The 142,422-nt window shown below is 48.2% G+C and overlaps 3 protein-coding genes and 2 long non-coding RNA genes across 7 annotated transcripts; 2 read left to right on the top strand and 3 right to left on the bottom strand.

The window, feature by feature from the left end:
* The first annotated feature begins 310 nt into the window (after positions 1-310).
* On the top strand, positions 311-21,583 carry MMP15 (matrix metallopeptidase 15). The gene is made up of 10 exons (XM_059151401.1): positions 311-1,133; positions 12,411-12,559; positions 13,204-13,332; positions 14,501-14,808; positions 15,128-15,289; positions 16,309-16,562; positions 16,935-17,073; positions 17,982-18,132; positions 18,222-18,337; positions 19,546-21,583. The coding sequence occupies exons 1-10, from the start codon at positions 972-974 to the stop codon at positions 19,998-20,000; spliced, it is 2,025 nt and encodes a 674-aa protein (XP_059007384.1). The 5' UTR covers positions 311-971; the 3' UTR covers positions 20,001-21,583.
* An 18,716-nt stretch (positions 21,584-40,299) lies between these two features.
* LOC131817789 (uncharacterized) lies at positions 40,300-51,705 on the bottom strand. The gene is made up of 3 exons (XR_009348579.1): positions 51,575-51,705; positions 44,840-45,016; positions 40,300-40,706 (listed from the first exon to the last, which is right to left on the bottom strand). It is a non-coding gene; the product is annotated as an uncharacterized LOC131817789 (long non-coding RNA).
* A 7,934-nt stretch (positions 51,706-59,639) lies between these two features.
* CFAP20 (cilia and flagella associated protein 20) lies at positions 59,640-72,525 on the bottom strand. Its single transcript, XM_059152750.1, has 6 exons — positions 72,182-72,525; positions 62,831-62,910; positions 62,033-62,144; positions 61,261-61,449; positions 60,550-60,660; positions 59,640-60,088 (listed from the first exon to the last, which is right to left on the bottom strand). The coding sequence occupies exons 1-6, from the start codon at positions 72,263-72,265 to the stop codon at positions 60,083-60,085; spliced, it is 582 nt and encodes a 193-aa protein (XP_059008733.1). The 5' UTR covers positions 72,266-72,525; the 3' UTR covers positions 59,640-60,082.
* Positions 72,526-79,017: 6,492 nt separating this feature from the next.
* LOC131817838 (uncharacterized) lies at positions 79,018-93,778 on the top strand. Its single transcript, XR_009348597.1, has 2 exons — positions 79,018-79,147; positions 93,565-93,778. It is a non-coding gene; the product is annotated as an uncharacterized LOC131817838 (long non-coding RNA).
* CSNK2A2 (casein kinase 2 alpha 2) lies at positions 80,044-117,973 on the bottom strand. Of its 3 annotated transcripts, XM_059151576.1 has the most exons (12): positions 117,417-117,972; positions 116,511-116,622; positions 107,439-107,540; positions 105,036-105,086; positions 95,994-96,053; positions 90,967-91,050; positions 90,094-90,204; positions 89,754-89,855; positions 89,125-89,225; positions 87,745-87,893; positions 86,215-86,309; positions 80,044-80,488 (listed from the first exon to the last, which is right to left on the bottom strand). In XM_059151576.1, the coding sequence occupies exons 1-11, from the start codon at positions 117,518-117,520 to the stop codon at positions 86,233-86,235; spliced, it is 1,053 nt and encodes a 350-aa protein (XP_059007559.1). In that variant the 5' UTR covers positions 117,521-117,972; the 3' UTR covers positions 80,044-80,488; positions 86,215-86,232. The 3 variants fall into 3 exon arrangements, with proteins under 3 accessions (XP_059007559.1, XP_059007561.1, XP_059007560.1); XM_059151577.1 differs by lacking the exon at positions 80,044-80,488 and having other exon boundaries at positions 82,021-86,309; positions 117,417-117,973; XM_059151578.1 differs by lacking the exons at positions 105,036-105,086; positions 107,439-107,540 and having other exon boundaries at positions 117,417-117,973.
* Positions 117,974-142,422: the final 24,449 nt, after the last annotated feature.

Here is a 142,422-nt window from a genome sequence, read left to right as displayed (position 1 = left end):
CCCCCCCCCACAGGACACTTGGGTCCCTCTGCCCTCGCGCCCCACCCCCTACTGCCCTCCGTTGCCTTAGTATCCCTACACACCCGCCAGGTGGGAGAATGAAGAGTCTTTCTTCCTCCTCCCTCCCTCCCTCTCTCTAGGGGGTTGCTAGGAAGCGCAACGGGGTGTGTGTGTGTGTGCCAAACTCGTTCTCCACAAGCACCGTGGGAGTGACAGAGGCGGGCTGGGAAGGATTCCCTCCTTCTGGAAAGAGTAAAGGGCCGCCTGGTCGGACTCCACCGCCGGCACCTGCACCCCCGCCGAGGTACCGCCCCCGGCCCCCCGCCCGGGCCCGCGCACGGAGTGAGCACTGGCCCTTTAAGAGCAGCGCGCGAGGAGGAGGGCTGGGAGCGCCCAGAGCTGCGCCGAACTCGCCGGGGACGTCGGGCGCCGGCTCCCTGGCTCGCTCACTTGCTCCGACCGGCTCCCTGCGCCTCCTCCCGGGACTGCGCGGGGACCCGGGCCCGGGTGGGCGCGGGGCGAGCAGAGTCCCTGGGCGGGAGGCGCGCGCTCTGGGCAGCACCCGGCCCCGGGCATGGACAGAGGGAGCTGGGCGCGCAGGGGGCGCCGCGGGACCGGGCGGCCGGAGCGCTGAGCCAGACAAAGGCTCAGGAGTTGCGCTAGCTTTCGGGAGCCGGGCCCGGGGCGCCGAGGCTGCGGGACCCCGCGGCTGGCGGCTCCGGCCGGCCACCTCCCCCGCGGGCCGGCCCCTCGCGCCCGGACCTGCCCTGCCGGCTTCTCCTCGGGCGTGAGAATTTGCTGAAGGGACCTAAGCGTCTCCGGAGGGGACAGGGACCGAGAGGTCTGCCGCGCGCCCGCCGGGCGGGGAGCCAGGGAGCGTCGCAAGTTTCCGATCCGCGTGAGGGGCCCCGGCGCCGGCCAGCGGGCGAGCCCTGCGTGCAGCGCCCCCGGCCAAGCGAGGCGCCGAGAGCATGGGCAGCGACCGGAGCGCGCCCGGACGGCCGGGCTGGGCGGTCAGTATCCTCGGCGGCCGGGAGGCGGCGGCGCGGCCGCGACTGCTGCCACTGCTCCTGGTGCTTCTGGGCTTCCTGGGCCGCGGCGCGGCGGCGGAGGACGCAGAAGTCAACGCGGAGGTAAGGACCCCCGCCCGGCCCCTCCGCGGTGGGCTGGGAGCCTGGGGGCTTGCGGGAGGGAACCACGCCCGCGGCCTGGGGCGAGGGGTGGAGGGTGCGGAGAGGAGCCCGGGTCCGAGAGAAGGGGGGCGGGGAAGAATGGGACCAAGCTAGCTGCCCCTCCCCAGCTCGCCCACTGCAGCGCACCTCATCCCAAATCCTGGAGAGTGTAGGACTCGCACCCCCTCTACCCCTTCGGCCCTGCCCGGGCACTGATCCGCCCCAACCCGGGTCCCGGGAGTCGCTTCTGCTGCCCCCAGCCCTCGCTCCCCTCCTTCAATTTCCCCGCGCGGCTGATTCCTCGAGAGTCCTGCGGGCGCGCCGTGACGTTCCCTGCGAGTGGGGAGGGGGCGGCTCTGGGGGCCCACGGGCGGAGCGGGCAGCGCTCCCGCCTCGGTAGCCTCTGGTCTGGGTGACAGCGAGCCACGAGTGCGGCGGGCCGGGATGGGGGAAGGGGTGCGAACCTCCGAGACAGTAGTCCCGGCTTACTGGGGCGCTTGAGCGACTTCCTTGGGCTCTTGCGTGGAAGCCGCCCCATGGCCAGGTGGGTCCAAGAGAGACCCTGCCTCCCCCTGGCGCTTCCTTCCACTAGAGTCCCTACGCCGAGGCCTGGGTTGGAGAGGGCAGACTCCGAACGTGCTTTTCTCTGGAGCCTGCCTGACGTCCCTCCCGAGCCCTGTCTCCGGATCGGTCCCGCGAGTGACCAGGCGCGGCCTCCTGGGCATAGAGTGGGGTCCAGCCAGAATCCCCACCACCACACGTCGGCTCCACAGGGTCGCCCAGTGCCGTCCTCCGGAGCACGGACAGTGAGGACACCAGCTCCGTCGCCCCAGCAAAAGCTGGGTCCCTGCTGTCCAGAGTTCTAAGACCCGACTCCCTGCCCGGAAATAGGAGAGGGGTGCTCTAGGCAGGAGTGCGGAGGTGGGAGGAGAAACACCTCTGTGCCGACCCGGGTAGGCTCTGGCCTCGGTGCCCTTGGACCGGCCTGGAGCCTCCCACAGCCGGGGCTGTGGGCCTGAGCGCCTTCTATTTGCAGCGGGCGGGTGCTCCCTCCCAGCCCCCTGGCGGCTTCCCCACCTCCCCCGGCAGCCTGGGAGATTTTTCCGATGGAAGCCTGCCCTTCCCCGCCCTACTTTAATAAAAGCATGGAGGAAGGGCAGGGAATTCCTCCCGGCTCAAGTTACACCTCCCAGCCAGTTCCCCACCTGCTTTGCCCTCCCTCCCTGGCCTGACCAGGGAAAGCTGCGGGGAGCCCAGCCTTGGCTGGAGGTGTAGAGGGAGCCCAGCCCATGCCCTGTCCAGCTCCGCGCGCCCACCCCCCACCCCCCATTTCACACAGGCGGTCAGGAAGGGGCTTATAGGGAGTTCCTGCTGGTGGGGCTCCCATCCAGGTACTGGGTAGAGAGTGCTTATTAGGCTCACCAGCTACTCTGGAGTGGGGGACCCAAGGATTCCAAGTCAGAGACCACCCTTGAGGAGTTTACAGTCTATTTCAGAATGGCATCTCTGGGGGCATCTAGGTGACTCAGTTGGTTCAGCGACAGCCTTCGGCTCAGGTGATGATCTGGAGTCCCAGGATGGAGTCCTTATCAGGCTCCTAGCTGAGCAGGGAGTCTGTTTCTTCCTCTCATGTTCTCTGTCTCTCTCATTCTCTTGCAAATAAATAAAATCATTAAAAAAAGAAAGAATGGCATCTCTTCACAGGAACTGGGTGGCCGTGCCTGTGAATTGGCATCCTGGATGGCTAGGAGCTGTGGCTGGAAGGGCTTTACTCTCTTTCCTTTGTTTCTGCTCCTCCATCACACCCCTTCTCTCCCAGCTGTGGGAGTACCCATAGCCCCGGGCCTGCACTGTTAGCCCTGAGTACCCACAGACCAGAGCCCTAAGCCTGTGGTGGCTCTGGCTAGACATCTATGACTGGCCTGTAGGCTGTCTCCTGGGGGCAAACCTGGGTTGGGGCACTGCTGGAAGAGACTCTGGATGGTAGAAGGACCCTTGATGTTTGATGTTGGAAGCCAAGGTAGAGATAGATGGTCTGTACCAGCAACTACACTTAGCTTTGGAGTACAGGCTGTCCTTTGAAGTCTGTCGAGTCTGTCCAGATTTGGGCCCAAAAAGTCAAACCGCTTCAGCAACCAGCCCATTTGCCAGGAGGCCATGGGAGAACTGTCCCCAAGCCCATGCTAGCTGAGGACCAGCATAAGAGACTTCTGGGGCTAGCCGTTACCCCAGAACCCCCATAGCTCCAGACTTTAGGTCAGGCCATGGCTGGCACCATCTCTGAGCAGCCTGACAACTGAACCCAGACCCAACTGAAGCCCCTCTCCCTTCCCTCTCTGACTCCCAAGACAGAAACTGCAGCAGTTTCACCAGACTAAGGAATCAGGAAACCCGGCGTGTGCTAGGAGCTGGCTGCCACCTGCCACCTGCCAGGCCCCAGCCTGGAGATGGCTATCTTCCTTGAGGGAGCTGCCACTGAGCTACTCTGCCCTGCCCCACTGGCTCCCTGGGATATCAGACCCACGCCCTGCCGGACAGAGGTACCAGCGACAGCTCCTGGTCTCCCTGCCCTCAGACTCCAGCCCCCACCCTTGGCTCCTGGTCCAGGAGTTTCTGTTTCTGGCTGCAGCGACTAGCCTGCTTATGTGCCTTCTGTGTTCACCGGAGAGTCTCTGGTCTCCTCCCCGCCCCTTTTAGGCACAACTCTAGGCTCTGAGCCCTGCCCCGTGGAGGTGACTCAGCTGCCAGAGTTCGCAGGTGTGGTACCACCGCTGCTAAATGTGGGCACACCCAGGTGTGCCGAGGTTGAGACTCCCGCACATCTTCCTTGCCCCTAGGTGGTGGCTGAGCAGAATGAGCAAAAAGAGGGGTGCAGGCCAACCCAAATTCTGATTTTGACCTTCAGATCTGACTGGCAAGCCGAAGCCCCAGGCTTCCTGTGTTCCAATCTCTGCTCACACTTCCATGCCGGCCCCTGGGGGTCCCCATGGGTGCTTTCCTTTTAGTACCCTTTCTTAGATGTGGAGAAGGTGCAGAGGTTCCCTGTGTCCCTCCCTCAAATAAAAGGGGTTCATGTGAAGGCCCTGTCATCGGGAACCTGCAGAAGTTTCGTCTTCTGTCTCCACTTTTCAGTCTCTTCTCTTAACTACTCACAGACCACTCCTTTCCACAGTCTCTTTCAAAACCCTGAGAAAACTGGGCTGATTGGCATGGCCAGGGACCTGGTGTCCCACTATGCCCTGCCCTTCACCCTCAGTTCTCTACTGGGTCCCAGTGCTTGGGCCGCCCCAGGGTCCAGTTGGTCTGCTGCCTCTGCAGAAAACAGCCCAGCCCGTGCTTGTCTGAACAGCGTATCTGCCTGACCTGCTTATTCTGACCCCTGGACAAAAATGCCTTCCTTTGTCCCAGCCCAAGGAGCAGAAGAAACAGACTAGAAACATAGCCAGATCCCCCACAGGAGACCTTCTCCAGAACCCCAGCACTCACAGCCAGTCCTCTCTGAGGCCAACTCAGAATGGCAACACTGCAACCCTGGGAGAGATGCGCCCTGGCCAGCACTTAGTTCTGGCCTCTTTGTGCCTTGACCAGATGCTCCCTGCCATCGTCCCCTCTGCCCAGCTGGGATTTTGGCTTCTGCCTGAGGCCAGCTGTGGGGGTTGCTGTGGTCACCACGGCCCCCCAGCTCGGTTTATAGTTGGTGCTCTAGAAGGAATGTTGGCATCCTCCCCCAAGTGTATAGGTTGAAACCTGACTCCCGAAGCGATGGTTTAGGAGGGAGACCTTTGAGAGGCAATCGGGTCATGAGGATGGAGCCCTCTTGAAGGAGATTAGTGCCCTTATAAAAAGCTGCCCGAGAAAGCTCCCTTGCCCCTTCTACCATGTGAGGGCACAGCAAGAAGTAGGCAGTCCACACCCCAGGAGAGAGCCCTCCCCAGAACCCAGTTGTGCTGATGCCCTCCTCTTGGACAGCGGGGCTCCAGAACTGTGAGCAGTGCATGTTACCAGCTGCCCAGTTCATGGTATTTTTGTCACTGCAGCCCAGACAGATTAGGACATTTGGCATCTTCTGCATCATCCCAAGGCTGATGTGGCTCGCATAGCTGGCTGACCAGGATGGGGCCCAGCCCCATGACCAGCTCTGCTTTCAGACCTGGGGATGTTGTCTCTGTGGCCGCAGAAGCAGGGAGGGGTTGGGGGCTGTCTGCTCCGGTGCCCTCCACCACACAGGGTCCTGGGAGGACCCCACAGATGAGTGTGAGGACCTGGGGCCATGCAGGCGGTAGAACTCTCTGAGCCTATGGCACCCATAGGAGCCTTCTAGCAGGAGGATCCCCCCGAGTCAGGGCTCCCGTGAGGCTGCTCCCCAGAAGGACACAGGTTCCAGGGGGTTCCTGGAGACCAGGGGCTGTGGACTGGGCCCTTTGGGGAGGTAGCCCAGATTGCCATGTCCCCAGCAAGAAGAGCATAGGCATACAAGCTGGGCTTGGATCAGAGAGACAAAGTACGGTGCCTCTTACCAGATCCCATGCCCCTCATGGGAACAGCAGGAAATGAGCAAACTCAGAGAGACAAGTCAATCTGACAGCTGGACAGACAGATGAAGACCTAGGGGCCAGCCGTCACCCAGCCTGTGGAGATGCTTCCCATCCTACTGCCCTGATGGCCAAGCTGCCCACACCAGGAGGCCAGGTGTGGAGCAGCTTTCTAGGGCTGACCCTTAGCCCTGAGAGCTACCTTGTCCTCCCAGGACTGGTGGCCACCCTGGGGGCTGGGGTGAGAGCTCAGCTTCATGTGGAGCATTTAGGAGCATGGCACTGGGTACACAGGAAGCACTTGCAAAATGGTGGCCAAACAGTGTCAGTGATCACAGGTGGCATCTGCTGTTGTGTGCTGAGCAAAGGCTGCAAGGGGCCATCATGGGGGGACCCCGCGGGGCTGGAGCCAAGTGGGAAGGAGGTCGTAGAGGTGGGGCCAGAGCTGCCCTTGGCCATCCCCCCGCCTATCCAGCCACCCAGGCTTTGCCCCACAAGCAGCCCTATGGACACCAGTAACACCTACAGGAGAGTTTCTGGCCCCCAGCTCTTCATCTGTCTATCCGGCTGTCAGATTGACTTGGCTCTTAGAGGCCCCAAGGCCTGGCTCTCAGCCAGCCCCGGAAACCACTAGCAAACAAGACACTTTCACCCCACCCACTGGTCGAAGGACCAAAGGATCAAAGGACCCATCCGTTCTTCCCTCCAGGTTAAGGACTACAGGAATTCAGGCAACCACCTCCTTTCTGCTCCCTGGCTGGGTATCCCGCACCCTCCTACTCTCCTGCGCACCCATAGCCCCTTCCCTAGCTGCATCTTTCAAGTAGTGGGGGAGGGCAGCTTGAGCCCCAAATAAGCAAGTGTGTTCCTCTGGAACTGCTGAAATATGGACCATCCTGCCTCCAAAAGGTAAAGGATCCACCAAGGACAGGGGGCCTGGCTTGGTGCCCCCTCTCCTCACTAGCCTTGCGTCTGTGTCGTCTGTGCTATCATCTGTGCGTGGCGGGAAGGGAGTGATAATATTGACTCCTCTTTGCAAGGAAGGAACTCAAGTTAAATCAGCCCCCTCCAGCGCTCAAAGGCCTGTTACATGGACAAGCAGTCAGGACCCAGGGGTGCGTGTCCCCGGGAAGCAGATTTCCGCTCAGCCTGAGGAGCAGCTTTCCAATAGTCACTGATGCCCAAAGTCAGAATGGGCTACACTGGGGGCAGTGGGCACCCCGTCTCTGCAGGGGTGCAGGTTGGAAGGGTCTTGGGCCCCACCATGGTCCATAGAAGCTTCAGCGAGGGAGCTGGATTCGAAGGCCCTGATGTCTTCTCCAGACTGAGGCTGGACGAGTCTAGGGCTGGGTTGGGTCATCTAGCTGGTGCATGGGCTCTGGGCTCAGCTTCCCCGGAGAAGGGGGGACACCCAGGGTGCATGACTGGCGTCTGCTGGGACCGTGGCGGCCCAGGACCACAAATCTCTCTCCGAGCTGGCTCTGTGCCTGCCCAGACAGGGAGTGCAGAGCCAGGCTAGGTCTTGGCCTGCTCCCAGGACCCACAGACCCGGATACGGAATAAGGGGAACAAGCACGACGAGGAGCTCACACCACCGAAGGTTCGGTCCGTCACCGGCTGCCCTGACAAGATGCCGTTTATGCCAGGCTGGCAGGGTCTGCTTGGACTGCAGAGAGAGCTGGGATGACAGCAGCAGAGCCTCCCGGAGATCCAGCTTATCGCTCAGGGTCCGATAAAGCCGTGGGCGGGGCCAGGCAATCTGAGGCCCAGGGAGAGGGGGAGCTGCCTGTGGCGGTGGCGCCGTGCCGCTCCCCCTCCCACCACCCCCACTTAATGCACAATATTGATCCATGGCTCCTTCTCAGACATATCCTCCCCGTAGACCTGCCTTGGCATTGTCTCAGCAGTTCTGGGGGGCAGCCCTGCCGACATGGCCCCACGCCCAGACCCAGCTGGAGAGGTGGGGTGTGGGGAGGGTTAGCTGCCCTCCCCCAGTGCTGTGCTGGGCCAGAGGCTCGTGCAGCTTCACAAGCAGCCTGGGCCAGTAATACTGCTTGTGGGCTCCAGTTCTAGCCAGACAGATGTGTGACCCTGGGTGGGCCATCGCCCTCTCTGAACCTCATTAGCTGTACAGTGGGAATGGGGTCCTTGTGAACATTGAATGGGATGACTAGAGTCAACTCCCCAGCCCATGGCAGGTTCTCAGCCTGCCACTATGCTTATGGCCTCTCCTAGGGGGAAGGGGGCCTGGAATCTGCCCTCAAACTCCTGATGGCCCCATGTTTCCTTACCGGGGCTAGCCACTCACCTGAAGCAGCTCTGCATACTTTTTTTTTTTTTTTTAAGATTTTATTTGTTTATTTGACAGACAGAGATCACAAGTAGGCGGGGTGGGGAGGGAGGGAAGCAGGCTCCCTGCTGAGTAGGGAGCCCAATGCAGGACTCCATCCCAGGACCCTGGGATCATGACTTGAGCTGAAGACAGAGGCTTTAACCCACTGAGCCACCCAGGTGCCCCTACATACTTTTTTTTTTTTTTTTTAAAGATTTTATTATTTAAGAGAGAAAGCATGGGGCGGGGAGAGGGAGGAAACAGACTCCCCAGTGAGCAAGGAGCCCCTGAGATCATGACCTGAGCTGAAGGCAGCCACTTGACCTACTGAGCCACCAGGGGCCCCAAATCTACACATACTTATGGGATGGCAGCCCAGGAAAGAAATGGCTAGAAGAACTCGGGTAGGTGGGGTCTCTCTGCATGGTCCCTGGAGATCTCTTCAGAACCTTCCCTGCCTCCCACGGACAGTGGCTCTCATAGAGCAGCTCCCCCTACTTTGCTGCTTCCTGACTGGGCTGTGCCGCAGTTTCCCCACCTATGAGACTCTAGGTAACGAGGAGGAAAAGGAGGCTACTTTTTTTTTTTTTTAAGATTATATTTATTCATTGGACAGACAGTAGTAGTAGACACAAGTAGGCAGAGAGGCAGGCAGAGAGGAAGGGAAGCAGGCTCCCCGCTGAGCAGAAAGCCCGATGCAGGGCTCGATCCCAGGATCCTGGGATCATAACCTGAGCCGAAGGCAGAGGCTTTAACCCGCTGAGCCACCCAGGCACCCCGAAAAGGAGGCTACTTTTGTAAAGGACAGAGTTTACAGTCACCAGTAAGAACAGCAGGGGCTTGAACACAGTTCCTCTCCAAGTTCGAGACTGGGTGGTTGGTCCTGACTTTGGGAATCACAACTCCCTTTTGGTCCGTGGCAGCAGAGCACGTCAGCAAGCTGGGGCTTCAGGGGTGCAGGCACAGCCCCTGTCACAAGCCTGTGCACCCCAATCCCGTGCTCTTTTCCCTCCACGTCCTCACCTCCTAGGTTTGTCACCCTTGGTTCCGGCAGGAGGGTAGAGAGAAAAACCCTCCCAGGGATGGGAAGAACCCGCACAGCCCTACCGGTGGTGCAGACTGATGGGCACTTGGCAGTCAGCCCTGAGCACAAGTTTGCCAGAGTCAGGCAGGCTCCAGCAGCTTTTGCGCCCCGTTCTCTGGGGCTCGGCTGCTCAGGGCCCAGGCTGCATATCTGCCCCCTGCCCTCACGTGCCATTGCTCCCCGACCTGGCTTCTCATCCTGGTCATGGCCAAGGGCATTGGTCACCAGGAGACTGTGGGCTGATTATGAGATAGAGGTTCTTGGCCTCCCTGAGACCCTAAGGGTAGTTGTCTGTGGGGAGGAGGATCCACAGGCACCCACGGGACCTTCCTGTCGGCCCCTGAGCTGCCTCCAGGAGTGAAGGGCCCCATCGGCAGGGCTGGGCTCTGGAGCTCTTCACTGCAGACGGGCCCAGCTCCCCTCCCTTCCTCTCCCCAGGGCCCCAGTCTGAGCCTCCCCTGCCTGCCCTCCCCCTGTCACTGCAGACACCACTAATCAGCCCCTTGGTGGCCCGTGATTGCGCTCCCTGAGATATTTTTACCTTATGCAAATGGGCAATGTACAGGCGCCCTCCTCCATCAGCAGGCAGCTCTGCCTCTCTCTCTCTCCTCTCATTGCCAGAGCTGGCCTGGCATCACCGCCTGGCCTTCCGGGGCTGCCCCCAGCGTCTTGGGGAAACTGCCCATTACGGGCTGTGGGCTTCCCATCCTGCCCCTTCCATACACTTAGAGCCTCAGGAGAGGTTTCCTGTGCTTGGGAAGAACAGGGAAGGAGACCTTGGCCAGAAGGGGGAGGTGGGTTACTGGTGGGGGGGGGGGGCGGGTATGCCTCGGGCACGCCTGCTTCCCACTGCTGCTCTGCCCTTACCTGAGGCTGCCTGGCACTTAGGCCCTTCTGAGGGCCTGAGTGCCTCTTGGGAGAGGCAAAAGGCTGTTCCAAGGACACCCCGACAGGCCTCCATCATTAATAATGCACTTCCTGAGCCCCTTTCCCTATCCGGCACTTTGCCATGCAGGAGTGTAGACCCCCAGCGAACCCTTCCAGAAATCTGGGTGATGAGGCAGGTCCTGGTCAGGCCCACCCTGGAAGTGGGATTTTTACCTCTGCAAGTTCCTTCTCCCCAATGCTTCTTGGAGGCCAGCTCCTGGGGTCAGCCAGCCAGCCAGCTGAGCCCTACAGGTGCCTCCAGCTCCTCACTGCCCCAGGGCAGGGGCTCTGCGGTCGGCTTCTGCCTCCTCTTCTATCTGATGCGGTTTTCATTAAATGCAGCACTTACTTGATGAGTTTGATTTTTTTTTTTTTTAACAGCACTAACTTGTAGCCTCTTTATGCACCTGGAAATAAATAAAAATGTGGCGGTCTTTAAAAAAAAAAAAATTAGTCTGATGACAGCCGAAAGCACAGGAGGCATGCAGCCACACCTCAGGTGTCTGAGCCAGAATCTGTCCCCCACTCTGTCACTGGAGCTGATGGTTATTTCCCAGCTCCGTGTCCCTGCCTCCTTGTTCAGTAGCCATTTCCTAGGGCCTGGGAGGCCTGGAGCTGGGGCTGGGCATCAGTCCATGCCACCCTCTTTGGTTCAGCAGCCACTCCATCCAATGCGGCCACCTGCGCACCACGGAGCCGGCTGTGGGAACCACCCAGTCATGTCGGGGGGGATGGCAGGTGGCACTGAGGGAGCAAGTCCTCCAGGAGTTAGATTCGATGCTGGTGGCAGACAGACATGGGTGTGGCCCTGGCCAGCTGACACAGGGCTGTCGGTCCACAGCAACCACCATATCTGGCCATCAAGCCTGCCTTCTGAGACTTCGATGTGCAGCCTTAACCTTCCAGAGCCTCACAGAGAGCAGGCCGCAGGTGCCCTCACCCTGGCAGCCCCCAGAGACCCAGGGCGGGCCAGCAAAGGTATGAAGACACTTCCACGGGGCCAAAGCCCACAGCAGTCCCTGGCCTCTGTGTTCACCAGCAGCCTCGTGTGGTGGTCACCATGTTCTCACAGCCAGGATGAATTCTTAGCACAGTTCAGCTTGGCTCCTCGGGGATTCCATCCTCCAGTTGTGACTGTGACGGGCATGTCTGCTCACAGACTTGCAGGCGTGATTCCCTCCCTCTGTGGGAACACCTGGTCTCCTCGGGAGCCTGGAAGCCCCTGGAGGTCAGCACACTCTCTCGGTCCTCCACAGCCTCCAGCTGGCGGTGTCTGGCACAGAACGGGCGTCACAGAAACACTTGGCAGGAGGTGGGGGTGTGCACGGATGGATGGACAGATGGATAGATGGAGGAGAAGACATGCTAGAAGGCTATGGAAGGGGATGGGCACCCCTGTTGTGTGCCAGCTGCTTTTCCCAGGGCTGCCCCATTATTACTTGAGAAAACTCAGTCCCGGTGAAAACAAAGTGTTTGTGGCAAAGCAGGGACTGAACTTTGGGTCTCCTGTCTCACCCTGCTGGGCCCTGGTGGGCTGCCCAAATCCATCTGCTCTTCTGGGAGGCTTACGATCTCCAGGGGAGCAGCACCAAGGGGCCAATTTTCCTACTTGGTGTGACTTCAAGAGGTTCTGAACTCCTCAGGGTCCCCAGTGGTCTGCCAGGAGTGGTAGGGGGGGCTGCCCTGGAGCGGCCAGTACAATGATAAGGACAGCTACTGTGAACTGTCCTTATAGACGCGGTTTCCATCCTAACAGGGAAAGACCAACAATAAACACCGGAAGTGGAATATATAATGTGTTAGACAAGTACAGGGGAGGAGAAGAGGGGATCCAGGGGATGCAGATGGGGGGGGTCTTTTTTTTAACATTGTGTTGTCAGAGAATACCCCTGGAACAAAGTGAGGTGAAAGCAGAGACTGAGGAAAATAGGGTGGGAGCCATACAGATGTCTGAGAGAGAGCGTTTGGACAGCAAGAACAGCACGTGCGAAGGCCCTGAGGCAGGAGTGTGACCATCTTGGGGGCGGGTGGGAGGAGTGAGGGCTGAGGGCTGAGGCAGGGCAGGTAAGAAGGGCCTGGCAGCTCCTGTTAGAACTGGCTTTTCCTCTAAGCTGGAAAGTCTTTGAAGGATTCTAAGCAGAAGCGTAAGATTGACCAGACCTGACTGTAAAGGCCTTTTGTTCTGCTCTTGCATGAGAACAGACTGTAGGAGGTGGGAATGGAGAGAACAGTCCAGAGGCTCACACGGTCGGTCACTGCAGCAGGAGGGGATGGCAGCCACGTTGGGCAGTCGTGGGATGCAGGCTGTGTTTAGAGGTAGCAACGCTAGACATGCTGACCCAGGGGTGGCCTCTTCTTTGCAGAACTGGCTGAGGCTCTATGGCTACCTGCCCCAGCCGAGCCGTCACATGTCCACCATGCGCTCCGCCCAGATGCTGGCCTCCGCCCTGGCTGAGATGCAGCGCTTCTATGGGATTCCCGTCACAGGCGTGCTCGACGAAGAAACCAAGGCGTGAGTGCCTCCGCCAGGCCCTCCTCCTGGCCTGCTCTGGCAGGGGTTTGGCAGGTGGAGTTTCCAGAACCCAGTGGCCTAGATAAGAAATGGCGATTGGTCTGGTCTTCCCTGCTCATTCTGATTGCCTGGGGATGCCTGCCTAAAGCTCTGTGTTCAGAAAGCTGAGGCGACTCGGGCTGGGCAGCAAGGAGCACGGGATTAGTGATGCCTGCCCCAGGCACGGGGATGGGGAGGAGCGGCCCCGGGGCCCTGGCTGGGACATCCTCGCTAGGCACTGCGCTGAACCTGACAAAGGTGACAGGACCCAAAGTCACATTCTTGAACATGCACGGAGCATAATGTATCACGGACGCGGGGCCTCGGGTAACTCTCCCATTTCTGGGTGATACCGGTGTGAAGGGGATCACCTTCGTGGAGTCCCCACTGGGCACTCGGTCTTCCAGTCTGAGGTCAACCTGCCTGGTTTTCTGATGAGGAAATTGAAGTTCAGAGAAATACCCCACCACACCCATACAGAGGCAGCTGGAGGCCAAAGGCAAAAGGGTGGTAGAAGAAGGTGGACTGCCTGGAAGAGGCAGAGCCCAAACAGGCAGGCACAGGGAGGAAGGCTCCGGGCTTACCCCTCTGTACCCGTGATGCAGGTGGATGAAGAGACCCCGCTGTGGGGTGCCAGACCAGTTCGGGGTGCGCGTGAAAGCCAACCTGCGACGGCGGCGGAAGCGCTATGCCCTCACGGGGAGGAAGTGGAACAACCACCACCTGACCTTCAGGTAGGCACCGCGGCTCAGCCCTCCCACAGCACCGGCCGGAGACTGCTCGCTCCTCTCCCCACGCTGGCTGAGGCCTCAGGCTTCATAGTGGGCTTGTCTGGAAGGCTTCCTTTCCCAGAAGCCCACCCCAGGGTGCCCAGCATAGATGGTCTGATCTGCTCCCACGCTGACAGATCAGCCGCACTTCCTAGGCAGTCTTCCCCCAGCGAAGGTCAGGACCCTTGGAGCTGCTTCCGCTCCGGCCTCCTTCCTCCCGGCTCCCCACCCCACCCGCCAGCAGCGGGGAGCTGGCTGCAGAGCTGGGGGCCTCTGCGGTGCCTGGCACATGGGGCTTGGAATCTAGGCATCTGCCAAGTGGGCAGCAGCAAGTCCCCTACAAAAACCCTGGTCTGCACACCCTTCTTTGGCAAGAAGCCCCCTCTGAGCCCTGAGCCACGAGGCAGTCCCCAAGGACTCCTCTTCGTGTTTCAGTCCAGCCACAACCCATCCGCAGCTCTATCTCCCCCAGGCCCCCAGAGCGACCAGCTTTTAATGGAGATCTGTCCAGCACACAGAAGCTTAATCTGATTTATGTGGGTGATACCAGGCCTCCTCCTGCCTTTATCACGTGCAGACTCAGGGGCTGCTTTCTCCATCAGCTCATTCTTATCATCCTCCCAGCTCCCCAGGATAAGAGCACGACTCTCCCTTTTCCATTTTACAGATGCAGAACTGAAATACAGAAAGACGAAGTGGCCTGCCCAAGGTCATGTAGGTCATGTCAGAGCCCAGTCTGGAACTCAGGACAGCCTGAGCCTGCAGTCCAATAATCAGAATGGCTTGGCTCATGTTTTTTAAACCTCAGCCATTTGTCTCCAAACTGTCTAGTTCTTTCTCTTAGCTACAGAGCACCCGTTCTCTTATTTGCTTCATGGTTTTATTTAAGCTAATTGGGCACTGTACAACCTTACTTAGTGATATCCTCATGAACTCCCAGGTTTGATGTATTAGTTCTCTTTTTCAGATTCACATCAGATAAACTAATGGTTGGTATTGACAGGCACTGTTGGTAAACCAGCTGAGCTCTTAGGTGTGTCTCTTGGGACCACGCACCCAGTGGGTGCTAGCAGTGGACAGTGGAATCCAGTAGGCCCTGAGTTCACTCCCTTGTTTCCCGGCCCACCTGCAGCATCCAGAACTACACAGAGAAGCTGGGATGGTACCACTCACTGGAGGCAGTGCGAAGGGCCTTCCGCGTGTGGGAGCAGGCCACGCCCCTGGTCTTCCAGGAGGTGCCCTACGAGGACATCCGGCTGCGGCGGCAGAAGGAGGCTGACATCATGGTACTCTTTGCCTCCGGTTTCCACGGCGACAGCTCACCATTTGACGGCACAGGGGGCTTTCTGGCCCATGCCTATTTCCCTGGCCCTGGTCTGGGCGGAGATACCCATTTCGATGCAGATGAGCCTTGGACCTTCTCTAGCACTGACCTGCATGGTAAGGACACCTGGCCAGGGCAGGGCAGGGGAGGCAGAGGCGGTGCTGAGCATTGCCCTCTGAGCCCGTTTAGCAGCTACAGGGTTGGGAGAGGAGAGCTTCCCTCGGGCATTTCTCTGGAGCACTGACCCTCCATCTCAGTCAGTTGTCCCGTGATCTCTAAGGGATGGTAGGGAAGTGAAGGAATCATTGTACCCATTTCCCAGGTGGGGAAGCTTGAGCCCCAGCAGTCAGAGCAGCTCAGCCTCTCCTAAGATTGGCAGAAGGGCCAGCTCTCTGATAGTCACAGAGCTGACTGTGTTGCCTGTCCCCACTGTAGGGAACAGCCTCTTCCTGGTGGCAGTGCATGAGCTGGGCCATGCCCTGGGGTTGGAGCACTCTAGCAACCCCAGTGCCATCATGGCGCCCTTCTACCAGTGGATGGACACCGACAGCTTCCAGTTGCCCGAGGACGACCTCCGGGGCATCCAGCAGCTCTACGGTGAGTGGACAGCATGGGTATGGCCTGGAGGCTCTGCACACCAGTTTTCAACTCCCCGCCCGACAAGGCATAGGTACCACCAGTAACCCTGTTTTGTAGAGGAGGAAACAGGCCCGGAAAGCATTAGTGACTTGTCCACATCGCTCAGGGAGTAACCAATGGGGCTAGAAATCACACCCAGGGCTGGGCAACTCCAGGGCCTGGCCCTCCCACAGGGCCCTCATGGTGACTCCAGGCTGGGATCCCCAAAGCCCCTCATTGACCCCTCTTTCCTCTTCAGGGTCAGTGGTATTCTTATTAGACTGGGCATGCCACTGCGGTCCCGGACCCCATTCTTCCCCATTCGCTCCCAGTCCCAGCCTGTCCCAGGTTCTCCAGGCAGTGTTGTTGGCTTTTCACTGCCCAGTGGCTTTGGCTTTGAGGCAGGTGACACCCCCTCCACCCAGGCCTCACCCGAGAAGGTCTCCAGTGGTAAGGTCTCCTGAGGACCAGTTCTGTGGGTCAGAGCCTATGCTCAGTGCCCCACTGAGCCCCTTTTTAGGGCTGGCAGTGTTGGCCCTGCTGGGCAGGTGACAGACACTCCTTTACAGACATCCTGGCAAACTGGCAATGAGATGGGCCCTTGGCAGAGGTCACAGAGCCATGTTCTTGCCTCTGCATGTGTCCCCTACTTCCTGGTCCACTGAAGCAGGCTAGTGCCCTGAGGGGAATGTCCACAGGGGAACGTGGACTCAGGCAGCCTCAGGGACACAGTGACCCATGTCCAGTGTGGGGAGGCCGAGGAGGGGGCTGTATGGAGGAGGATGGAGGTCCTGAATGTGATGGCTGGTGTGGGGGAGGAGTCTGCTGTGAAGAGACGGGGACTTGCACCTGACTAAGTCTACCACCAAGGCAAACGTCCCTCTGGGCTGGGGGCCCCAGGTCCCCTGGTTCTAAGTAGGAGAACCTGGCATTCAGGCTGGGTTCTGGGGTTCTGGGGCTACCTGCTGACTTCCCACTCCCCCCACCCTGCTCTGCAGGCACCCCGGATGGCCAGCCACAGCCCACCCGGCCTCTGCCCACTGTGACTCCCCGGCGACCAGGCCGGCCAGATCATCGGCCCCCCAGACCCCCCCAGCCACCACCCCCAGGTGGGAAGCCGGAGCGGCCCCCAAAGCCAGGCCCCCCAGCCCAGCCCCGAGCCACGGAACGGCCTGACCAGTATGGCCCCAACATCTGCGACGGGGACTTTGACACAGTAGCCATGCTGCGTGGGGAGATGTTCGTATTCAAGGTCTGGCCCCTGCCCATGCCTCCCTAGCCCCTTGGCCCCATCTCAGAGCAGGAGGGCAAGCCCTACATCCCATTCCAGGAGCCTTTCCTCACCTGGCTGCCCAGACACCCCCACCCCTCCTTCACTGAGCAGCCTATGGGGAGCCATCAGACCCTAGACCAAGAAGATACCAGCCTGAGGGACAAGGGGCTTGGCCAGGGTGACACAGACGTGCAGGGGCCTGTGCCCCACCCAGGGCTCCCTTGCCAGGGCTGCCCTGGTCTTCTGAGCTACCCTTCCAGATCTCCCTGACTGGGAAGGGGTGGATCAAGGGGAGGCCTCTCCCAGGATGAGGCTTGCTCTGCCCACTCACACACACGCCCTCCTCCCCAGGGCCGCTGGTTCTGGCGGGTTCGGCACAACCGTGTCTTGGACAACTATCCCATGCCCATCGGGCACTTCTGGCGTGGCCTGCCCAGTGACATCAGTGCTGCCTATGAGCGCCAAGATGGACGTTTTGTCTTCTTTAAAGGTAGGTATCGGTAGTGGGAGCCCTGGGCACCCTTCCTGCCCTGGCCTGGCCTCCAACCCAAAGGGCCCGAGAGAGGAGGAGAGCAAAGGGCTACGTTGCACGTGTCATCCTTTTGTCCACTGTGCGGGAGACGCATCAAGGCCAAGGGAGGGGTGGGGGAAGGTAGATGGAAACCAGGAGACACCCGAGGCCCTGGGGTCAGAAGCTGCTCCGACTGGAGGTGAGCTGCCCGTCCTCTGCAGCATGGGGGCTCCGCATCGGTTCCCTCCTTCCTTGCCTCTTGTGCCTCCAGCAGCCCCTCCTCATAAGAACAGATCCCCCGAGCCCAGGGCAGGATTTCTGGGGTCTGCCAGCAGGGTCAATGGAGCTCCCTACTGCCAGCCCTTCCTTTGGGGCCTGCTGCCCTGGGGAGGGCCTCCAGGGCAGTACCCCTGATGAATGAGCCATTTCCCAGCCCCCCTGCCAGCCTGAGCCCCCGCTAAAAGCCCGAGAGGCCAGACAGGGCTCCCCCTCTTTCCTCTCTCTGTACAAGAACTGTTTATGGGGGTGGGATGGATGTTCACACGGGAATGCAGGCCATTTATAGTGTGACAGGTATGTGCACAAATGTGAGTGATCTGTATGTGTGTAAGTATGTCGCATGTGCCCATGAGTTCCAAGTGCATGTACACGCAAGTGAGTTGCATTGTGTGTTATCTTGGGTGTGTATAGGGGTCAGTGCCTATCCTGTGTAAAAGGGTGTGTATGATTGTGTGGTGTATGTGTGTACATGCATGTGTCGTGTGTGTGCGGTGAGTGTGGCTGTGGATGTGAATGGATTTGTGGGCCCAGAATAGCACGCCCCATATCCCCTCCCCAGGCATGGCCCCCAGCCCCCGCCTGTCCTCATCCACCTCCCCCTCCCTCAGGTGACCGCTACTGGCTCTTCCGAGAAGCAAACCTGGAGCCCGGCTACCCTCAGCCACTGACCAGCTATGGCCTGGGCATCCCCTATGACCGCATCGACACGGCCATCTGGTGGGAACCCACAGGTCACACCTTCTTCTTCCAGGAGGACAGGTGAGCCCCCCCTTCCCTAAAGGGAGAAGGCTCCAGTCCAACCCCCCCCCACCCAGAGAGAACCCACAGCCTGGTGCTTTTGGTCCCAGGTACTGGCGCTTCAATGAGGAGACGCAGCGTGGAGACCCCGGCTACCCCAAGCCCATCAGTGTCTGGCAAGGGATCCCTACTTCCCCCAAAGGGGCCTTCCTGAGCAACGATGCAGGTACTGGGGCCCACCCCCTGCAGCCTGCCTGGCACTCACCATCCCCCCTCTCCACACCCAGGACTCACCAGCATCACATCACGATGGCTGGTATGGGGGACACTGCTGTGGCAGGCCCCAGGTTGGGGGCTTCCAGAGTGTAACTCTCCTGACCCTTCCTGCATTGTCTCCAACCCCTTTTTACAGACAGTCAAACTAAACTATAGAGGTTAAGGGCCCCAAGTCCCTCCGCAAGGGAGTTGGACAATCGAGTCCCACCCAGGTCTGCCTGTGTCCAGAACTGGCACTCGGAATGGCCTTGCTCCCTGCAGAGTTCAGCTAGGCCTGGGCAGCCCACAGGGAGCTTGCAGGGTGTGTGGGGGAGTGAGCTTGGCTCGGGCGATGGAAGGCTAGGGTCCTCCCAGGGTGCCCACTTTCCCGCCTGGAAAGGAAGCCTGACCTCTGTCACTGTAACGGAGCCACAGGGAGGGAACTGCGGCTTTTATTTCTCCAGTGGGGTCTCTGGCGATCTTGAGAAAAACCATTAGTCTTGGTTTCCTGGTTCCGGGTTCTTGGGCTCAGGGGAGACCCTCCTGGCTCTGCTGGAAAGCCAGTGCTTAGGCCAGGCACGTGGCATTTGTGTGTGATGGCATCACTGTGCAGCCACTCCGAGCTCATTGTGTCCAGCAGAGTATGGACTCACCCCTCATCCAGAACTGACCCTTCCTGAGGCTGATGGGATGTGGGCAAAGTGCCCAAGGCTGCAGAGCTTGTCCAAGGCAGTGCTGGGCTCTGTTCCAGCCCAAGGCTGCAGGCTGGCTGTGTGGCCTTGAGCAAGACACTGGCCTCTCTGGTATGGGATGAAGCTAGTCCTGGGACAGTATGGGCAGGGCCCGCTGACTGTAGCCCCGGTGACCCAGCGGGCTGCAAGACCCTTCCAGGTACCACCTGGGTCAGCGTCAGCCCAGTCAGGAAGCAGGGGAAGCACAGTGGGGCCCTTGACCCAAACCTGCCCCTCTCTGAGCCCACCCACCCTCCCCCCACCCCCGCCTGGCTCCTCTATGTTGGGAGGGGGCAGATTTGAAAATGCTCAGGCTGGCAGGTGAGAAGGAGGGTACTTTAAAACCAGGGTGCCTCCAGCATGTCCTGGTCTTCTTTGAGGGCCTGGGGCTGGTGGGGGGGGGGGGGTGCCGCCTGACATCGCTCATCCCTGCTTCCCCGCCCCGCAGCCTACACATACTTCTACAAGGGCACCAAGTACTGGAAGTTCGACAACGAGCGCCTGCGGATGGAGCCAGGCTACCCCAAATCCATCCTGCGGGACTTCATGGGCTGCCAAGAGCACGTGGAGCCGGGACCCCGATGGCCCGACGTGGCTCGTCCGCCCTTCAACCCCGACGGGGGTGCAGAGCCCGGGGCGGGCGAGGAGGGCGAGGAGGAGGAGGGGGGCGAGGCCGGCGGCGCGGGGGACTTCGGGGATGGGTCTGACGCGGATGGGGGCAGCCGCGTGGTGGTACAGATGGAGGAGGTCACGCGGACGGTGAACATGGTGCTGGTGCTGGTGCCGCCCATGCTGCTGCTGCTGTGCGTCCTGGGGCTCACGTACGCGCTGGTGCAGATGCAGCGCAAGGGCGCGCCGCGCGTTCTCCTCTACTGCAAGCGCTCCCTGCAGGAGTGGGTCTGAGCAGCAGCGCCGCCCTCCTGCTGCGCACGGTGCTAAGGGGGCCGTGGCTGGCGGGGCCCAGGCTTCTCCTACGGCTGGGTGGGGGTGCACCAAGCCAGAACCTTCCAGGGCTCCCTCAGCCCCTGGGTGGAGGCCTCGCCAGGCCCTCCAACCTCCCTGCCAGCCCTGCCCCAGCCCTGTCCCAGCCCTACCCCGATGTTTATTTATGCCCAGCTTTTGCTGGTTTTTTTGTTTTTGTTTTTGTTTTGCACACTAATTGAGTATTTGTTTCTACTTTGCTGACCCGGAGCAGTGGTCCCTCAGGGCAGGGGTTAGAGCTTTCTACAAATAGTTCTGCTCTGGACAGGGAGTGAGCCGTTCTGCCCGCACCACCCCCACACCCTCCTCGGCCCCGCCCCGCCCCACCCAACAACACCTCTGCCTTGGCCACAGCCAGGGAAGCAGAGGGTCAGAAGGCCTAGCTGGAAAGTGGCTAAAATGTTTCTGAGGCTCTTTCCCATCCTGGGCCCTCCTCAGCCTGAGCTGGCTTTGGAGACTGGTGGGGCCTGAGTGGTCTCCACCCACCCAAATCTCTGCCTTGGGAAGAGCTTTCCCCCAGGGGCAGCCCCCCCCACCCCCCCCACCCCCCCCACCCCCCCGGCCCAGGTGACAGAAGGGTAAGGTGGCCTACTGGCCATGAGTCATGTGGAGTTTTGAGTCCTTCCCTGCTCACCCCTCTCAACCCGTTACCCAGGCTTCTCATACTTAAGATGCCTACCCTGGCCCTACTAAGTCAAGGGGCCCACAGTCCCCAGTGCCCACACACCCCTTGAGCCTACAGAAGAGGCCCTGGACCTGCCTTACCAAGGACCAAAGGGGGTCTGCCAAGGCCCCTCCACCCAGGGACCTCCTCCCCCAGGCTGGGCTTCCAGCCCCCAGCCACTCCTATCTGAGCTATGACCCACCTGGGCTCCTTGGCTTCTTCCCACTCTCTCTCACCCACACCACCGTCCTCAGGGGTCTCAGAATCCCACGAGTCTCAGGCACCAGCTGCCAGGCTCCCAGCTGTCCCAGGAAGACAGGGGGCTGATGGGTGCCCACAGCCCACCACGCATGCGGCGTAGGGGTTCCTCCCCTCCAGCTCCCAGTCCCCCAGAGCACTGGGAGGAGGGACACTGGTGGACAGAGGCCAGCAGCTCTTTCCCTCACACAGAGTTGTGGGATGCGGCTGCAGAGTCTCTAAAGGCGCCCACTATGGCCCGCAGACTCCCCTTCTCCTTGGCTCAGCCCCAAGGGCAGGGACACTTCCTCCTTCTTTTCCCTCCCAAAGTAAGCAGGAGGCAAGGCTGCTGTGGAAATGGTACTGTACAGCCGGCTCCGTCCCCTCTGCTTCCCCTCAGCCCTGAGCAAGCAGGTCTGCCAGCCAGATCCCTGACCCCTGAGGGAGAGGCGTCTCACGCGCTGGCCTGGAGCATGGGTCCAGCAGCTTGCTCCCCACTCCGTCCTCAGAACTGGAGAGCCAGCCAAGGGATGGAGGGCAGTGTCCACCCCCATACATTTCTTTCTGTAAATATTCTGCACTGATTAAATTGTACAGCCGGCAAGTGTGGCCTCCTTTGTAAGAGGCCCTGGGCCAGAGCCTATGGCTAAAGGGGTTGCGGGTGACAGGAGTGAGTCCAGGCTATGATGAGGGCACCTGCCCTCCATGCTGAAGAGACCTTGTTCCCAGTTCTATGGGGGCTCCTTCCCAGGGGCCTACTGGGAGGGGCAGAGCTCAGAGGAAGAGTGAGGGGTGGCTGCCCTCCACAAACCAGAGGCAGGTGGGGCAGGGGACCCGAGTTGACCCGGCTGAGGAGGGACAGAGAAAGAGTACAGAATTTGCTGGACATTCATTCATTAATGTAAAAAAGGGCATCCCAGCTTCCTACATGCAGTGTGGGTCTAGGAGGGGTGGGAACGCCAGGCCGGGCCCCCCAGCCCTTCTTCCACCCATCTAGACTGGGTTCTGGGTGGCCTGAAGACCCAGCATGGAGGCAAGAGATGGGAAGTAGTACCACTTTAGATTTGGAAAGTTCCCCTTACCACATGTTCTGCTCAAAGAGGGGGTGCAGAGGAGACCCAGGAGAGCAGGAGACTGAAGCCTTACAGCCCCTGGGATCCGATGGGCATGGCTGGCAAGGCTTGGACCCCACACCATCCTCTGGGCCAAACTAATAGGCACTGGCCTGCACCTGCCAGAAGTGCAATGGTCAGTTATAGTGGGGTTCCACCCCAACCACGGAGCAGGCCAAGCCTCTACAACAGCTCAGAGCAGGGTCCTTCAACCTGTTCCAGGCCCCAGCCTCCCCCAGCAGCACACCTCCTCCCCAGCCCTCCTTGATCCCACCCTTTCCTCTCTTTGTGTTGAAAACTGGCTGAGGAGAGTAGGAAATGCTGGCCCTCAGAAGCCCCAGAGGCCTGTCAGGCTCCACTAGGAAATGGCCCATGAGCTCCCCCCACCCCCACCCCAGGGGCCTTGGCAGGCAGCAAGGGGGTCCAGGGCGGACACTATCTCGTCAGCTTGCTTGTGGCAGAAGCCACAGGGCTCCACTCAGTTCTGCCTGAAGCCTGAAGCCTTAGGGTCACCAGGCAAGTGGGGGCATACAGACGAAAAAGGAGAGGCTGCGAGACCTCTCAGTGAGCTCTTCCTCAGAACCCAGGCCAGGGAAGAGACTTGGCACAGGAGGCTTCGGCTTCTCAGGATATCGCCTGAGGAGACTTCCACCCCCAAGCTCTCTAGTAAAACCTCAGAGCAACCCATTGGCTGAAGGAACAGCTCATCTGGTGAGCCCATGGGTGTGAAGATCTCTAAGGTTTGGGGGTCAGGCCTCAGCCCTGCCTCCCCCAGCCCCAGAGAGCCCTGCCTTGCGACTTGACACCATTCCCACCTCAAGGATTAACAGGAACCTGCATCTTTAAATTGGTTTTGTTTAATGTGACTGCATCTGAACTCACCATGGCCCCACAGCCCCCATCTTGCTAATTCCCCAGTAAGATAATTAAGACTTAACAGAAAGAAGCAAAATTTAAGTCCTCTCCTAGCCCAGGCCAGTGTTGACAGTATGGCATGTTTCTTCCAGGCTTTTTTCCCTCGCATTTGCACAGCTTGAAGTTTTAGAGTCTAAGACATGCTGGGCTTTGACCCGAGGCCCCGGGTGCTTACATCTCAGCAGAGTGGGCAACTCAACCTGCCGCATGGGCTGCTGGGAGGATGGACAGAGGATGGGCAGCTGTACAGCGCTGGTCACACTCCCTGGCACGTAACATGTGCTCAATGGGTGATCGCCACCCCCATCGACTTGCACACTTAATGAGAAAAGTGGGCCTCAGAGAGGTCAAGGACTTTGCCAAGGTCACACAGTTAGGACATGGCCTTGCTGGGAGAAGCACCCAGACAGATTGACTTGCACAGCTGCTCAGCCCCAGCTCACTCTGGTGCTGCTGGAGAATAGAGACGGCCATGAGGAGGCCCCTGCCCACCCTGGTCTTCCCTCCCCACACATTCTAGGCATCGAAGACCCCAGAGCCACCAACAGAGCCCCCTTTCAGGCTGGGGCAGGGGCCAAGCTGGCTGCTTCCTCCTCCTCCGACTTGGCAGAAAAGCCTTTTTGTTGTGGCTCACACAGAGGCCATTCTCTGGCTCACGGGCAGGAATGGCCAGCTTCCTGTCCATCCACAGCCTCCCAGACAGCAGTGGACTCCTCCACGTCAGTCTGAGAGGAAGGGCTTTCTATGCCTCCACGACATCCAGTCCTGCTTCTGGGACCCAAGGCTGACAGGCTTTACCCTCCAACTCGTAAAACCACACAATGGGGTAGGGGTCAGCCACCCCTCGGCTCTCCCAGAAAATGCCAGAGATTCCAGGTCTCAAGGCACTTTCAGGGCAGAATAGTACCACCCTTGCCCCACCGCTCAAGTGCCCTTGTGACGCACAAAGCCCTGCCCAGTGGCTTGCCTTGTCTCAACTGTCCCTTGCCCTGGCTTGCCTCTATGCCTTTGTTTATGCTGTTCCTTCCTCCCAGAAAACCCTTCCCTGCACATTTCATGCTGTCTCAATTGTATAGATCCCTCAAGGCCCAGGTGAAGACTTGCCTCTTCCAGATTCCCACCCTCCCTCCTCAAGACAGCTGATTCTACTTTCTCCTCCAACTCACCCAGCCCTCCTGTCCTGACTATTGTTTCCAAGCCTAGCCCATCCATCCCCCCCACCGCTTTTTTTTTTTTTTTTAATTTAAATTCTAGTTAGTTAACACACAGTGCAATATTGGTTTCAGGAGTTGAATTCTGTGATTCATCATTTACACCCAGTGCTCATCCCAACAAGTGCCCTCCTTAATGCCCATCGCCCCTTTAGCCCATCCCCCCTCCCCCCAACTCCCCAGCAACCCTTAGTTTGTTCTGTCATTAAGAGTCTCTTAGGGCTTTTTCCCTCGCTCTCCTTTTTTTTGTTTCCCCTTTCCCATATGTTCATCTGTTTTCTTTCTTAAATTCCACAAATGAGTGAGATCATATGGTAATCGTCTTTCTCTGACTGACTTATCTTCACTTAGCGTAATATACTCTAGCTCCGTCCACATCATTGCAAATGGTAGCCCGCCCATCCCTACAGGCACCCAGTTGCAAACCATGGCTCCACTGCTCATGTCTCTGAGCCCAGATTCCCCATCTGTGGAATGAGGCTAACATGCGTATCTCATACGCTTTTGAGGCTTGACGGAGTGAAGCCTTGTAAACACTTAGAACAGCCCCTGGCCCATGTCAGACTCTAAACAGTTTGTTACTAATATCTCTATCTTAGGTGCTGGTGTACCTGATGGGCCCCAGGGAGGCTCCCCTCCCTCCTTGCCTTTCTCTCCAGGACTGGTGGGGGGGCAGGTCAAGGGTCAAGGAGCCTGGGGGCAGGTGCCAGGAGGAGGGACATTCCAGTCCCACCAGCTCCTCTCCCAGCTGCCAAAACCCCTCCTCAGCCTCCCTCAGCACCAGCCCTTCTTCCCAGACCCTGACTCGGGTTTCTCTGCCGGGGCCCCTGACACCTCCCACCCCCACATTGTTCACCCACCTCAGAATGCCAGAAATAGCCTCCAAACTCCCCTTCATTTCCAGCTGGGCTAAAAGGCCCCTCCTGGAAAAAAAACGATTATCAGTCCCCTGCCAGCATGGATCACAGCAATAAACTGGATTCCATTAAGAAATCATTCTGAGTCACTGGAAAGGGAGAGGCAGCTATACCCCAATAATTGCATCAAAGACACACAGCACCACCCTAAAACCTGCCGGCTCTAGTCACATCAACCCCTCTGTAGAGATGGAGATACTGAGGCCTGGAAGGGGGCTGATTTGGCCATGGTCCCTCGATGACCCTGAACTGTGAACTGTCCTTCTGGTGTTCCAGCATGACTCCCTTCCACCACTGCCTCCCCAGCCCCCACCCCACAGTCTTCTCCTCCTCCCCCCGCCCCACCCCCACATGGGACCTCCCTCTTCTGCTCTTTGGAGAGCTGAGGGCAGGGTGATTAATTCTGCCTTCCAGATAAAGGGCATGTCTGTGCTTCATAGAGCACAGATCCTGGAGAGGAGCTCTGCCCTCTGCAAATAGCCCCCCATTGTCCTGTGAGAACAACCCCTCCTTCTCCCCTTCTCAGGCCTTGCAATCTGGTACAGCTGACCCCATTCCCTTGGTGGTCAGACGATCTTGTGACCCACGACCAGCCAATCAGCATCCCAGCTCATTGTTCAGGGGTGGGCAGAAAACCCATGCCGGCCAATCAGGTCCTCCCTAGGACTTTTCTGGAGGCCCTGGAGGGAGAAGCTGTGTCTGCCAGGATTGCTGAGCTACTGGAGCAGAAGCCTAAAGTGGCAAATGGGTTGTCCTGCCACCACATGGAGAGAGCTTGCCCCAGAGCAGAGATAGCACAGAGGGAAACAGAGCCTTGAAGATTCTGGAAGGCACCACTGGAGCACCTGGATCCAGTAATGCCTGAAGCTCTAGGGCCCTGGGCTTTCAGGGACATGTACCACATGTACCAATAAACTCCCTTTATTTCTCAAGCCAGTGTGAGCTGTTACTGGTCTGGGACTTGGCTTCTTAGGTTTTATCCTGATTGATGCCCAGGGTTCCAAACTTGTACTTAGCTTAATGCCTTCTTTTTGCCCCTCTAGGACTCTTCACAGGATAGTGCCAAACCCCACAACCACAAGGCAGCCTCTCTTCAACCCTTGAATGTTTACTGAGAACCAGGGCTTTCTCTCAGGACCCTGACACAATCCCCCAGCTTCAGTAATGCTGCCTAAAACAACATGGGGCACCTGAGTCTCCCCATGGGGCCCTGGAAATCAAGAAAAGCCAGATGGTGGCAGGTGTGGGGAGTTGGAGAGGCTCAGTTAACTATTCCCTGGCTTTTCCAGGTTGCAAAAGGTAATACATAGCCATTGGGGACAATTAGGAAACCACAGAAAAGGCAAAGATGACAACGAAATACGCCAGCAATTTCTACTCTCCTGCCAAACAGCCCTAACATTTGCCTGTAAACCACATGCTTTCCCTTATGAGTATATATTGACATAGTTTATTTTTTAAAAGTGAGTTCATACCAGGCATGTTGTTTCTTTTACCTGCCTTTCCCATTTCATATAGCATGGGCTTTGGATGGGAAACGTAAGATGGAGAAAACTTTCACTTTATCAGTTGCTTGCTTTTTTTTTTTTGAGCACGCATGATATGCCCATGATGATGAAAGAAGTGAGTAAATGGTATACCTTTAACTCCTTTTTGTAGATTCTTTCTACAACATTCTTTTGGTGGATGCATTCTATGGATGCCCCAGAGGAGTTTCCTCAACCCACTGCAAGACAGTTACAGATATTTTAGAAACATCCGTAATTGTCACTAATAGTTCTCAAGGGCTCATTCGGCACCAGCCACCATAAGCTCTACTATAGTTGATCTTGGTAAGTACTTCGCCGGGTAGTTCTTTTGTTTTCACTTCATACCAGAAGAATATAGGGCTCAGAGATGTGAAGGAATTCGCTCAAGGTCACACAGCTAATCAGGGGTGAACTCAAACCACACCTATTTCTGACCACAAAGCTCCTGTTCCTGACTGTTCATTTACTCAATCAATGCCTGCTGACGTCAGGAGTCAGGCCAAGGACCCAGCAGTGAGTAACACAGAGACCTTCCTACCCAGGATTCACATTTGAGGGAGACAGGCATCCTAGGCAGAGGGAATAGGCTGTGCAAAGATCCTGAGGCGGGACCGGGCCTGGAGTGTTGAAGGAAGAGAAATGAGACAAGCAGGATGACAAAGGGGAGGTGGTGAAGGTAGAGTGAGGGGTTAGGTTCAGGCAATGGAGTCAAGTGTTGGATTTATTCTAAGCCTGACAAGAAGGCTTTGAAATATTTTAAGGGGTGAGGAGGAAGGTGTCATGATCTCTAATTTTAAAATATTTCTCTGGTTACTATATATTTTGATAGGCTACCTTTGCAAACAGCCAGGGTGCTTGCCTTTAGAGAGAGTCCTAGAAGTGAAATCACCAGCCCATTATGTTCTAAGACTTTTATTACATACTGACAAATTACTCTCCAGAAAGAAAGTAGCACCTCCCTTGAGTGACTGAGTGCCCATCCCCCTGTCTCCACACATTAGGTAGGAGATCATTTTGTTGTTGTTGTTTGTTTCTGTTTGTTTGTTTTAAGACTTTATTTATTTGAAAGAGAGAGAGAGAGAGAGAGGGAGGGAGAAGCAGGCTCCCCACTGAGCAGGGAGCCCGACAGGGGCTTGATCCCAGGGTCCTGGGATCATGACCAGAGCCAAAGGCAGATGCTTACCCGACTGAGCCACCCGGGCGCCCCATGAGATCATTTTAATCAAAATGATTGGTAAAAGTAATATTGCTTTGTTGGTTTTACTTGTAGTCCTTTGATTGCTGTTGAATTTGCACAATTTGGGGATTTTTTTAGGGGTGGAGGATTGCCTGCTCATGCCCACTGCCCAGTTTTCTTTCAGGGCGTTTCTTCTTATTGAACTCTTTATATCGTGAGAAAATTGGCCCTTTGTTAAGGAATGAGTTTTATTTTTTTTTAAAAGATTTTATTTATTTATTTGACGGAGAGAGAAGTCACAAGTAGGCAGAGAGGCAGAGTGGGGAGGGGGAAGCAGGCTCCCCACTGAGCAGAGAGCCCAATGCGGGGCTGGATCCCAGGACCCTGAGATCAGGATCTGAGCCGAAGGCAGAGACTTACCCCACTGAGCCACCCAGGCACCCCAGACAATGAATTTTAGAGCTATAAAGTTCTCAGCCCAAGCCCCTCATGTACAGATGGGTAAACTGAGGCCTGAACAAAAGTGGGTACTGGCCCTAGTCAGTGCTCTGAGTTCTCTGGAGTCATGCTGGTTCCAGGAGGATGTCCAGGCCAGCAGTGTTCACTGCCTAGTGAGAATTCCCCTCCAGACCCTCCTGATGCGCATAAGGTTCTTTCCCTGTCTCCATCCCCAGCTCCCCACCAGAGTAAGAGTACTCAGTTCCTAATGGAGAGGAAACCATTTTGCAGACAAGGGGCTCTGTGTGCAGGTGATGTCACCTATGAAAGAACAGAACTTAGTTTCTGGACAGGGTGGGGCTTGGGGGGGCAGGGGGCTATGCTCTTGTCCTTTCCTTGTCCCCAGATACCAGGAGAGGACACATCATTTGATTGGGACGCTGACCACAAGACACCCCACATCAGCAGTCTGCTCTAGGCTCTGGGGACAGCAGGAGCAGACCTCAGAACATTCACAAAGGGCCTTAGAGAAGGGGTAGTGGGATGAGTCAGAAAAAGTCCTGGATCAAGACTCAGAAATCAAGGGTGAGAGCCCAGCTCTGTCTGGCAATTTCCATGAGCAATCCGCCCTTGGGGATTCAGTTCAACAGCAGACTTAAACTTGGGCAAACGCAAGACCCTGCTGACTGCAGTGGCATCAGTGGGTGTCCCCCCACCCCCGCTCGCCCAGCCCCAACCCACCTGTTTCAGAGCTGCATGCCTTCATCTTCCCTTTAGAGAGCCAGCCCTCTCCTGCTCTCATTTTAAGACCTGCAGAAAGGCTGCCCTTCGCCTCAGCGTTAAGGACAGGTGAGAACCAGGTGGAGTGAGTCCCCTAGCCCTTCCTGCATTCTTACTGGGGTTGGGCAGGGGTCCAAGGCACCTCTGGCCTTTTGCCCATACCCGGGAAAAGCTTGCATGGAAAGTGAGTAGCATATAAGGGAATAGGGACAGAAGACAGAGAGATGACGTTGTCTGAGCCGCTGACCAGACCTGACGTCAATACCCTTACTTTTTTGCGAGAGCCAATAAATACTGTCTTTGGTCATTTAAGTTGGAATTTCTGCAATTTGTAACTGATAAAATACAGCCAAACACAACCATCACTTAATCCAGTTCTTCGTCACTGAAGTCGGGCTCGGTGAGAACAGACTCCCCTCAGGTCATGCACAACTTGGGAGCAGAGGGACAGCTCTGCTACCCTTCCAGGTCATAGCAGACCCTGCCTGAGCCAGCCACGGGGCAGCCTTTGTGGAGACAGGAATGTGTGGCTCCCTCCTCTAGGCTGGGCATCTGGCTCCAAGGTGTGAGCAGCAGTTTTGGAGCCCCCTGTCTGGACCCTTGCCCAGTCCCCTGCCAGCCACTCCTGGCCACTGCTCATGGTGACTGGCCTCCGGCACCTTCCCCCACTCACCCTGTCCTGCTCTGAGGCAGGACAAAACCTGATAAGCGTGTTTTCACCAACCTGAGAGTTTCGGCCTCTCTTTGGGGACTGTTTGTGTTTCGGGTCACGTTGTTGGCTGCCCTCACCTCCTTCTTTCCTCTGCCAGAGTGTGTTCCCTAGGCTGTCAGACCTCCGGGAAGCTGGCCATTCCTGCCCTGAGCTGCCTGGTGGGAATCTCCCTCTCCTATTCCAGGCCCTTCTATGTGCCCTGTGCCAAATTCACTGTCCCCTCAGAATCCAGCAAACGGGAGGTACTGCCTCCATCTTACTGACATGGGCAGGGGACGGCGGCTGGCTCAAGGCCCCTACACAGATTAGGGGCTGGGGTCCATGTACCAGTGACTCCCAGTCCAAGGCCCTGCCCCACTTGCCCACCCCAACTCGACCACCAGACAGGGACCAGGCGTGGTGGCAATGCCCCTCTTCTAGTCCATGTACTCATTAACAAGTGCAGAAACAGACCGGCCCTCACAGCAGAGGGCTGGCCCTTGACCAAACCCTGCCCCCCGCCTGTTTTTGTAAATAAAGTTTTGTTGGAACGTGGCCACTCCTCGCCGGCTGTGTCCAGTCGTGCCCCCCTTATCCGCGGTTTTGCTTTCCGCAGCCTCAGTTACCAGAGGTCAACCACAGTCCGGAAGTACATGACCCTCCCAATGGAGTTGTTGGAAGGTCAACAGCGGCCCGATGCTGCCACATCTCCGTGCCTGTGTCACTTGTCCTCACCCCATCTCCTTACGCAGGCATGTTATCACCCCCGCACGTTATCATCGCGAGAAGGAGGGTGCTCAGAGCCCAGTGAGAGAGAGAGAGAGATCACATTCACATAACTTGTATTACAGTATCTTGTTATAATTGTTCTACATTTTAAAAATATTTTATTTATTATTTGACACAGAGAGACACAGCGAGAGAGGGAACATAAGCAGGGAGAGGAAGAAATAGGCTCCTTGCTGGGCAGGGAGCCCAATACCCCAGGACCCTGGGACTATGACCTGAGCCAAAGGCAGATGCTTAACCAATTGAGCCACCCAGGTGCCCTAATTGTTCTATTTTATCATCAGTTATTGTTGTTCATCTCTTACCATCCCTGATTCATAAATTAAGCTTGGGGGCACCTGGCTGGCTCCGTTGGTAGAGCGGGAGACTCTTGATCTGGGGATGGTGAGTTCAAGCCCCACATTGAATGTAGAGATTTAATTAAAAAAAAAAAAAAAACTAAAAAAAAAAAAAAAACCCTTTATCATAGGCATGTATGTATGTATGTACTGGAAAAAACATAGCATATACAGATTCACTTCTATCCATGATCTCAGGCAATTCCCCCGCAGGGGGGGGGGGTGCTAAGAGGTGGGGGAAACTATTGTACCGTCTATGGCAGGGACAGGGTTCAGTCACATCAGAAGCCATCTGGTCCCCAAACCTAAATTATTTACTGTGTAGCTAGAGCCACGTTATGACTTTCTTTTCTTTTCTTTTTTTTTTTTTTTTTAAGATTTTATTTATTTATTTGACATAGAGAGAGATCACAAGTAGGCAGAGAGGCAGGCAGAAAGGGGTAGGGCGGGGGAAGCAGACTCCCTGCTGAGCGGGGAGCCCGATGTGGGACTTGTTCCCAGGACCCTGAGATCATGACCTGAGCCAAAGGCAGAGGCTTAACCCACTGAGCCACACAGGCACCCTTTGTTTTCTTTTTTTAAGATTTTTAAAAACTTATTTATTTGACAGAGAGACACAGTGAGAGAGGGAACACAAACGGAGGGAGTGGGAGAGGGAGAAGCAGGCTTCCTGCAGAGAAGGGAGCTGGATGTAGGGCTCGATCCCAAGACCCTGGGATCATGACCTGAGCTGAAGGCAAATACTTAATGACTAAGCCATCCAGGCGCCCTAAATTATGACTTTCTAGGCACTTTTATGCCATCATGAGCCCCTTCCTTGTAAAAAAAATATATATACCCATAATTGTATAAAATGATATTTTATGACTGTATTGGTATAAAGACAAATATAATCCAAGCTGTATTGTACTCTCTTTTTTTCTAGTCATTTTATTTTATTTATTTTTTGAAGATTATTTATTTATTTGAGAGAGGGAGCGAGAGAGAGAGAGAGAGAGAGAGAGAGAGAGAAAGCGAGCGAGCACAAGTGGGGGTAGCAGTAGAAGGAGAAGCAGACTCTCTGCTGAGCAGGGAGGCCGATGCGGGGCTCAATCCTGGGAATAGGGGATCGCGACCTGAGCTGAAGGCAGACGCTTAACCGACTGAGCCATCCAGGCACAACTTTCTAGTGATTTTAAATAAATTAAAACATTTCCATGGGCCTCTAGAACAAGTGTGGACCCTAGACACTGCACCCATTGTGCCTCATGGAGAAATCGGCCCTGAGTTTGCCACACTTTGGGTCCCCGGTTGCTGAGAGTAAAGTCCCAGAGGGAGATACCCCTATGGTTGGCCCTCACCTTGGTCCTTACTCTAATAGTAAGGAGGCAGGGAGAAGTTTGATGGGTTGGAAGGGAACCATTCAGGGCTCAGACAAAATGACTGCATATCTTTCTTAGGGTCAAAGTACTTCATGGGGCACAGGGGTGACCAAGTCAGTTAAGCATCTGCCTGGGGCTGAGGTCATGATCTCAGGGCCCTGGGATGGAGCCCTTCATCGGGTTCCCTATTCAGCAAGGAGCCTGCTTCTCCCTCTCCATTGTCCCTCCACCCTCTTTGTGCTCTCTCTCTCTCTAATAAATAAATAAAATCTTTGAAAAAAGTATTTATTTCTTTTCAAGTTTCCATATTTTATATTTTTTTAATTTTTAAATAGTTTTTTTTTGGGGGGTAATAAATAATAGATGGTTGTGGATTAAAAAATATTTTGAATGTCCCAAATAATTTGCAAAGGAATGTGACTCACCCTTCCACCTCTGTATCCCCACCCCCTTGCTGCCACTGGTGGGATTTCTTCCCAGCAGACTACGTACACAAGAAGGGACGTGTGCACAGGGTGGATCACACATACTGTCCCACTCCTGGCCTTTCCCGCTCTTATGTCTATATTCTTTTTAATCTTTTTAAGATTTTTTATTTGTTCAGAGAGAGAGAGAGAGAGCAGAGCAGAGCAGCAGCCAGGAGGAGGGTCAGAGGGAGACGGAGAGGCAGACTCCCCACTGAGCAAGGAACTATAAGAAGAAGCGGACTCTATCCCAGAACCCCAGGATCCTGACCTGAGCCAAAAGAAGACGGTTAACCAACTGAGCCACCAGGCTCCCCTTAAGTCTATATTCTTATGCATAAATGCAGCTTGTATTTGTTGAACTTTGGTATTCCACTGAATGAAGATACCATAATTAGGACATTTGGGTATTTTTCTATTAAAACAGTGGAATCACAAACACTTCTGCAGAGATCAGCCACGCCAGAATACATTTTTTTCCTTCCAAACAAATCTCTCAGAAAAGGAGTCTCTTTTTATACAAGTTTTGATAAACTCTCTCTCTCATTACCTGAAGCTTTCTGATTCCTTTATTTTAAACAAGGAAGTACTATTTGCAGAAGACACAATAGCCTGAAATGACCTCAGTGAATTCTAATTTTGGATGTTTATGGCAGACACCCAGCAGAAAGAGCTGGGGGGGGTGGTGAAAAGGAGGCAAAGACATTTAACACAGATTTAGTATTTTTCCTGGGGATATGACTTCACAATTACAAGTGTTAAATAACACTGTAAACAAACCTTTCAAAAATTACTTTAGAAAGCAATGCTTTAAAATTAAGAGGGTCCATTCACCAGACACCATTAAGAGAATAAACAGGAAGCCACAGAGTGGAAGACACTTGTAGTCCACATGTCCAGCTAAAGACTTATACCCAACATATATAAAGAACTCCTACAGAACAATAAGACAAAAAAGCAGATGATACAAAAGGAAAATGGATACATGACTTGGTCAGCACTTCATTAAAAAAGGATACCCCAATGACCAACAAACATATGAAAACACAGTCCATTAACCATTAGGGAAATTCAGATTAGAACAACAATGTAATAGCACTATTAACCCACCAGAAGGGCTGAAATGAAATAAATAAATAAATAAATAAAAGTAAATAAAAGAAACAAAATGAAGAAAACCACTATCAAGCATTGACAAGGATGTGAAGCGACCAGAACTCCTATACCTGTTGATGGGAACACAAAGGGTACAACTTTGGAAAATGGTCTGGCCTCATCTGTGAGGGCTGAACATATGCGCACTCCCTGACCCAGAAGCTTCCCTCCTAGATGCAGACTCAGCAAATACACATACACCTGTTCACAAAAAGGCATGTGTACGAATATTCATAGCAGCACTGTGTGATTGTGATTTCTAATAAGAAATAAGGAGCACCTGGGTGGCTCAGTGGGTTAAAGCCTCTGCCTTCAGTTCAGGTTATGATCCTAGGATCCTGGGGATCAAGCCCCGCATTGGGTTCTCTCCTCAGTAGAAAGCGTGCTTCCCTCTGTCTCTCTGCCTGCCTCTCTGCCTACTTGTGATCTCTGTCAAATAAATAAATAAAAGCCTTAAAAAAAAGAAAAATATATATTTGGTCTTCTTCAAGGTTCCTGGCCTAAGATTTCTAAGACCCTTGGAATTTCCTAAGTGTTGGGAGCTAGAAGGTGTCTTTTGTTATGTTAATGAGACGACCTTTGGAAAGTCCCCCAGGTTACCTATGGATGGGGGGGCTTGTTGCCAGGGAAACCAATCAATAATTGGAAACTTGGAAAGTTTAGTTCCACCTCCAGCAAAGGAAGAGGAACTAGTGATTGCCCTGATTTAATGGATCATACCTATGTAATGAAGTCTCCATAAAACCCCAGAAGGACAGGGTTCTGAGAGCTTCTTGGTTGGGGAACCCATGAAGGTTCACCCCTTCCCCATGCCTTGCCCTGTGCATCTATTTCTGAGTTTGATCCTTTTATACTATTAAACTGATTATCTAGGAAGGAAAATGTTTCTCTGAGGTCTGTAAGTGCCTCCAGCAAATAATCCAACCCAAGGAAGGGGCTGTTGGAAGCTCTGATGTACCCATTGTGGATCGGAAGCGCAGATAACAGTCTGGACTTGCCGTGGGGATCTGGAGGTGGGGGCGGGCAGAGGGCAGTCCCGCAGGACTGAGCCCTTAACCTGTGGGCTCTGATGCTATCTCTGGGTAGAAATGTCAAAATTGAGCTAATTGCTTTGTGATGTCGAAAAAAAACTATAGCAGCATTAGTACTATTAAGTACTCTTTTAAGTACTATTGATGATAGCCAAACAGACCAAGTGTCCCTCGACAGTCCAATGGATAACTGTGGTATAAACATACACATACTATGAAGTAGTAGAAATGAACAAACTATAACTGGTAATGGCAGAATCACAAAAGGGTACATACTGGATGATTCCATTTATATGAAATATCTGGAGACAGGAGATTAAGGGTTACCAGGGGCCAGGGTGATGGGGAAATAAGGAGTTACTGCTTTATGCTTACAGGGTCTGTTGGGTGATAGAAAAGCTTTGGAAACAGATAGTGATGATGGTCACACAATGTCATGAATATAATTAATGTCACTAAATGTACACCTAAAAATGGTTTCAATGGCAACTTTTAAAAAATATATGTTACCACAATAAATAACATTTTTTTAGAAAGATCCCTATTTTACAAATAAAGAAATGAAGTCAAGAGGGGGGATTAAAAAAAACACAAAAACAACGCAGATCAAACCAACCTCTGGTGTTAGAAGTCAGGCCAGCAGTTCTGCGTGGGTGGGGACAATGGCCAGGAGGGGAGTTGTGGTAGGGTGGTTTCTGATGGGCTGAGCATGTTCTCTTGATCTATAGATGCTGGTTACATGGATGGGTTCTGTTTGTGAAAAATTCATCAAAATACTTGCATGTTTTTCTGCATGCGTATGGCAAGATGAAACAGACCTACACCGTCCAATATTTGGCAGAGCGCTAACTGGAACCTGGGTTAATTTCGGGGACAGCGTCTTAGGGGCCTGTTGCAAACACTTTAGATGACAGTCACATTGGAAAGCAGAGGGGGCACTCAGAGAGTGATCACAGTCACAGTGATGAAGAAACAACAGAGGTGTGTGGGCGGAGTATAATGCAGAAAGAAGAACATCATTATTTAATAAAATATGACAGAGCAGACAAAGCTACACTTCTAAAGTGGTGTATTGTTTTAGCTAATAGGTGGTTTTAAAATATCCGTGTGTAGCTAAGTCAATACATTAAATATTTGAAGGATGTGAATGTTTAACCGACATACCTGAAATTTCTAGAGACAAGCTGGCCCACAGATGTGCAGTCGTTTTTTGTTTTTGAATTTTTACCATTTTAAATTGTGGTAAAATACACAGAGTATAAAATTTACCACCATGGGGTGCCTGGGTGGCTCAGTGGGTTAAGCTCTGCCTTCGGCTCAGGTCATGATCTCAGGGTCCTGGGATCGAGTCCCACATCGGGGGGCTCTCTGCTCAGCAGGGGACCTGCTTCCCCCTCTCTGTCTACTTGTGATCTCTCTCTCTCTCTGTGTCTAATAAATAAATAAAATCTTAAAAAAAATTTACCACCATAACTGTTTCAAGTGTGCGGTACAGTGGTGGTAAGTACATTCACACTGTTGTGCACCCGTCACTGCCAACCATCCTTAGAACTCTGTCCCTCTTGCAAAACTGAAACTCCATGCCCACTTTGCAGTACCTCTCCCAAACCTCGCCCCCAGCCCCTGGCCACCACCATTGTACCTTTGTCTCTAAAGTGTAATTATACAGTCATCGTCTTTTTGTGACTGGCTTAGTTCACTTATGTTGTCAACTTTCAACCATATTGTAGCACGTGTCCAAATCCCCTTCTTTTGAAGAGCTGAATAACACTCCACAGTATGGATATACTACACCTCGCTTATCCATTCCTCCAGAAGTGGAATTGCTGGGTCATAGAGAAACGGAACCGTTACCTTTTTGAGGAACTGCAACCTGTTTTCATGTCAGCAGCACCAATTTACACTCCCACCAACAATGCACAGGGCTCCGATTTTTCCACATCCTCTCCAACACGTGTCATTCTCTGGGTTTTGACGACAGCCTGCTAGATGTGTCATTGCTTTTGTTTTTGTCTTTGATCTCTTTGGGAAGTAGAAGATTGTCACATATTCGGGCAATATGCGGTTATTAATATGCATGTGCAGGCATGCCCAGCTCAGGGATAAATCCCTAGACGTGAAGTTTCTGGATCAGGGGATGGGTGCATATTTAAAAAGTCACCAGAGGTTGCCTCAGGTCATACTGCCACCAACAGTGTGTGAGAGGGCCAGTCCCCCCTCCCCTGCCGCCCACCCGCACATCGCCATCCCTGCCTACAGTCAAATACTTCCATCCACTGATGTTTCCTGCTGGTGGCCCTGGTCCTCTGTGCGGAAAGTGAGGTCCTTGGCCCTTCCTTCAGGGCCACAGCAGTCATCGACCCTCCCCCACTGGGTTGTTTCAGGCGGTTATGAGACTCCCCCCCCCGCCCCCCCCCCCCCAGTACCCTCTCCATCCCACCCTCTGCAGAGGCAGCCCAAAAGATTTTTCTCAAACAGTCGCACCCTCAAGCTTGCAACTCTGTGGGGGCTCCACGTCACATGTAGCTGTGTGGTGTCTCAACAGGAATTTGCCAGAGATTTGCTTTTGAAAACCGATGCTAGCAGCTGCAACGGGACCCCATTGTCTCTCTTTGGGTTCCCCGGAAGTGAGCCTGGTACGGAATTCCAGGGAAAGTTCGGCAGCATATCGCTGATGATCCAGGAACTCGAGGTCAAGCGCAAGGAAGTGGTAAGGGAAAGGAAGACAAAATAAAGGGCATTTTCTCAAGCTAGTTACCAAAGTGGGAAACCAGAGCTTATCCCCCTGGAGGACTGGGGGGTGGGGTCGCACACGCACATCTGCCATCCTGCCTGATAGCCCGGAGCTGCAGCGCTCCACACTAACACCCATCAACAATGGGTTCGGGGCTGCCCTGGGCCGCTAGTCTCTTGCAGTACCAGAGCAAGTTCTCAGGTAAAGAGAGGAGCTGGCAGCTGGAAGCTGGACCAGCATGCCTAGACCAGTAAAGGCCTGGGGGCCCAGCAGCCTCTGCTGCGCCCTATAATTGTGTCTCCCCATTATGTCTTCTTGAGTGAGCAAGAGAAAGGAAGAGTTGCAACTGGTGCAGGGACATCTGCACCCCAGCAGCTCATCTCGCTGTAGCAGCAAGCCTGTGGCTTTCCAGAACTCTGCCTTCCCCTCATACCAGCTTCTGGATTTTGCTTGGAGGAATCCCAGCCAACTTCCCCATCCTCTGTCGCTGGGGTTGGGGAGGAGATGGCCCCGCCCCTCAGGTACGTGATTCTGGCCCAACCAATCAGCAGACACCATCATGCTGCAGGCTGGCTGTTGTGAATGGCTCAGAGATAATCAGATAATCCAAGTATCCCCATCAAAGCTCTTCTCTAGACTAGAGTTAAGCCACTTCTAGGAGAAAGGGAGTGGGGTGGGGGGCGGTGGTCTTCTCTTCCCTTGCTTGTGGGTGTGGAGCTGCGGGCCACTTTCCTGTCATCAGGAAGCATCTGCGTGTTGGTGGCTGTTGCCTGAGAGCCACTTAGGGAAAACCTAGCAGGAAAGTGGAGACTAATGATTGGTGACCCCTTGAGTCCTGGATGCAGTCGAGCCTAAAGTGGGTCCACCTGTGACCATTTAGATACCGGGGCAAATAAAGTCCCTTTTTAGTTTAAGCCAGATTGAGGTGGGCTTCTGTTGCTCACAGCCGATGGAGTGCTAACCAGTGCACCAAGGCACCTTGATAAACATGGTCACTGAGGATAATTGTGGGGCTTTCCTTGCCCACACATTTTGGGGACAGACTGTCAGTGTGGGTCTCCCAGGGAGAGATAGGGGATATTTTCCTCATCATGGGAACCAGAGCAGCAAAGGTGGGAGAAAGAGTCTAGAGAGGTTCCGGTCTCACGTGCACCATGCTTTCCCGGCTCTCTCCTTTCTTCTCCACACCCTGGCCACACCAGGCTCCTCACCCTTTCCCACTGAAGCTCTGGGTCTTGGTCCTGCCCTTCCTGCCTCTGGGGATCCCCACACTTCCTCATTCCCACCCCACCCTGCTCAAATATACCCTTTCTGCAAGGCTGGCCTGGACCAGACTGCACACAGAACGTCCTTTTCCCTCCTCCTGTGCTCCTGTTTCTATCCTATTCAAAGCAGAGCATGAGGCTCCGTCTGATCATTCATTCGCTTGCTTTTACAACAGTCATTCACCGAGTACCTTCTGTGCTTCTGTGCATTAGGAATATAGCAAAGGACAACACAGACAAAAATCAATCTTTCTGGAGCTTACAATCTAACAGGGGAACGGACAATAAAAATCAATGCATCAGGAAACCGCATGTGGTATATCTGAGAGTAAGTACTAGAGAGAAAAATCAAGGGAAAGAGGATAGAGAGAGCTGGAATGTGGCCAGAAAAAGTCTTTCTGAGAACGTAGCATTTGAACAAAGGCCCAAATGGGGACTGGGAAGTATAGTGATTGAATGGTGGCCCCCAGAATATATGTCCACATCTGAGGGTTTTTGCAGAACTGTTAGAGAAAGAATTTCTGTTGTTGGGCCACCAAGTTTGTGGCAACTCATTACAGCAACCCTAGGAGACAAATGCAGGATATAAATCGTGTGGGAACCTGGGGAAGAATGTTCCAGGAAGAGAGAATCTCGAGGACAAAGACTCTGAGGGCAGGGGCCAGGCTTGGTGGGTTTATGAAAGACCAAGGGGCCAGAGCAGTGGGAGCACACCGAATGGGGGAGCTCAGTGGGAGGTGAGGGTAGCGGTTTAGGGGACTTGATCATGAGATCATGTAGGGCCTTCTTGGCTTTTGCCTTGAGTGAGGTGGAGCCAAGAGAAGGTTGGAGCAGAGGCATGACATGACTGACTTATAGTTTAAATACAGAAACGAATAAATGAATCGACAGCGGCCAACCCCGTCACATCCCAATTACATCTATGTCTGTTATGCTGCTGGACTGTGAGCAACCTGAGGATAGAGCCTGTGTTTTAACATTTTTTGCATCCCTGAAGTACACCCCTAATGCCTGTCCCGGCTCTTCTTGGCCTACGAATCAATACAAAAATGACCAAAAAACAGGCAAAAGGAAAATTCAAGTTTAGCAAACATAGAAAGAGACCAGCTCAGTTGCATTCTTTGGTATTCATCCAAGAGAAATGAAAGCATGGCTCCACAAAAGACTTGCCTATGAATGTTTGCAGCAGCTTTATTCATAAATAAAAACTTAAGCAGCCCAGGTTTTCATCAACAGGAGAATGGATATTTGTGTACCCATACAATGGGTACCATACAATGGATATTCAACACACTAAAGATAAAGCAATGGATGTTGGATTTATCCCACATTACTCAATATCACCATTAACTACTGCCATGATGTAGATCAGTCTCACAGAAATAGTATGGAATGAAAGAAGCCAGACGCAAATAAGTTCAAACTGTCTGACCCCATTTATAGGAAGTTCCAGAACAGACCAAACTAATCTGTGAGGAAAACATAAGAACCATGATTGCCTCTGGAGGATGGGGCAGAGACTGACTAGGTAGGGACAAGAAGAAATCTTCTGGGGGTCACGTTCTGTATCATGATAGAGATCTGGGTTACACAAATGTATGCACTGACACAATGAATCAAATGATACACTTAAGATTTTTGCCTTACCGGGGTGCCCGGGTGGCTCAGTTGGTTGAGCATCTGCCTCTTGATTTTGGCTCAGGTCTTGATCTCAGGGTCCTGGGATGGATCCCCATGTCAGGCTCTGTGCACAGCATGGGATCTGCTTGTCCTTCTCCACCTGTTCCTTCTCCATGCTCTCTTTCTCTCTCAAATAAAATCTTTAAAAAAAAAAAAAAAGATTTTTGCATCACCCATGTATCTATTTTATATAAAGTGGAAAAAAAGAATCATAAGCAAATACTGAACTCCAGTTAATGATACGCATGTTCCAGTGTTTAGAGACGAAGTATACTGATTTCTGTAACTTACTCTGAAATGTGTCCGAAAAAACAAGAATTGGGGACACCTGGGTGGCTCAATCCTTAAGTGTCTGCCTTCGGCTCAGGTTGTGATCCCAGGGTCCTGGGATCAAGCTCCACATGGGACTCCCTGCTCCCTGCTTCTCTCTGTCCCACTCCCCCTGCTTGTGTTCCCTCTCTCACTGTGTCTCTCTATCAAATAAATAAATAAAATCTTTAAAAAAAAATAAGAATCAATGGATGGAGAGATCAATGTGTGCTAAAGCAAGTCTGGTAAAATGTTAATCACACAACCTACGTGGTGGGTAGGGCCACCCTCCTTGTACAATTCTTTCTACTTTTTTATATGCTGAAATTTTCATAATAAAATGGTTCTGGGGGCAAGGAGGCTCAATGGTCAGGAATGTGCCAATTGTGAGATTCTATCTTCCACATATTGGATCAAAACACAATAAGACTCTATCTTCCAAGCCCTGGATTGCCAAAAATGTTCAAGTCTAGTGATACTCAGTGTCCGCAGGGGTGTGGGGATTCTCATATACTCTATTGGCCTGGATGCCCCCACGAGCTTCCTTCCTGTCCCCTTCCTTCCCTGAGTAGCTGGTCCTTTACATGCAATGTATACAGTGTTGTATCCTGTTTTCTCATCAGCATTAGATTATCAACATTCTCCAATTTCTTTAAACAGTCTTTGTAAACACTGTACTTAAAAGAAAAGAGGCATTGCAGGATTTGGGTGTTTGGGTTTGTTTTGTTTGGTTTTTGATGATGACACAGTTCATTGTAGAAAAATTAGAATATACAGAAAAGAACAAAGAAGAAAATAAAAATCCCTAAAAACCTCCCACTCTGACGTTTTGTTGGCCCCTCCCTGCCCCTTCTGTGCATATGTCTGGATTCACACATTCACACAGAGTTTTATGTTTGTGTGCATTTGAACAAAATTGGGATCCTATAGGACATTGTGTTTTATTACTTGATTTTCTTAAAATTCGCTGGGATGTGGTTTTCCAGGCTGCCTGGTTCTTTAATGAGGAACTGCGTGATTTTTCCATTGTTGGAAAATGGAAGGTAGGGTCAGCCTAGTACTTGCTGTGCCCTTGGGGAGCCCCGGGCAGGGACAGGCCCACCGACCCAGCTTTTAGAGGCATGCAGGCTCCTGGGGTCCAAGGGCCTGGCACAAGCACCCACTGATTCTGGGAGGGGCACTCCCATCCCCCTGGCCCCTGGCCTGGCAGTCGCAGCAGCCCCTGCCACCCACCGCCAGGCTCCGCTGGGAGCCAAGCCCATAATCGCTGTCCCCTCAGGGTTCCGCTGCCTGTCCTGGCTTGTCCTCCCTGTCCTGAGCTGCCCTGACTGGGCCCTGAGTCCCCCTGAGGACTGTGGGAAGAGCCGGGAATCTGGGGCCAGCCGTCAAGGAGTCTTGCTTCAGTGAGGCTCCTGGCCCAAGAAGCAGCCTCTGTCCAGCCCTCAGCCTAGAGGAAACCCCTGCGCCCCAGGCCTCATTGTATTGTCAGGATGTCCCGTTTCCTGACCGCCTAACCTATTTATGGGCCACAATGACTGCTTCCCTGGGGAGGCCCCTACTGTACTTGGGCCCATCCTCTTTGGGCCTCTGGACCTGGCCCACGTGTCATATCCTAGACCTAGCCTGGGTTTGCCCTGGGACAAGGACAGTAAATGGGTGTCACCTCAGATGCTGATTCAGTAGCTCGATGGGGCCTACCAGGGGCAGGGTGAAGATTGAGGCTCTATCTGGACTCAGCAAGAGAGAATCTGACAGTCCATCTGCTGTGACCACTGTATGGTGCTGAACGACAGGAGCTTATGGCCTGGAGACAGCAATCCTCTGTTCCGGCCCAGCTTCCCTTCTCATCGCATCTACTTCCCTTGCATGCTCCTCCCCTCTAGCCACAGATTTGCTCTCTTTTGAACATGCCCTGATTTTTTCTGCCCCAGGGCCTTTGTTCCTGTTGCTCCTTTGGCCTCTTACATCCTCCCTCACCCTGAGCCATTACATCACACAAGATTTATCAAATGGGGCATTCAGCCCCAGTGAGCTGTTTAGTTCAGCAGTTCTTACTCAACCTTCAAGGCCGCAATTCTAAGGCTGCCTCTTCTGGAAGGCTCTTCTATGCCCCCAAGATGGGGCCACATAACCCATCCAGCCCTGACACCATTCTAAAGGAGAGACCACTGGATCAATTCTGTGGTTATGGTAGGTCTAGCTCCCTAGAAGCAGAGTCTGAGGTGGGAATTCTTGTTTGAGTCTGAGTAATTTAATGAGAGCTTCAATCCGTAGGAAAGTGAGGGAAACAGACCAGGGGAGAGGCAGACGCCGAGCAAGATATGGTTTTGGAAGAACTCTTGCCTCAACCAGATCCCCCAGGAACTCCAGAGCATGAATGGCACCACAGAATGTGTGGACTCCGGAGGCACAGGGACTAGGCTGCTCTACGCCCGTGGCTGTCATTTCCCATAACCTCCCAGGCATCTCCAGGGAATGCAGTGCCCGTTAGCCAAGGGCAGCCTCTGGACGGGGCTGGGCAGAGAGCAGCCAACAGCATGACAGCTGAGGGGAGGGGCACCAGCCTTGGGATCTGGGTGGTCACGAACAGCACCTGCCTCTGGCAGTGTCCAGCACCCCCACCATGCGTGAGCTGCCCAGAGCCTGGTGTTTGAGGCACTGCAGAGCTCAGAACTGGGTTCTAGGGAGCACTTAGCATCCGATGAAGCTGAGCCCAGGGCAGGCAGCAGCTTAGGACTGATACTGGCTGAGTCCATGGCCTGAGCCCCAGTGCCTTCTCCTCAGGCCTGGTGTCGACGTCCCTGGGCCCCTTCTTCTGGTTGTGTCCCACCTCCCTCCCCTTGGTTGTGTTACTCAGCCTGGCTCCACGTTGAGCAAGCTCTCTGGGAAGGCCATAGGCCTCTGTGTAGAGGCTGTTCTGGACTTGTCACCAGCCTAGTCTATCTTCCACTCCTCTCTCTGGCCAGGCATCATCCCTACACAGGTTACCTCCTGACTGGCAAGTAGGATCCCAAATGACACCTCCTCTTGGAAGCCTCCCCAGACTTGCCCAGTCCAGCCTAGTGGCCTCTCAGCTCCACTCCCCACCCTAAAGACAACTTTGGGATTTACATGATAGAAGATGGTTTGTGCAAGAGCCTAAATATTAGAAGCTTCAAAATAGTCTTTCTAAAAGGAGGTTTTTGTTGTTGTTGTTGTTGTTGTTTTTACATCACTCATTTCTCCAACCATGCCTCCACAGAGACAGACCTGCTGTAGTGATACAAGCTTGTGAAGCTGGCCTGCCTGGGTTGTGGTGGCCATGCCAGCTCATGATGGCCTGTTTCGGGGGATGGCAGCAGTGTCTCTATAGTCCTCGGATACCCTCAGTGTGGTGTTAGTCAGTTATCACAGGCTTGGGTGGGTGGCCACTGTTGACAGGCTGCATGACGCAAAGTGAGTGTATGTACTGGTCTCAGCTTTGCCTTTCTATGCTCATTGTGCTTATTTGAAATCAAGGTCTTTAATGTTCAAAAATAAGGTTAATTCTGGAAATGGGGACTAAATGATAACAAATCTATACTTCATGAGCCCATTTAACACCCTACAACCTGAACCAGGACCAGACACTTGGTACATATCAGTGGATGGCTGGATGGATGGATAAGTTGGGTAGTTAGGTAGATGGGAGGGTGGGTTGGTGAGTGGGTGGATGGATGGATGGGTAGATGGTTGGGTAGCTGGCTGTAGTTAGGTGGCTAGGTAGTTGGGTAGATGGGCAGGTGGATGGATGAATGGGCAGATATGAGTGAATGGATAAGTACCTGCTTAAAAATAGAGAAAATGGGGTTCCAAGAGGGAGTACCAGTTGCTCATGGTCACAAATAAATGGCAGAACCAAGATTCCTTACTTATTCTTAGGGCACCCCAAGCCCACAATTGGGGAGGCATATTAGTATAGAGGGAGGAGGCGATAAGGACTCACAGGTCTCTGGAGACGAGGAGAGGTGAACTTGCTGCTTCCTGCCCCCTGGTGGTGGCGGTCAGGTCTCCAGCCTCTCAGGGACCTAGGTCAGCCAGGTGACAGTGGTGTTTACACTGGGATGAGACGGTCACGGTTCAGAGACGGGGTCTAAGGAAGGGCAGGGTCCCTTTGGGCAACCTAGGGGAGGAGAGGGTCCATGCCCAGAAAAGGGGTAGGGGCTGAAGGGGTGTCCAGAAGCCTCACTCAGCATTCCTAGCTTACTGAGAAACTTATTTGGGGACGGCAGGGAAACTGTGGTAGGGTTCAGGCCAGGCAGAAGACAGAGAGGAAGGGGAATGCGCCTGTATTGCTAGCTCCTCCAGGAACTTGTTCAGTTCATCCTTGGAGGAAGGAAGAGAGAAAAACAGGCCATCACATAGTCCACCAGGCAGGAAGCTGGAATCCCAGCTCTACCCCAGGTGTGCCTTGAAATCTTGGGCACAATCACCAGGCTTCAGGAGTTGCCTCAAGGGTTGGTCTGAGGACAGCCAATATCCAGGGAGCTCAGGGACACGTTCCTGCCTTTCCTACCTTGGCTTCTGTGATCCTCCTATCAGCCCTATTAGGGAAGCAGAGCAGGTGTCATGCCCACATCTCAGATGATAAGATTGACACTCTGGGTGGTGAGCTCAGGCTTGCCTCCTTCCCCCACTGATGCACCGTCTCTCCCATACCCAGGGCTACGCGTGGTGATGGCTGAGCGCCTCCATTTTCCACCCGCACTTTAGCTGCGCCCCAGGCTCTTGCGTGTGTGCATGCATGCACACACAGACACACACACAGACACACACACACACACAGACACACACACACACCCTTCACACCGCTGCCCCCTCTGCAGGGCTGCCCTGGGCTCAGCAGAGCTAAGGGTGGGAGCCGGGAGTAGAGCATGGTTTTTCCAGCTGCTAGGCTGCTTCTGCCAGAAAGTGAGGGAGGAAGGAATGGGAGGGGAGTGAGTTGGGGGTGGAGAGTGAAGTGGGGGTAGGCGGTACTGGCTGCCTATTCTATGGAAGGATCAGTTTTTCCCTGGAAACACTCAGTGGAGTCCTGCCTTCCACCCCCTCTCTTCCTGGAATGAAGGCTTGGGATGGAGAGAAGGTCCCAAGGCCCACCTGGCTGCACTCACAGTCACGCCACCGGCCCAGCGTGGACTCCAGAGCCCCAGCGCCCACCCCAGCAACGAACCCAGGCTCCTAAAGACACTCTGCCTCATGGAGGGACACTGAGGCAAATGATCTGAAAACCACCTCCCTCCACAACTCAGTTCTGTCAACCCAGAGGAACACAGTTCAGTCCATGACTTCCGAGAGATCATGGTGACCAGTCCCCTGCTTCGGGAATGCCAGGGGTCCAGTGCAGGGCCACTTCCCTTGCAGGCCTGCTCTGTTGTGTAATCAAGGAGTTGCTGCTCGTGTCCAACCAGATCATCCCCATTTCCTTCTCTGTGAGCTGGAGAACACACTGGGCCCTGCTTTGTCCCTGCCTCCCTCCCTGGCCAGTGAGACCTAGGCTGGCGGTGCTGGGTGTGGGGGACATGGGCAGTGGAAGCTCTAGGCCAGAAAGGACTGGAGAAAGTCCTCTGGCTTCTGGCTCCTTCGAGTGGCTATGGCCTACATCCCTCTCCCTCGCTCTCACTCCCTCCCTGCCTCCATTCTGGCCTCCGTGTGTACTCCCTGGGTCCTCACCCAGCATCTCCTCCCTGGATGCCTGTCTTTTTATGCCAGATCTCACTTTCTCTTTCCCTGCCTTTTCTTTAGCTTTCTTGCTCCCTTCTCCCTCTCATTTCTCTGTTGGGGCAGTGGCCTGGCCATGTCCTCACCAGCCCTGCTGGCTCCTCTCCCACCTCCCCTGCTCCTGGACGCCTCTCCTGGCTTCTCTCTTCCCTCTCAGTCCCAGACCCTAGGGAGGACCCATTGGCTTCCTGATAAAGTCCTTTCTCTGTTGCCAGACTTGTTGGCCCTGTGCACCCCCCTTTCCTCCCGCCACCCCCCACCCCGCCCCTCGCCAAGAGCCTCCACCCACTCCAGGCACATCTCTGCCCTTCCTCTGGGTCTTTGCACTTGTCCCCTTCACCTGGAAAGCCATGTGCCTGCCCAACTCACTTCCTGACTGGGAGCGCTCCCCACTCTCTGGCCTTTCACAGCTCAGCTCTCTCTGAAGGCAGGTGTTCGCCCAGCACAGAACGTCAAAGCTGCCGTCTGTCTGAGAGACCTGGTGTGGGTTAAGGGTGGGAGATCCAGGGAAAACGCTAGCCAGGAGGAATCCCTCACTGACCCCAGGGGAGGCCAGTTGAGGTGGAACTCCAGAATAACAGAGCTGGGGTGGGGGTTCCAAAATCACAAGCCCAGACCTTTCACTTGACAGCCGGTGAGCCAGGGCTCCCTCTGTGGGGCTCCACACAGGTACCCCCAGACCCAGCAGTGCACGGCTCCTTGCTCTTGGGGCGCTGCTGGCTGATCAGTGCCACCCCAGCAGGCAGCCCTGGGGCCCCGGCAGACTGTAAATCACTACCATTGTCTGCCTGCCCCCAGTCGCGCCCATACTTTAAAAGGGAAGGACAAGAATCTCCCCATACTGGCCCCTCCGCCCGCCAGTCAAGAGGCTGGTGCAGCAGAAGAGAAAAGGGGTCTTTATGCCCACGGGCAGGAGGGCACCACATCCCCGCCCAGTCCCCCCACAGTGCCCTCTGGTGAAAGGCGCCTTTGTGAAGCCTCCGAGACTGGCTGGAGCAGACACGCAGCCCACCCCAAGCAGGAGGCGGTGGCAGGCAGCTGGGGTCAGAGGCCACGGTTGGGGAGGCCTCGGGGCCCAAGGACCTGAGGAAGAGACTGAGCAGTGGCAGGAAAAGAGAAAGGACACTCTCCCACTGCAGCACTCGGAAGTGGTCTCACAGCTGCCACGTCCTGTGTTCACACAGGCCCTGACCTTCCACAGCTGCCCAGGGGCAACTTCCTGTGGCCCCCTCACGGGGGAAGCCCGGCCTCCCTGCCTCCTCCCAGATGGCTTTCTCACCTGCTCTAGCCCTCAGCCACTCACACTTCCAGGTTTCTGAACAGCTGGCCACCCTGGAGGACCTAGAATGTTCTTCCCCAGGAGACCGGCCCGCTGGCTGCCATCACAGAGAGCCCGCTCTCACGGCTCCCCACTCTACCTGCCCTTCCCCACCTGCTGGCCCTCTAGCTGACCTCGTCCCCTGTCCTTTGCTGCGATGCAATTTCTGTCAGTCTCCCATCTAGAAGGTAAGCTCCGTGAGAGCACTTCTGCTCATTACTTCCCTTTATCTTGCCCCCAAGCCTGACCCACAGTGGGAGCAGGCTGCATATTTCTAGGAGAGAATGAACAGATCATTTCCTTTCATTTACCCTTCCTCCTACCCTGAGAGGGAGGCACAGGGGTTCTCTGTACTGAGACTGAGGCCTCTTTCTCAAAGCTAGGCACTGAGGAAGAGGTAGAATTGGGATTCCTAGTCAAGGCTGGCTGAGCCCCAAAGCCGTGCTTGTAACTGCTCTGCTCCCTGCTTCCCTGTGGCAGGCACCCCGCACACACCGGGCCCCCTGCCTGGCAGGATCCCAAGGACAGAAGGGCTTAGCCCTTAGGGAATGTTCTTGAGGATGCCCTTGGGAAGCAGCTCTGGAGTTCCAGTAGCCCCATCCCTCTCTTGCAGGCTGGATGGGATCCAGTGTGGGGTCCTCGGGCAGAGTGCCCTCCCTGTGAGAACAGGGAGCAGTCTGACGGCTCTCTACACCTCCCAGCTGCAAGTCTGACCCTGCCCAGTAACGCATCATGAGGCAGGGCTCCTGCTCCCTCTGGGCCATTAGTGCTCCCCCACACACACACCCAGGGGCGCTAACACCTGCCTGGCAGGTGTACCTGTGAAGAGCACAGGTGAAAATCTGCAGGAAAGGGCTCCTGGGACCCAGACAGTAAAGCCCCAGATAAAAACATGACCCTCATCCCATCTGCAAAGGCCTGAAGCTGGCAGGAAGCTAGGGGTGGGAAAGATGCCAGAGAAAGGCTCAATCCCCCTCAGCCCTCAGCTGGAGGAAAAGGCTGAGCCAGGGCTGCCAAAGCTGTGAGTCAGCCGTCCCTGAAAAAACAGGGAGCCCAGGGCCCGGCACCCTGAAACCCAGACCTCCTCTGTGGGTGGGGAAGGTGGAGAGGGTCTCTCCAGGGAAGAGCAAAGGAGCAAAGCCACCCAGCCAGGAGCCATCAGAATCTGTCTCTTCTGAGCCTGGTCCAAGGACCTGGAGCAATGCTGGCAGCACCTGCTGGACCACAATGGTCCCTGGGAAGGAGCTTCCTGACAAAGGCCACATGGGGTAGACTGCACCCTCCCCACAGACTGCTGCCCCGTGCCCACAAGCCCACAGTGCACTCCCTGCCCAGGCCCCTCTGAGCCAGGGACAGGGCCTTAGGGAACAGCAAGACAGCCCCTTCACTGTGCAGATAGGGGATCACCCCAGTAAGGGGTCCCACAACCAGCCAGCAGCCAAGTTGAGACCCAAGACCTGGCACTTGGTTCTGCCTTGAGGACAAGTCACTCTAGTGTAGCTGCCCCTCTTGGAGCCAGGTTGGATGCTCTGGCACAGGCAGGCTCTGACTCCAGAGTGAAGATCCCATTCAGTGCCCCCAGGCTCACCCCATCTTTCTTCACCCCCACCCCTACTCACAATCCAACCACATGGAACATCCTGCAGGTCCCCAAACTGGCTAGGCTCTCCAGCCTCCAGGCCTCTGCCCATGCCGTTCCTTCTGCCTGGAAGGTCATTGCTTTTTCCTTTCCCTGTACCACTCTACTCCTCTCAGTGTAGACAGTAGATGTGGATTCCTCTAAGAAGTGCTCCCTCTCCTCCTGCTTACTCTGGATTCCTACCCACCATAGAGGCCACTCTGAAGGGCTGTGGTTCAGCTCTGGCTCCTAGTGCCAAGGCCTGTACACAGCAAGACTCAGGGTTTACTCGGTGAGGGGCCTGCAGATGAAGGGGGATGAGCTCTCTGTGCTGGACCCTCTCTAGGATATCGGGGGGGGGCTTTCTCCTCCATCTCTGGCTTCCCTCCACTGACCACTTTGGTAGCTGGGGCGATTTCGGGGGGTGGGAAGGGCTGTGAGAGGGCGGGGCCACTCTCCCCCATGCTATCTCGGTTGCCTTGCCTTTGGAAGGGCCCAATCCACCCCTGCTCTGTTGGCCCCATTTCTCACTTTGGCTTCCTGAGCCCCTGCTGCTAACTGTCCCCCCACCTCTGTACTTCTGTGTTCAAATCCCAGGCACAGGGATTTGAAGGCTGAGTCCCGCAAGAAGCCCAAGGCTGGTCGACAATTCAAGGCCACACGGGCATGTCCTAGAGGGAAGGGCATAACCTCTGACCACTTGGCTCTTCCCTGCCCAGAGTGCTCTTATCTGTTCATCTCATTGCCCTGTAGTGACCCCACGGGCAAGAACGGTAGGTGCCACCAGAGAGTATGGTCTCCATCAAACTTGCTTTCTGCTGGGAGGGAGGTGCTGAAGAGTTCTGCCTAGAAAAGGAGTGGGCAGTGACCACAGGCTTCCCAGCCGGCTCAGTCCCTTATGGGCAGCTACCCTGCAGCCCCTGTCTCTGTCACAGGGACCCCATTTCCCTCCCCACTGTTGCCAGTGGCACAGGGGGCCAATCCAGATTACACTCAGGACACTAGCTCCATGTTCCGCATCCCTCATCACTGGCCTGTCTCCTCCCTGGCCTGTCATCGTCCTCTACAACCCTGGTCTCAGGGAGGACCGTGTCCTGCTCCCCAACACCCCCTGCAATTAATCATCCGGGCTGCCCTCCCAGTCAGGCCCAGCTTTGGCCCCTCCAACCCACCCTGCTGCCAGGCCCCAACACAACCATCCGTGTCTCCTGGTCAGAAGCCAGTGACCAACTCAAAATAACTATTACCCTTCCCTCCAACACAACTGTCTTTGCTGAGGAGGACAACAGCTGCAAGGGATTAGGGGTGGGGAACAGAACCAGAGAGCCCCCCACCCTCAGCCCTATACCCAGGCTCAGACCCATAGAGCTGGAGGCTGAGGTAATGGATTCAGGGCCAAAGAGGCTGCCTACTCCAGTGTCTGGGGCTGCCTTCCCTCCCCCAGTAAAGTCCTCCTCCCCGGCAGCAGAAGCATGAGAGGGGCTGGAGGACTGAGGCCTCCCCCAGCCTAGGACCCTAGCCAGGCCCACCTCCAAGCCTGAGGTTGCTGCCCAGTCAGGAAGAGAGAACTGCACGCTCTTTCTACAATAGGAAGCCCAGTGACCCACTCTGGGCCTTTGCTCCTGCTGTTACCTGCGGATTGCTCTTCCCTTTATGCCCAGTGTCCATGCCTCCTAACCCCTCAAAGTCCTCCTCCAGAATTACAGCCTCTACCTGACCACAGACCGTCTCTAAGTTTCTCACAGGACAGATGCCTGGGAAGGATGACACACCACTGAAATGGCAGAAGCACCCTCCGCTGGAGGGGATGGGGAACTCTCTTGGACCCCACTGGTGAAATGGACTGACCAGGCCTCACTCGGAGCAATGACCTGTCACCCTGGGCAAGCTGAGGCGGAAGGACCAGGGGAGGCATCTCTGGGCTGAGGCGGGCCCAGAGACAGCTGGGAGCTGAGTCCCCAAGGCAAGGTTCTATCACTGCAGTGCCCGCCCTAGGCACGTCTTAACAGAAACAGGGTGCTCCCTACCTTGCAGGCTGCTGCCTTTCTCTCAGAGTGGCTCCTCTGTGCCAGAGCTGGAGTCAGGCCGCGGGAACTCGCCATCTTGCCCAGGGTCCACTCTCCGCCCACTCCCACCTGCCGGCTCCTCCCACCTGCCGGCTCCTCCCACCCGCCGGCTCCTCCCACCCTCCGGCTCCTCCCACCCGCCGCCCCCTCCCACCTGCCGGCTCCTCCCACCAGCCGGCTCCTCCCTCGAGCTGCACACCCCTTCTTCCCAGCCATCCCTTTCCTAAGGCGACCTGATCCTTGCTTTCTCTCTCCAGGTTTTGATCACAAGGGCTGTCAAAGCCACGTTAAGAGACCCCCCCCCCCCCACACCCTACACAAACAGGAGAACGGGCATTTCCTCACGGACCTTCACCTGGTGGGCGGCACGTTTCCTCCTGCCCTGCTCTCCCTTCCACGCCTTCCCTGCTTCTCCCTCTTCTTCCCTGTCTTCCAGCTTCGAAGACAATCTTACATTACAAGTATTTTTGGTAAACAACCTGATACACTGCTATACTTTTTGGAACTGAGATGAGATATATGTTGGCAAGTAAATAAATATCTGCTCTGTCCCTTGCATTAATCTTTGCTACCCTTGCCTGAAGGCCCTTGGGGTTTGAGAAGGGGGCAGCTCAGGGAAGGGGTAGGTACTAAGGGTGGATGGGCCAGCTATGCTTCTGTCACCTGTGTCCTGTGTTGCTTAGGTTTGGGTAATCTATTGCTACCTAGGGAACCATCCCAGAACTTTCTGGCTTAAAACTGCCACTGTTTTATTTGCTCGTGGTTCCTGCACCTTGGCTGAGCTCTCCGGGCAGTTCCCGGCTGGTCTTGCTGGGAGCCACCTGCATAGCCTCATTCAGCTAGAAACTGAGGCCACGCTTCTTCACAGAGGTGGCCTTCCATTCAGTACTCATCTGGGTGTACTGAATGTGTGATGTACTGGGTGATGTACTGGGTGATGGCTCCAGCAGAGTAGCCAAGAGCCAAGCGTGTTTCCAATAGTAAAAATGCAGAAGCTGCTAGGCCTGCTGAAGGCTTTGGCTCGGAACAGGCACAGCATCACTTCTGCCACGCCCCATAGTTAAAGCAAGTCACAGGGCGGGCAGTACAGGTGTTCAGTACCAGGAGGCAACATTCACTGCAGGCCACTGCATTCACAGGCTGTCGAAGCACACGGGGACACGTTGGGAGCAGTACGTGGAAGATGGAACAATGATAATCTGGGGTGGCGGGACTGTGGGGGCTTTGAAATTCTCTATTTTTACATTTGAAAAAAGACAAGAAATAAAGGAGAGACTGAGAGGAGGCTTCCAGTTCACTGCTCTGGCTGGAGCTGTCCCAGGCCCCTGTCATGGCAAGTGCCCTTAATTCCCAGGAAGTTGGGACCTTCTGCCTGGTGGGGCCCTAAGAGGGCAGGGAAGCTGTTGCCGATGCCAGGGCCTATCCCTCTGGAAAATGAGCTTTCATTGGAAAATGGGCTGGGCCTTCGTTTACAACAGGCCTGAAATTTAGGCTTGAGACATCATGTGTGAATGCGGTTCACAGTGGCCGAGGTATCCAGCCAGGAGTGAAAGAAAATGACGCTCATCACTCACCATGCAATTCAGAACATGGGTCCCATTTCCAAGGCTCATCACTTAAAAATGCACCCTAGGTGTTAATTAATCCAGTGATCCCTCACTGCTCCAGGGGTGGTCCAAAGACCAGCAACATTAGCACGACCTGTGGCCTTAGTAGAAATGCAGATTCTAGGGTCTCAACCCAGACCTGCTGAATCAGAACTTGAATTTTAACAAGATCCCCAAGGTGATTCTTATGCATAATTACATTTGGGAAACCTGTTCAAATCTGCTCTTAAAAACATGATTATACTACATTGAACCCCAAAAACATGATTATACTACATTGAACCCCACCCTCGCTTTTTTTGGTGAAGATAAAATCTTCTTTTGTTTTAATGCAACATTTAAAACAGCATTGTCCAATTAAAATTCCCTTTATCTATCTGCACTGCCTAATATGGCAGCCATTAGCCAGCTGAGAGTACTTGGAATATGGCTAGTACGACAGAACTGAATTTTAAGTTAAATTTAAGTTAATTACAGTTTCATTTAAATAGCCATAGGTCACTAATGGTTACTGTATTAGCACGAATTTTAAATCTACTTAGTCTTTTTAAAGGTCTATACACCTAGAAAATTGCAGCCTGGCTCCCTTCATCTTCAGCAGATTTGCAAAACGGTTCTTGTTGCAGTGTGATGTCATGATGTCAGAAGAAATATGTATTTTGGTGCTTGACCCCAGTTCCTGGCCAGAACTCCTAAAGCCTTGGTAATTTCCTATGCCACAAAGGTGGTAAGGAGCATCTTTTCTGATATCTGGTCTTTGACCTTGGTTTCTGACACAGAGCTCCTAAATCCCTTGGAGTTTCCTGGGTGACAGGAGTGTCTTTTGTTCTAATAAAGTGACTCCTGGCAGGCTCCTGGGCAGCTTCAGCACAGGGTCTAGTGCCCTGAACCACCAGGCATGGTCAGAAGCTTGGAGCTCTCAGGGCCCCCTCCCCACACCGATCCCCTAGGGAGGGGAGAGGGGCTGGAGATTAAGTTAGCTTCCCTGATAAGGCTTCCATAAACATCCCTAAAGTACAGGGGTTTGGAGAACTTTCAGCTGCTGGTGCCTCTGAGGTTCACAGAGTCCACAGCAGGAGGGGAGGGCAGTAGCCAGCATGGGTTCCCCATACCATGGAGCTCAGCCTTGAGCTCTGGGGGTTGGGGGGTGCCCCAAAGTGCCCTTCAGGCCTCAGGGGCTTCCTCGGGCAAGTGGGGCACAATGGGACAGCTGATACCCAATTCTCACATCAAAGGCTAGTAATCCCTCTGGGGTTTGGCTCCTTAAGTTATCTTGAGATTCTTCATTTCCCATATTTGAGGTTGCTGGGATCTCCTGGGGCCAGGGCAGGAGCTGTGGTATAGAGCATCTCCCGTCCACACCCCTCTGCCAGCACACCAACCAACATGAGCACAAACTCTGGGAATGAATCTGTGCTCCCTGTAGTTATTACACAGGAATCTCAGAAACGCCTGTTCACTGGGGAAATGAGTCAAGTCCATATACGTGACTGGCCAGAAACGTTATGTAGGTACCTCTGTCTCCAGTAAATGGGGCCTAAGAATTTGGCAGGCCCAGCCACCTGAGACCTGCAGAGGGTTTCCTTGTGACCCTGCTTTCCCATTGGATTCCCTGCCACACACGCTCCTGTTCCCCAAGGAAATGCATCTGAAAAGAGCAAAGAGACACCAGGCCAAGCTTTCGGAACAGGTAGCACAAATCTTTCTCACATGCTTAGTAGGCAATGTCCTACATGAGGTCTGGGCTGGGCTTCAGAGCAGCACCCGGCTGGGAACCAGCCCCGAGGGATGGAGATCTACAGCTCTGCGCTCTCTCAGGTGGCAGTCCTTGGCAGTCACCAGGAACCTGTCATGCTGGCTTTGGTAGGTTTCCAACACCAAGAAAAGAGGCTTGGAAGGATTCTGTTCTTCAGACTTCAAGTGAACATGAGAGCCGTCTTGGAAGGCCCCTTCCGAAGGCGCCTAACGCTATTGCCTGCATCCCGCCCAACTACTGGGAGGGTTCACGACTGAAGACATTGTGGGGGGGCGCGCAAGTGACAGAGAACTCACAGAAGTCCCTGTTCATCTCTATCCCCCTCATGCACTGAAACAGCAGAGGCTCCTGATGACATTCTCCACCCCTTAATGAGAGGATCCGGCTGACATGCTTCCATACCCCACCCCTCGCACACTGTTTTGCTTTGCTTCAGACACCATGGATACCAAGAGGCACAATTTTTCCAAGGCTCGTGCTCCATCCAGCTGTTCAGTGCCTTGTGGATTTATGATCTAGAGGGCCTCTGCCACAGTCCAGAGGCACCGGTGGTTTGCATTATAGGACTCCATATTTCCAGGTTCTGGAAAAGGGGCAGAGATGTAAGTGACATACTAGAATTTTGTGTAAAAGGAACTTAAAGCTTGAGGGGTGCTTTGCTTTATGCTTTCCTTCCTTTCCAGCATCTGGCCTCTCCGCACTCAATTCTTGCTCACTCCAACTTGAAGCAGCTTCTCCAGTGACAGAAACACCAAAAATCACCAGGGGAAGGTGTTCACATGCAGATTTCTGGGCCAGATTTAGATCAACTGCGGGAGAATCTCCATCTTAATGAGCTGCCCCCCACCCCAGCCTGCATTTTAATATTAATAGGCCAGGGCTAAGTAATCTAAATTTGACCTTTTTAAAAATGAGAAATATAATCAGAAGGGTGTATTCAACAGTGCATGTAATTTAGATTGTACTGAAGGAAATATCCGTGTGCAAACAACTGCCCAGGTCAGGAAATAAAGCTCTGGTGGCCCTTGGAAGTCCCTGGCAGCACCTCTCCCATCACTCCTGCCACCCCCCTGCCCCCCCGTAAAGCAGTCCGCTGCTTTGGAGGTACTCAGTCCCCTGCCTGTCACTAGCGACAGCTGGTCCTCAGTACCTCCAGTGCACTGTTTGGCTTCTCCGAACATCAGAGAGAAGTGGGCCCATTCCTACCATGTTATATCTCACTTCCTTGCTGTGCGCACTGTGTGTGGTGGTTGTGCTCCCTGTGTTGCTACACTTAGCTGCTCTATGTCCCTTTTCATGGCTGTGTTGTGTTCCACAGCTTGAAAACAACACAACTGTTGGGACCCCCCCCCCCCAACCCTGCCCCGTCGTTCATGGGCATCTCTTGCATCCTGGCTCTGAGGTAAGTGTCTCCCTCTGGCCTTTTGTTGAGGAAAGAGCAGGTCAAAGACGTCGAGTGATTTACAAGTCCGGCACAGGGGTTCTAGAGCCTGTGAGCTTCTGCCAGCGAGGGGATCACTGTGTCAGCTCCTGCATGTTTGTCTCTGTGCCTTGGTTTCCTCATCTGTAAAATGAGAGTAATAGGGCCTGTTCCTGTGCTGCAAAAATTCAGTAACACAAATGCATGTGAAATAATTAAAACTTTGCCCCTTCAAACATTTTCAGAAATGGAAACTGGGACTTCCATCTTCCTTCATACTCTTTGTGTGCTTTAAACTTCCCATGAGCATGGGCTACTTTTGTGACCTATTAGTGAAACACAGACCTTTACCCCTGCTGGTTCATACTCTTAGCCTCAGTTGCTGAAGGTCCACTAACAAGCATTTGTGAAGTGACAACCAGGCCAGCCCTTGTCACAAAGGCAGAGCTGAGTATGGTCCTCGAGCTCTTTCCAGCAGCCAAGTCTGACCTGGCTCAGCCACCTGGAGGGATTCTCTGACTTCTCACTGCCCTCTACCAAAAGGGCACAGCCAGCTGCACAGGAGGCAGGGGGCCACCAACGCCAGGACAGGGATGGCACAGGACTCCAGTCAGGCAACGCAGGTCCTGGTTCCCTCCCTGCCAGTATTTGAGGGGCTAGCCCGTGTATCTCTGGGCTATGGTGCCCTTAGCAGTAAATGGAGGGACAGAGGGCTAGACAAGGAGAGCACCAAGATCTTTCTCGGTGAATTCCCTGATCCTTGAAGGCTTTTGGCTAAAGCTGCTGGGGTGCTGGGGAAATCAGCTTGGAGGTTGTTCTCTGGCATACCTGTCTTCCTGAGAAGTGCCAAGGAGGGGGCTGGCCTGGTACAGGGAAAGCATTCAATGGGCCACTGGCAAATAAGGGATCCATTCTCCGCCAAGATGAGTCCTGCTGGGAGTGGTTGCCCGCCTATGCCATCGAGTTCATGACAATTAACGAACTCTCTCGTTTGGAAAGTGATTCCTTCTAACACACACTGTGACTTCCAAGGAGCCTCATAATGCAACTCTGGTTGCTTCAATTTCTATCATCTGAGGTCACTCTGGCCCTAGCACTGTGAAGGAGGCCGCTAACCCTCGCGGCTTGTCCCTTCCTCCTTCGCTCAGCCTCACAACTGGGTGTCGCCATCTTCCTGGTGAGCTGCAAGGCCCCGGGCAAGGGGCGTTGCAGTCATTGGTGCCACAATTCACAGTGGCCTGGGTCCAGCTTAGATAATACATCCCATCACCCTCAACGCCCCCTCACTTCCTCTCGGATGGATATGTAAAGCATCTGGGAAGTCAACAGCTGCCGCCTTCCACCCCAGAGAGGGAGGTGAGGTAATCCCCATACATAGTCCAACAAGTGCCTCAGGGTGAAAGGGGCTCTGTGTGGAGGAGAGTGTGTTACTGTATTTCTCTGGACTTCCAGGAGCACTTCGCTGATGGCCTGGCACTGAAGAGTGATGGAAAGTTAACCGGGGTTTCTCGTCTCCACAAAAGCATCTTTCATTCCACAATAGACCTCAGATTGGAAGGAAGATTTCACTGTACAAGAGACAAGAAGCTCTGTTGCGGTCCCTGGCCACCCATTTCTGAGGATTCCAACTGTCATGTGACCCCGAAGGTTCAGGAGACAGGCCCACGGAGTCTAACAACGGCACTGCTAATATGTTTAAGGATGGAGAAGTGGGATGACACTCAGCTGTGACTGGGGTTGGTCCTGGAGGAGGAGGCCCAGTCACCTGTGCGGATGGCCCTCTGTGTGATCCACTGGTGCCTGTCAGAGGGGAGGCATCCATGAGAAAGGTGGTTCCCATCTAATCCTTAGCAGGGAAAGAAAAGGGCAAAGTTGTCCTGAGTGACCCAGCTAGGGGTCAGGCCCTCAGGAACTGTGGGAAGTGAAGCTCTGTGAGACATGAGAGGCAGCCCCTTCCCCTCCAGACTCTACCTCCCCAACGCAGCCCCCTGCCCCCGGCTGCCTCCGAGACACGGTGCTTACCCACGGCACGCTCTGGAGGAGGAAGACGTGGAAAAATGCTTCTTGCCATTTAACTTCACAGAAGGCAGCAATGGCAACATCAGAGTCAGCGCTGTTTTTACCTCTTGTCGAAGTCAAAATGGCTGGTGCCCACGATTCCAGAGCCATCCCTGTGGAACAGAATTGAATCCAGGGGAGTTCCCTGGGGCGAGCACAGGATCTAGGATGGCCTTCTGTTCTTTCCTTGACTTGGAAATTCTTGTTACATGAATATTACTTTTCAAAATCCTTTTTTTAAATCGTACAAGAATCCTGCACGATACAGTAACTATTCTCTCTGGATGCTAGGAGTAGTTCTGCTGTATCCCTCAAGACCAGGTCTATCTGCACATGCCCTTCTCTGCCCCCAGACTGCTTTCCCCAGAAATGTTGCATGGGGTAGAGCTACATCATCTAAGCATTTCACTTTTCTAAATTTAACTGTTTGTGCCAGGGTCTGTCATTCCACTAACCAAGCATATGCCCAAGAAGAAGTGTGAGCAGGGAAAGTGGGGTACGGTTTCAGTTCTCATGTGATTCAAGTGTTTAAAGAAACACTTTTCTTCAAAGTCACTAAATCCAAGGCAAGCACTTCATCTGGAGCTCACACAGGGACATGGGGAGTGGCTGCCAGGCTGAGAGACACGGGGCGCGCTGTTATAGAACAGCATGTGCAGTTCCAAAACGACAACTTCCTAGAGTATTTAAGAGCATTCGTGGGTGCCTGGGTGGCTCAGTTGACTGTCTGCCTCTTGATTTGGGCTCAGGTCGTGATATCAGGGTCGTGAGATCAAGCTCTGCCTCGGGCTCTACACTCAGCTCAGTCTGCTTCAGATTCCCTTATCCTCTGCTCCACCCCGCCCCCCAACTCTCTCTTAAATAAATAAGAAAATAAATAAATAGATAATAAAAAGAACTGGGAAAAAAAAAAGCCATCTAGACTAGAAGCCATTTTGTCTTAAGCTTGACATGGGCCCTAAACCCTAGTAAAATGACTCTACTGGTCATATGCTGGGCAAATTTTTTTCCATTTGGTTTATCTTGGGAGTTGTTCTGCATCAGTATCTACAGATCTGTCTTGTTCTTTACGCGCTTACCGCAAGCTACTCCAGAGCAAGAGTGTAGGGGATGTTCTTTGGAAAGAGTTCTATCTTCACATCATAAAGGAAAAAAATATATTTAAAAAAATAAACTAAAAACAAATTTACAAACCAAGAATATAGTATTTTATTCATTTCTGGATTATGAGTATTACACAGCATATACATATATTTAGATAATATATAAAACAATGAATAAACCGTAGGAAGAAATATTGGTCTGAAGTTGCCTTACGGGACATCTTTAAATCTGTAAGTTCGTGGTAAGTGTATCTCCCCACACACTGAGGCAGGCAGCAGGATAAACTCCACCATTCATGTTCCAAAGGACGGCTTATTCCTCACTGTACTTACAATGCAATTATGGCATTATGGCATGGTCACTGGTGTCCACAACAGGGGACACCAAGTAATAGATAAAAGAACCACAGCACAGTAAACTAATAGAAATATTTGTTTTTGTTTTTGTTTCGCATTGTCCTCCAGTTAGTTTCCTTTTTAAACTAAGAGCCATGTCCAGGGGCTATCCCTTGAGTTGCATTCCAGTTATTGCTGGAGAAAAAGAAACAAACAGAAGAAGCATTAGTTTAAGTTATCAGAAAATAGATGGTCAGTGCCAATGACACGAAACACCCCCCCCTCCAGACTCTGGTGACACTGCAGGGGACACCGGGCTGTACGGAAATGAATAATGTCAGCAGCAGTCAGGCAAGTAAGTGGCTGCCATTTTGTCAGAGGAGACCGATGAGCCGCTAAAGAGGTTCGGATGGAAGACATTCTCCAAGGAAGGCTTGAGCAGGAAGCAGGGAGGGGCAGGACCACCTTGTGGAGGTGGGGACAGCAGTAACAAAACATTTCACAGGATTGATCCTGATTCAGTGGTGATGGAAGGAGACCTTAGGATGAAAAGTACTCCAGCCCCCATGTCACCATGGAGAGGCTCTGCAGCTGACCTCAGAAGGGCACACTTCCCCAACTCACCGTCTGGCCTCCTCCAAGGAAGGCCCCCTTACCTTTGCTTTGTTCTGAACTGGGAGATACAGTTTGAACTCTGCTGGCAGTTCATCTTCTGAGTAGAGTCTGTCTGAGAAGTAAACCCGTCGGATGCGACAGTTTGCATGAATCTGTGGGTGCAAGACTTATTTTAAGAAACAAAATATGGGGATGCCTGGGTGGCTGATTTGGTTAAGCCACTGCCTTCGGCTCAGGTCATGATCCCAGGGTCCTGAGATCGAGCCCCGCATGGGGCTCCTTGCTCAGCAGGGAGCCTGCCTGCTTCCCTCTCCGCCTCTGCCTACCGCTCTGCCTGGTTGTGTGATCTCTCTCTCTGACAAATAAAGAAATAAAATCTTTAAAAAAAAGCAGGATGTATGACAACCTTGTCTTTAAAAAAATAAAAGGAAACAAAATATGATTGGCCTTCCTCTTTTCTTGCTTCTCCTGGAGCCTCTCCCATGATGCTGTCAAAGCTTCCTCTCTTTTGGCATCTCCTCAGCATGGCTTGGGGTGGGTTCAGGCAAGAGGGATATTTTGCTTGCTATGCTCTCCCACTATATCTGAGCAGACCCCTGAATGTGTCCTGGATCTTTCTGAGCCCTCTGGACAGTGACTTGGGCCCCTCAGCCAGAAAGGCACACTGTTCTGTCACAAGAGCCACAAGCCAGCAGCAGGTAGAGCACACTCCCTTCTCCTATTCAGGCCTCCATCAGGAAAGGAGCTAGTACCTGGACTCTTAGGGTCTCGATATAATTTGTGCCGTACGCCCGCCTAGTGAAGTCTGACAGATTGAACTGAATCTGGTTCCAGCCATCATCCAACCGCATGGGCATGGTACAGATGAAGGGTTTGACTCGGGTGGTGCTCTGGTAGTTACTCGCCCGAAACCGCCGACGCACATTCTTGTCATCTAGTACCTATGAAACACAGAAAAAGAGCCATAGTAACTCTACTTTGGAAGAAGGAGACAACCTTGGTGACGCAAGGGACTGAACTCCCACAGCCTGGTTTCCCAAGGCTGAGGCCCAAGGGAGAATAAACAGACCAGATACAGGTCACATTGGATGCAGATGGCCCGGAAGCAGCAAGTTTATCTTGTCAGTTGCTGAGACATCAGCTGCTTTAGGGCACATGACACAGCCGAGGGCCCACAGACCATAGAATGATTTCATAAACATTCTTCCATTTGAAAAATCACAAGTACTACAACGAAGACCAACAATAACCAGCAGTGAACAGACACACTCTAACCTTCAAGCTTTGCGATCCCATAGCTATTGTTCAGACTTCCTAGGAGCTTGCTGCTGCTTTAAAAACTTGGCATTAAAGTTGTTACTAATACCAAATTTATGTCATAATAATAATGGCTGCACCAAGTGTCTAGCAGAGGCAGAAAAGACACAAAAGAATAAGTATACTTTCCTAGAGCTACTTTCTCTTGCAAGTTGATAGGGTATCCCTTTGGTAGAGCTAAGAGTATACACAAATCCATCTACTAACCTGTACTTCAAAGGTAAAATATTTCTTCAGATTTTTTATAATCATGACGAGGAAGGGAAGTTTAATCCCCAGCGTCTTCTTTGGGTCTGCAGGACACGTGATATATGTGGTGCTGCAGAAAGAGGAGACACTGATAAACACACCGGTTGCCTTTTCTTCTGTGGAACACACCACAAAAACACGTGGTCCAAGAGGTAAACTGGAAAGTAGATCTAGAAGATCCAGACACATCATCCAATTATCCCTCAATCCCGATGATTTAAAAAAAAAGAAAAAAATACTGGACTCCAAACACAAGCTTCACACATAGCTAGATATCAACAAGAAAATACCTGAAAAACAAAGCCTGGCTGGCAAGCTGAGCAATTTCCTCCAGTGAAGACAACTCCCCTCTGGTCTAAGAGAGCCATCCAATAATAGAAAACCCAAACTAAGACCATAATAACTGGGAAAACCTCACTGTGGCCCAGATCACCCACTGGATGATTAGTACCACCCCTCCACGCATGTCTGCATGCCTTGGTCGTATTAATAATTTAACTAACCCACAGCACTTACTATGGCACTTAATGTGTTTACACACAATTCACTTACTCAATCTTCACAATAACCCCATTATCCTTATTTTACAGGTTAGGAAACAGGCCTGAGGGCTTAAGAAACTTGCCCAAGGCCAGGTGTGAGCAGCAGAGCTAGATCCCCACCGGGTCATCGGCCCCACGGTCTGTGCTCTATGAACCCCTACCATGCACTGCCTAGCCAGTGCAGTGTCTCTGGGCGAACAGAGGGACTGCCTACCTGACATTTGTTCCTTCAATCTCTAGCACCAGGGACTGGATGTCATTATCAGTGATTCTTTTGATGTGGCCATTCCGTACCTACAATGAAGAAAATTAAACTGATCAGTACTGAAATATTTGGCAATAACTTTGTTAAGATTTTGAAGGCCAAATGGAACCATTTAAAGGAGACCACAGTAACCCTCGGGGCATGACAGAACCATGTGACATGGTATACTGAGCTTATGTGTCAGCAAGCCATGATATTCCCTCTCTACAGGGTCCCATCAGCCAGCAGAGGAGCTGCAGGTGAGCTGGCAATCCATTCGCCAGGACAATGTTGTACACACTGGGCACGAGGGACATTCATCTACATTCTCTGACTTAGTCCAAATGACAACCAAAATCACAAGACAAGGTAGCTGGTATTTCACAGATGTGGACACTGACACCCAGAGAACACAAATGAGGATCCCGAGAGTCAGAATGAACGACCAGGCTTTTCACAGCCCCCGCACTGCCTGACACACTCTCTCCAGAAAGGACGAATGCCACTGAGAAGGAGGGTGGCAACCAAAACATGAAAGCATTCCGCCCTCAGTATGGAGCACCATTTCTATCTTCTACAATGCTTAGTGCTGTGCTCCTACTTCACGTTTCCCTACCTTCTGTTCCCTAAATTCCCGTTTTTATTATTTTTTTTTAAAGCTGCTTTCTTTCTTTCTTTTTTAAATTTAAATTCTAGTTAGTTAACATAGTGTAATACTGGTTTCAGGAGTAGAATTCAATGCATCACTGCACTGGGGGGATACGACCCCCAGTGTCATCACAAGTGCCCTCCCTAATGCCATCACCATCTAGCTCATCCCCACCCACTTCCCTCCAACAACCCTCAGTTTGTTCTCAATCGTTAAGAGTCTCTTAAATTTCGGGGCGCCTGGGTAGCTCAGTGGGTTAAAGCTCTGCCTTTGGCTCAGGTCATGATCTCAGGGTCCTAGGATCCAGCCCCGCATCGGACTCTGCTCAGTGGGGAGCCTGCTTCCTCCTCTCTCTCTGCCTGCCTCTCTGCCTACTTGTGATCTCTGTCAAATAAATAAAATCTTTAAAGAAAAAAAAGAGTCTCTTAAATTTCAACTATTTTTTTAAAAAATATTTATTTATTTGACAGAGAGACAGCCAGAGAGGAAACACAAACAGGGGGAGTGGGAGAGGGAAAAGCAGGCTTCCTGCAGAGCAGGGAGCCCAATGTGGGGCTCAATTGCAGGACCCTGGGATCATGGCCTAAGCCAAAGGCAGACGTTTAATGAGTGAGCCACCCAAGTGCCCCTAAATTTCAACTTTCTAAAGTAAGAATTCAAGTCTCATCTTTGCCATACACAGAAGCCTTCTTTAGCATTTCATCCCACACCGACCTCTCTTCTTTCTGATTTGTCTGGCTCATGTAGCCTAGAGGTCTTAATTTAGCACCTCATCCCACATTGTCTTGTACTATCTGCTGCATATGTAGGAGGTATAATATGGGGAGAGATCAATACTCAATATGGATTTCCCTTCTCAAAATAATTCAGGAAAGCAGAATTACCTTCAAGCTCTAAACTCGGAAGCACCTAATATGGACGGAGCAGAGAAAGGCACAGGCATTTTCAACACGGGGCTGGCCTATTAGGGCTGAATGTATTCACAAATGAAAAAGATCTACCAGCTTTAGAACAGTATGCTCCAAAATCATGAGTCTTTTTCCAGGTATAGTGAAAACGGCTGTACTGGACTGTCATGGTCTATGACTCAATCCTTTGTCTTTCCATTGGTCTTGCACATTAAGAGAGAGCATAGTGTCAAGTCTGACAGTTGTATTTTTCAAAACTGCTCATTAATAATATGGCATTTTGTGTTTAGACCTCAGTCTCTATGAACTCTGTTACTATGAATTTGATCCACTTATGGTGTGCTTGGTATTCCTATGTGAGATCAGATGTTACTACTGCCCATCTCCTCCTGAAAGATGCAACTGAGTCTTGCCTCCTCGAAAAAGCCTAAGCCCAAAGGTAGGGATCAAGTATTAAGCATCATTTGTATCTTCTACAATGCTTAGTACTATGCTAGGCATAAACTAAGCATTCAAATATTTGCTGACTTCTGGAATCTGTCACCCTGAGAGTTGGCAAGGATGAATAGATTCAAGGAGGATTTTTAAAAAATTCCTGGATAACACATCCACCATGGGCTATTATAGGAAGCCAGAGAGCCTGGGGTATGTCACAAAGCCCGGGAAGCTGCCAGCGTGAAGAATGCTTTCCCACAAATCAGCCTTTGGTGCCCATTATCAGAGACAGAATGCATGGTGGACGGGCCCCAGATCTCTGCCAATGCAGCATTTCTTAGGTTTTTAAGACACAAATGTCACATTGAAGTGCTTCTCAAACAAAGCTGGCGACACCCAATGCCCTCCTGCTTCAAATTCTGGGCCTCTTTCCCAGGGAGATTAAGAGCACAAAGCCCTGGGTCTGTGTACCACATGCCAACACTGCCCACCTCATCCCCCATATAAACACTCTGGCAATATTCACGAAGCAAAAAACGCGAAGTGGCAATATTCCTCCTCTGTTTGCTAGCCCACAGCTGCTGGGGAAAATCAAGCCGACTTTTTGGTGAAGGAGGAATCAAACAAGAAATTATTTCCATTTCCAAATAACATGATGCACTCACATTGCTAAGAGCTGCCAGTATTCCAACAAGACAATTTTATAATATACCTCTAATTTTTCTAATATTATTATAGTTACATCTAATATAACGTCATTCTTTCTTTAAAAGGTACATAATGGGGGCGCCTGGGTGGCTCAGTGGGTTAAAGCCTCTGCCTTCGGCTCAGGTCATGATCCCAGGGTCCTGGGATCGAGCCCTGCATCAGGCTCTCTGCTCCGCAGGGAGCCTGCTTCCTCCTCTCTCTGCCTGCCTCTCTGCCTACTTGTGATCTCTCTCTCTGTCAAATAAATAAATAAAATCTTAAAAAAAAAAAAAAAAGGTACATAATGCAACATCAAACAGATGGTTAACTTGAAAAGAGTAAGGGCTAAAGGACAACTAAAAGGCAACTTGTTGGCAATTTACCCAACACTGCTTGAAAGCATGGCCTCAAATCTTGGGTCTTCTGAAGGTCCCTCCCAGCCCAATGAGAGTTATCTATCCGCTCCAGAAAGCCCAGCGAGATTTAACAGGGAAGAAATGTTAGGAAACTTGCTTCTGCCCATCTCAAAGTTTATAGCAGATGACTTCACTCCAGCAAATGATTATTCAAGTCTTTACAGAAGAAAACAATGCCTTACATTGCACGCAGAAGCCAACAGACTGGAAGTCAAAACAGATTTGATGTATTCTCTTCTGCTTTTACCCAGAGGCAAACTCATTTTTAGCTAGACTTTCAATAACTTCCTAAAGAGAAATTTCTCTCAGCACACATCAACCACCACACTCATAGACTTAATTCTTACAAAATTAATTAACGTAGTCCATAAAACAAGAGAAGTCAGGGAAAAAGGCAGCTTTTTCAAAGGAATGCCACCAGTCTCTCTGGAGTTTTAGGTATTCTCATATCACGAGCTGCCAGAGCTCTGAAATCAAATTAAGTTGGTTTGTTAGTGAATTATGATTTTTCTCCTTTATTAAGTCAAATACACACTGGAAAAATACTGCAAATGCTCACTGGAAAAGAGGGGTGGGGTGGGGGGGGCGCAATTAACCAGAGATAATAAGCACTTAAAGGAAACCTCCTCAAACCTCTCTAGGTTCTAAAATTAGGATCAAAGGGAAAAGGGGTGGACAATTTGGGGCAAGTCCTCCCAACCACCCTCCCTGGCAATCTGGCTGTCACCGCCTCAAATTGTAAAGGTCTTCCAGGAAGCGACCCCCTCCTCCTCAGTCCAGCTTCGGACAAACACATATAACAAGATACACGGCCTCAGAAAGCATCAACTTCCTTTCCTCAGCTCCTTCCAGTTCAGAGGTCGCTAAGCAGGCCTGGCTTTGAAATGAAGACAAAATGAACTGGTCAGCATTTATTGCTTACAGTGGAAGTAGGTTTATTCTACTTCCCTCTCTAAATGAGCAAGTGCCAACTGTTGACTTGTCAATTCTTTTTTATGACACTCTCCCACTATTTAGGTGTGGGCTACAAGTGTTTCATTCCTCCAAAAAATAAACAAAGCCAATCTTGTTTTTTTTTTTTTCCCCATGAACTCCCTACCCCCACGTACCCCATCCCCCACATCACCACCCCCAAGCTACGAGCTATAGAACCCAGGCTACTAAGCTATTACAAATGAGAATGGTTCTCAGCCCCTGCAGACAGACACCAGGAAGGGAACCTTCAAGTCCTTCTTGCAATCACTCTCCCAGGCTTTCCATGGTTGCTGGGGCAACTAATAAAGAACACTGATTTTTTTTTTTTTTCCTTCAATGTAAGCTCCAGGGAGGAGGGTCAAGCTGAGGGGAAAAAAGTACTCCTGGGATAGGGAGGAAGCTGGCCAATGCTCCATATTTTTTCAAGTGTTTTAAAAATAACACATGAGTTGTATGCATTCCCTGCCCCCACCTTTCATTTCTCTGGCTCCACCCACTTATCCTGGTGGACAGCTGAGCCCTCAGCCATCTGGCATCCTAGTCTTAATGACACATGTTCCAATTTACATTAAGCCGTTAGAACTGTCCATTTCAGCAGGAAAGTTTCTGCTGGCAGCTAGGGGCTGGGACCTAAGTCTGAAAGCAGGCAGAGGGAGACCTCTGTGGGGAGAGCTGGGCATAGCTCTGCCTCAAAGCTTGGGCTTTGCAGGCTCCAATGGGTCAATTAAGTGCATTGCTAACTAGTCTCCCTAGCAATTCCTTGCAAGGGCAAGTATAACCAAAACCTATGCCTTTGTCCAATTATAGTAAAAGCTGTCACTCCGAATAATAAACATCATCAGACTGATCCAGGGAAAGTCTTCAAAACAAAAAACAAAACAAAACAAAACAAAGAAAACAAACCACCAAACAAACAGTTGTACTACCTTCCTGCCCAAATGCCCTTGCCTCTGCTACTGGAAACTGCAGCAGTTTAACAATGCACTGGTAAGGTTTGTTAATTTAAAACTGGGTACAGAAACTACCTTTCTGGAAACAGCTGATTTTTAAAACTGGGAACAGGGGAAATAAATAAATAAAATTAGGAACAGGGAATGGGACTCTAATACTATCCAGCAACAACCACAAAGTCTGGTTCTAATACTTAGCTTTGGAATAGGCAAGGAGCAGCTGCAGCTGAAAGACAAGGTGAGAGGCAAGAAAGGCAGAGGAGCTGGTATGAATTAACATTCTCATCTAGTAAACTTTTAACATATTAGACTTAGATTTATATGTGAAATACGAAAACTGTATGTTTCATATAGGCATAAATGGGAATAGAACCATCTGGTATTTTCTTTACAAACCAGAAGTAATGTCTACATTAAACAAAAAAGTCCTTTAGTAAATGTAGTATTTGCTGGTCCCAAAAGTTAGGGGAACATCAAGAAACCCCTAATTTCTCCTCAGCTGAGGTCTTGGGGCTCCTGGGTGGTACAGTCGGTTAAGGTCCAGACTCTTGGTTTCAGCTCAGGTTATGATCTCAGGGTGGTGAGAAAAAGCCCCACTTCCGCCTCTGGCTCAGCAGGGAGTCCACTTGAGACTCTCTCTCTCTCTCTCTGCCCCTCCCCTCTGATGCTCTCAAATAAGTAACATTTTTTTTAAAAAATTGCAGAGATCTCTGTCATTAAGTTTACAGTGTAGCCAGGCATACAGACTTTCAGAAGCTAATTTCAAGTATGAGGAGTCTGATGAAAAGGAAGTAGAGGTTCTCTAAGGGGATACAAATGAACTTAACCTGGAGGGACAAGTGAATATAAACTAATGTAACCTGAGGAAGTGCCTTTGCACTGTGACCTAGAGACTAATGAAGAGTGGAAGGGTGGGTCCCAGCAGAGGGACCAGCAGGTATGGAAGCCTTGAAGGTTCGAGAAGGGTTTCAGGTTCAGTGGGAGGTCACTGCTAAGGTGAGGAGCCTGGGGGAGGTGAGCCTGGAGAAGTAGTGAAGCAGGCACCAGACCATGTTGAAGTAGGCACCAGACTATGAGCTGTATGGCCTAAGAGCCATATTAAGGCTTTGGGACTGGGAAAGCCCTGGTACAACGAGAAAATTATCCTAATCTCTGAAGTCTGACTTTACTGCACTTCCTATTCCTTCGCATCAGTTACAGACTTTCTTACTCTTGAGCAAATCCCTCAGTTTCCCACCCTATTTGATACTGTATGCCATAACTCTGCTGCCAAGCATTTCTTATATACACCTTCATTTAATCTCCATAATCATGGGAGGCGGTAGCTCCAATACAAAATGAGAAAACTGAGTAGGTAAGTACTTGCCCGAGGTTACACAGCATAGGAGAGAAGGCAGACCCAGGACACAAATCCACACTGTCCCAACTCCAGCCCTGGGGTTTCAAGGTAAAATACTTTTCCCCTTAAGGAACTGGCAGTCTAGTGGGAAATACACAGTAAACTGGCAACCGCCATAAGTGTGCTGTAGAGGGCCACAGGTGCACACAGGAGACCTAACTTAAGCTCCCAATGAAATAATGTTTAAATTAAGATTTAAAAGATGGAATGGGGGGAGGTAGTATGAACTTCAAGGAGTGTAGGATAAACGCAAGTGTTACAAATATTAGTGACCACGCCCGTGAAAATGGAGTTTGTCAATTCATTGGTGTTAGGAATATGACATTCACTCCTCACATTCATAAGAAGACACAGAGCCTCAACAGAAGCCAAACCTAATTTTTCCAAGATTATTCTTCACAAAAAACAAGTATAGAAATTCTGTCTTCATAAACTCAGAAGGAGAACAGTAAAGTTTGTGAAATCAAAATAGTAAAAAGAGCCATATGTAACTACTGGCAAAGGTCAAGGCCATTTCTAGATAATTGTAGGCAATCCATCCCTCCCTCCAACAGACTGTCTTTACTACAACTATACCTTACTCCCTGAGAGCAGGAAAAATGTCTTCTCTTTTTTTATCTTCCCAAATCTACACAGTGCCAGTGATTTAACTGTGGCTCAATAAATCTTTAGTAAGTCTATCAATTCCCAGTGTTTCCCCAACTGGGTTGGATTCCCAGCACTTCCTGAGGACTTTGTAATATAGCCGAGAAAAGGCACACTGTCCTATGAATAGGACAACAAAGCCTATGGATCTAACCCCAAACTACTTGCCATTTTCCTTCCTTACCTTTTCTTGCCCCAGGGAAAAAAATTCACCCCTAAACACTTTTCAGTCTAAATAGGAAAAGTAGAAACATAATTAACTTTTACTATTACAAGAACTTTGCCTGAAATGAGTGTTACTCTAAATGTTTTGTCTGTTTAATTATTCCATGTAACCCTGGCCAGCTGTTCTAATGTTTTCACACGTGTTTATGTCATTAGGGTACCATCTGACCTCTAGTGGCGTTGTTAAGGGACACAGTGCACCATGGTTACTTTGCTTTCATGTTCCGTGTGTAAACATGTTGACTAATCAAAAAGCTGCATTTGAAAAAATAAAACACACTACAGAAGACCAAGCTCCGGAAGGGTTAAAATGGTCAACTCTGGTAAGTTTCACCTACCAGAAATGCTAAGGTCTCACCACCCCTGGAATTTTTTCAGGGTGAGTACGTTCTCTGACCTGCTCTGTAAACCCCTCTTAGATTAGGTCGCATTCTCTAGTTCGATTGCCTCATATTGACACTTTTGTTACAACTCCATGTTCAGTGGCACCAAGGCCACTCTCTCCATGACAGTCTGTAACTAAGTCACGCCACATCCTTACAAAGTTCTCAGGTACATTCACTCCAAGTTCTCTTTGCAGAGATGGGATTTAGAGTTTACAGTGCTTACTATAATGTGAACAAAACCATGGAACTGAAAAACCTCAGTAACATAGGGGAAAAAATTAAGGAACTGCTTTCCTGTGTAATACTCTTGGTATTAGCCTGAACTTGTGGATAGAAGCACTGTGAAAGAAGAAAGATGCTCAAGTTTTTCAGATAAGCAAAAGGCTCAAACAACCCACTATATTCAGATCTTTCAACTATCTTACAAAAATGACATTAAGAACATACCACTCTCACTGCTTCTTTGGAAATGCAGATATCCCTAGTGATGACAGGCAAAAGGCTATCTGTGTTCTCTCTCAATCTCTAGGTGGCCCAAAATGCTTATCTGGGGATATGGGAAGACAAAGATTTGTTCTGAGAAGAAATCCAAGATTCTTGACTTCATGACAGATAAACTGTAGATGATTCCACATCCATCTCTAGAAAAACACCATTCAACATACCACTTCTTTCTGTTGTCCCCTGAGGAATCACCTGTCTTTCACAATAGAGTACCTATCTTAACTTAAAAAGCGGGGGGGGGGGGGTACAGCTGACAGAGAACATGCATGAGAAATGAAATAACGAAGTCAAAAAATGCAGACCAACTCATAGCATGCTAGACACACATGTCCCCTACTCAATACCTCCATAAAGGAGACGAAGGGCAGGGTCATCATCTCCTGGGCTCAGTGAAAGTGTTATCCAGTGGATACCTCAATAAAAATAGTGAGGCTGGTACTTGGCTCTGAGCTTATTACTCCAAACAAAACTTTATCACTATTCTGCAATTTTCCTGATGTAGACATCAAGCACGGAAGGCACAGCACAGACCCCAAGTAGCAACGAATGTGGAGCAGGTGCCTAAGGGCACCGACTTCTAACCTTGTTTGAGATCACTGTAAGGAAAGGAGCGAATGAATCAAATCCAAACACAACTGCCTTCTGGCTTTGTCCCTGTGAGGATGCCTGGAACAAAGACTCTGTGTCTTGTGCCCAGCACAGTGCCTGGCACAAAACAGGCTCTCAGTAAATATTTGTGAAATCAGTGAACAGCTTCTTTCATCTCTATGTTCCCAAAGCAACCTCAGTTAAGTTTATGCATTTCACGCTAGGATATGGGCATTATATGAATGGGGAAACCGAGACTCTGGGGAATTGACTGACCAAGTCAAGAAGGTGGCGAGGGACCACAACCACACCACAGCCGCAGGACACTTAAACACCAGCCACGCGCACCCTACACGCAACCCCCATCCCCTTGCTGACAAGACGTCCATACCTCGCGCCTCTGTCACACCAGCCTGGGGACAGGTCACAGCAGCGCCCGCCTGGCCTCCCCGGAGCTCCAACTCGGCACAACTACCCGCCATCCCGTCCCGAACCCCCGGAGGAGGGGGCGCGGCCCCTGCACCCCGCCCTGCCACCGCCTCCCAGCTCCTAACCTTTTTGTCCCAGATCTGCAGGGGTTTGCTGCCAATGCTGTAGAGGATGGAGAGGAAGCCGCTCTGGAATGTGTTTTTGAACATCTCGCCCGCGGCCTTCCCAGCCGCCCCGGAGCCGACCTCGATACGAGCACCAAGTGGCTAAGGGAAAGCAGGGGCCGGTCCTGGTTCGAAGATGAGAAGCTGCGCTCCTGGCCGCCTGAACTACAGTTCCCCGCGGCTAAACTTGGGAGCCAGGCTCTAAGTCCTCGAGTTTCAGCTCTCACAAAATTAACGCAACCTCAATTCGGAAACCACAGCAACTGCCGCCCGCGCCGCTCCTCCCGCCTTAAATGGAGGCGACGGGACGTGCGCCGCGTAACATGGATCCCTCCGCCTATTTGACCCGCCCCCTGAGCGCGCGGAGCCCAATCCTGCCACAAGAATCACGAACTTCCTGTCCCTTCCGCTCTTAAGTCCCGCCCCAGTTCCGCCTCCTTGTGGAAAGAACTCAGTTGTCAGGGAACTATTTTTCCTTGGTAGTCCCTCAGAGTTGCTTTTAGAAGGCGGAAGGAGATAGAGGATTGTGGTACGCGAACCCGGTGTCAAGGAAACGTGGCTGGGTAGGGTCAGGGGAGTGAAGACCTGGCCCCGCCCCCTGGGGGACTGGGAGGAGTTACAAGGGCAAAAGGAAAGTGGAGAAAGGCGCGGAAGGTAGCGTGGCTAAGCAATTGCTTACCTGGTGTCCTGAGAATGTCAAATAGATGTTGGCCAAGTGCAGGATAATATTAAAGCAGCCGACCCTTATTGTGCACTCACTGTGCTAAGCGCCTTATACGCATCATTGCTTAATTATCAAGGGAGTCGCTACGAATACACCCCGTTATCTCGTGGGATGCAAACCAGTGCTCTCAGAAAATGTATTTCTTTCAATGCACTAGCAAACCAAAAGCCTGAGCATTAAGATAAAAGCAGAAATTAATAAAATTAAACAAAATAAAGTTGAGTTGGTTGAGTTGAATCAATAGCTGTTTTAAATCAATTAACATTTAGAACAGGTTTTAAAAGACATAAAATAGAGGCGCCTGGGTGGCTCAGAGGGTTGAGCCTCTGCCTTTGGCTCAGGTCATGATCTTTGGCTCTCTGCCTGACTCTCTGCCTACTTGTGATCTCTGTCTGTCAAATAAATAAATAAAATCTTAAAAAAAAACAACGACATAAAATAAGCTCTGATTTTTCAGGTGTGGAAGAAATCGCGAATGTTGGAGACCAGTCGCTCCTGAGCATCTCCTCAATATTACACTGTGTGCCCAGGCCTGTGCTGGGTATTGTGGCTGCCAGAAAAGGAGTTTGCTGTTAACATCCTCATCAAAACTGCTACAAATAGCTAAGATCAGTTGAGCATTTATTAAGTGTCAGGCACTATACTTTAGTAGAAGAGCTTTAGCCTTCACTAGATCATTTAATCCTCACAGCAACCCTGTGAACAATCTAACCAGAATTTCCGGACATGGTGTGGGGTGGGGGATGGGGGGTGGAATATATGGATCTTATCAGAGTAGAAAGTCAAATTTTTTTATATGAAACTTATTTTTCGATGACTTATTTTGGATGACTTGTTCACTTTAGGCCAGTGAACAATTTATGCCTTGTTATTAAAATGTTCAGGGATCCTGCTTTGCCTCTTCCATCTTCTGATGGCCCTAGATGTTCCTTGGCTTATGGCATCCTCACTCCAATCTCTCCACCATCTTTTTTTTTTTTTTTTTTTTTTAAGATTTTACTTATTTATTTGACACAGAGAGAGAGAGAGATCACAAGTAGACAGAGAGGCAGGCAGAGAGAGAGGGGGAAGCAGGCTCCTGCTAAGCAGAGAGCCCGATGAGGGGCTTGATCCCAGGACCCTGAGATCATGACCTGAGCCGAAGGCAGAGGCTTAACCCACTGTGCCACCCAGGCACCCTCTCTCCACCATCTTGACATAAACTTCCCATGTGTCCTCTCCTCTTATGAGCACACCAGTCACTGGACTTAGTGTCTACTTTGAATCCAGTAGAACATCATCTTGAGAATGCATCCACCAAGTCCCTCTTTCCAAATAAATGCCCGTTTCTATGTTCTGGGTGGACATGAATTTTGAGGGGACACTATCCAACTCACTATACACCTCATCAGAGAGGACTTCTTTGACAAACAACCTGGAATGGCACCACTCCCACCCCAACTATTTGTTCCCTACCCCACTTTATTTTTTTTTTTATAGAATTTGTCATCCCTTCATCATCTATATTACTTATTGTTATCTCCCTTCCTCTGATTTTGATCTTCTGGGAGAAAGGATTTGGTCTGTCTTGCTTATAGTTGTCTTCCCAGTACCCAATCCAAGTGCTTGCATAAAGTGGGAATGCAGTAAGTATGTGTTGAATCAGTGAATCAGAGTCATGGACCTGTGGTCCTGGTCATTGCAGGCCCAGCACAGGCTCTGTCTCTCCTGGCCTAAGTAGCTCCACACCAGCCAGCCAGTAGAAGTCTCCTTCCACTCTGAATTGGGGCTCGCCTATCCCATTTGCCTGCTCACATTCCTCTCAGTAACAGTGCGTTCTTAACTAACATGGAACACCTTGAGCGAGTGTGGGCCCAAGGGCCTTGAACAGGGAGCCAATCAATGAGTGAGCTGATGGAGAAAATGAATGTTTGCTTCTCCTAACTACCCATTCTCAGTAAGCATCTGCCTTAACTGTCTTCAGTTGTTTCTTATGTTGGGATTCAAAGTTGATTGTGATTATGGCTTTGGCTACAGTAAAGATGATTTGTTCAAAGGTTTGGAGAACATAAATTAGTGAGTTGGCTCCATTGTAGGCTTAATTTTGGTGTGCAAACTTTTCAAGTGCAAACTGTGTCTTCTTTTGCGCATGTGTCTCAGCACCTACACATCATGGCAAGCACACGATGACTGAATGGATGGATGGACGAGTAGAGTAGAGCCAAATGCTCATCTCTGACATTTACTTTCGTTTCAAAGTTAACATTGACCAAATTAACCTAAAACTGCCTCTCACAGAAAAATGCATTAAACACTATAATTCTTGGGGCGCTTGGGTGGCTCAGGGGGTTAAAGCCTCTGCCTTCAGCTCAGGTCATGATCCCAGGGTCCTGGGATCAAGCCCCACATCGGGCTCTCTGCTCAGCAGGGAGCCTGTTTCCCTTCCTCTCTCTCTGCCCGCCTCTCTGCCTACTTGTAACCTCTGTCTGTCAAATAAATAAATAAAACTAAAACAACAAGAACAACAACACTATAATTCTTTAAGACTGCTTTCCCTTCATCAACATGAAGTCATTTAATGACAAAACACAAGAAAAATCTTGCTAATGAGTTGCTTTCTTCAATGATTCCTATAATCAGAATGGGGTGGATGAGTCAGTTTAAAAAGTAATAAATAGAAAGGAAGCAGAATTTACTGAGACAGTAAAGGGATTCCAATCTGGATAGTGGGTGAGGAAGCTCAAATGATACAAATCAGGCCATTAAGAGTTTCAGAAGAGGTTAACATTATTCTAACTATCATCAAATGAGGTACAAGATAGGGGTGGTCTTGAAAACCTTACTACTGCAAGGGGCTTAGTTTGTTGACCTGAAATTTGGGTAGAACCATTGTAGAAGTAGCAACCAGTACTTGACCATCCCAGAATCTCGGACCATGGATGTATCACAGTCCTGAGTTTAGATAGGTTACCTTGGTAGGATGTCAACCCACGCAGAGATGAATACAAGTAAGTCAAACCCATGATATCAGTAACCTATGTCAATGTGAGGAGTAAGCTTCCGATTATTGTGACGTTTTGTTATTTAAGATAATTTAATGTATTGGAGAATCGGATACTTTGAATTTCATTTGAAATTCTTAAAGGAATGTGAAATTAAATCTGTGATTTTAATTTAAAAATGTTGAAGACATTTTAAGTTTATAAACATTTACTGTTTAAAGATTTTGACTTATTAAGTCTAGGAGTTTAAGTATGTTTGCATTTGAATGCTTAGGAAGACTTCATCCGATTTTAGGTCTTTCCTTTTAGTTACTGGAAATATTTGTAGAAATCAAACAGATTAAATATATGGTTGACTTTGAAATGTCTAAGAAAACTAGATTAAGTGTACAAGCAATATTTACAGTTTAACCCATTATGTTTTGAGTTGATTGAGCAACAATCAAGGAATAAGCAAAAGTGTTTATATATAAAACCAACTAGTTGGTAGTTAGAACAAGATTTGGAAATCAATCTTAGAAACACAGAGTAGATTTTAAATGTACAGCTTTAATTATTAAGATATTAGAAACACCAGTAATTATACGCATCCTTTTCAGTGTGTAGAGGCTCTGGTCAGACACCAGAACCCAGTGGACAGTGTTTGCTCATGTCAAAGCCCAGAAACTCTGAACACTGGCCTCTGAGAGACACAAGGGACTTGCCACACACTGGCAAGGCAGAGTTTATGCCTTATTCCTCCTTGCTGATCGGGGTGGGAAGGCATAGTAATGAAGGGAGTAGTTCTGCCTGAAGAATCACCCTTTAGCTCAGAGCAAAGACGGAAGACTGCCTTGGAAGTGGGTGTTCAGTTGGTGGGTGAAGGACCACTGCTTGCCATCACCAGTCGTTATAGCCAAAGACCATCAGCCCTGACGACATCAGTAAAAGATACAACGGTGGGCAGAAAACGCTCCTGCTCATCTGAGAGTGAAGTTCAAGTGGGACTCTGTTGGGCCTCTGCGCATTATTGTTGTTTTTAAAATTTATTTTTTAATCCACATACAGGAAAATGTACTCTTTTGGGGGGCTGTACAGTTTTGACAAAGGCACTGAGTCACATAACCATCGCCACATTTAGGATACAGACAGTTCCATCAACCCCCAAATTTCCTCCTGTTATCAAGCCCCCAACCCTGTCCTGGTCATGCCGAATCCCTGGCGACCACAGATGCGTTTTCCATCTTACATTTTGCCTTCCCCAGAATGTCACAGAAATGAATTACTTAGTAAGTAGCCTTTTGAGTCTGGCGTCTTCACTTAGTACTATGTGTTTCAAATGCACATTTTAAAAGCTTCCTGAATATTCCTCAAAGTGCTGCTCATCCATTCTATACCCACCCTCTGCCCAGGGATATTTTATAACATTTGCCAGCCCCCTCCCTGCTTACTTTTGAAGGCTTCCCTACAGCATATCAAACGTATTAAAAGGTAGCCATTTTTCATATTTAAGGTAACTTTTTTCTTGTTTTTTTTTTTTTTTTTTTAAAGATCTTTAAGAATTGCTTTTAAATGATTTGATTTGGTGATTGTGACACTTCACTACCATAAGAGAAATATTTTTTAAAGCAAATAACAATGAAGCTCATAGGATTGGAAAGACAGATAATTACATTTATTAATTTTTTATTTTGTAACTTTCTTATGTGAGCGCCAATACTTTTTTTTTTTCAGGTTTCAAACATTCCTGCTTTCCTGGAAAGCTCAAAGACTCTAGGCACCATGTTCTGAGTGCCTGACAGAGTCCCACAAGAGTTCCACCACTAAAGGCATCACAGTTCCAACCTAGACCGGTGAGAGAAGGGAAGAGAAGCCTGCTTTCTCTGAATCATGGCAATGCCTTAAGACAAAACAAAACATATGGCACAATTCCTTTTTAAGATTTTATCTCACAAACACAAGTACCGCATAAAAATATATGTGCAAATGTGTTCACTGCGGCATATTGGTAATAGTTCTGCCAAGACTCTATCATCAGTAAGGACTGCTTCGCCTGCAGTACGTCACACACTGGAACACCACCCCGCCACAAAACACAGGTGAGGTAGATCTGTACGTGCTGACGGTGAAACTGTCACAACTTCGGGAAACCACAAGTTGCAAAAAAAAAAAAAAAAAAAAAGACGTATAGTTTGAAGACATTTCTGTAAAAATAAAAATTGTCACCATTTTTTAACTTCATAAACATGAAGGAAAAAAAAAATCACAGGATATACGCCAAATTTAACCACAGCTACCTCCAAGAGAGAAAAGAGATTTTGTACATGTTTGTGTGTGGTGGGTTAGGGGTGGGCATTAGGTGGGGGAAAGCTTTCATGATTGACTTTTAGGTAACATTTGCATTTTTTGCCGTGAGCATATAGTACTTTGGTAATTAGAAAAGTTAAACAAACATTACTTTAAACAGCCCAAACACAAAGCAGGAGCACTGAGATGAGAATCGATATTCTGGATTTCCAAGCATGCTGCAGATGAGCCTTATAGACGGTTTTTGGGTAAGCAGGTCCCCTGTCCCCTTTTCTCAAGGTCAAAAAAGCCTAAGCAAAAACTCCTTCTTTCCCTTTATTCCACAAACTCTCTCCCACCCAACAGTAGTCATCGACAAAAAAGAAACTTATCTGAAATGCTTGAGAGGTTTCTGGAAAACAAGACTTTCCCATGGGGAAGTTAAAGAGCACCTCGGTTGAGAAGATAAACAGGGAGCTAGCATCCATGTTCTGCATGGCATCTAAGAGTTCCCGAGCCAATCAACATCTACTCTGCAGAGACCCTTCTCATCTGGGAAGGTTCTCAAATGCCGATGGGTCAACATGGAGTGATGGGCTAGGTAGGTAACGTGCACACACGAAGCACCATGTCTGTAGGAGCTTCGAGGATGGGAGACCACAAGAAATTTGCAGAGCCTTGAGTCAAAAGGGCTGCATGAGAGAGCCTGCTTGAGAAAACCAGGCCAGCGGTGGTGCTGCAAAGTCCCAAGTCCATCCACTCAGTGTCCCGTTGGCCTTACAAAGTCTGCTGGCAGCAGGCCTGCCGGCCCTCGTCGCTGGTGTCCGGGGCCAGGCACTGTCTCGGCACACCTGTGCAACTGCTTGGATACGACAGAGGCTGCTCCAAGGGACACTGTGACGCCGTGATGACCCTGAGGGGCCTCTTTGCTCTCCCCCCACAACTGCTTCAGAAACTGTGAGTGTCCACACCTGGGTTCCCACAGTCACCTGTTCAGGACAAGCAGCAAAGAAAGAAGAAGGAATGTTGTGGGACCAAGTGGCTTTTGTGGGGAACTAGTGGGCTCCCCTGAGCCACGTGGGCATCGGGGTCTGCCCGGCTCTCTTGCTTTCTAGAGGCTGTGGGAGGACGCAGGCCACAGCCAGAGGCAAAGCTGGGTAGCCACCAGGTTGTGGCTGCTTTCGGCTCCCTGTGGCACAGCTGTCCTGAGACGGCAGGCCTGAGGGAGCCAGGGAAGACTTGTTTGTAAAGCAGGTTTCATTTTCACATAATACACCCGGTGCTTCCACTGCACTCTCTCACAGTCGTGTGGGCCACAATTCCTTCCAGCTCATGGGAGCTTCCAAATGCCACGAGAAGCAGCCCTTGGTCTGGACCTGAGACCCTCTGACCCCTTCCCTGCTGCAAGACCGCACACTCAAGCAAGCTCCATGTTAAGATGCTTTTCCAGAAGGACCACAGGGAAGGTGGGGGATGGGGAGGTGGAATGAACTACAGAGACACTGGTAATAGGAAAGCAAAGAAGGGGCTAAGGCATCTCCTGGAGGTCACTAGAGGTGACATCTGTCTACCACCTTGTCACTGGGTTAGAAGGGTCAAGGCAAAACACGGCTCTCCTGGCTCGCTTGATCTACTTAAGTCACCTGCGGTTTGCCCCATTCTCAGGAGTAGTTCACGATACCTGTTCAACTTCTCATCTCTGGCCAAGAGTGTCCTTCAAACCAGCCCTTCTCACCGCTGGGGCTCCCCCTGCTTTCCTCTGGCTAGAACCTGGCACGAATGCTCTTCATTCAGTCCTCTGCGGCCACGGGTCTCGGTTAATGGCCCCTTCCACACTGAAAACTCTCCATACATTTCTTTTAAAACCTTTTATTCAATAATATATACTTTTAAAATTATAATATGTAACTGCCCGTCATGCCGTAGATTGCCCCCGTACCCCCACTGTGGAGTCTGTGGTCGGCTAGTTAACGTGGTCTGCTGGTGGCCACAGGCCGAGTCAAGGGGGAGCAGGGGAGCAACAGTAACCCACGACCATTTTGCATACCCTTCACATTTCCCATGCTTTCTGGGTCAGGAGGAAGTCAACAGGAAGCCAAAGGCGTATGAACCTTTTACATTCAGAAGTGAGGTTTGATATACGGTGGTGGGCTGCCCCTTCAGTTGGTCTGGTTCGTGCTGGCCAAACCTGCCACCATTTTGTGTCTGCTCACGGAACGTGCTCTCTCTACACACGTTAAGACGTTTTGATTTGGTTCTTGTTCTGCTTATGGAAAAGTGGGAGGAACCGCAACAGACCTGGGGAAAGAGACGGGAGGAGGGGAAAGACGGCATTAATCAATCTGACCCGGAGTGAGGACAGGCCTTCGCTTGCCTGCGGCTTCCTTCTCTGTAAGAGTGTGGGAGCAGTGTGCAAGCTGGACTTTCCCATGCCACTCAGTGGAAAACCTAGTAAGAGCTAACTTTATGGTCTCAGGTTTCAGCAATACCCTCTTCCTTCCTCTTGTGATCGCCACTCACAGAGGCGGTCTTAGGCATGGCCTTCTGGGAGAGCAAGGGGAAAGCTCTGGGGACATGGCATGTGCTCCCCAGGCCTCTTTCCCACCTCTTGGGTCCGGAACACAGATTTGGAAGCACCATTGGCTTCCACCATGGACCATTCTCTGACAGCCGAGCCACAAGCTCAGCAGTCCAACTCCAGATCCCCATCAGCCCTGACCCAGTTCACTGAGGACATCTCAGGACTAATAATCAGATGACTGTATTTACGCTGGGGAAGCGCCGAGTCCACTAACAAACAAAGAGCAAAAAGGGAGCTCAAATATTTTTAACTCTCCCCTGGGAGCAGCGGTGTGGCATGGCCTGAAAACCCCGTTTCTCCTTCCATGTCCAGCACAGTGGTGTGGGCGGTAAGAAGCCAGCGGCAGAACTCTAGAAGCAGTGCTCAGAGATGGGCACTACAGCAATGAGAAAGGACTATGCCCCCGGGAAGCAGTCACAGAAACATCATTTCATAACTTTCCCTGGGTCAAGGATGGGAGATCCTACGTTCTTAAGAAAGGCCACATGGCGCGGAAGGCTAAGAAAGAAAGGCCTATTTGCCTTTAAGCACTTTGGCAACTGATTTCCAAGTGTCCAGCGCCACAGAGGGATCTGTCAGGGAGAAGCACGCTAATTAAAGACACCACCATCTGCCAAATGCAGATGCACAATAGCGTGTGCCTGCTTGTGATGCACGGAATGCGAGCAGGAAGAGATGTTCATCAAGGCAGAGCACTCTGCCACAGAGGTGAGTCGGGCACTAAAATGGGCCGATCCCAGAAGCAGGTGCCTGAGGCGGAAGTGAGTACCAAGGAACCACAACCGCCCCACCGGGACCCCACTCTGGCCCCACCTCATAGGACTGAAGGTAGGGATCCACTGCATCGCCCATACACCCATGTTCGCAGTTCAAGGTGTACCCCGCCTCTCCCCCAAGACACAGGAAACACAAGCCTAAGGTCCCCATAGCAGTGGCTGGTCTCCCGCTTGTGAAGCTGGTGGTTGTCAACATTTTTATTTATGAAAACAGGACTGAACATGCATTTGTCTTTCCACTAAGGGCAGCAGCACATCAGTCCTGTATCAGTCATCCAGTGATAAAGAGGTGGCCAAGTGTGTCAGAAGTGGTCACTTGGCAAAGATCACAACCCAGGCAGTGGTGCTTTTCTGCGAACAGAAGGAAATGGTTGGCTCCACAGGTCTTGAAGATTTATCCAAGCTTTCCAGGGGGTGGCAAGATTTCTGTCCCAACCTCTTAGTCACCATTTACAGCAAGAAAAGCCAGCAAGTGCAAAACTGTTAATTTATTGATTCAATGAAAGTTATTATTTTTTTGGAACAATCCCCAATACATGCAGTTCAGGATTAAGTATCACATTTGTAGCACATTGTTGAGTCTCTACACAGAAGTACTCAGCTCATCAGCTGTATAACACATCACATCACTTTCCCCAGCCTCCACGGCACCTGCTCGTAGTCGTTTCCATGAACACATCCATAGAGCTCAGAAGTATACGTTATTACTGGTTTTCTTGGCCAGATGTTTTACCGCCACCTCCCCTCCCCCACTCCCACCCTGGGATTAGTTTTTTAAAAGCAGGACGTTAGGCCATCTTAGGTTGATTAAGCTCTCTGACCAACTCTGGCTTCTCATACGCTCCTGTGGACCCTGCTTTTGCTTTTGGAAGGGCTTAGAGTTCAATGACCTTGACTCTGCTCCATTATGATCCACCCCTACTTATTTGTAGGAGGGAAATTTGCTTTATCCTGTGGGTGCTCATGCAGTAACACAGGTTTCTAAACAAATTGTGCAGTCTGAACTGGCATTAAGGGAAACGGCCAAGTGGGCTCTCTTAGAACCATTTCAGTGCATATAAAAAAATTCTTCCAATTGCTGCTTGTGTTCCCCAAAGAATTTTGCTTCCATCCTTAATACAGCACCTGGGAGAACCTAAGTCATTTCCCTGAGTAGGTGTGGACCGAGACCCACAGCCGCCAGCTCTCTCTAGGACTCAGCATCTGCCTGGAGGGCACCACTTCCAGTCCCGCTGGAACCACTCCAGGCTCCATGACCATCTCAGGACACCATTCCAGCTCGTGAAGGTGGTGTCCCTGAACTTTGTCAAGAAGTCATGCTCCCTCCTCAAGATCCACCCTTTGACTGTTTTTCTTATTGGTTCCCTTTCTTTTAACCCCCTCCTGCCTGAGCCCCCAAGGATTATAAGCTCTTCTCCAGCCAAGTAGTCTGAGTCCCTTCCTTCTCTGCAAGGGAGCACAGCAGCTTTGAGCCCCGGGAGCAGCGACGTGCTAGAGGATGTCTGTTCAACCCGGCGCGGCGGCCGGTGTGCAGGCGCCTCAGAGAGCCACCATCGGCACTGCTGTCATTGGTGAGAAGACCCAGGAATGCTTGGTCTGCGCTGTCCACTTGACTTCTCCCACCTAGTCCCCTCCCAGTGATGGGACAGGAGCGGGCAGCTGATACGATCCAGGGCAGAGTGAACTGCAAGCAAGCTGCAGGTGAAAAGATCACTGGGCATCTCATCAGTTCTGCTCTCGCCATGGGACTTGTCAGCTGAAGCCAAGCCTCGCACTCATGCTCACTTGTGGCCCATCAGCCCTGACAGACTGATATGTATTTGGCAAAGGAACATTTTGTTCTCACCATACCAGGCCTATGTCGTTGAACACGGGCAGGACCTGAGATGATAGTGTAACACTACCCTGTTCCCCACATTTTTTGCTTTTCTTTAGGAAATAACTAAGTCCTTATCGTAGGCACTTTTAACCAGTTATAAAGTAACAAAGCAAACAAAATGGCTAATCAAAAATACTGAGATGAACTTAAGAAATAATCTGCTGACCAGACAGGATATTGGGTGGGTAAATATACCACAGCTGAGTCTAAGTATAAGAGCAGACTCCCACTCAAACACACACACACTCACTCTCTCTTTCTCTCTCTCTCTCGCTCTCACACATCTTCTTTCCCTGCCCACGCCCCCCACTCTGGGAACTTTTCATGACCATCTCCTAAGCCAGGTTAAGTATGTGGAAATCTCCAGGGAGCTAGGTTCATCTGGCCACAAAATGGCTCTGTAGATGGGTAAGAGAAAAGGTTAGGACTGGACTCACTTCAATTTGGGAAAGAACCTATAGCCAGCCAGCCAGTTAGTTGTCAAGACCAGACTCAGAAAGGGATGGGCATTTTAAACTCAGTCATACTGTCTAAGGCAGGAAAAGAAGTGAAAAGCATAGGTGGTGGAAAAGTAAACTATGCATAAAAAGAATTCCTCCTGTGTCAGAGCCGCAGTCACAGAGCCAGGATAGGCAGCTTAGCTGTGTCTGCACTGACTAAATCATGATCAACGGAGAGAGGCAGAAGTACGTCCATCACCTGACTATACTCCTCCAGATAATTTCGCTGCATCTGGGGAACCCAAGGAAAAGAAATGGGGTTACTACTTCATCAAGACCCTCCAGTACACTCCTCCTGCCTGGTCCAGACAGGCAACTTAAAAACAAAAACAAAAACAAAAAAAAAACAAGGGTGGGCGAGAATGACAGGAGGAGGTGAGAGGTAGGGGGTAAAAAAGACACACAGCGGCACATCTCCCTGATAATTACCAACAGCGCTGCCTAGAAGGGCACATCAGAAGGCTTCCATGCCTGACATACGAATACAGGTGCAGCTGAGAGCTCATGCCTTGGCTTCCGTTTTCAGGTAGAACAAATGCATACATCAATATACAGAGTGTGCAATATAGGCAGGTAGTATTGGTATGAGAATCTTAACTGAATGCATTTCCTGGCTTTGGGGTCTTATTTTTAATTTTCAATCTGTAACGTCAACTCTAGTAAGAGTTTTATTTGCATTTTAAATTCCCACCAACCAAACGACAAAAATACAATCTACATATAGAGATAGGACCTGCTACCAATACCAATACGATTTTATTGGAATACGGAATGTAAACAGATGTTTTCAAACAAACAATCTAACCTTATAAAAATGTATGGCATTATTAAATAGTTAATAAAGAAATCCTACAGTCTGATGTGGGTTGACACCTCGAGCTCTAGCCTAGCTCGAAGTCCCCACAGCTGTGGCATGGCTCTGCAGCTGGGGAAGGAGACTGCTTGCAAACCAGACTGGTGACAAGTCCCCAAAATGAAATCAGCCTGTTTACTTTTTAAAACAGAATCCAGCTTCCTTTGCTAACACGAAGGCTGGCACAATGGATCCCGAGCTTTGACACTGACTCCAGGAGCTCCAACCCACCCCCCAGGCTCCCCAGATGATGACTGTTCCGTCACCGGGGTACGGGCTGGCCCTGCACACACAACCCCAGTCCCTGCCTGTGAGAAGGACAGCTCTGCCATCACGTTCACATATGACCTCTTGGAGCTTCCAAATGCAGCTTACCCTGATTATAGAGGGAAATTGCTTCTCATGGGGATAAAAAGGCAAAAAGGGTGGGGGGTGGGGGAAGAGTACATTTTCTCACTCAATAGGTCTTTTCCTAAATACATTCTAATAGGATGTTACCCTCATTCCCCAACCTGCCTGAAGACCTACTTTCCAGCTTTCATTATAGTTATGACCAAAAAGTCTCTATTTCAGGGAGGTGCATGAAAACAGGTGCACACACAGGGATGTATGTGCTGGGAAATGGTGAGGTTTTCCTTACAAGGCTGCAAAAAGAAAAAAGGCTACACGGAAAAAATAGCAACAAGATTTTATGGTTAGGTAAATCAACAAAGGTTACAGTGAGCTCCAAGTTATGCACTTCGCATCAAATTTCTGATGAGACAGAGGGACCTGTTCATGGCGTCACAAGGTTTCAAGTGATGCCTGCTGATGGCAAAGGGGCCTCTTGTGAGCGCCTGCAGTGTGCTCCCAAATGAATACACTTAGAAGAAAACTGCAGGGGTGAGGTACATTTCCCAGAGAGCTCATGTCATAAAAAAATACATAAAACATGAATTTGTAAAAGAGCTTTAAAAAAAAAATACTGTCACTGTTTTAATATCTCCTTTTCATAAATGAGGCTGGTGTGTCAGTATAGACTGCTGACATTTTGCTAAATCTTGAGCCTGAATCTCACACCAAAGGAAACCCAGACCACAGTGGAATAGATAGGAAGTCAGATATTCAGAGCTTGTTGACTGAACGGGTTAATTCAACAGTGGCCTCCTGTTAAATAAAGGTAAATGGACAACAACTCCGAGTCTCTCCTCTCCCATGCATTCCAAAGGGAGCGTTCCCTCAGATCCTGAACTATGGGCATCGTCCTGCCGCCACAACGGCAGCTCCCTGTAGACTAGTACTGGGGGATTTCTTTCTTTTTGACAGACAGTTAGGTCTTTACTCTTCTTTGCATTTAGAAGGAATGACTAGAATTTCTTTTTATCACATTGTAGTTTTCCTTCAAGATTTGGGTTTGGTTGGTTGGTTTTACTGGCAAGCATCAATGACGCATTACCCGTCGCCTTCCAAGTCTTCACCGGGCTGCCGTGAGGCCACTGGAAAGCACAGCATTGTCTGCAGAAGGCTGGGACTGCTCCTTCACCACGGGGTCTGCAAGAAAACAGGATGGAAGTCAGCCGAATCTGGGCTGGAAACCATGGGAGGCACCATCATGACAATCCCCCTTCTGCAGTGGGGTAGAGAGAGACGGACGACTGACGGGAAAGCCAGGGTCAGAAGGACAACAGAAATTACAGAACTAAGGTTAGAGAAAAATCAGACACTGAAAACTAATCAGGGGAATTTGCTCTTCTAGTCAGTTCCTGCACTTCCTTCAAAGGGCAAGTTCAACTACGGAGACTCTTGGAAAACAGAGGTCCACAAACATTGACTTCCCACTGTTCAAAATCACTACTAATCTTCTTATGTGTTATTTTCCTTGAATACTAATGTCAGGTCCAACCCCCAATTTCTTCAAATCATGGGCAGTAATGAGCACTTGGGAGCAAAGGAATGAAAAGAGCCATTAGAAGACCTATCAATTTTAAGCAACAGTCATTTGAAACACTTTTTATTTTTTTTTAAACAGAAGATGTGTATTCAGAAAAGTAGACAGATCATTAATTACGTATTACAAACATCAGAATTCTTAACTGACTAACTCAGAGGGTGAAAATAGCTTCCTGTGCCAGAAATTGGAAAGAGGGACCCCTGCGTTGTGCTTATCTGAGGTCCAGAAGGCCGAAGGGTAAAACCTTTCCAATTTGTTGTCCACTAATGCTTACAGGCCAGCTGGTTCAAGAATTGTATAATACAGGTAAGATTTGCTTAATCTCTAGAAGGGAAGAAAAGAAAGGAAGATAGCATACTAGCCAACCCAATAGACAGGCTGAAGGTTTTTTTCTTGATTCAGAGAGTGAGCTAAGACAGGTCCTGTAACCTTTATCCCCAGTCTCCTGTGCATGGACCATATCATCTCATGTTGCCAGCAACTAAGAGGAAAGCTTATTTGAGACCTCCCGTATTGTGGGGGAGGGTGGTACACATGCAGACAATAAGCAACCCAGGCACTAATCCATACCCACACTATGAAGGGAGGCCCCAAAATTCTTTAACTGAAGTAGGATTTTAGTGAGGTCTTTCCACACCTGCTTTCCTTTTCTCAAATTCCTTCTATTTATTTAACTCATTTCCTTCTTTAAAAATATACCACAGTCACCTTATTACTTTAGACTACTTGTTTTTTGAGGGGAAGGTATCTTGGGTTAGGGTCCCACACAATTGTATATATCTGAAAACAATGTTCAGGTGCTCGTGATCTCCCAACTCAGGGCCACAGGGAATGGTCCACAGACCAGACTCAAGGAGAACTAAGGGAGCGGACAAGCAAACACCGTGCAGACCAAGAAACAGAACTGCAAAACTGTCTCAACAGTCGAGAACCAATGAGGCCAAATTCCACGGATGATTCAATCCAAACAGCTAGAATTCTGACTGGCCTCAAAGACTATTTCTCCTGTAATAAACTATACCCCGGGAGACTCACAGAAGTACGGGTGCTCCATGGCCTCTTTGGCAGTCAGTCTCTGTTGATGGTCGTATCGCAGAAGTTTGTCCAGAAGATCTAGAGCCTCGGGGCTGACGAGGTGTCTGTTCTCACTATGGATAAAGTTTTCCCAGCGTTTCCGTGAATGTCTGAGAAGGAAAGGGAAGCGTTAGTACCGAGATTCTATTCAACAAGACTCCTGATGTTACTAGGGCTAAAGGCAACAAAATCTTAGACTACTGCACTGATTTCAATCTCATTCAATCCCTTTCTCACCGTATCTGCCCCACCCCCACAGGGACATTCGCAGCATCCTGAAACAAAAACCATGCTCTCTGACAAATAAAAGGAGCAAAAACTTCGATGTCTCGTTTACAATCTGTGGCACCTTCCTAGATCACCTCTTATGCATCAGGCTTTTAGTCCATTTGGTGAGGCACAGAGGTGATGGGAGTTATTTTTGTTCAGCAGAAATATTTAGAGAGCCAACCTCAGAAATCTAGAGGCTCCATAAAACACTGAAAATTGCCAATGCATTTACTTTTCTTTCTTTCTTTCCTTTTTTTAAAAGATTTTCTTTATTTGACAGAGAGACCAGAAGCAGGCAGAGAGGCAGGTAGAGACAGAGAGGGAAACAGGCTCCCCGTTGAGCAGAGAGCCCGATGTGGGGCTCGATCCCAGGACCCTGAAATCATGACCTGAGCTGAAGGCAGAGGCTTAATCCACTGAGCCCCCCAGATGCCCCAATGCATTTACTTTTCAATACTATTGCACTGTACCTGCAAATATGCTTTAAAATCCACTATCTTTTTTTTTCTTTTAAAGATTTTATTTATTTTATTTGACAGATGGAGATCACAAGTACACAGAGAAGCAGGCAGAGAGAGAGGAGGAGGCAGGCTCCCCGCTGAGCAGAAAGCCCGATGCAGGGCTCAATCCTAAGACCCCAGGATCATGACTTGAGCCGAAGGCAGAGGCCTTAACCACTGAGCCACCCAGGTGCCCCAAAATTTGCTATCTTGTAAAAATCCATTACACAGAAAAAAAAACCTATAAAGCTCTTACTCAAAGAAGAAACACAGCTTTCTAAGATTTTTCCATTAAAATAAGCATATGCTGTATCAGAAAGCTTTTTTCCTGTAATAGGATTTTGTCTTCCATTTTCTACTGACAGGTTATCTCTTAGAGAAGTACAGTGACCAGAAGACACATGTAAACAATGCCTAGATACCTCAAAGCAAGTTAAAAAAAAAAAAAAAATACAGGCAAAAAAGGGAGGAGGTTTCAATTTTGCTATGATTAGCAAGTGATTTCAGCGACATTCCCAGTTCTGAAATAGGGTAAGTTAAAACTCTCATTCTCTCTCCCTCTCTTACTTACTGTCCCAGGATATCGTTGAAGTGTGGATCTAGGTCTATGTGATATTTCTTCAGATACCCATACAGCTCATCTGTACCCAGAACCTTGGCAATGCGAACAAGCTGAAACACAAAACAAACTGACCAAATCACTGAGCACAGAGCTCACTGCAGGCCTGGGAGGACACGATCCCAAGGCACTGGGGACTTCCACACCACTGGGTTCCCAGGGACCAGATGCAGGCTGAAGCCTGGGGCACACAGGCAGCAGACCCCAGGACATGATGGTCACAGAACACAAATTTCCAAACCGCCTTTAAAATGGTAACAACTTACGACAATAATCTTCCAGAAGCTGACCAATTCTGGGGACATCACAATCTAATGACTAACAGTCTGGTTTTATTAGACAAGGGCTGCCCGACTTCTTCACAGGACTCTCTCTGGAAGTTGCGCATTAGAGAGTTTTATCTGTCTCTACATTTGGGGACCTGGTAACCACAAAGGGTCATACAATTCTCTACCCTGAAGGAAAACTTCTATGCAGACACTAAGTGACACTTAGCGGCTTGAGGACAACATCCCTGTCATAGGACTCCATTTTCTTGGCATCTGCCCCACATGGGGAAGAGCCAGTCACTGTTTACTCACCTGGTCGTAGTTGTCCTGTCCGTGAAAGAAGGGCTCCTTTCGAAAGATCATGCTGGCTAACATACAGCCCAAACTCCACATGTCCAAGCTGTAATCATACATCTGGGGAAATAAGGTCAGCCTGTCAGTGAAGGGTGTTATAAATGCATTTCTCTGATCTGGATTTTTAGTCTTTAGTTGACCTTGGCATATATTTTAGAATTCAAAGAAAAAAAAAGTTACTGAGAAAAGTCTGAAATTAACACTTCAGGCTTGGTTCTGAATGTATCCAAAGAACAAAGGAGGAGAAGCTCTAAGAAAACACACAAAGGCGGGGGAGATGCTTGGCTAGGAGTTTTACCTGATAGTCCACAAGGAGCTCCGGGCCCTTGAAATATCTCGAGGCTACACGGACATTGTACTCCTGAGCAGGATGGTAGAACTCTGCCAGACCCCAGTCTATCAGTCGCAGCTACAAACATGACAGAAATCAAACACGTAAAGGAGTGATTCCAGATGCCCATGCCTTAGAACAAGGCCACATCACATCAGTTAACAATTATGTGGGCCACATGAAAAATGCTAGCAAAAATTACACTTTCAGCAACAGTGGAAGGGTCCCTTCTAGGGCAGAGCACTCAGAATCTTATTTGCTTTTTCTTTTTTAAAACTTAAATGATCCTGTTTTTTCATTCTCTTCAGATCAGTCAAGCTTAAGCCTTTGACTCTGTCCATTTCGCTGGCATATATAACACACTCCTCTGTCAATAACAGCTGCCACGACTGACAGGGTTGGGGACACAGGCCCCAGTCCAGGCTTGAAGCACTGCTCCAGCCTTTTGTTCATCTCCTAGCAGTGGATTCGTCCACTCACCTATCAGGGACAACTAGAACCAGATATCAAAAATAGGAGAGACCCAAGTGTACTCGTAAGGCCAGGCACACTGATTGGTCTTAGAGTCATTAAAATGAGGAGAAACCATCAGCTGGAGTTTCTTTGCATGGCCCTCTGGAAAACCATGACCGAAGTAAACACGGGACGACAGTGAGGCTCGGCTGCCTACTTTCCTTGCGTACACCTATGCAAAGTAGACAGCAACACCAGAGACTGAAGAGGGAACAGTAACAAAAGTCTGCCAAAGACAGCGGTAAATGGGTCTGGTCTGCAGTACCACCTGCAGTCTGCCCTAGGCCTTCCACGGAAAGCCTTGTCGCTGCCTGGCTGCAATGGTACCTTTTTCTGCTGGTGATCTATCATGACATTGTGAGGTTTCACATCCCTGTGCATGATTCCCTTGCTGTGGCAGTAATCCAGGGCCTATTAGACAAGAAAGCACAGAGAAAAGTAAGCAAACCATCTACCAACCGCGATGCAAGCATATTCTTATTATTTGTGACAGCTTGGCTTGGATGCACTCTCCCAAAGAGCAGCTTACAGTCTGTGAGAGAGAAGAATAGGCATGCTTCAGAAGGCTCCCCTTGCTCTGGGGGCACCCTATGCCGGCAGCTGGTGGAGAGGGGGCTCTGTGAGGGAGGGGTCAGGGAGACGCTTCCTACCTAGGAGTTAGTAGATAGCACTTCACCAGCCACCTAGATTTAGAAATCCTACACTCATCTGTTGGTCTAGCTTGATGGGTTTAAAACCAGATCTGGGAAACTCACCAGAGTCCCCTCTCACAGTGGTTCAAATGGCACGCAAGAGTCACTGTGGGAATGAAGATGTGTCGTTCAACATGGACCCAGTGTTCTAGTATTAATATTTTCTTTTACAAATAACCCCTAAGCCAGGGGCCTTTAAGAGTTCTATTTTTACTCTAAGGGAAGATATTGCTCCCTACAAGACAGATGACACGCAGATACGATTTTAAGCATAGAAGTCCATGATTTCCTTTAGCACACTCACAGAGTTGTGCGACCGGCACCACAATCCAGTCTTGGAACTCTGCCACCATCCCAAGAATTCCCTGTCAGCTTGCCTGTGATCGGTCCCCACTCCTCTTTGCCCCTACCTCAGCCGTAACCACAAACCTGCTGTTACTGCCGAACTGCCTTTTCTGGGCATTTTTAAAGTGAGATAATACAATATACAGTACTCTGCCTTCCTTTCCTCAGCATAATGTTGCCGAGACTCCTCTCTGTCCCTTCTGTGTTGCTGAGTAGTAATCCGCTGCAGGGCTGTCCTAGCTGACGGACATCTGGGTTATCTCCAGTCTGGGGCTAAACAAAGAACACTGCTTATGCATGTTCACGTAAAGGTCTCTGAGAAGACACAGGCTTTCATTGCTCTTACACAGATTCTTGAGGGTGGAAGCGCTGAGCTGTTAGTTTACATTGAACTTTTTAAGTCTGCCTGATCGTTTTCCAAAGTGCCTGCTCCATTTTACATCCCCAGCAGTCACGTATGAAGGTTCCGGTTTCATCACTTTCTTGCCAACAACTTGTCACTGGTTCATCCTCGGGATTTGCGCCTTTCTGGAGGGTCTCACGTGGGCTCTCACGTGGATCTGAATTGTATTTCCTAAATGGGTGATCAAGAGGACATCTTTTTTTTTTTTTAAGAGGACATCTTTTTGAGTCTTAGTGGTCATCCTGCATCTTCTTTGGATAAATACTGATTCAATTTTTTTTTTTTTGTCATTTTTATCTTTTACCATTTTTTTCTTTGGGTGCCTTGTTTGTTTTAGATAATACAAAAATTTGCTTCTAATTTTCCCTTTCTGAATACAGTAACTATTCTCACACATTTTAAATTAGGCCTTCTGGCTTGTCTTCAAAGCACTGCAGCCTACTTGACTGCCATGATTTCCTCCTTAGGTAATAAGAATCATAGCAACCCATCATCTCGTGCTTCCTACTATGTGCCTGGCACTGAGTACTTTTAGGGGAGTTTTCTACAAGACAAGATTAGGGTTTTTCCAACTCGGCATTGCTGACATCTTGGACACCTGGGACTTGGGGTAATTCTTGGCTGGGAGAGCTGTCCTGTGCACGGCAGGATGTTTAACAGAATCCCTGGCTTCTTCCCACCAAATGCCAGTTACATTCTTCCCCATTGTGACAACCAAAAATGGTTCCAGATTTTGCCAAACTGACCTGATTGAGAACCACTGGACTAGGTCAGAGAATGAGCTCTAGGATCAGCATTCCAGGAATAAACAAATTCTGCTTTCCCCAGACACAAAGAAGTAGATAGCATACGATGCTTAATATACGAGGGTTAAAAAACAGACAAAGGGCGCCTGGGTGGCTCAGTGGGTTAAGCCTCTGCTTTCGGCTCGGGTCATGATCCCAGGGTTCTGGGATCGAGCCCCGCATCGGGCTCTTTATTCAGCAGGAGCCTGCTTTCCTTCCTCTCTGCCTACTTGTGATCTCTGTCTGTCAAGTAAATTAAAAAAAAAAAAAAAAAAAAAAAAAAAATTAAAAAACAGACAAAACTAAACTATGGTGGTACAAGCATCTTCAGAAAAGGGATTCTGAAGAGAAGGGGCATAGGGGCATATGCGAGCCTTCTGGGGTATTTGTTAATATTCTCTACCAGACCTGTCCAATAGAACTTTCTGTAATGACAGGAATATTCTACAGCTGCACTAATATAGTAGCCACTAGCCACAGGAGGCCATTGAACACTGAAATACGGCTGCTGCAATTAAGGCATAGATTAAAGAGCTCCCTGTGGGCAACAGCTACTATACTGGGCAGCACAGTACCATATAGATCTGGGTGAAGGTTTCACTTATGTAAAAACCCAAAAACCTGTACGCTTAAGAATTATTCATTTATAGAAGTTCTACTTCAATTTAATTTTTCTCTTTGTTTTGCTTCACAACAACAGGTGTAGCAAGATTCTACAATGGCTTTGTGGCAGTGTCTTTTGAAACTAGGGCTCCTGAGGACACACCTCCCTGGATTTGAATCGGGAGACTGCACTGTGTACCCAGCAACCACTCAATAGCCCTAGCCTCAGTTTCTTTGACATTTTCCGTGAAGCTGAAGATCTCCTCTTCCTCAATCCCCATTTTATTACCCCAAAGAAAAAATTCAGCAAGTATCGATTCTGTTATTTTGCCTAGTCTTTGCCCAAAGGAATGAACTAATTAGTACCATAATACCTGGGGTGTAAGAAAAACCTAAGGAGAGCAGAGGCTGAACAAGGACAGTAAGGGAATTAACTCTTTTGCCAAGTTCACTAGTCAGACTCCCTGTGGAGTCACTGACATGCTTTTAAATTCCTTGGGGGAGTTATTTCAGTTTCAAAATCTGGTATTATCTGACCATTAAGCATGAAAAACATTTTTCAAACTTCGTCTGGGGTTCTGTGCCTCATTAGCAGAAAGAATGCCCTTACTGGCTAGCTGTTACCTCCAGAAAGCAGAAGGGATATCAGACACACAGTACCATCTACATGACCCGCCTGTGAAGACCTGCATCATTGGGATGTCTTCCCATGACTTAAGCACAGCTGTACTAGGTTTAAATCTTCATCTTTGGTGTGCTAAGTGAAAACCACAAAATCTTAATACCTTACTTAAAAAAAAAAAATAACCAACTGTTGGATTTGGATTGCTGCTCTCACTGGGTGGATGCATTGGGTTCTCCGGCAAGCACCTCCAGAGAAGGAGCTAGCAGATTGCTTTTAAGAGCACAACACTGCAAACCTCTTCCCCATGGACACCTTCCATTCTGGTCTGGAGAGGACATGCAGAAAGGTGTGATAAAGCAAGCTCTACCTTCACATGCTTCTGATATTACTGGCAAAAGAAAGACCCATTAGTTTTAAGAGTGGACTCTTAGAAAATTGGCCACCCTGGTACTAATGAAAAGTGGTTTGTATAAGCGCTTCTAAGAAAACACATTTACCTCACAAGCTAGTTCTCCAAACCCCCATTCCCTAAAGCTTAGCTTTAATTAAACAAGGGATTTTGTTCAAGTAACTGTTCACAATCCCATTAAACTCCTCTTGGCAATTTTCTTCAATAATGCTAATAACTCAGTCATCTCTATCTCTCAGAGGCTCTTAAATTGAGATCCACACCCCCCATAAAACTTCATGTAATACTGTATATTTATACATGTATTTCAGGGGGAGTTTATATGTTCTCTTTAGATTCGTAGTGATCCATGACTCAAAACTACTTAGGAGCCATTGGTCTATTCCATTTGATAAGCCATTTTAGAATTCTTTACCTAAGTGTTCATCTAGACAAACTAAAACTAAAAAAGACCATTCCTCCATCAACCAGTAATGTTTCAAAATTTCCGTCTTGGCAGATTACTAAGACAGCTAGAGGGCCACTGCCCCACCCCCAAACCCCCAACCCGCCATCACCTCTCCGTGCGTGTACACATCAGTCAAGGCTGGAGGATAGGCTGGGAAGGGGATTGTGAGTGATGGCAGGAGAAAGATGGCCACAGAGGCCTACCTCCCAGCACGCACGTCCCTCCAGACTGTGATTTCAATGCTCTGCCCATCAAAAGGCGAAGTCTACTTCCCCATTCTTTGAATCTAGGCTTGGCCAGGATTTCTTTGGCCAATAGGGCATTAGGAGACAATGATTAAAGCAGAGGCTTGAAAAGCGCTTACACATCAAACTTTGCCCTCTCGTGGAAGTAGGAACCGAGGCCACCACAGGAAGAAGCAGCTTAGACTAACACCTCTGTAGAACGAGGCTTTGGCTATGCCAGCTGCCACCCCCGAGATGTGAATGAGGCCATCCTGGACCAGTGTGCCCCAGTCATGCTGACCCAGGCAGAAGACTCACCCAGGAACCCATAGAATTAGGAGAAAAAATAAATTACTTTTAAAAAAGTGTTAAGTTCTGGGTGACATGTTATACCATGAAAACTAACAGTGTTAATTAAACAGCAAAAAGAAAATCCAATGGCCAACAAGAGCTACAAAGAAGGAGGTTCTGATTCCTGTTATCTCTTGACTCGGCCACCTTTCTCAGTTCCACTGGAAAGTTCCTATGTAAGGATCCCACGACAGAGATCTCAATGTAGGTTAAAAGAGAAGCAAAAAAAATCCCTTAGGGCACGTGGCTGGTTCAGTCAGTAGAGCCTGCGACTCTAGATCTCAGGGTCATGATTTCAAGCCCTAGTTGTGTGTGGAGGCTACTTAAAAAAAAATTAAAAAAAACAAAAACAAACATTTCACGAAATTCTCTAAGTATCAAGAAAGAGTCTTCCTGAGTTCTCTGTCCTCTCTGAAATTTCTTTAACAAATATACCTGAAAAAATTCACTGCATATGAATGCCACTTACCTTAAGTAGCTCATACATATAAAACCGGATATCAAAGTCTGTCAGGATCTGGTAAAGTTGCTGAAACAGATTTCAGAAAAGAGAAAGTTAATTAAGTCTCATCGCATCTTGTCATCCCAAATACTGCTCATCATTCTCTGTAAACTTACTACTTAAGTCCTAAAGAACCCCAGAACTTTTTTCTACTACCCGTCTGGAACAAATGGGGATAAAGGCCAAGGGCAAGGGTGTAATACTTCTGCCTTTGTTGGGTGTGGGAGGAGGAATTCCAAGGGAGAGAAACATTTAATTCAACCTGGATCTTTTAAAAAATTGGTTCAATGTTCCATGATTTCAACACCTCAAATTACATTATTGTGGAGATGAAGTCCAAGTTGTCTGACCATCCTCATATTCTTACTACACTTCAAACTAACCCCACTGGAGCAGCACAGTGTCCGTTAGAGAACTATGTTCTGAGTGGAGATCAGAACTTCATTGGCCCATGTGGTAAAAAGTGGCAACACAGTGTGTTTGCTCAAAAAGAAACAGGAAGGGATGACTGGGTGGCTCAGTTGTTAAATGTCTGCCTTTGGCTCAAGTAATGATCCCAAGGTCTTGGGATCAAGCCCCACACTGGGCTCCCTGCTCGGTGGGAAACCTACTTTTCCCTCCTCCACTCCCCCTGTTTGTGTTCCCTCTCTTGCTGTCTGTCAAATAAATAAATAAAATCTTAAAAAAGAAAAGAGAAAAGAGAAAAAGAAACAGGAGGAAAATGACTACTCTAGCTCTTGGAGATGGTAAGAGACTTAAGAAAGGAGTAGGGGAGTTGAGAGAGAGAGAAAAAAAAAAAAAGAAGAAAGACAGGTACTGAAAATGATTCCAGGCCAAAAGAACAAACAAAGAGTTCTCATACTGGGACAAAAGGCACACCCACTGGGAGTCTGCTCTTTTTTATTTTTTAAATTTCCATTTCCAAGAGGCAGAGTAGCATTAATACATCCAGGTTCATTAAAATCATCACAAATCTTCATCAGAAACTATACCAACACTTTTATTTTAGGTAATCAATTCCAAGTAGATCTGTTCCCCATCAGTCACAAGTAGCACTTTCTACAAAATTAGTCAGCACAACTTTATTAAACATATTTTATTTCTTTATTGGAAGACTCCAGCAACAGAGGAGAGCTCTCAAAGGGGCACTGACCAGCCTATATGATGTGTCTGTGTGGAGCAAAACTACACATCTCTATTTGTCTGTAGTTACAGGAATGATATAAAGACATAAATAAAACACGGCTTCATATATATGTGGGGGGGGGGATGGACAGCAGGAGCACAGTGAAATAAAGGAGATTTTTCACTGCATACTATTTTATATTTTAGATCCATGTAAATACACTACCTGTTCAAAAAGATAAAACAATTTGCCAAGAATTAAATTTAGTATCTTCTAAGACCACCAGGATTTAGCTTCTTTCTCAAATTTCCCTTGTTAAATAAAAGTAGTTCTCCCTCTAGCTTAGTAAAAACATTTACCTTCATCAACCTCAGGCAGCAGAGGGCATAAGCCCATACAGACCAGTCCACTGGTGGTGTCTGGGCTGGGAAGAAGCTACACTCAGGAACAAGGGGCACCACCTCTCCTGCTCAGGTGGGACTTGGCTGCGGAGCAGCCAAGCACTCAAGTGTTCTGCTCTCCTGCAGCTCTGCACTGCATGGAAGACTTCTGGGCCAGCACACCAACAGCCTGGATGCACAGATGCAGGCTGAAGATACTATCTCTTTGGGTGTCAAATCAGCTCCTCCTCTGAGAATTAAGGAGATCGCTCCCAGATACGGAGCCAAGTTGAACTCCAAGTCAATAAATAGGCCATGAAAGTGAAGTGAGCATTTTCTAACCCGCAAAGGGTTGGACTATTTTCTTTCCAGAGAACAAATATGGGCTGTTTTATCACTTGGACCTTTATCTGTGGAAGGCTTTCCTCTCCTATCATGTGGCATCTATACAAAGCCATCTGTGTAAATGGTGTTAAGGCCTAACAATATATGTTCTTGGGCTGCCAATATAATATTTCTAGCTACTCCAACCAGTATCAATTTTATGTAATATAAAACAACAAATGAATATAGTGGTTAGGTCTAATACACTATGAAGTCCCAAATGACAGGCTGACATTCACTCTCATTTCTCAGGAGCTCTGGGTAGGAGGAGCCCAAACTACACCTGTAACATTTTACCACCTGGGCCTAAAATTCAAGACTTGCCAGGGTCCACAGTCTGGCTTCTTCCAACTTTTGCAGCTCTGTCTCTATTGCCACCCTGGGGCAGGTGGGGGTCACCAACCCCAACCAAACGAACCTGCTGGCCCCCTCCACTCTTCCTTCTCCAGCGTCCCCACCTCCCCACAAACCTAGAAGATCCCACCCGGCTCCCTTAGCCTGCAAGTCAAGACAGCTGACAGGTGTCCCTTCCTTCTCTGAACCTTCTGGCTATTTACTGTCCTCTGCAGTGTTCAGAGGACACAGACAGCAGACATGTCCCCAAAGTTAATGTTCTCCACTCAGGTACTGAGAGCGACCTGAGGTTCTCAAGATAACCTCACTCGGCTGTGAGCAACAAGAGGCCGCTCCACTCTGCTTGCACCCCAAGTCCCACGCCAGCACCCCCACATATCAGGACACACATGGTAGGGAAGAAAAGGGTACTGTGGCTGGTGGTTAGTCGCCAACTGGCTGACTCAGGATCTCTGCTTCCCCTCCTCCAAGCATGCCAGGGGCACTGTACAACCTGGTCCATATGCTAAATGCTCAGATAACACGACAAAGGAGGAGCATATGTGGTCTATATTCCACCCCATCAATGGTGGTTCTCAGCATGCATCCAGAAGGCAATCGATAAATATTTGTCTTTGATAACATTCACCAGTCAATGGAACAAAATTAAAACTATCTTCCAGGAAACTTAAGTGTGAAGAGTCCATGATGAGTTATAAAGGGAAATTTCACAAGAACCACACTTTCCCTCCATTCTTCTTGGCCAGCTATGTGGAGAACATTGTTAACCAACCAAGTGCAAAGTGTTGGCAGGAAGTTAGCTTTGCTTATATTTTCATGAAATAAATGACTTATCAAAAGCAAAACAAGCCTATGCTTCCCAGAAGATTACAAAGGTGCTGAGGAAGATACTATTCACCAATCTTAGCTTGGTTCCAAAGCCTCAAACACACTGGCATTTTCTCAGAAATCAGACCTACTCCAGGACGGCTCTAGAGGCCCAAAGTGGAAATATCCTGGGACTTTTTATTAACCTCAGAAAGTCTGAGGAGGACAATGGGAAAAATGGCAATTTGGTCAACTGCCTCAGACCCTCCTTGGTCTAAAACTGCCACCCAGAACGGAATGGCCCCATGTGGCCTCACTCTCACTGTATACTTGTTGGTCCTCAGAGACTGTGGGTGTACTTTGGCTGCATCATGATCAACCCGAGGACTGTCATTCAGGAGGGCTATGCAGCTCAAGAAGGTTCCCAGCCACATGTGGGAATCACAGACACAGCAAACTCTCACCCTGCACACAGAGCTTGCAGACTCCCTCATATACACAGCTCAGTCGGTGCCCAGAAGTCCCAGTGGTCCCCAAAGAGGGAGAAGAAAATGCAGAGGCAGTGGGATATATAGTGTGAACGGTGCTTAATGCAGTTGTCACCAGTACTGGCATTAAAACGTAACCCCCAAGATCCAGAATAAAATCAAGGTCAATATTTTTAGAAATTTACAGAAGCAGAACAAATCATTAATCAAGAAAATCAAAGTTATTACTAATCACTAGAACATGTCTTACAAAGAAGATCCTTTCCACATCAAACTACTACAAGCATTAACAAGGCCTCAAAACATCAGCTAGTCAAGGCCCACCTCTCTGGGAGTGATTTAGAAATTCTCCATAGAGCAGTATGCGTCTACCATCTTCTCAAAAGGACCCTCTTCAGGATCCCTTACCAATCTTTATAATGTCCAGATGATCTATTTTGTATCACTATAATGTCACAAAAATTAAAATGTATATTTTAATTTACATTCTTCCAAAAGCATAGAAAACTGAGAAGCATGTCTCAGTAGAAACTTTTTCTGCCACAACTATACTTCAGCTTCCTTGAGAAATTGTCAAGTTTGAGAGTTTTCTGGAACTGTTCATTTCAAACATTAGAGAGACTGGCTTTTCCTACTCCTTTGTTCAGAAGTTTGTCTTTTTTGGTAAATGTCATGATGTACCTTTTATGACTGCTCTGATACATAGGAAGCATAAATGATAATTTCAAGGCAAAAACCAAACAAATCAGTACCTCCACCATAAAACGAAGTATCAAGGGGAAAAATGAGGAAGGCCATAGAAGATCTGAATTGAATTAACAAGCTTGATATTAAAAATGGCCATGCACTAAAGTCACAAAGCCACTGTCAACAAAGTCCAAATAACGAACATTATGCAGGTCATGTTCCTCAGGACACAGTGCAGCCAAATCAGGAATCAACAATGAAAGAATATTTTTGTTGAAAAACCATGTGGCTCCTCTATCACATTATTCACCAACATATGGCTATGAAGGACATTCTTATGACAATAATTACCAGAAAACTCTTGAATATGGACTCTGTACCATGTATCAGATGGCATTATCATAGAAGTATTAAATGCCTTAAGAGTACTAATAGTATTGGCAGGTAGGAAAAGGTCCTATCCAGTTCCAGTGCTAGTATATTTAGGAGTGAAGTATCATGATGCTTACAACTTACTTTGAGAAAAAAAGAGATTGGGGCTGGGGTGGGAAAGAGAACTAACAGCAAATGTAATTATTAGCAACTGATAAATCTAGGGGAAAAACACGACGGTATTACCTGTGCTACTTCTTACAATTTTCAATAGATTTAAAGTATTTCAAAGTACAAAGTCGGGGGAGAAAAACCCAAATCCACAAGTTTGGAATTTGTACCTCTTCTTTTCTAAAATAAAGATTTTATTTATTTATTTGAGAGAGAGGGAGGGGAGAGATGAGCAGACTCCAAGCTAAGCGCCAAGCCTGATGGAGGGCTCCATCCCATGACCCAAAGTAAAGCCAAGTGTCTAATGCTCAACGCACTAAGCGACCCAGGCACCCCTGGAATTTGTACTTCTAACGTGAAAACTACACAGGAATGAATTCTATAACCATGGAATGTGTAGCTGAGATGGTGCTTGGGGGGCACAGACTTCAAGCCCACTTACCGTCAATCAAGAAAGACAGAAATACATGAAATGAGCAGACTTCCACTCGAGAAGGTAGGGGGGAAACAATGAAAATCCAAGAAAGAAAATAGTTTAGGAACAAAGAAGGGAGGAATAAAGAAAATAATTAAGACAGGAACAGAAATGAGGAAATAGTAAAAACAGAAGCATTTGAACAATAAAACCAAAAGCCGTTCTTAAAGTATTAATAAGAGAGATCTCTAGCAATACTGGTAATTTTGAAAAAGAAACAAAAGGCACAAATAATGTTGGAAATGTAAAGGAAAACACAATTACAAACATATTACAGTCTTTAAGCCCTCAGAGAATTCTATTAATAACTTTATGTAAATATGAAAGTGGACAATTTTAGAAATAGATACCATCCAAATAAACTCATGAAGAGACAAGAAACCAGGATAAACCTTTCACTTACATGTACATACATTCTGAAAAGGGAAGGATAGTCCAAAGGCTCCCTTTCCTCCCAAAAGACAAGTAGATAATCCCTATTTCATATAAACTTTGAGAGAAGAGAAAGGAAAAGCTGCCCAACTTATTTTATGACGTTAGGATAATCAGGAGTCTACAACAGAAGGAAATTATGGATACAAAAAATGCTGAAAAGAATAGGCTGCAGTTTCTATCACTGCTGACTCATCAGATACTAAACCTGGGACAAACCTCCTCTGAGCGACACCTTAAATCCAGTTACTAATACACTTAACAGTAAAATGAAAAAAAATAAAAAGAAGCTTTTGTAAAAAGATAAACACAGGACAAAATAAAAAAAGCCTGAAGGGCATGAGGACATTAAACTAGCTGATTTCCCTACCTGTGGCCTGTCATACTACCTGGAGCAGAAAACGACCATCCTGTCATGATCTGCTTTTCCAAAATACACATCTACTATCTGGATATTTAACAATCTTGTAAGCTGATTAAAATGGTAGGGCCTGACCATTCAAGGGGCCCCCCAGTGTGACACTGCAGCCCAAACACATCCTACACTCTGCATCTTCCTGAAGTTCCTCTCCAGGAACAGTGAAAGGAGGGGGGGTTGGGGGATTCATTCACAGTAACTAAGAGAATGGAAGAGATGACAACACTTTGAAGCAAGACAAAAATGTCCACTGACAAAGCTGAAAACTCTGCCAAGAGCAGAGGGGGTCCAGAAGCAGACAACCTCACATGGAAGAGCTACGGAAAAAGGCTCACAGTGACCCCAGGTATCAGTGAAAGAGAGTCAACAGATTTCAGCTGAAAACAGGAAAACAAGTTTAAAACACCACACTGAGGGGCACCTGGGTGGCTCAATGAGTTAAAGCCTCTGCCTTTGGCTCAGGTCATGATCCCAGAGTCCTGGGATCGAGCCTCGAGTCGGGCTCTCTGCTCAGCAGGGAGCCTGCTTCCTCCTCTCTCTCTCTCTGCCTATTTGTGATCTCTGTCAAATAAATAAAATCTTTAAAAAAATAAAACACCACACTGAAAATGGGGGGTTACATGAAAGCGCACCTAACATTGCCCACGGGGCTCCTCCGCTGGAGGCCAAGAGGCCCGCAGCCAGGCTTGCATCCTCCAGACAGGGGCTGACAAGCAGTCATCAGTCATTTCATGACTCTAAAGAGTAGACAGTCAAAAACCATGAGATTTCAGACAACTGTAACACAGACAAAAAACAACACACACACAAAAGCATTTGAAAGAAAAACCGAGAAAAGAGCATGAAGAAGAAAACATTGTGGGATGGGGGGAATCCACACATTCTCGGTGAGAAAATAGAAGATATTACATAAAAGAACAGGACACTACTTTTAAAACTTCTGAGAACAGAACAGAGCTAAGAGATGAAGTCTAACATTTGAATGAGCTCTAGAAAGTGAGAACAAAGAAGAAAAGGGAAGAAAATCAAAAGAATGTTAAAAATATTGTTCTAAAACGGAAGGACATGAGTTTCTAGATGGAAAAAGCCCAGCAAGTGTCCAGAACAAAAGATAAAAGTGACGATTCGAAGGAACATCATTGTGAAATTTCACAGACTGCGACTCAAGAGAAAATCCTAAAAGCTTTCCAAAGAAAAAATCAAAACCCAAACCAGATCACATAAGGTAAAACCAGAACGGCTTCAGTGGTAATACTGGAAAAAGCTCTTCAAAATTCTGAGAAAATTATTAGTTACAACCTAGAATTCTAGGCCACAGCTAGTACGTTAAATGGAAAGATAAAATAAAAACGTTTTCAGATATGCAAGCCTCAAAAACCATGAATTTTCCATGTCCTCTTTCAAGGAAGCTCCTGGAGAACATGTGCCATTAAAACATCCCTTTGAGAGTGAAGATGCAAGAGAAATTAAGATTTCTCCAGGGAGTTAAAAATTCCTCCAAACCGATCTTTTACGTGCTGTTAAATTCACAGGGCAGTTGTCAATTTAAGAAACACAAAATACTGACGTGAAAATTTTACATGTGTGGCCAAACAGCTGATAAAAACTCATTAAGGAAGCAGAGACATTTAAAACTTAGGGTATTTCACTATGAAGTTTCATTTAGACCAGCTTTTAAACTTGGTATTTAGGAAAATGCTTGGTTTCATTAAAAAATTGCATACACATTCCCACTCATGTACTTACACCTTGATAAACCCGGGTCTCTCATGGCAAAAGTGTGACTGGCCATGTGTATCAGCAGAGAACTCTACTAGTAAACACTGGCAGGCTGACGAATATACTGACATCTCCCGCCAAGAGCTCACTGCTGACTTCACCTTTAAGGAGTCCCTCTAACAAGGAAACTTGTTACACATGGGAGAGCTACACTGTACATAAAACTTGCTTATTGTTTCACAAATTATAATATCCATGTTTACTTATTTTCCACTAGTTAACCTAATTCAGAGTTGTTTTAGAGTGACTACCTAAGACAAATTAAATGTGAGATAAAGTTGTTATTTTCACCCAAAAGCCTCACTCCTGATACCAGCATCTTTCAACTGCTGATGTGGTTTTGGCCCCAACTTCCGTCACAACAAAATCACAAGCTTATGATTCACTGACAGAGGGATTATAATCACCCAAAAGTTCTCCAAAGACCCCTCAAAATCAACACCACTATTTTGTTTTTATACATGGATTCACATTATGTTCTACCATGTCTAGAATAACTAGTCCCTAAAACCTTACCAGAAGCTAAGGTTGTAGTGTCTGAACAATAATAAAAACAAACTCAGGAAAACCAGCTTAAAACCATGCTTTCAGAAGAACACTTCAAGTCTAAATTAATACGCATTATAAATATAAGAAATGTAAATAATCCTGGATGGGGCTTTTCTATAGCACAGGGACACTTAACTAGCTTTTCTGGATCATTTGCTTTGTACAGTGTTGGTAAACACACAACACTCTGACAGCTTGAGTCCTACAGACTGCTTCTTTTCACAGGAGCCCTATAACCATTTATCACTTCCTATCAGCAAGGGTAGGTTCCTATGCAAATCAAGTTATCTCCCTAAAACCATGCTGTCTAAAACAGGAGTGTTACAGACGAGGTATTAACTTAGACCCAGCCCAGCAGCTATTCCCAGAGTAAGCAAGGCAAAGGGTGATGAGTAATTTCACCAAATGCAAAAACCCTACCCACTTTCTGCATCCCTATACTCATGCGGTAAGGAATCCGGATTTATTACTTCCCACTCTCACCAATGATTTCCTGGTCCCCTCGGGTTCTAGAGTGTCAACAGTACTTATTGCCAACTGCCCATCCCCCGTTAACCCCATGCCAGAAAGAAAAAGCATATACGCACCTTAAAATCTGTATTATTGATATATTCAAATACCAAAGCTGGGGTCTTTGACTGCAAGAGAGAATAGTAATGCCTTATAAGTATTCAAACAGTAAATGTGCTTTGCTTCTGTTGTACCGATCTATCCCCAAATCCCACTTAAATGAAAAAGGGATTCACTCATCAGGGAGAGCCTATTAAGAAAGTGTCCTCTTGAGACTGAGTCTGGAATTTGCTTCAAAATAAGTGGGCATAGTGGGTGGTGGGAAAGTGGGTGGCAGGGAGATAAAAAAAAAGTTGGCCACGAGTTGCGGCACTGCTCAAGCTGACTGATGTGTGCGGGGAGGTTCATTATCTTACTCCTTTTACTTTTGTAAATGGTTGACATTTTTCCTAAGTTGTTTTGTTTTGTTTTTAAAGGAGATATATTCTCTGACCAACCTGTCAGTGGGCCTGGCACATTATTTGAAGAATTACACTCTGCAGTATTCCAGTCTGCCAGCCACAAAAGGAGTGACATGTTTTCATCTTGGTTTGGCAAGCCAGAATTTTACAGAATTATCATATGTCATGGGAATCTATCATAGGCCTTTTCAGGATCCAAAAGGAAAATATCTATGATTATCAATCAGCAGGCTATAATGTGAAATTACTGCCTTGGCTACATACCACTAGAGAATGTCTCAATTTACAAAGTAGATGTGATCCCCCTCACCCCCAAATTATACATAACCAAGTATTTCTAAAATGCTATAATCTTTAATGAAGTGAGTACAAAATGTCTAATATTTCCTTGTATAAATTTTTCGAATGCCAGATTTACTTAAGTAAGGTAAAATAATGTTCATTAACAGTAATAAGCTTTGAAAATTAGGAGAAAAGCAGGGCCTTAAAGGGTTATAGAAAATCACCTTAGAAATCTTTATGGCTAAATAGTTTTGCTCAAGGAAGCAGGTAAAAGTCCCCTAGAAACAGGGCACAGTATGAGCACATGGGGCTTTGTCAGAAAGAGCAGCAGTCCCAGGAGCACTGGTCAGAGGGTTCCTCACTAGCCTGAAGGGGACAGGGCTTCATCAAGACCACCAGATCTCTCTACTGCCTGGGAGTGAGCCTATCTCCCTAAAACTTAGGGGAGAAGGAGGGCTCCCTCCATGGTTTCAATCCAATTTTAATTTACTCGTGTTCCATATTATATAAAACACACACATGCCTTAAGCAACACATTACAACACCAGTAAGACAAGTTTCACTAAGTTCTACTAACTTAAAGGCAAAGTGCAGAGGCCGCTGCAACCGTAATATGTACTGGGTCACGCTGCAGGCCGTTTTCAGTGATGATGGAGTCCAGAGTTAGTCATTCTAAAATCAATCCAAATTCCTCTGGCTGGGATATATTTTTAATGGCAATAAGCTAGAATCTAGCATACAAGCACTCTTTTCAGTCTTCTTAGGGTCCCGAAGGCAAAATTTTCCTGATTCTTCAGTTTAATGATACTGTATGATCTTGAGCAAATCACCAAACCTCAGAGCCTTCAGCTGTCCTATCTGTACAGTGTAACAATGTGGCCAATCACAGCACCGACTCCAGTGGACTGCTGAGGACTGTCCTGAGGTCCAGAACAGTGCCCTCCACAGTATGCAGTCAGTGCATGTTCAATAGCGCACCGTTTCTTTATGATGTCTTCAGCAGACAGAAGCAAAGACCTACCTCTTCAGCGAACAGCCAGCATGGGAGGATAGGAAAACAGGTGAAGTAGAAGAGATGAAGAACAGAAATGGGACGGGAGGTGGTACATGAACACTCTGGCTAATCACCTCCCAAGAAAACAAAATTAAATAGCACATCTAAAAGGGCTACAAAGTAAGCGTTTTTAACAAAAAATATTTAGTTGTATCAGAATATACAACACGAGCCCCAGGGGTAGACACTGAATTAAATTGTAGTAGGAGAAACAGCAAGATGCCTTCCTCAAAGGGTCTGTGGGGTTGTGATCTCTATGCCAGGTGTCCACGTGGAGATATTTGGTATTTCCCTCTGTAAGCCCAGACTTTCAGATGTCAGGCTTAATGAAGTGAAGCAAAATAAGGCCAACTGGAGGTAATAAGCTTTCAAAATTGGGAGAAAAGTCGGGGCTTAAAGAAGACATTCAGCAAACATTTGTGGGCTGAACTGGAACAAGGTAATAAACTGGGATAGGGATTTTTCTATACATACACTTTTAGGTTTCATAAAAGTGGTGGTGACTACTTCATCTTTGGGCCACCATGGTTTTTTCTGGCTTTCAAAACTATTCAGGAGTAGAAGATGAACACAGTCATTCCCAATATGTAATGATGTTTCTCATTATTCTGACATTCTGTGTCACACCACGCACACATTCACGCACTCACTTGCTCCTTCTCCCCCAACCGTCAGGCACCTACCACGGGGTCCTTCACAGTGTCAATCAGCTTAATGATATTTGTTCCACCACGAAGGTTCTCCAGAATCTTAACCTCTCGTTTTATCTTCTTTTTCTTCACTGGCTTAAATACACAAGAGTAATCGGAAGTGAGATTCCTTTTGAAGTTAATAAATAAAACCTTAAAACAATGTCAGCTAATCAAGTGGCTACCGGGCTATCTTGCACACCATGTCACGTTAGAGAGCGTGTCTAAATTAGAAAAGAGAAATCAAGATAAAAATGGGGACTGCCCTTGAGAATGTTTGAGATTAAGTTAAATACAGACTCATACAGCATATGTGTCAGATCTTTAGGTAGTTACATTCAGGTCACTTACAAATTTTGAACACCCATGTCATACTTTAAAAATAAAATGCCTAGATAACTGCCAAATGGAAGGCGTGCATTACAGCTCTGAACAGCTGTATATCATGCACTTGCAAATGGAAAAACTGAAACAAAATGGGGAGACACCTGCTCTTCCAATGAGTTACATGTAATTTTGTCTTCCAGGAGGGAAGACCAGTTCACTGACATCAAGTTACAAAGTTGTTTCCCAGCTGCTGGCTCCCATTTCCTGTGGCCACTCCCATTTCCTCAACATCTAGAATCTGAAATCAGCACAGACCTACTAAAACTCCCCAACACATCCCACTCCTAAAGAAAGAGATGACGGAGCAGCAGAGGAGAAAACGGGTATCTGATCCAGTACCGACTGGAAACCTCTACTACTTGCTAACCTTTCCATCTGCTAGGTAGCAAAATTAAAAATCGCAATCAGAAATACTAGCATTACATGTGCTATTTCTTGTCTTGAAGAATTTGAAGAATGTAAGCAGTTCTGGAACAAAAGTCACATCACAATTACATTTTATAAAGTACTCAGAACACTTAACTGGCATGTAGTAAGCACTCAATAAATGGAAGCTTCATTATTTTCATGTATTTAGTTAGTAACAAACCACAAAATTCCTATGTAGTGGACTCAGCCTAGCTGAACCATTTGCCCAAGGTCCCACAGCTGATGGTGAAGTATGGGGGCAGGATTCAGATCTAGACAGTGCCTCTGTAGGCCTCCCTCTTGGCCACGCTGCTCTCATTTCCCAAGTGTGGCTAGGAGAGAAAGGGAACTGGGGAAAAGGAGTATTCGATCACCGAGACACTAGACACTGTTCTGGTAGCACGGGTAAAGAAAATCCAATGGGTTTTCAATGAAGTAAGATTTTAAAAGCCTGCGTGTGTGTGCTGGTGGTGGGAGGGGAGAGAAATATACATATGCCAGAGACATCGTCATCTTTTGCTGGTCACTAAGCTACAGCTCTGCACACATAACAAAACAGAGGGAGATTATGAAACACAGAGCACCTGCATCACCTCTAACGGGGTGTTTGACTGACAGGCTGGAATCTGGCTGCATTCTTCCAAGCCAGCTGCCACACTTACGTCCACTCTGCTTTGTCTGGGTTTGTGGGAGAGTAGATCTAACTACTGTGTCTCTCACCCACTTCCACTTAGGAATTGTACTCATTCCCTTTTTCATAATTAGGGAGCTCAATACTTTGGGGGAAATAAAGCACTCAAACATGAAGTACAATTTAATTAAAAAACAAAAAACAAAAACCAAAACAGCCAGAAAAGGACATACTACAAAATAAGTAAGCTTCAAAAATGTCAATGTCAGGAAACAGACTGAACAACTGTTCCAGATTAAAGAGATATGACAACTGAAAGTAACACATGACCTGGGATTTTCTTTTGCTATAAAAACATTATATGGACAATTGGCAAATGAGAACAGGGGTTGCAGATTAGCTAACAGCACTGTATCAATGTTAGTTTCTGATTTTTGATCATGGCACTGTGGGGTTACATAAGAATTGTCCTTGGTTTTAGGAAATGCACATTACAGTAGGGATCACTGCAATTTACTCTCAAGCACATAACTACATGTGTTTATACACACACATATGTGTGTTTATATATAAAAGAGAGAAAAGCATAAAGCAAATGTTAACATTTGAGAAATCTGGGTGAAAGACATATGGGAATTCTTCTAACTTTTCTTTAAAGCTGAAGTTATATCAAAAAGTTAAAAGAAAAATAAAAGCTGGCTACTGTATCTATAAATTCAGCCAATGCTACCAGCATATTCAATGTAAGAAAATTCTAGAGTTGGAAAGCAGTTACAGATCTGTGAGAGTGGTCGCAGAGGAAAAAACACCCCACAGCCAGAGATCTGTATACACCAAAAACCTTCCTCTCCCCCTAACAGTGAATTAGTACCGGGGTAACCCATTAAGTTGCCTTTATGATGATGCCCCATATAAAGCCTTGCTTTGCCTTCCTGTTAGTCAGCAACAGGTCAGGCAGGGGCATGGTTCCTGGACAATGCCACTAAGATTTTGGTATCTTTCATGATGTCCTAAGGTAACTTATGGAGCAAGAGAGCGTATTTTGCTACCCAACTATCACCTGTCCAACAACTTCCTCACCTAGAAGACTGGGGACAGCAGGGCAATTCTGAAGTGGCACAACAGACTCTCACAGCACCTGGAATCCTCACATCCTGACAAATGACCAAGAGATCATTAAAATGGAAAAGGGACCTACAACCCAGGACTTTGCTCCAAAGCATGGACATCCACTCTCTACAGGAACCAGACCACAGGGAACTTCCTTTTGCCTCAAGCTTATTCCTCTGAACCTGGGACATGCTTTAGAAGCTAAAAAATCAATGAGCTCCCTGGGAATGAAAGTGATCATTTTCAAGCTGTAAACAGAATGAGAGAGAAAAGGTTAGAATTTATAAAGGAAGACCCTTCACATCTTGTGGAAAACAGATCATGGATTTTATAGAAAAAAAAAAAAAAAAAAGCTTCGAGACTGTAGCCCAGTGTTTGCATTCATCCACCTGGAGCTACAGAGAAAATATGCACTTCCCTCACAGTCTCATCATTTCATCCTGCTAGACAAAGTCTCTCCCAGTTAAGGTTTATTTATTCCAACTCAGAGAATAGGTTTAAAAAGATTCAAAATGAATCAGTTTAGTTGTTTCCCAATATTCTTTTTAACTCAAAGTCTAGAAGAGAAAAATGGCAAAAAGCTAAAAAAAAAAAAAAAAGAAAGAAATTAAAGCATTAAATCAAGTTTCAATAATAAATGAATTATGGCGCACACCTAGAGAGAACGTTTAAAAGGGAAAAAACTCAATTTGAAATTTTCTGTGCATGAGCTCCGAAAAAGGAAGGAAAAGGGAAAGAGGGAAGGAAAATACAAGAAAGAGAGAAAGGAAGAGAAAAAGATGGGATGAAAGGAAGGAACTTTCCCAACAGTTTCTGCCCACATGGTGGAGAGTCCCAGTGATTCAGGACAACCTTGTTCAACATAATCCAAAAATTAAGACTACTTCTTTCTCCCTGTTGACCAACATTGAAAAACTTAAAAGACAAATTTAGTGATAAGTTGCTTAATTAATGAAGTCAATGATCTGTCCTACTTACTTAGGGCTGATTTTTTAAAAAAGCCAGATCTGAGAATGATTTCAACTACTAGCATTTGATTGTGATTGAATTTCTGAACTAACATATACACAAGGCTTAAGAATTAGGACCTCAATAAATCCCAGCACATGTTAACAGGCAAAGTTCCATTTTAATTTCTAAGCACAACTGAATTAATAAATTCAAGACAGGCAGAAAGGTGGTTCAGAACTTGCAAATCTGGAACTACTCTGATTCCAGTGCCACAGTGACAACTGAGAGACTAGCTTCATCGCCTGCAGTAAACAATCACAAAGAACACCGGTTGCCAGGGATGTGGGACAGAGTAAGAAAGGAAAGTTGAGCCTGGATGACAGCATTTATTTTACCACCTTGAGGCATCCCTCAAATCCACTGCAACTGACCCAAATATAAACATTATCTGAGTGGTGTTATTTCTTCACAGCAACTTTTCTCTTAGTCTTTCAAGTCCCTTTCCAATTATGTTACCGACTCCTTGAGACTCTTTTTGTCAGGATGTGTGTGTGTGTGTTTTAATTTAAAAAAGCAAGGCATACAGCAGGCCTTTTGAATTTCATTGAGAGAATGGTATCGTCTTTTCTACTCCTGGTTTTGCCCTCTGAAATCATTCATGTAGCCCAGCTGAAATACTGTTATTAGAACCATATTTTATTGCTTTCTATGTGCAGGCACTGTTTTAAGCACATTTAATCCACCTCTAACAGTATTCTGAGAGGAGTTCCTATTGGTGCAATTTTACATGAGGACGCTGAGGCAGAGTTTAAATACCTGCTCAAGGTCATAGAGTTGCCAGGTGTTGGGAAAGCCCATCTGAATGCAGGCAGAATGCAGGCAGTCTACTTCCAGGGCTACTTTTGGGAAAGGAACACTGTGTAGATGACTAAAACACTGTTATGTACCTACCCATCCCTTCTGATCTAAACATTTAATTCTCCCAACAACCCTCTGAGTTCCACAGGAAATGTATATCCATTTTATAGATAGGAAAACAGAGTCAAGCGGGTATAAAGAGGAAGCTGGTTCTAGAACCCAAGTCTCCTGCCCTCCATTTATAGCAATTCTTAACACTATACTGCCCTCATGATGAGGTGGCAGATCCTAAAATCAGGCTCTAGAAACTATCTACAGCCATGCTATACACATAAAAAATGGGTCCTCTATGCCAAGATACTCTTTTTACACATGGCTCACTCTCCAACAAACTCTAATATATTAGAGGGATAAAGCTGTTAGCTCCAAAATCTGGCAAGTTATCAGGATGAGGGAACTGTATGGGTTAATAAAAGTGTAAAAGCACTGGTTATTGTGGCTTCAAAGCAACAAAGTAACATTTCACAATGCATTCACCATGCTGCTGCAGACTCAAACCAGAGAGCCCCTGGCTGGGTCCCTGTAGCTCTCTGGGTATTCATCTATTCTGTACTCCATCTAGTACCCATCCCGGTCAAGCATTTCCTAGAAGAGTAAGTCCCCAAAACCATTAGAAACAAATTCACTTGACTTCTAGTGAATGTTTATCCATCTTTCCAGGGTAGTTCAATACCTCAAAAAGTCAAATATCCAGCAAATGTCATTAACTGCTCCTCACAGCTACAAGATTCCATGAAGGACATAGGACCCTTGTGCTTTCTCCCCCTAACCATGTGACCCTGAGCAAACTGTGTGCTCTGGGTCTCAGTTTATCTGTAAAAAGGGTTTGGGTCCTAAGGTTTCTCTGCTCCCTTATTTCATGATTCTATTTCACCACACTCTCAAGCTCAGACACTACAACCACAATATTGGAAACAGCACTAGGGGCCCCTGGGTGGCTCAGTCGGTTGGGCATCCGACTCTTGGTTTCAGCTCAAGTCATGATCCTGGGGTTGTTAGATGGAGCTCCACATTGGGTTTTGCACTCCGTGGAGAGTCTGCTAGAGATTCTCTCCCTCTGCCCCTCTCCAACCCTGCTCCTGCTTGCGCACATGCGTGCTCTCTCAAATGAAATAAAATCTTAAAAGAAACAGCACTGACTAGTTCACACAATTTTTAAAATTTATATTATTTGATGTTAGTAACACTTTAATAATACAATTTTAACTACTTTTATACCATAAAACATTTGTAGGAATGAAAAAGAATCACAAAAATTTTAGAAAAATCAATACTAATATCTTGCTTCAGGAAAATGACATCTTGGTGTACTTGCTTAACATAGTACCTTGAAGGAAAACACCTACCACCGGAGAAAGCAGAAATACAAGAGAAAGCCCAGCACCAGCATGCGTGAACATCTCTGATATGACCTAGACAGTCACCTGCTCGCTCTAAAGTAACCCCACAAGACGGGTCACTGGCAGGCCTCCCATCCTTCTTTTCCCACTACTTCCTCACCGCACAACACTTAAGAAACATCTACAAATATGCTAAGCACACTTAAAAAGTAAACTTATATTACCACCATTCTTTTTTTAATTTGTGGATTAACTGCTGGGGGGCAAAATGAACTTATCCAACTCTTCATAAGACTACCTTATGCTCGCTTACATGAGAATTTCCAAGTCAGGGCAGCATGGGTTCAAAACACTGTACACGTTTATTTAAAAATGGTATTGTTCTTAACTTCTATTTAGGAAATAGGGAGTTTTCACTTGAAGGAACACAAGAACGGCTGAAATCCATACACAGTCCACAAAACGCTACAAGTTGTCCAACATGGCCAAATGCTTTTATTTCTGTGTATACCCTCCTGAGTGGTACTACAAAGGAACTGAGCAATGGACTTTTCAAAATCAAAAGATGAAATTTTGGGCACTGAAGTAACTTTCTCCCCTCCTATGTTAATCCTTCCCACCTCCCCACCTTCTTTTTCTCCTTAAAACAATTTTGGTCAAAAAAGGTATAACCTTCCAATTAATTGGAACATTTTAAGATTTCAACCTCATAATTTCACTTCAAAATAGAGTAAAATTTTGCTCACCGACTTCTAAATTGCTAAAACCTCTAAAGAGTTCCAATGTGTTTTGACCAAAAAAATCTACAGTTGCAAATTAAATGAGAGAATTCTGTGGTAATTAATTCATGTGACCATTCTCTTTTACTGCAAAGAACTGAAGGAAAATGTTATTGACCAAAAAGGAAGACAGCCCTGTCTTTAAGGTATACACCTTCTCTCTCAGCCACCGTGTGTATGTGAGTACCCTTCCTGCAGTTAAAGTACAGTAGTAGGCCTTTTATGAAGAGAACTTTTTTCTAGATTCCTCTGAATTATAAGCAGCTGGAACTCTGTTAAGGGCCTAATTTCCTATGACCAAACACTGTAACAAAAGATATTAGTCATAACTTATCCGAACAGGGGTGAAAACGGGATCAAGACACTGTCCTCTTAAAAAAACCAAAAAACCCCCAATATTTTTAATCCACTTTAATTCAGCCTGTGAAAACAAGAAAACCACAATATCATTAGTAGTTTCTTACCTATCCTTCAGCTAAAACAAAATCTAGACAGAAATGCCACAGGGCTTTAAAAAAAAAAAAAAAAAAAAAAAAGAAAGAAATGAGGGTGGTTTTCACCAGTGGCAACGAAGTTGGTTCAGGCTGTATCCTGAAGATAACTTGTATGGAAAAGATACAAGAACACTTCATTAACTAGAGCATCAAAGGAGCCTTCCAAATCTTATTCCAGAACACAGGACCTTATTCTGAGGATCTTAAAAACACACATTAAAATGAGGGGAGAGAGAGAGGAAGAAATAGGAAATAGGAGTTCTGGCTAAGGGTCATTTCAACATAGTGGTATCAGGTAAGTAAGTTTTCCTGTCCTTAGGTTTCTTGCCTGTAAAAGCAGGCTTCCATTTTGGGTTCCCTAAACATATCCTGCGACTCTCCCGGGGAAAAACTATCCAGGAACGGATGCTATGAAGATCTCTAGAAGGAAGACTAAAGAGTAATACGATGTTCTCATGAATAAACGTACTTTCACTTACGTATATACCTAAAGCCATTCCTCCAAAAAAGACATGACAGGAAGTTACACACTTATTCTAAAAATGCTGCTACTGCATAAAAGTTTAGTATTTTTCTGAAATTGTTCTGGAGTCAGCACTTCATTCTTTCAAATGCACAGCAGTGGAATACGGATATTCCTAAGTTCAATTTTATGTCTTGCTCACTCCTAGAAGGATTTAAGCAGCTTATATTAAAAACATTTATGCTCATGTATAAAGGAAAAAAATCATATGGTGACTTCCCTGAAGGGAACATTTCTTTAAATATTTATACTTGTAAAGAAAAAAAAAAAAAAAAAAAAGACCATGTGACTTTTGAGGTCCAATTCACATCTGGGGAAGAGGGGAGTCAAACTCCCCATCTTCAGTATCAATTCCTCACTTCTCACTCCAGTGCCTCTGATGGCACAGATAACTTTGCCTACTTCTCTCTACTTCAACTCTGTTTCTTCAACATTGGGCTCAAATGGCACTGAGTAACAAAGCTGATCACTTTTCTGAAAACTGATTTTTCAGACAGTGTAAGCCTGACCCTTCATATTAAACAGGGACACAGCTACCCTAACTCTGTCCTTAACACACAAAAACAGCTCTCCAATCCCATATCCTTATTCACTGAGCCTCTGCAAAATGGCCACATCGGATATCTTATATATGCAAAAGTGTTTATATTAATCACTCTTTAATCTTTTCAATATTTCACTAAATGACATGCGCACACATTAAGTGATCTGGCAACGATGAAGACCCTTCACAGATCCTAAGAATTACTTTTTTTTTGTACACCCTATCAAACATTATTAAAGCTATCCAACCAGTTACCTAAAGGAGAATTTAGCCAACTCTTCATGCTCATTAAGATGTCTTCACCAAAGAGACCATAAAAGACGTATCTTTATTAAACTCAAGCAGACTAAACCAGAGCCTAAGACTGTTTGTTCCAAGCATTAATTTTAGTGATTGTAAGTGTACTCCTTACTGCTCCCAATTTCACTTTAACTTCTTGATAAGCAACAATGAACCTTCTAGGCACTACTGGTTCGCCATATCCAACCCCACCTGACACACTCTTACTGCCAGAGAGAAGAAACAACTGATCAGCCACTGAGGTGTTTCCACCCAAGCTTCAAATTCATCTTTGGAGCTCCTCTCATTTCTTCCAGCTCTCTTTCTGGAATAATTTCGAGCAGCAAGGGTAACAAATCCCACACTCAAGGAACCCCTCAATTGACAGGATCTTCACTGGAAAAGGTTTTCTTTCATCTGAATCCCTATCTCCTGTTTTAACAAATGAACCCTTTGGAATTTTCACTTTGGGAGCCCACAATGGCATTTCAGAACATGTTCCCGAACGACCATGCTTAGATTTGAAACAGGTCTACGGAGGTACTTCAAAGTTCACAGGAAAACGGGTGGGAGGAGTAGTGAAGGGACATCAGACAGAATCATATGTGAAATGAGAGCTTGCACTGCTCGTTCTACAATGCGGCTGAAGTTTACGTCCGGACCAGTGGACCACATTTTTAATACCACTCATAAGACACTCACCTTGAGAATTTTTACAACCACTCTCTCATTGTTGGTGATGTTAATGGCCTCAAATACTTCACTATACTTTCCCCGACCAAGTTTTCGAACCAGTTGGTAATCATCTTGATTACTGTGAAAGGGAAGAGTGACACATAAATGCCAGGACTTGGGATTAACCAAGCCTATGCCCACTATATACCCCCATCCAGCCACTTCCATTAATCAAGTGTTGGAAGCGTCTATACATCAGGACACGACTCATTCCCTAAATGAAAGTCACAACATAAACTTGGCTCCTTTCACTCTGCGCACAGTTCCTAACCTAATTGGTCCATCAGAACTTGGGGAGCAGAGGTAGGAAGGCATGGCTCTGAGCCAATCTAGAAGGGTGAGCAAAGCATTCATCGTGGAGGTTCAGAGGGTGCCCCGCTGCCTAGAGCTCCACAGCAACCGCCTTGTATTTCACACCCCAAAGGTACCAGCGCCTGCTTTGGAAATGTGGATGTCTTTAAAAGATTTCCTCCCACCCAGCCTCATTTCAAAAAACTAAAAAGGCAAGAGAATTTTAATAGCTCCAGAGGACAGCTGCTGACTGCCCACCCCAAATAGAAACCCAGAAGTGTAAGGAGGAAGGGCTGCTCCCTCATTTCCACCAGGCTTCAGTCCCTGGACCTTACACTTCTCAGTAAGAAAGCATTCCTTGGGTAAGGGGGAGAGAGGGGTGCGCAAGGCGGGGAGAAGGGGAGACCGGAGAGGACATGTGCGGCGGGCGGCAGGGGAGGGGGCTCTGCCTCCTACCCCAGACCCGAGAAAGCGCCGGCCAGCGGCGGGGCGGAGGGGAAGGCAGACCGCGGGGTGGGGGACCAGTGCGGTTTGCGCCGGGGAGCGGTCGGACGGGGGTGGGGGAGGCGGCGGCAGCTTTACCCCCAGCTCGGGACGTGAGCCTCATAGTCCCAGTACTCGCGGCTCCTCAGGCTGTTCACCTCGGCGTAGACCCGGGCCCTGCTGCCCGCGGCCGGGCCGGGCATGGCGGGCGGGACCGGGGGGCGCCGCGGGGCGCAGAGGGCGGCGGCGGCGGCGCGGCGGGGGGCGCGGGGCGGCGGGCAGAGGAGGCGGCGGGCCGCGGGGCGCCGGAGGAGGAGGAGGAGCGCGGCGGCAGGCGGCCACGCCAGGCCGGGCCCGCGGGGGCGGGCGGGCTGGGGGCGCGGGGGGCTCCGGCCGAACCGGCCGGGCCCTGGAGCGGCCGGCGGGGCGGCGGGGCGGGCGGCACTCGCGCTCCGCGGCGGCCTCCGCTCGGCTCGCGGCTCCGAGGCGGCGGCGGCGGCGGCGGCGGCGGCACCAGCAGCGGCGGCCGCCGGCCGGGAAAGGGACAGCGGCGGCGGCGGCGGAGAAGGAGGAGGAGGAGGAGGAGGAGGAGGAGGAGGAAACCCGGAAAAGGGGCCGCGCTCACTAGGAGCGGCCGCCGCCCGGCCCGGGGCCGCCCAGCCTCACAGCGCCCCCTGCAGCGCGGGGGGACCGGCTGGGCGGCGCCGGCCCCGCCTCCGGCCCCGCCCCCGGCCGCCCGCCGCCTCAAGCCCTCTTCCCAGAGCTACCCTGCTGAGGGGACGCGGGGGCGCCCGCCACAGGGCCTCACTCAGCCGCTGACCGCTGCCTTGAGTCTTACCCGTGGCGGGCGCTTTCAGGACTCTTCTGGCGACCCCTGCCTCAAGCCCTCCACCCTCTCGTCATGCAGAGTTTACCCGCCCCATACTGACCCCGTTCTGACCCTCCCGTCAACCGACCCGTCCCCATCAGGTCTCTCCCGATGACTCACTCTTACCACTGAGCACATCCCTCACCTCAAGATTTCTTCTTCCCTCCCGGAGACACCTCCTCTTTCTCCGATGGATCCTGCCCTATCACCCAGGATTCCTCAACCTCAAGACTCCCCCTTCTCTCTTCAACCAGAGCCGTCCTTCCTCACAAAACCCCTCTCTTACACGAGCCCCTAATTCCCTTCCAGAGACTTCCCCGAGAACCCACCGAATGCTTACTTCTGTCACTTGGTTAAGCTGGAGTGGGCCAGGTAGCTCATTGTAAAGTTCCCATTTTCCTTCCCCTCTGTAATTAATAAGCGGTATGTGCGGAGGCACTTTGAGACTATGAACATGTCCTGTTTTTGGGGGGAAGGACAGAGCAGAAGAATAGTGAGTCCTCCCTGAAGGGACCTGCGAGCAGTTGGGCATGGACGGAGGGTGAGGTTGGCCAGGCAACCTTTGCCCTGTTTTATCATGTTGCTTTTTAGCTCCTGACCTTCTTCTCTCTTTGATCTTCTGGACCTTTCCTTTGTCTTGCTTTCCCCTTCCACATCCTTTATCAACAGCACTTCCCACTGGAGCTCTGACTCCAGTGCTTTTTTATATTCTGTTTTCTAGGTGGAACCCCGCTTCTCCTTCTTATGGTTAAGAGCATAAACTGTAGAGTCAGATCCACCCAGGTTGAATCCTAGTTGTGCTGCTTATAAACTGTGTGACTTTGGGCAGATAACTTAACCTCTCTGTGCTGCAGATTTTACAGCATAAAAGCAGTAATGGCCTTCTTCTCAGGGCTATGGGGAGACTTAGACAAGGTAAACCATGTAAAACACTTAAAACAGTGTCCAGCAGTTACCAGGTGCTCAGTACCACTGTTAGCAGATCCAGAGCCCTTTTCCTATCATTTTTCCCTCCCTGAGACCACCACGTGCCCAGCTTTTGGTTCCTTCCATCCTCCAAGTTTGGCCATGGTTGCCTCCAATCCCTCCATCCCCACCTTCCCGTGCCTGCCTTCTTTCTCCTCCTCAAGTCTCAAATTTAAGGCTCATTTTATTTACTGGAATGTAGATTACATCTAGTTGTAAACATGGAACGACATGAGTTCAAGGTCCTCCTACTCTGACATCTTCCCAAGCAGTCTTTAAGTTCATTTTATAATTTAATTTTTTTTATTATTATTATTTTGGGACACCTGGCTGACTCCGTCGTTAGGCATCTGCCTTTGGCTCAGGTCATGGTCCCAGGGTCCTGGCATTGAGCCTCGCATCAGGCTCCCTGCTCAACAGGAAGCCTGCTTCTCCATCTCCCACTCCCCCTGCTTGTGTATCCTCTCTCGCTGTGTCTATGTCAAATAAATAAATAAAATCTTTAAAAAAATTTTTTTGGCGGGGGGGCACCTGGCTGGCTTAGTTGGAAGAGCATGTCACTCAGTCTCGGGGTTGTGAGTTTGAGCCCCATGTTTGGTGTAGAGATTACTAAAAAAAAAAAAAAAATAATCAATTTAAAAAACGCTTAAAAAAAAAAAAAAAGGATTGGTTTATCTATTTGAGGAAGGGAAGGAGCAGAAGGGAGCAGGAGTGGGAGAATCTTAAGCTGACTCCTGACTGAGTGCAGAGCCCAAAATGGGGCTTGATCTCACAGCCCTGAGGCCACGACCGGAGCTAAAATCAAATGTGGGATGCTCAAGCGCTAGGCCACCCAGGTGCCCCATATTAAAAACAAAAAATTAATGGATTTTCTATTTAAATCTATAATTTAAATAGAAAAGCCCCAATATGGGGCTTCAACTCAAAACCCCAAAATCAAGAGTCGCATCTCTATGGACTGAGCCAACCAGCCAGGCACCCCTTTAAGTTCACTTTAAATGGCAGAGTTGATACTTCTCTATCTCAGCATTCTATCCTTCGGAAAGCTGCATGTTTTGTAATTGTAATTCTCTCTCCTCCAGTGTAGAAACAGCATCAGAGCAAGGACTGAATCTGAATGCTCACCACTGGCTCACCAGCATTTGCCGCATTTAGAGGCTTTCAGCAAATACGGTGTTACCCTACAGATCACCAACTGATTAGAAAGTGGAGGTCACTGCTGTAACCACGAGTCAAATTTAACATCATCAATAAAGGACCAACGGACCCTGTAAAGTGATGCACCAAGAAGGGACAAGACATCTGCCCAAAATGCTTAACTTGAATCTCATTATGAGGACACAATCAGACAAATCCAAACAGGGAAACATTCTGCAAAACAGCAAAGTCTGGGTTTCTTCGAAACTGTCAGTGTCACAAGAGAAAACAACACAGAAGAAAACAAAACTCCGGAATAGTGTTCTTGATTAAAGGAGCCTGAGAGAGAGAACTCTGTAATTCTGCATCCCATCCTGAATGAGAAAGGTAGGAAGGAAAGGAGGGAGGAAGGGAAGGAGAAATACAGCCAAAAGGACCCTAATGAATGGGACTCCTGGGGCAATTTGAACATAGGATGTACATTACATAATAGTATTGCATCAATGTTAAATTTTGTGAGTCTGAGGGTTATCTTGTGGTTATGAAGGAAAGTCTCTTGATCTTAGGAGTTACATGCCAAGTGTTTAAGGATGAAGTATCATAATATCTGCGACTTCTTCTCAAATGGTTCTCCAGAGAAACGTGGGTTCCCTAGGGCCCAAGCATACATGGGGAGAGGGGAGCAATTAGAATATAGTTGATAGTTGATAGTTGTAGAATATAGTTGAAGATTACATGAGATTCACCCACACATTACTCTGGTGCAACACACTCCTGGATTTGGCTGGCACTTCACTAACTCAGCCCTGAAACCTGCACTCAGTCCTCCCACAGCCACACTGAGTATGTTTTTATGATGTGTTGGTGGGTAGGTTGGGCTCCCTGTGGCCTTGGTGGAGACCTACCACCTCTCCTTCCTGCCAGCCCACCACACAGTATATGAATTAAGATTGGCAGTTCGGGATGGTACCAATGCAATCCTCACTGGAGTAAGTCACATCAGGATATGGAGAGGGACAGGCCGGTAGCTCTGCAAGTTTGGGTGACAGTGAACCATAATTGATTTCCCCTAATTACTATGTGTGTGTGGGTTTAGGGGTGAGTACAATCCAGGATTACACAAGGGAGAATGAAAGAGAGCATCTTGGGTCAAATAGGTTAACAATTTCATACCAACTCTTATGCTCCCAAAGTCTATCTAAACACACACACACACACACACACACACACACACACACACGCCACAAAAATGTAAAACCCTCAGAAGAATACCTTCTAGCTTCACAAGGTCTATTTCTAAAACATTTGAGAGAATTCAGGCTTTTATCTTACATGGCTGTTTCTAAGAACTTAGCCTAAGAAAATAATATAAATTATGATCAAAGAATTATTAAGAGTGCTGACAATTCACATGTTCAGTATCACTGAAACTTGCAAAAACCCTGAGGCTAAAACCCACTGAATTTGTACTTTAAATGGGTGAATTATATAGTATGTGAATTATAGCTCAAGAGAGCTATTAAAAATGCTGAGGTTGGAGTTGTAAGGATCCTGTTTTTTCAGTTGAGGAAACCGAGACTCTAATGACATTGGAGAATTGAGGCAGAGAATGGATTTGAACCAAGGCCTTTCTGACTACCAACTCCATTTCTGTAATCCTTTTCTAATTCTACACATCCCCCTCCCAAAAGACCCAAAGACTTTCATCATGAAAATCATGAAAGATAAAACAACTCAAATATCCCAAATTGCAGGACTGCTTAAATAATTTTGGTATATCCCTACAGTACAATATTAGGCCCCATGAAAAATGATGATTATCCTGAAATTTTAGTGATGCAATACATTTTATCATATATGTTTTTTTAAAAGGGTTATCTATTTAGTTTTAAAAGATTTTATTTATTTATTTGAAAGAGAGAGGGAGCATGTAAGCACAAGTTGGGGGAGGAGTAGATGGAGAAGGAAAAGCATACTCCACATTGAGCTTGGAGCCTGACGTGGGGCTCAGTCGCACGAGACTGAGATCATGACCTGAGCCAAAATCCAGGGTTGGACGGTTAACCGGCTGAGCCACCCAGGTGCCCCAAAATGTGTTTTATCAGTAAACAGAATAACACCACCCTCCCTGCCTTGTTCTCCAAAGATAATCTACTCCCTAATCTCTGTAGCTTGTGAATTTGTGACTATGTTACCAAACTCGGAAAAAGAGACTTTGCCGATGTGATTAAATGCAGGATTTTGAGATGGAGAAATTATCCTGTGTTATATCCAGGTGGCTTTAATGTTGTAGGGGTCCTTAAGGGGAGGCAGGAGCATCAGAGGTAGATGCAGTGATGGAAACAGTAGTTAGGAGGGTGTGATTACGGCTTTAAAGAAGGAAGGGGGCCATGGGCCAGGGACTGTGGGCAGCCTCGAGAAGCTGGGAAAAGGCAAAGACACAAAGATCTCACCTAGAGCCTCCAGAAGGAATCCAGCCTTGCCAACACCTTGATTTTAGTCGAAAGAGACCCATTTTGGACTTCTGAGCTCTTGAACTATAAAATTAGAAATTTGTGTTGGTTTATGCCGCTAAGTCTGTGACAGCAATAGGAAATAGGAATAGGAAATTCACTCATTGATATACGGTCACTCAACATTTACCGGGAAACGCCCAAGTTCGTGAAAGTTGCCCTTCTTTGCCTTTCACATTCCCACAAGTTGGCGTGTTTCCTCCAAGGTCCTTTGCTATGTATGTAGTAAGGACATAGACTACAACCCGCGTTCCTCTGTATTGCTTCACTTAGTCTCAAAGCAGGGTACTGGGGTGTATGTATAGATTTTCTCGGGCACGTAACAAATGCGTAGGGAAAGAACTGGAAGGAAATACACGAAAGTGCATTTGAGTCTTTTATAATCAGAACAAATGACCGATGTTTACAGGTTGTTGACTACCCTAGCCCTTCCCCCAACAACTTGTGAATTAATGGAGGCTTTTTCCTGGTTGGGAAGGGAATAGATGGTAGGACAGTAGGGTCTTGAGTTCTCTCTGTAAGGAAGGGGTCTACAGGGAATGCGGGTCCTCATCTCAGGTGTCTTTGAGGCTCCAGACAGTTGAATAAAATATGTTAATTAGGTCCCACTGGCAACAATTCACCTCTGTACATTTATCTGTAACTTGCTTAGGGCTATCACTTTTTTATTCTTTTTTTTCCCCCTAATTATCCTTACAGTGTGACCCACTTTGCCCTCTACCCAGAAAGTGCCTGTGAGGGGACTGAGGTGGCAGTTGTGGTGGAGGGGAGATGGGGCACAGCCTGCCCAGGCTAGAAGTGATAGAAATAAAAATTTTCATCTGGTTCTTCAGTGAGGTCCCCTTTATTCAAGGTTGCCCAACTGGAAAGGGGGCACACTTTTAGCCCCCATTCCTCAAAACCACCTATTTTTTTAAAGATTTTATTTATTTATTTGACAGAGTAGGAGCACATAAGCAGGGGGAGCGGCAGAGGGAGAGGGAGAAGCAGGCTCCCCACTGAGCATGGTGCCCGATGCAGGGCTCAATCCCAGGACTCTGGGATCATGATATAAGCTGAAGGCAGATGCTTAATCAACCAAGCTACCTAGGTGCCCCAATACCCACCTATTCTCAGAAGCTTGGTGAACTCAGATTCTCCTAATACTCTCAGGGAAGGATGGATAAGATCACTTGGGCTAAAATATGAATAACAGCTCTCTAAAAGGGTTAAGGAGGGTCAGGACTAAGAGATTTTGCAGAATGGGTCCTAAATCCTGGATGGGGGAGGGGTATTTTGGAGGGAGGGTAGATGGTACTTCTCTGAGGGCCACACCCACTCAGGGAGGTTGTGGGAGGCATTTGGAGGGAAGTGGGCTAACCTCCAAAGTAGCAGGTGCCACGCCCATGGTAAGGCCATTGTACTTTGTGGAGCTTCATCTGTTTCCTGCCCAATTGCTCTTCCAAACTGTCCAGAATCACCATCACCTTTCATGCCCCATCTGTCACCAAGCCAGCTGGCTTTCTGTCCAGATGACCACTCACTTCTAGCCTCTGGTCTGGGTGCCCGTAACCTTTGCCCTGCTTTAAGCCCGCCTCATCTCCTTGGGCATCTCGAAGGTCCTTTTCTGAAGTGATTTCTGGGCTGTCAGACTCCCCACATGATAACTCAGGGTCCTTAACTAGGGTAGGTGGCTAGGACTCAGTATTCTCATAAACTTGGATGAAAATTATTACATCCTTATTCACAAACCTTTAAATGAAATTTAGCATTTCCTTCCATGATGGATATAGTAAATGCTCAAAAACAAAAATAAGAACAAAGCACATGAGCTGTACCTGGGAGTCTGTCACCACTAGAAATCACAGATATTCGCTTACCACTTTGCAGTTGGTGTTAAAGCAGAAAAGTTTGCTGCCCAGAAGGACCAGCTGCTCTAACTGTTGGAGGCAAAAGAACATGCAGGAACCTCTCGACATTAGGCTTCCCCTCCCCTAGGTTTTAGCTCCCACTTTTCCTCATCTTAGGGCATCTGCTTAGAAGATTCTGAGCCTGAGATTTCATAGCTTTTTATTCCTGCAATAGATACTAATGACTATACCAAGGAATTAAAAAAAAAACCCCACAGAACAGCAATAATAATAGTAACAAAACTAAAAGATGTTGCACCTACAGGCTCTAATCTTTGTTCTAGGAAACACATCATTTCTGGGTCCTTGTGGAAGTCTTCTTGTTTGACTGGAAGATGGTCTGGGAAGCCCAGATGCTAGTGATGGGCCTTGGGAATGCTGCAAGGCTCGGCTGCCTTCAGTGGGCACAGAGGACCACAGAAGTCCTCACGGATGAACTGCCAGCCCCAGAAAGCACAATCCAAGCCCAAGAAGAGAATCCAAATTCTGAACCCCTGAGGTGGGATCAATCACTTCACTGAGAGAGTGGAGGAGGGGATGCTGGTGACAGTGGCAGAGATGGTTGGGATAAGGTGGTCCTGGCTGGTCCTGGTCGGTGGCATTGGTGGAACCATCACGGAGTCAGGCAGGGACTCACCTTAATTGGAGCAAGAATCGTGTTATTCTGCCAACACCATAATCCTTAGACCCTATTCTAATTTTTCCATTTGCTCCAGTGATGTCCTTTAGAGCCAAAACATCTCTGCTAAACCATGTTTACTAAACCATGTTTAGTTGGCACTGTTTAAAAATGGAGATATATGGGGGCGCCTGGGTGGCTCAGTGGGTTAAAGCCTCTGCCTTTGGCTCAGGTCATGATCCCAGGGTCCTGGGATCGAGCCCCGAATTGGAGCCTGCTTCCCCTTCTCTCTCTGCCTGCCTCTCTGCCTACTTGTGACCTCTATCTGTCAAATAAATAAATAAAAATCTTTAAAAAAAATAAAAATAAAAATAAATAAAAAAATTAAAAAATGGAGATATATGGACATATAATGTATTAGTTTCAGGTGTATGACATAATGATTCATACATGTTCGTACCATGAAACCATGACCGTATTAAGTCTGATTAACATCCAATGCCACACATAGCTACAGAGTCATATTTCATTTATCTTTCTTGGTTTAGAGCAGTTCCTCCATTTCTTTTCAAAGATTATTATCAGTTATTTTGTAATCTGTTCCTTGATTTGGGGTTATCTGATGTTTTTTCATGATTTGATTTAGGTTATATATCTTGGACACAGAAATAATAATAATAAGTCACAGAAATAATGCATATCATAGAAAAATGTATATATAATCACCAAAATAACTTATGTATGACAGAAAAAAATATATACAAAATGTATATATATGTATGTATTATCACAGAAATAATGCTGTGGGGATGCCTGGGTGGTTCAGTCGGTTGGGCATCTGCCTTTGGCTCAAGTCATGATCTCCAGGTCCTGGGATCCAGGCTGTGTTGGTCTTCCTGCTCAGTAAGGAGTCTGCTTCTCTCTCCCTCCTTCTGCCTCTCCTAATCGCTTGTTCTCGCTCTCAAATAAATAAATAAAATCTTTAAAAAAAAATAACGTAGTTTAAAAAAATAATGCTGTGTACTTCTCATTGCCTCCTATTAAATGCGGGACAATTTCTATTTGCCCCATTACTTGAGGTATTAAGTTCAATCACTTGATTAACATCTGCCAGATTTCTCCACTGTAAAGTTACTCTTTTTACCTTTTTAAGAACTATTTTATGGGGAAATATTTTGAAAACTGTGTAATTATCCTGGTCCTTATCAAACTATTTATTTATGTTGGCAGGGACTCAATGGATTCCTAGTTTATTCAGTGAATTGTAATTGATTCTTGTCATTAGGTATTTTGGTATTCAAGCTGTCCTTTATTTGGCTAATGGGGGACCCTTCGAACTAGTTCCTGTATCCTTTTGATGTGTCATACCATCCTTTGAGCACTTTCTTAGGTTGTTTGTTTGTTTGTTTTTAAGATTTTATTTATTTGACAGAGAGAAATCACAAGTAGATGGAGAGACAGGCAGAGAGAGAGAGAGGAGGAAGCAGGCTCCCTGCTGAGCAGAGAGCCCGATGCGGGACTTGATTCCAGAACCCTGAGATCATGACTCGAGCCGAAGGCAGCGGCTTAACCCACTGAGCCACCCAGGCGCCCAGTTTGTTTGTTTTTTGAGAGAGACAGAGAGAGCATGCATGGAGAGAGGGAGAAGCAGACTCCCTGCTGAGCAGGGAACCTGATGTAGGGCTCAATCCCAGGACCCCGGAGTTATGACCTGAGCCAAAGGCAGATACCCAGCTGGCTGAGCCACCCAGGAGTTCCAGCACTTTCTTAGTTTTTGGCACAAAGAATGTTCCAGGCTCCTCTTGAACTTTCTCTGCCCCCGACCTGGAATCAACCATTTCTCCAAGGGATCATGATTGCTTTTAGTAGGGAATAATATTTGGAAGTCAAGATCTGGGCATGAGGTGTATTCACTGTTATTGGACTCCCAGGCCTTCTCCCATGGCCTGAGCTACAGATTACATGTATGTATGCACACGTGTACGGGCGCACATATACACACTCACGCGTGCACGCACACACACACACACCCATTTCCATCTGTATTTATTTCTATATATATCTGTGTCTATTGAAAACCATGAGTTCACTCCCTATCTCTGATTCCAATCTATCACCACAGAATTCATTCTAGTCTTCTCCCTTGCTATATTTGTAACCCTCTTTTCTGACAGTGAGCAATCTGGCGTGTGCAGGACTCTTTTAGGTGGAGGAGGGAATGCTAAGAAATGTCTCTCTAGGAGGTGACATTGAAGCTGAGGCTCGAAGGGAATGAGGGCAGAAGCCATGTAGATTCTGGGAGAACAGTGTTCTAGGCAGAGCACTGCAGTCCTGGTGGCCCTGAGCAGAAACAAGCTCCTGTGTCTAAGGAGCAGCCGGATTCCTGTGGCTGAGCCTGTGGGCAGGTGATGTCAGCCAGGTAAGAGAAGGAAGTTCAGGTAGCACTTTGTAGACCATTCTAAGGACATTGGTTTTAATAGTGACAAAGATAGGAAGCCGATGGAGCATTTCAAATACAGGAAGGCTGTCCTTTGGTGAAGGATTGCTCTGACTGCAAAGTGGGGAGGCAGGGAGAGCAGCGGGAGATCTGCAGGAAGACTGAGAGGAGACGTTGGCTGGGAAGGTGGTGAGAAATGGTCAGATTAGGGAATCATTTTGTACGGGAAGTCAACAGGATCTGTGTGAGATTATAGATGTGGCACATGGAGTGTGAGAGATGGGTGGCAGTACGTGGGCTCTGTAGGCTTGTTACATAAATAAAAGGGGAAAATTATCTGCAAAGCACTTAGTACCCCTCGTGGACTGCCCTAAACTAATCACGATCCCTGTTTATCACTGATGAATGAAGGTGCAGGTGAAGGGCCCGCAGATCCAGCGCTGACCCGCTCCTGGCATCCTGGAATGCCACCTCTTGAGCAGAGCTACCCCTTTGCCACCAGAGCTCCTTCCCATTTCTCCCCACCCTGTCCAGTGAGTCAAAACACCCACTTGCTCCAAGCTCTGTCTTGGCAGGGTGTGGGTTGGCATCTGATAAGCTCATTCGCAACCAGCTGTTGACTTCTTGCAAGATGCCTACCCCTCTCAGAGGTATTCACACTTTCAAAAAGGTGGCAACTTGTTTACTGAGTTTGGGGATCTGGTGGCATCTCTGACAGTGACTTTGAGTGATGAGGAGGTGGTGAAGGAGGTCATTTGTTCGTGGGCAGCACACAGATGACTCCTGGAAGCAATTGGAGACATTCTTGAAGGGGCCCAGCCCAGGGGCAGACTGCATGTCTCCTCTCTCTTGCCTCACACAACAATCCTGGGTATTTACTGCCTCCTTTTACCATGAGGATGATGTGGTCCGTGTTTGGCCAGAAGATCATGCATTCTAGATGCTTCCTCCTGGGCAGGTAAGGTTTGGTCTAAGCCTCCTACCCCTTTTGGGAGCTCCCACCTGTGGAATGGCTCAGTAAGACTGTCTTCACTCATCTATCAGACTCAACCCACAGTAGAGGCTTAGAACCATGAGGCCACTGTGTTCCGCTCCTCAGTTGTATGCAAAACTGTTTTCTGTGCAAGACTGATTTAAGAAGAAAGACCATGAAAGCATCATGTTATGACTTCACACCCACTAAGATGACTGTCATCAAGAAGGCAAATGATAACAAGTGTTGCAAGGATGTAGAGAAATTGGAACTCCAGTTCCCCACCCTACGCTGCAGGTAGGAATATAAAATGGCAAAGCCACTTTGGAGAGCAGCTTGGCAGCTCCTAAAGAGGTTAGGTATTAGTTACCATAGGCTAAGAAATTCCACTCCCTGGTAGATATGCAACGAAAACATAGATCCTCACAAATCTTGTAACTCAGCTTTATAGCAACATTTTTCCTAATAGACAAAAATGGAAATAACTCATATGTTCATCAACTGATTAAAGTGGGGGTGTATCTATCCAGCAGCATATTATTCAACAACAAAAAGGAATGAAGGAGTGATGCATGCTATAGCATAGATGGACCTTGAAAATATTGTGCTAAATGAAAGAAATGAGTCACAAAAGACCCCTGTGTTGTATGATTCCATTTGTAGAAAAGGTCGTTCAGAAAAAACTAATACATAGAGACAGGATGTAGATTACCAGTGGCCAGGGGCTGAGAAAAAATGGGGAGTGACTGCCAAAAGCATTTCTTTTTGAGGTGAAGGAAATGTTTCAAAACTGATTGCATGACTGTGAATATACCAGAAGCCATGGGATCACACATTTTAAATAAGTGCAGTATGTGAATTGTATCTGGCTAGGTACAGTGACTAATTGGAAATACCCAGGTCTCTGGGGACCAGGCTTACCTCCTTAGAATGTAGGTACAGGGGAGGAACCTGAGGGATACCATCGTCCCCACAGAAACCATCGCCACTTTCCCTTTGGGAAATATTACAAAGAATTTGTTTGGGAACCAGGGAAAAGAATGAGAATATTCAGAAAAATTGTCCCAAACTTGGAAACAAGGTGAAAAGAGGACTGCACATCCTTTTCAGTGTAGACTGACCACGCTGGGATTATTTCATTATCTGGGGAATATACTTCTGTTGGACTTGAACTTTCCTTTTGACTGGGGCCCCTATTCTGTAAGGCAGTGTGCTAATTTGTAGAATTTGTTTGGTGGAGATGCAAATGAGTTTTCTCTGGAAGGATAACCTAAAAGGTTATGGTTTTATTGCCTGGTAGGAGAGAAGTCCTTTTTGCCTCAAACCTAGCACACTAATTTTCATATGTCTTTCTTGATGGACTATATAACTTCTTTTCCTCTACTTCTCGTATGTACCAGTTTTTACCACCCTGCTGATTCCCTCATTAATAATTTTTAAAGATTTTTAAAAAATTTATTTGACAGAGAGAGCAAGATCACAAGTAGGCATAGAGGCCGGCAGAGAGAAAGAGGGAAGCAGGCTCTCTGCTGAGCAGAGAGCCCAATGCGGGGCTCGATCCCAGAACCCTGAGACTATGACCCGAGCTGAAAGCAGAGGCTCAACCCTCTGAGCCACCCAGGAGCCCCCTCATTAACAATTTTTAATTTAAAAAAATTAACGTTTAACCAGTTTTTACCACCCTGCTGATTCCCTCATTATATCTGGGGTGGGGGCTCATTTGTCTGAGGGTGCCATGTTTTTAATGTTCTCAAGTTATACTTTGACAGGCAACAGAGGTCATTTGCTGTATTTTGACAATGGTAGAGGCAAGGGATCTCCTTATCAGTACCATAAAACCTGAGCAGCAGTAAGGCAGAGCTGTCTGGGTGCACAGATAAGGGGTTTTTCCAGGGGCACCCGGGTGGCTCAGGCAGTTAAGCCTCTGTCTTTGACTCAGGTCATGATCTCAGGGTCTTGGTATTGAGCCCAGTCGGGCTCCCTGCTAAGCGGGGAGCCTGCTTCTCCCTCTGCCTCTGCCTGCTGCTCTGCCTACTTGTGCTCTCTCTCTCTCTGTCAAATCAATAAAATCTTAAGAAAAAAAATAATTCCAAAGTAAATCTGGTGCTTAAAGCAGGAAGAGATATTACAAAGTTACCATATATTTTTAAAATATTTTTTTAATTTTAAAATATATTTTTAAAAGCCCCCATGTTTCATCACCACTTCCTCATATCAGGGAGATCATATGATAGTTGTCTTTTTCTGCTTGACTTATTTCGCTAAGCATGATATGCTCTAGTTCCATCCATGTTGTCGCAAATGGCAAGATTTCATTTCTTTTGATGGCTGCATAGTATTCCATTGTGTATATATACCACATCTTCTTGATCCATTCATCTGTTGATGGACATCTAGGTTCTTTCCATAGTTTGGCTATTGTGGACATTGCTGCTATAAACATTCGGGTGCACGTGCCCCTTTGGATCACTACATTTGTATCTTTAGGGTAAATACCCAGTAGTGCAATTGCTGGGTCATAGGGCAGTTCTATTTTCAACATTTTGAGGAACCTCCATGCTGTTTTCCAGAGTGGCTGCACCAGCTTGCATTCCCACCAACAGTGTAGGAGGGTTCCCTTTTCTCCGCATCCTCGCCAGCATCTGTCATTTCCTGACTTGTTGATTTTAGCCATTCTGACTGGTGTGAGGTGATATCTCATTGTGGTTTTGATTTGTATTTCCCTGGTGCCGAGTGATATCATGATCCATTTTTTTAAGGTAAACTATACAAACAGGTACTAGTGCCTGCTTTTGTGCATAATGAGGCATTATTGCAGGAATTTCTATTAGGAGAAAAAATGGAAGCATGGCACTGTTAGTTGAAATAACAGATTGAGGATATGTATTTTCCTTTGCCTCCTCCCCAAAGCCCAACCAAAATCAGAGTAAATGAACCAAACAGGTATCAGCTCACAAATAACCAAAAGACCAGGGGATAGGACAGTAGCAGATGAGAGGTGTAGACAAATTTGGGGGTGGGTGGAGAGCAGACGAGGAAGTGGAGCTGAAAATGCACATAGAAGACCGAGCCAGCAAGCAGCCGCAGGCCGGACATGCCCTGCCCAGCTCGTGCATCTGCACAGGGAAGCCCCCAAAAGAAGCAGGACAATTCATGGACCAAAACCCCAAAATGCCAGGAACTGAATCAAAGTGATGTGTCAGAGGTGGGGAGGGATTGCCAACAGAAGCACGGCTAAAACCTTGTGTGAGAAGCCGTGGCAGGTTGGATTTTCTGGGGATGACCACAGCCATATCTCCCATTGCACATGATGGGTTCTACAAGGTGACTGTGACACCCCTTCTATTGGGAGATGGCATCTATGTTCCCTCCCTTTGAACGGGACAGGCTCGTGACTCGCTTGTGACCACAGAACACAGGGGGCGGTGACACTGTGTAATTTCTGAAGCTGGGACTCTTGCGAAACCTAAGCCTCCATTTAAGCAGTGAGAATGTCCCAAGACCATGATGCTGTGAGGAAACCCAGATGGAAGAACCCATGGAATGACTCCGAGAATGACCCCGAGAATGGGTATGAGTATGGGGGTGGAGAATTGAGAGAGACAGAGACGGAAAGACACAGAGATATAGATGCCTGGCCCCTGTTACTCCAGCTTCAATCACCTCATGAGAGATCCGAAACCAGAAATGCCCATTCCGAACTTTTCCCAAATTCTCTAGCCTCAGAAACTAGGAGAGATTTTAAAAAATGCATATTGTTGTTTGATTAGTTTTGGGTGATTTCTGGATTATAAATTATAACTGGAATAACCATCTACCTAGGACCCCTCTCAGATAAATTACCCCTTCCCGACCTTGGTAGAAGTTTGTTCTACAGAAAAATGGGACCAGGGAGGCTCCTCAAGAAAGGACACCAGGCACAGCAAAAAGCAGAACACTACACAAAAAACAGGGAAGCTCTGTGAAAGTCTGTGTGCTGACCATAAAGAACCCTGCCCCTCCAGCCCCTTGGCTCTAAGGATGCTGCCAGTCTGAGACATGTCCTCACTATGGTAGGAACCTGGAGACTTACCTGTGGAGAAACCCCGGAAAATTAACCTGGAGATGTTATGGGCCAAGCTAAGTCTCCATATAGCAGCAATGTTAAGCAAATGTTAGATCTCACTGTAATTAATATCCTCGGAGAGATAATATGGTATCGCATCCATGAAACACCAGATTCTATTTAAAAAGAAAAAAGAAAAGGAGTGTTTTGGTTTGGGTTTCCCCATACGCCCATTTCTGAGATAATGATTCCAGTGCAAGTGATTTTTGGCAGGTAATTCCAGAAGATATGGGTTGAGGAGTTGGGGAGTGAGGGAGGGAAGGGAAGGAAGTCAGCAAAAGGTGTGTTGTCCTAGGCAGGTACTACTGTGGGCACCCGGAGCTTGATATTTCTGGAGAACCCTGGGAACTGGTATAGAACCTGCCTCAGAGGTATCTTAACCAGTGCACACGGATCCACTAACTGATTCCGGGGGGAGAGACCTTCTTACTTCCAGCTTGTCCTGAACTGGGGCTGAGGATGCTGTTGGGAAGAAAATACCCCTTGGGCAGAATGTCATAGATATTTGTTGTAAACAGCCTTGGGCAGGACTCAAGGGTGAATGCCAAGGGCCAATGCCTACCTTGTTTGCTGCAAGATGCAATCAGAAAGCAAGAAAGAGTTCTTGTAAGTTAAAGATGTAAGAGCAGAAAAAAAAATATATTCAATGGAAGGTGGACAAGGAAAAAGTTGAAGATAGCCTGACTTAATTGATCTGGGGTGCAGGCTGGGCTTCAAGATTATTTAAAAGCTCCCTGGGTGATTTAAAATCTCCCTGGGGGCAGTTAACGATAAGAACCTTGGCTTGGCAGGAAAAAATAAAATGACAATGATGTAAACAGAGAATATGGATTTAACCAGACAGTTGTCATGAATTATATAGGAAGAATGGAAAGAGGGGAAGCAAGTGGGTGTGTGTGATGTGTATAAAGCATACCTACCTCAACAGGAAGGCAGGATATCATATCTCAGGTAGATAAATCAAGAAATAGTATATAAGCATCTGATTCACAAATATGGAGGTGAATGCCAGAAGAAACAGCTGGAAGAATAGAAAGTAATTTTCTCAGAAGAACAGGACTCAGGGGTGTGTGTGTGTGTGTGTGTGTGTGTGTGTGTGTTGCATTACTGGTATTTGCTAGAAACCTTATAATATAATTTGATTTTTTAAAATACCGTGAACATGCATGAATTTGACCAAAATTTGAAAAGATCATTTTTATAAAGGAACTGAAGAAAAAATTGGAGCTGCCTAAGCATCCCATCAAAAGGGAAAGGTGAAATACATTGAAATATGTTCATTTAATGCAATACAATGCTATGCTTAAAATGAGGTAGCTATGTATGTGCTGACATCAATGAATTTTCAAGACTCAGTATGACTAACTGGCAAATAATAGGAGCAATATGCCAATATTTATGTAAACTGTGCACACAAAATAGAGCTATTTATTCCCCATGGAAATAGAAATATGTACTAATAGAAACACGTAGAGAAGGGTGAGGAAAAATACGCTCAGAAGAGATAATAGGCATAACCCAAGGGCTGTAGTGAAAATGGACTCGGATGGAGGATAAACATCAAGGCAGATTTTGTACCGTTTCATTTTCTTCCCCACAGATAGTACCTTTCTGTATTACTTGTAAAATCAAATTAAATTTTAAAACTGAATATTCATCAGGTAACTGAGAAGATAAGCCACAGATTGGGAGAAAATATTTGCAAAAGGCATATCTGATAAAGCACTATTATCCAAAATATACGAAGAACACTTAAAACTCGACAGTAAGAAAGCAAACAACCCAATTCAGAAATGGGTCAAAGACCTTCCCAGACATCTCACCAAAGAAGATACTCAGATGGCAAAGGAACGTACAAAAGATGCTTCACGTAATGTGTGTCAGGCAAATGCAAATTAAAACAACAAGATACCATCACACATATTTTAGAGAGGCCGAATTCTAGAACACCGACGGCATCAACTGCTGGAGATGATGTGGGGCAACAGGAAACTTATCCATTGCTAGCAGGAATACAAAATGGCACAGCCGCTCTGGAAGACAGCTAGGCTATATCGTACAAAACTCAGTATACTCTTTTTTTTTTTTTTTAAAGATTTTATTTATTTTTATTGACAGAGATCACAAGCAGGCAGAGGGGCAAGCAGAGAGGGAGAGGAGGAAGCAGGCTCCCTGCTGAGCAGAGAGCCTGATGCAGGGCTCGATCCCAGGACACTGGGATCATGACCTGAGCTGAAGGCAGAGGCTTTAACCTACTGAGCCACCCAGGTGCCCCAAAACTCAGTATACTCTTACCATATGATCCAGCAATCACACTCCTTGATATGTCTCCAAAAGAGTTGAAAGCGTATGTCCAAAATCTGTATTTGGATGTTTGTTTGTTTTTAAAGATTTTATTTATTTATTTGACAGACAGATCACAAGTAGGCAGAGAGGCAGGCAGAGAGAGAGAAGGGAGGGAGCCCGATGTGGGGCTCAATCCCAGGACCCTGGGATCATGACCTGAGCCGAAGGCAGAGGCTTTAACCCACTGAGCCACCCAGGTGCCCCTGTACTTGGGTTTTTGTAGCAGTTTTATTCATAATTGCCAAAACTTGGGAGCAGGCAAGATGTCTTTCAGTGGGTGAATGTTTAAACTGTGGTACTTCCAGACAATGGAATATTATTCAGAGCTAAAAAGAAATGGGCTACGAAGCCATGAAAAGCCATGGAAGAACCCTATATGCATATCTGTAACTGAAAGAAGCCGACCTGTAAAGACTGCATGCTGTATGATTCCAGCAGTATGACTTTCTGGAAAAGGCAAAACAGTGGAGAGAGTAGAAGGATCAGTGGTCGGGGGTGAACAGAGGGGGCGACTAGGCAGAACACAGAGGATTTTTAGAGCAGTGAAGATACTCTGTGTGGTACCAGACTGGTAGATACAGATCACTATATATTTGTGCAAACCCATAGAATGTACAACACTGCGAATGAACTGCAATGTCAACTATGGGCTTTGGGTGATTGTGCTGTGTAACTGTTGGTTCATGGATTCTAACAAACGTACCACCCTGGAGGGGGATATTGGTAATGGAAGAGGCTGGACATATGCAGGGACAGGAAGGATATGGTAAATCTCCACACCTTCCCTTCAATTTTGCTGTGATCCTAAAACCGCTCTAATAAAAAAAAATAAAGTCCTAATAAAGAGCACTGACTATGCCTTATGTGGAATCTGGAATGTTCCACAGGAAGCTATTAATAATTATTATTAATAATAATAGGGCACAGACTGAGATGGAGGGCAGAAAGGGAGCAAAAGTTTTCTCTTTCCTTTGTGTCAGTCAGTAAGAACTGTTTGACAAAAACTATGATAGTATGAAAGACTTTTCAATAGAATGGGGTTCTGGGGTTCTGGTAGTTCTAGCTGGCAAGTGTTTCTTTCTTTTGACAGAGGGGGAAGGAGAGGGTTTGGCTTGGTAAGGGCAGGGCTCCGCTCCAGGGGGATCTGGTAGAACCAGCTGTGACATCAGAAGGGCATGTCGATAGGGTGACTCACTTTTCAGGAGGGGTGGAGATGGCTCCCTCCTCTTCTCCCACGTGAGCTGCCCATGGGGCCAGAGCCTGCAGAGCTCTGTGTTTTGGCAATCCTAAAGGATTCCAAGTCAAGTTCTTTCCAAATCAATAGAAACCAGGGACCATTTCAGCCCAGGCCTTTACTCAAAGATCACTTGGTGTTAGCCTGGGGTGGTGGGATATACATTGCTCAATCAAGATTCATTGATTAGAGCAAAGGAAAAAGAGGAGGGATGGAGTGGGCCTGGAGACAAGTCTTGAACATGGAGGTCTGAACACCCCTGGGCGTGAAAGTGTGAGTGTGGGGGAGGCGTTGGTGATTGAAAAACCTTCCCTCATCCTCTGTTGAGCTTCTTACGTGACCTTTAATTTAAAAGAGCTTTTAAGGGGACGCCTGGGTGGCTCAGTTGGTTGGGCAGCTGCCTTCGGCTCGGGTCGTGATCCCGGCGTCCTGGGATCGAGTCCCACATCGGGCTCCTTGCTCCGCGGGGAGCCTGCTTCTCCCTCTGACTCTGCCTGCCACTCTGTCTGCCTGTGCTCGCTCTCGCTCTCTCTCTTACAAATAAATAAATAAAATTAAAAAAAAAAAAAAAAGAGCTTTTAAGTATAACCATTTCTTTCTTTTTTTTTTTTTTAAGATTTTATTTATTTATTTGAGAGACAGAGAGAGAGAGTGAGAGAGCATGAGAGGGAAGGTCAGAGAGAGAAGCAAATTCCCCCATGATGCTGGGAGCCTGATGTGGGACTTGATCCCAGGACTCCGGGATCATAACCTGAGCCGAAGGCAGTCACTTAACCAACTGAGCCACCCAGACGCCCCAGGTATAACCATTTCTTATTTGGTCCCCAGGACCACCTGTGAGGTAAATGGAACTGAGTATAAACATCACTGTTTTCCAGATGAGGAGACTGAGACCTTGAAAGATGAGATCGCTTGTCTGAAGGGCAAGTTAGTAGCTGGTGCCCTGTCCTCTGAGCGAGGTCCATAGGCCCTCTTTGCTTTTTCATCTTCCACAGAGTCCCTCCTTAAGACACAGGAAAGCCACTTCTGTCCCAAGACATTGGTTTCTGTCCTTGGGATCCAGTGTTAGCTAAGTAGCTAGCGCCAGGCTAGCAGGAGCAGAAGGACCCTCAGACAAGCACTGGTCTCTGGATGGGTCATTGCTTCTGCATCCACCCAGGGTTGACGGAATCCTTGCTCTGGGCTGGGCATGGCGCCAAGCACCCTATGTGTACAATCTCACATCAGTCTCAAAACGAGCCTACAATACAGGTATTCCCATAGCCAGTCTGGCCATGAGGGCAGTTTTTATAACTCCATTTCTGTGCTCCATCGTTTTGCTTTTTAACATCCAGGAATCAAACAATAAGAGTTGATCTTTCTTAAAGCCTGTGTGCCTGTGTTTATTTAGCACGTACTTCCTAAGCACTTGATCTGTGCTCGTTTCTCCTAGACGTGGGCATATGACAAGGAACAAACTATGATGTTCCCGCCTTCAACGAGATTACAGTCTCCTGCTGGTTGGGGGTGGCCCAGAGAGACCATAAACAGACATTATTGCTCTTGATCTTCATAGCTGGTGACAGGGGAAGGGGGTGAAGGAGATTATCTCTAAGGTCATGTAGAAAGTGTGTGACAGAGGACTGGAATCTTCTGTGGTCAAAATGGAAACAAATGGAATCAAAATGGTACTTATGGGAAATGGTACTTACAGCACAGTGGTACTAATGGACACCCCAGAAATCCTGAAGCCCCATAATACACAGTAGATGGAGAATGCCAGACATTAGCCATCCTTCCCCATAGCCATTTTTTTCCAATTCTGCTAGCAGCCTTTGAGGGAGGCAGGCAAGGTTTCTTTGCTTAAGGGAGGCTCAGAGAACCTGAGTCCCTTATTCAGGTCACACAATCAGTGGGAGATATACAAAAGAGGGGGTGGTTGGCCTTGGGCTCCAAATCCAGTTCCGTTTCTCACCCTGCCACTCAATGGAACTGGGGACCTTAGAAGAAGGGGTCCTTAGAAGAGGGAGGTTAAAAAAGTAAGACCAAGGGGGACCCTGGCTTTCCAGACTGATACCATCACCACGGTCTCGTGTCTTGAAACTGACAAATACTCTGACATTCACATCTTTGTTGCATTGTTTGTTCCTTCTGTGATCACTGAAGACCAGCCTGGGGCTCCTGAAATGAGTCTGGACATCAGCAGGACACAGATGGTAGGCTCAACCGGGTCACTGAGGAAAGTATAATCAAGGGTCTTTTATAAGTGTGAAGGCAGGATCCAGGAAAACCTACAAGAGCTGGTAGTACCCTGGGGCCTCCAGGTTTTAGGAGCCATCATCCTCATAGCCCAGAGAGGTAAGGAGAGGGAATGATTACAGGGTCCAAGAGGAATGGTGTTGTGTGGAGAAGGTTCCTTGGCAGGAGCTGGGACCTTTAGTGAAAACACACAGCCAGCTCAAAGCAACCTTGAAGGGAAAGAGCTTGAAAATCCACACCCTAACTGTAACCTCCTTTCTATCCTCCAAGCTCTTGCATGTGCCTCCCATTCGTTGAGCCCAACCCCAACCCAGAAGGCAAGGGAGTCTCTTTTGTAGTCTGTGTGCGTCAGTTTCCCAAGGCACAGAGGAGGGTGGAAAGGGATGGAGAGTGGCCATGGTGGGGCAAATGGGAGAGGTCTAGCATCACATGATCCAAACAGATCAATAGGCATCAGCCTTAGGACCTTTGTTAATGTTACTAGGAGAGACACATTCTCTCTCTTTTCCGAAGTCCCTCAGCTGGTCGAACATGAGGCTGCGGCCATCGATCATCTTGTTGCTACATGAAGGTGAAGTTTCAAAATGAAGCCAACACAGAGGAAAACTGAGTCCAGAAAAGATGGAGGGCATTGGTGGTATAATTGTGTCCCTGGATCCAGCCATGCCTGAAGGTGGACAAAGCACTCTGGGAGCCAGTGGGATCCTTACTTTGTGTCACCTGGTAGGATCTGGGATTCTGTCACTCACCCTGGAAAGGGTCCTGACAAATGTGGGCATCTGAGGCACAGGTGCTTGCAGGTTGCCAGGGCTGAAGATAGGCTGCAGTGGGTCATGACTTCTGATTTGTGAGCTCCAGTCCTTGAGGGCAGGGGAAATCCCGAGGCCAAATTGAAGTGATAAATCTAGAATGGGAAGATGTCTCTAAAGACAGCAGTCTTCAGGGGAAGTCATGACACCAACATAAAACTCTTGCGAACCAGCTGCTGCTTCTTGTACTTGACATACATCTGACAGTGTCACCCTCTTCAAAGTCCTCTGGGGGCAATACTTCCCCATTTTACAGATGAGGAAACTAAGACATAGAGAAGTTAAGTCACTTGCCAGAGCCACCTTTTAAAAAAGATTTTATTTATTTTAGAGAGCAGGACAGAAGAGGAGGGAGAGGGAGAGAATCTCCAGCAGATCCCACATTGAGCGTGGAGTTGGATGCAGGGTTGATCCCACAATCCTGGGACAACCCTCTGAGCCAAAAACAGCGAGTTGGATGTCAATCGACTGAACCACCCAGGAGACCCCAGAACCAGGATTTGGAATCAAGTAGCCTGGCTCTCCCCTACCCCACCTTCCCTACCCCACTGCCCTAAAATGCCCCCAAATAAAACTGAGTAAAATCCCAATCTATCAATATATAAAACATCTATTCTGGGGGTGAGGAGGTCAAGGTCAGGGTTCAGAGAAGAAAGACCTGAGCTCCCTGAGATTTACCATCACACTGGGGGTTTCCCTTCTCTCCACGTTTAAGCGCTGCTGGCATAGGGCCATTATGGAGGTTCTGGGGAGACAGGGAGGTGATTTGGACTCATATTCAGAAGAACCTCAAATGCAGACTTGGTGTAACTGTCTTATAAGAAGCACCACTATATTTGCGTCATACATTTTGTTTTAAATTTTATTTTTTAAAGATTTTATTTATTTATTTGACAGAGAACACAAGTAGGCAGAGAGGCAGGCAGAGAGAGAGAGAGAGAGAGAGAGAGAGAGAGAAGCAGGCTCTGCACTGAGCAGAGAGCCCGATGTGGGGCTCGATCCCAGGACCCTGAGATCATGACCTGGGCCGAAGGCAGAGGCTTTAACCCGCTGAGCCACCCAGGCGCCCCTGTTTTAAATTGTTTTTAAAGATTTTTATTTATTTGACAGAGCGATCACAAGTAGGCAGAGAGGCAGGCAGAGCGGGGGGCGGGGAGCAGGCTTCCTGCCAAGCAGAGAGCCCGATGCGGGGCTCGATTCCAGGACCCTGAGACCATGACCTGAACTGAAAGCAGAGGCTCAACACACTGAGCCACCCAGGCACCCCATACCTTTAGTTTTAAAACCATTGATTTGTTGGGGCACCTGGGTCAGTTGGGCTGAGTCAGTTGGGCATCTGACTCTTGATTTCAGTTCAGGTTGTGGTCTCAGGGTTGTGAGATTGAGCCCCAAGTCAGGCTGCCCACTGAGGGGGGAGTCTGCTAGGGATTATCTCTCTCCCTCTCCCCTCTCCCTGCTTGCATGTGTGTGGATGCTCTATCACTCAACTAAATAAATAAAAATCTTAAAAAAAACTGATTTATTAAAACACATACTGTAATATTTGTAAACCTCCCTGCCCCCTTTTTAGGCATTTCTCCTCCTCTTCCTCCTTTTTCTTCTTCTCCTTCATTGTTTTTTAAGAGTTGAGGTATAAATTATCCACTAAAAGAAACAAGGGCTGTTTGAAGAAATGGCTGATTCCAGATTTGCATAAGGGAAATATAGATGAACATCTAGTTTCCAGAAATTAAGCAAACACACAAACAATCATGGAAACGTGTCAAAAGGACAAAGGAACCAGCTTTAAGGAACCAAATTTGGTATAAACTGAACATCAAATTAAATAATGATAGTAAGGGATCACAACGCATAGAATCAAATAAGAATCCACGAGTCCATATTGATATAAGCAAATAAGTAGAATCCCAACTTAAGAAACATAGAAGGAGTGGTAGAATTAGAAAAATCGTTGTTCAGCAGCTGTCATAGTAACAATTTACTCAGGCAAGTGTCAACAATGAATAATAAAACTGGTAGGAGAAGGTATCATGGAAAACAGGATATTTACATAGACTTAAAGTATCTCCCTACAAGATACTTACAAACAACAAAGAGAAAAACAATAACTTTACAGCAGAGAATTCTGGCAGGCACCATCTTAACCAAGTGATTAAAGTTAAAACCACATGATATCACATGCCTCCTGACACTTTGCCCTGAGAATGACACATCACTTCTGCGATAGTCCTGCCCAAGATGCAGAACCTGAACATAATCACGAGGTAACATAGGACAAGTCCAAATTTCAGAGCACTGTTCAAAATACCAGACTTTACTCTTCACAAATGTCAAGGTCATGAAAGACAAAAGACTAAGGACTGTTTCAGATCAAAGGAACTACAGACACATGACCGTGTAACACAATTCTAGACCAGAAAAATTCTTGTTGTTATTTTGCTATAAAAGGCAGTTGTGGCACAATTGAGAAAACTTAGGTAAGATCTCTATGTTAGGTAACAATATCAAATCAATGTTTATATCTTGATTTTTAGAATCTTGTAAGAAAATGTTCTTGCTTTTATGAAATATACATTGAGATATTTAGGGATAAAGAGGACACATCAGGTCTGAAACTAGTCTCAAATGTTTCAGAAAAAAGGAAACATTTGAATAAGGGATATAGACCAACATCTAGATTTATGTTTTTTATATCTCTCTCTCTCTCACATATATATAAATTTATATTTACATATCTATATATACAAATATGTTATATATTTAATAATAAATACAATAATATATTATTATATATAATATAACATTTTGTCATAAATACTTTATATATTATATATTTTTATATAAGTAAAATGTTAAAAATAAAATGATATATTAAATAAATATAATATATTTGTATATACAGAAATATGTAATATATTTGTATATATAGAAATATATAATATATTTGCATATATAGAAATATATACAAATA

Source organism: Mustela lutreola, chromosome 16, assembly GCF_030435805.1.
Source record: "Mustela lutreola isolate mMusLut2 chromosome 16, mMusLut2.pri, whole genome shotgun sequence".
Taxonomy (NCBI): Eukaryota; Metazoa; Chordata; class Mammalia; order Carnivora; family Mustelidae; genus Mustela; species Mustela lutreola.
Note: the sequence above shows the minus strand (reverse complement) of the source record. Positions and strands in the feature narration are given on the sequence as shown.

Excerpts from the sequence above, each read along its gene's own strand:
- MMP15 (XM_059151401.1), top strand. The coding sequence starts at position 972 with ATGGGCAGCGACCGGAGCGCGCCCGGACGGCCGGGCTGGGCGGTCAGT. Across the intron at positions 14,809-15,127 it reads CTCTAGCACTGACCTGCATG|GGAACAGCCTCTTCCTGGTG; the intron begins GTAAGGACACCT and ends TCCCCACTGTAG. Across the intron at positions 18,338-19,545 it reads CTTCCTGAGCAACGATGCAG|CCTACACATACTTCTACAAG; the intron begins GTACTGGGGCCC and ends CCCGCCCCGCAG.
- CFAP20 (XM_059152750.1), bottom strand. The coding sequence starts at position 72,265 with ATGTTCAAAAACACATTCCAGAGCGGCTTCCTCTCCATCCTCTACAGC. Across the intron at positions 62,911-72,181 it reads TGCAGATCTGGGACAAAAAG|GTACGGAATGGCCACATCAA; the intron begins GTTAGGAGCTGG and ends TCTTCATTGTAG. Across the intron at positions 61,450-62,032 it reads ATTTTACCTTTGAAGTACAG|GTACTAGATGACAAGAATGT; the intron begins GTTAGTAGATGG and ends TGTGTTTCATAG.
- CSNK2A2 (XM_059151577.1), bottom strand. The coding sequence starts at position 117,520 with ATGCCCGGCCCGGCCGCGGGCAGCAGGGCCCGGGTCTACGCCGAGGTG. Across the intron at positions 116,623-117,416 it reads GCTCACGTCCCGAGCTGGGG|TAATCAAGATGATTACCAAC; the intron begins GTAAAGCTGCCG and ends TCCCTTTCACAG. Across the intron at positions 91,051-95,993 it reads ATATGTATGAGCTACTTAAG|GCCCTGGATTACTGCCACAG; the intron begins GTAAGTGGCATT and ends CTTGTCTAATAG.